The sequence below is a fragment of the Hermetia illucens genome, chromosome 5 (assembly GCF_905115235.1).
Source record: "Hermetia illucens chromosome 5, iHerIll2.2.curated.20191125, whole genome shotgun sequence".
NCBI lineage: Eukaryota > Metazoa > Arthropoda > Insecta > Diptera > Stratiomyidae > Hermetia > Hermetia illucens.
Genome location: NC_051853.1, coordinates 13492551 through 13636729, shown reverse-complemented (window position 1 = coordinate 13636729; position 144179 = coordinate 13492551). Strand labels below are relative to the sequence as shown.

General features: G+C 44.7%; 1 protein-coding gene across 4 annotated transcripts; it reads right to left on the bottom strand.

Moving 5' to 3' along the window:
- Positions 1–27775: 27775 nt before the first annotated feature.
- Positions 27776–120938, bottom strand: LOC119658065 (delta-sarcoglycan). Of its 4 annotated transcripts, none has more exons than XM_038065318.1 (7): positions 120515–120938; positions 62018–62079; positions 50078–50522; positions 49868–49988; positions 49357–49618; positions 29490–29613; positions 27776–29366 (listed from the first exon to the last, which is right to left on the bottom strand). In XM_038065318.1, the coding sequence occupies exons 1-7, from the start codon at positions 120659–120661 to the stop codon at positions 29178–29180; spliced, it is 1350 nt and encodes a 449-aa protein (XP_037921246.1). In that variant the 5' UTR covers positions 120662–120938; the 3' UTR covers positions 27776–29177. The 4 variants fall into 4 exon arrangements, with proteins under 4 accessions (XP_037921246.1, XP_037921250.1, XP_037921247.1 ...); XM_038065322.1 differs by lacking the exon at positions 120515–120938 and adding an exon at positions 72843–72929 and having other exon boundaries at positions 50078–50496; XM_038065319.1 differs by lacking the exon at positions 120515–120938 and adding an exon at positions 72843–72928.
- Between the last annotated feature and the right edge of the window lie 23241 nt (positions 120939–144179).

Here is a 144179-nt window from a genome sequence, read left to right as displayed (position 1 = left end):
TTTTATTATGGAGTTCACTTCTGACCAGTTGCCTTTGACTTCAGCCTTTCCTCGACGGTATTATGCGAGTTAAAACTGCATTTCAGAAAGTATTCAAACCTCCCCCTTTGAGAAAAATCATGGACAGTAGAAGATAACATATTCCAGGTATTTAGGTCTGCAACCACATTCAAGGCAAGAGGAAGAATAGTCCAAACTGAACAAGTGTAGATTCTTTCTGTTATCACCATGCGCAGAAATGAATTGGGTCAGTCGGTAGTTAACTTCGACATGCCATCGTTGAACCCTCATCACGATTCCGGGAATCAGTGTGTGAACCCAGCGACTCCCTTGTGGGCCACCCCACCCTTGCTGTCATCCTTCTAGAGTTTCAAGAAAATTTATTCTGCTTTTCTCAAAATCACGCTTTTAATGCTGATCGAAGGAAGAGCTTGATACCAACCAGTGCGAGACGGTGGTCTACAGAGAGCATCCTGTCTACGCCAGAGCAAAAGGGAGAAACCTTCAGGTATTTTGCCCGCGATTGCCCAGCTCTAGTTAAAGCCAGTCTACGGAGATTAGCTAAACTATACTTCGGGATGTCTGGAGTCCCTTACTAAGGCTGGATACCAGTTGTTGCGCCGTTGATGGTGATGAATCTTTGGGGACCTCAGGGATGTCTCCAGCTGAAGCGTGGACGAACTGCTTTCTTTCACAAACGCTACGAGTTGGCTCTGAAAATCTATGCCGGCTGGACTCTACCTCCCTCCTCTTACCACAGCAGTCATAGTCTTAGGAGTCTATGGCGTCAAAACGTCACACTAGAGCGCTAATTTGGCTCTGCGGGGCTGCCCACCCTTTGGGTTTTGAGGGAACGTCACTTGTGTTGGGTGAGTGGCGTATGCATTTTGTTCGTCCTTTCTACTGTTTTAGAGAGCTCTATGGAACAGGGCGAATTATGATTCATCCTATTAGGAATCTGTTCCACTGCTTGGTTTTCTGTCTGTGCTCTTCCACTTCCCTGATTTTAATTTTTCACTGACGTTGGCTTCGGGAGCGATCGCATGGTCGTCGAGACCAGAACTATTTCTGACGACATCTCCAGATCAGGTGTAATTTCCCTAATGGATGTTCAGTCAGTGAAACATCTTTCGAGGAGGGAGGTGTTCTCACAAATGATGCACTTCTTTGAAACGCCTCTTCCTGCAGGCTACTTAATTGGTATATGATGCAGCGGTGGCCGAGTAATCCACCGTCTACTTGTCTACAACAAAAAGCCGGCAGTACTGGGTTTCAGATCCCCAGCACCATAAGCTTCAACTTTTCTTCCTCCATATTGGTTTCTTCTTGCCCTTTTGTAGTAACTACGCCCGCGGGTGAATATTTTTCTTCCATCTACTGGTCGGCGCATGGACATGTTCATGAATGCACACCTCCAAATGCATGTTCATATGCATCCGATGAACATGTCCTTATGCGCACGAAAGGACGCACTTGCATGTCTATATGCCTGTCACACGCACTTGTTTTAGAAACAGTTATACCTAATGGAACATGGGACTTGAAGGAAAGGCTGGAAGTACAAACACCCATGCCCCATAACCCCCAAGGGTTATTGGGGGAGAAGCGGCCAATGGGTTATTGGAGGGAGTTATTTCTAGTCTAAAGCCTATGTGCTATCTAGAAATCAGAGATTTTGATTGCCTCACAGAAAATTCGAAGTGGAGGAGGCCATAAAGCGTGAATGCCCATGGGTAACCAATGCCCGGATAGGTGTCACCTTTGTAAATGCTCGAGGCCAAAACTCGCCGCGGTGGAAGTCCTAGAGCAATATGCGTGGAAACTCCTTAGCAGCGGCAAAATTAAAATTGGATGAATAGTATGCAGGGTACGAATACAAATAGTCCCCACCAAATGCCATAGGTGTCTGGACTATGGACAACTTTCCAGGGACCGGAATGGAGAACACCATCCAGGAGGTGCAGTCATCTAGATCGCCAAGCGAAGACCTGCAATGGAGGAAAAAGTTCTCTGCAGGAATCGTGACGCTTTTGGTGAGATCGTTGCACACATTGCGGGCTTAAGACGGTGCCCAATCTTTATGGAGTAACTGAAAAAGGCTAGGGCGCGAATGGCATGATCCACATTTTACAAATTAGCATGCACTGCAGTGCAACCCTAAACCAGTTGCTAGCGAAGTTCATTGCGGAGGTAAAGCCAGATCTAGCGCTTATCAGCGAGCAATACCGAAACAGGAACCCGGCTTCATAAGATCTCGGCATATCGGGTACCGCTGCTATCTGGGGTCGGGACGATATTCGACTTCGTGTTCTTGCCCAAGACCGAGGGAATGGCTTCGTCTGGATTCAGTGTTTAGGGATAGCGTTTTAGCGTTTACCTGACGCCGAATGAGACGATGCCCGACTTTCGGCGGACGCCGTTTCGGGGACGGAGGGCCAAATCCTGGTAGGAGGTGATTTTAATGCTAGGGCCCCTGAATGGAGTATGCCTCAGCCAGATGCCAGAGGGAAACGAATTCTGGAAATGGTGGCGAGAACTGGGCTCGTAGTTTTAAAAACCGGATCGATGCCAACGTTTCGGCGCCCAGACTGAGAAGGAAACATCTTTGCCATCACTTTTGCGTCGGAGTCTCTGGTACCATTGGTGGATGGCTAACGAGTCCTGGGAGATTTCTTGGCATGTGATCACCAGTGCATCTCGCTCGAATTTTTCCGAAACTGGGCATGATGCTAATATAAAAATGATAAAAGGTCAGGAGCAGGGCATTTCACTGAAAATACCGATGGTCATTCCGAAACTTTAGTCGTAAGTATTTGCGATGGTCCACAAAACACACACAACAAGCACATCCATTACCAGTAAATCAATCTTAACGATATTAAATGTAAACACATCTTCGTTCACTTTTCACAAAGCTTCCACATCGGTAAATATGAATAATTCATATCATTGATTATTAGTCCTTAACGTAAATGAATTGAATGGGGTCAAGCCGCTGATTGCTGATATATAATCGACCAGTAATACAATAACAGCGTTAACAGCAACAATTTCGTCGACATCGTATCTGATAAAATGCTACTTAAATAACTGTCGGCTCCAATTTCGATTTATGGCCATGTTTTCCAATCATTTGGTTTTGTGTACATATTTACCAATTGGTGAAAACCTACCGAGTTGGAAGCCAGTCGTTATTTTCGGCATCATGTACACACATAGGTCATTCTATACGCGCGATTCCGACAAGTTCAGGTGGTGGACAAATTGATAGACTTCCGTCGACAGGCGACCCTTTATTATGACTTCCATGCAATATGATGCATCAAACTAGGATTCTGAACTGTAGTGTAGGATATTGGTAGCTAGTTAGTGATCCAAACTGTGGAAAGTGAATAAATGAATTATCTCATCCATTTGCCCGTTGTCCGAATAATGATTGAATGTTGGGATCTATTACAAGCCCAACAAAATCAAGGAGTATGCAACATCAGGTTACCTTTGCAGGTCCCTTATTCATCATTACTCGCCTGTCAATTTCAACTCAGTTTCTATTCCCTCCGACCCCTTCCCCTCCTCCCCAGCGAGGTACTTGGAGCTGAGTGTCCTTTATCTTTGATGTACCATATTCGTTAATCGCATGATAAGGACAGCGGAAGGAAGGCCGATGTATAATGCTCTGAAGGTATTGCCTGTTACTTTTTGAACATAACTTTTCGAACCCCTCTTCAGGATATTGCATTAATTAGGAAAAACCGATTTGATTTTGAACTGTTTCACAGTCAATGGCTTTGTCAATACATTATCGTATCCTATCTTATGCAAATACTTAATAATTTCCTAAAAAAAGTAAAACTTTCGCCCAGTTCGCCATCTAAGTACTAGCAACTCCTAACAGCGCTTAACCTTGGTGACCGGACAATTACCACTTTGTGCTATGCATTTTTAATACGTTAGACTTTTCAGTTAAATTTAATGTGGACATGAAATTACCTTTTAGGCTGCATTAAATTCACATAAGAATGAGAAATTTTACTTGCGGTAATTTTGTTAGTAATAGTAGAATTTTAATCAAAGTTTCCACTATTTCACTATTCATTGCGTATATTTATGACAACATATATCTACGAAACATTTTAGGGTAACTTGTCATTGTGATTTTTTCAGATATTTAGATCGGATGTATTCTAAGAAGAAGATCTATTGCATTCTAGGGTGCGTATATTATTGTATATCATCTACTTTTAAAAGGCAAATCAATCGTGTAAAGAACAAAGTGGACCCTTTTGTCTATTACCTCACATGAGCACATTCCCGGGGGAAAAAAAATTTCGCTTTCTTTTGCAAATATGGACAGTCGTCCCCCGGTTAAACTCAACACGCTGCTTACATACTTCCGCAAACCTCATGACAATAACTCTCTTGATTCCCGAATAAATTGGATGTGACAGACAGACAGACAGTTTTGTTCTATACAAAACCTTAAAAACTAGCGCCTGGAGAAACGATTTTCTTATTATTTTTTTTTCATAATGACCTAGTTTTTTCTTGATAAATGCACCAGTAAATTGCCAGAAGTCATTTTTATTTACTTCGGATATTTTATTCGGTGCTGATGCTTAGGTCAATCTTAATTAGTAGATTCTTACATGACATTTTCCCAAGATAGGAGCAACGCCATATGGATCCTGTATGTCCGCTGATTCAGCACATTAGTCTTATCCTAAGACCTATGTTGATGCATCAACAACAAAGAACGCCAGCTGGGGAGCGCCACTTCATCCAAGTAGGGTTGATGCGTGAAGCAATTTCAAAGTGCGAAAAAACCGATGCCTGACAGCAGTGATTCGAGACATTTAAATCTCTCTGTGCTGGTCGCTACCGCTGGCAGTGGTAACGGCTGCTTCATTGGAGTAGGTCATAAAAATGCAATTTTCAATCTAAGGCCATTCAGCGTAAAGAATTAATTTCACTTTTGGTTACTGGATAAGGTTCCTTGTAGAGTATGACTGTCAGTGCCGATGAACTCTTATATTTCCATTTTACCAGGGACGGTTCTAATATTTAGCATGCAAACTAGGGTTTGCGTGGCTTGATCTAATTTTCTTACGTTCTGATACCATCGATGCCTCAACAATCCTTGCTGATTTTCCGAAAGGACCGGGAGACATGTCGCCACGCCAATTGGGGTTGACGGATTAGTACTCTTTCGGGATTTATTAAATGGCATCAACATTTTTTTATAACGATACGTTTCCATGCACACCCACAGATGTTTCTTGGTCGGCCTCCAGGGGAGTTATTATCAAGGGAAAATTAGCCAGGATTTAACATAGGGGAGTAGCTTCAAATGTACTTTATTTGTGCCTTTCACTGATCACAGCATTTCATTTTAATATACTGAAAATCGTACTAACCATAATGACTTTAATCGTAACCCTTCATCTAAGCTTGGCTTGAATATGTAAACAACAAGGAGTTTAATTGATATTTTTTATTTCACTTGATAGATTAATGTCAGTTGACATGTCCAGCCAGTTGAATTGACCGTAAACGATTCGGACATGTAGTGACGTCTGGAACTTCATTCATCATCACCAACATCGTAATCGGTATCTGGTCTTGGCATGCCTAATAAGGATCTCCAGATATGCCACCGAGGTCTAAAAGTTCGATATCCCTGAAAGTTGTGGCGTCCTGACTTACGCCATCACTCCATCTAGGGAAGGGTCTGCCACGTTGTCTTTTTCTTCCATAAATATTGACTTTATAAGCTTTTCGGTTTGAATCGTTATCACCGATATGAAAGTGACCATGAGCTTTAACCCAATGGAGAGATATTTTCAACGGACCAGTTTTTGTAAGCGGAAGTAGACTCTATTAGGTTGCCACCAACCGTGCGCGGATTTCATAGTATTATCTATTATCGGCGGATTTTGGCCAAGCCAGGATGCCGAATCTTCCAAAGACATCAGCAGAGACCGCTGACGTGCACGATTCGCGGATGTTAATCCGCGCTTACGTACTAAACCACACCCGTCCATTCTTTATTCGCTTATTCTGCAGAACTCTCGTTAGATTCACGGGGCCGGTTAGCAATTATGCTGTTATTCCTGTATGGTTGTTCGCTCGCCTTTTCCTTTCTGCTACACGGAGCTCTTTTTGCACATTAGTTACGAATGACTATGATGAGAGACTATGATATTGTCAGTCCTCATGTATTCCTTGGAAACTTGGGTTCTTAGCAAGAAAAATTGCGAACTCTTGGCCGCATTCGAGAGAAGAATCCTCCGAAGAATTTTTTTGGCCCCCTATATGAGAATGGATGATTCCGTAGCCTACACAATGACGAAATCTGTGAGCGATACCATGACCGTCCGGTTGTGAATAAAATCCGGCTCAATAGGTTACGGTGGGCGGGTCACTTAATCCGTATGGATGAGGATGACCCCAACCAGAAAGTTTATAAGGGCAATATCTATGGTAGAAAAAGAAGACGAGGCAGACCCTGCCTAAGATGGAGCGATGGCGTAGGACAGGACGCCAGACAGCTTTTAGGGATATCGAATTGGTGGACCTCGGCGCAAAACCGGGATGTCTGGAGTTCCTTATTAAGGCAGATCTAGTCCAAATACCGGTCGTTGCGCCGTTGATGATGATGAGTTACGAATGACACTAATTCCTACTATTTCTCTTTCGACTGAAGCATGCGCCCCACAAGATGCCGCGAAGTAACTGCAATATAACATTGCATGCTCTGCGTCTTCTTCCTCGCCTAGGCAGGTTGGGCATGCTGACGAGTCGTCATGCCCAAACTGGTGTAGATATTTGCCGTATCTACGGTGAGCATATAGAAACTGCTTTAACTGGTCATTACAGACTCCGTAGAGATATACGAATGATCGGGATCAGCCATTGGCCTTTCGTTGAGCTATCTCATCGAGTGTGCCATCTGACCATTGATGATGCCCATTCCTCGCTCTTAATCAATCTCATAGCGTCTTAGGTTATCGTTCTCGTGATGTAGGTTGTAGAAGTCAATAACTAACTAGCCATAACTAACAACGCGTCGTCTGATATCCCTCAAAAGCCCCAAATCACTCTCAGAGCACATAATCTGTACGAACGCAATAGGATTCTTCTAATTTCCTTAATCGTCAATGCTGCAGCCCATATAATAGCGGCAAAAAGCAAGACTGAGCGAATGACTCTAGCAACACTCTACTGACGTTTGAACATTTGGCATTTGTGAAGCGTCACACCTAAGTATTTCACCGCCTCCTTGTTCCTTATAGTCTAGCTTCCAACTCGAATTTTGAAGTATTCTAGAATCTTCCGGCTTGTTACTAATACGGTTTTTGTTTTGGCATCTGCGAGAACTAGTCCGGAAGTTTCCACCCACCTCTTGATCTTCCAGATCGCTTTATTGCCTGCTGCTTCAATCTAGTGAATGTCCTTTGCAACTACAACCACAACAATATGGTCAGCAGAACCTATTACTTTTATCTCTTCTGGTAAATGCAGGAGGAAGACTCCACCGTACATGATGTTCCACAAGAGTGGACCCAGTACCGACCCCTGAGGGACTCCAGCTGAGACAGGATAGTAATTTGTCCCTTTGTAATTCTCGTACTTTCGTTCCCTGCTTGTAAAGTTGTTAGACACTATGTTTCTAGCGTGGAGTGTTCATTTGAATGACTGCGGGGAACATCAAGGGTCATGACAACAAAAGTGCAGACAACATTGCGTATTGTAAATTTTGCTGCATTTATCAATGCAAGGTTTTATATTGTCTCAAATTTTCTGACCGACACAGATAGCAAAGTTTCGCTTCCAAATCGCAACGGACCTCGTTCGAATGCAGACCATCACGTGCAGTGAAGGAACATCCGGTAAGCGTTTTATCAACCGTGATATTAGGCTCAAGAAAGTTGATGTGCGGGTTTGGTCCGTAAAGCAAAGTGTCATAAGTTTCTCAACGATAAGATTGAGAACAATTGGTAAATCTTTATAAAAATATCAAACTTGAATCAGAAATGCTTCAAAATGCTTTCCGGTAAATTTGACACCCGTGCTGGCGAGTGATATCAGTATCGATAACCTACTTACCATTTGACGTACTTCAACGGGCACACAGTGGAGGCACTTCGAGTAGATAACAACGAGAAAAATTGTCTATCCACCACACAACCATTGCCGAGTTATCAAGAAATTACACATATCGACTTCAGATAAGTTGAAGAGATAATCTAGGTAATGCGACAACAAGAATAGCAAACGAAGCTCTGGGAAACAAAGTGCTGAAATCGCATTATTGAGAAGAGCAGAAACCAACAAAAAAAAATAAACAAATCAGTTACACCCTCCATGGTTACCCCAGGAGAATCAGCCCCGATATCTATCAAAGAGAAGCCCCTCGTCACTCCTACTCATTCTTGTCACAAACACTGTTGGGCTTCGAACGACCAACGTCCAACACACGTTTTCGTTTGGCCTCACAATCATAATAAAGCTGCTCTTGGCTAGTTCGACAAATTTGGAACGAACACCTTATACAAAATTTCGCCCAAGAAAACTAAATATAGGACATTCGCATCTCGCCGCTTTATTTGAAATTGTATGATGGAAAAAAATCATTACGTATGTTCGATCTTCTACGGCATGTGCGTGAGAAAAGTTCCGCCCATTTCCTCTGGTGTGTGGCCACGTGGTTGCGAACATATAGCTACGAGCAGAGCTGTTTATGGCCCGTCATGTGGGGTAGGAACCACGCAGAAAAGAACCATCTAGATGCCGTCGACACACCGACACACTAATAGATGAATCAAAACGGCCAAAGGCCAGTTAGCTACTTTGTTTGCTTAATAACTGCTGCTCGAAATTTGCAATTGGGTGGTCGCAAAGTTGAGACTGAACTGCTATAGTCCTTGTGGAGAGCACATAAACCATCCTGGCATGTGCGGATTCGATGTCTCTGAACACGTTCACCGCCATTGTAGACAAAATCAGTGAGATGCCTGATGACCTAACAAACCAGGTGACTCAGCTGCAACAGAGGTTGGCAGCGTTAACAGCCACCGTTTCTACATTGGCGGAAGCGGTACTTTCAGTTTGGGAAGTAAAAGTAAATCGCGATCATGTACGTCTCCCGAAAAGAGCGATCGATCTGTTGAAAGTCAGGGCCTTCAATAAGTACCGGGGCATGCTGGTACCACCTAAAACTCGAAGTAAAGGCCACCAAATGTACCAGCCCCTTCAAAAAACAAGTCACTACCTGGTTGCTGGAGTCTCGATCTTTCCGACATGCCGGAATCAGCGCCTAAAACGGCAATAATTTAAACTCAACAAATTCCCCGTCTATCCGTACGTATGACAGATAGACGCTCTTCATTATCACGAGTATCAGCAATCCTATTTTAGGCGCAAATTTCTTATGCCACTGTGGATTGCTAATTCATCTGAACAACAAATCCCTTATTGAACTTGTAACTTCCCTTACATCATCTGAAAGAATCTCAACCTTCACCCCCAACACTCTTTCCATCGTATTGACGTACTTCACTTCAAAAATATCGCAGCATCATCATCGAGCGTAACCTCTCTGACCTGGTTAAGGATTATGTTCAAAACCGCACCAATGATGCTGGCTCCACTATCTTTTCTACTACAAATGATTTGTGATGATTTTCGGGGAAAGAGTTTGAAGTACGTCTTAAGCAGGGTATCTGGGGACCTTCGCACAGCTGTTGGTCTTCATCGCTTCACATGATACCCCAGGTCTGATTAGAGGGGGATAGAAAGGGGAGAATTCCGTCGCACCCGGAGTTAAGGGATGGAGAGGGCGCACATAATTTTCACATTAGAGCGGTATAATGTTCACCTAGTGCATTTTTCCGAATAATTTTGACCCAGAGCCAAACGGCTCTGCCCCAACGTGAAAGAAGACCCTGTGACGACCACCTACAACTTTGCAAACTCTATCGTAGATTGCTGTATTTTCTCGACCTTGGACTTAGTCAAGGGAGCTACTGGGATTTGGTAATCCCGATAGCTCCAGAAGAGATTCTGAAAACGAAGATGTGCCAATCGTTCGGACTCTTCGGGTTCACTAGAATGGCTTTTGCATTGTGCAACGCGGCGCAAACTTTTCAAAGATTCATCCATTCTCTACTGTGTTCTACCAAAAAAAATAAATACAATGACCTAATTAATATAAGAGAGAAAAGTATCTATTATTTTGTAACCAAGTTTTGGTTGCAATTTTTATAGGCATGTTGTCCGCAGTGCTAACAACGAATTGGTCCCTGTAAAATCTTTCTACATGCAAATTTCCTGGATATACACATTCACATACATAACTTAGATGGTAGAAGGACGCAGATACTTGCGAAATCTCACATTTTCCCATAAATTTCATATTTACTAAGTAAGAAATTTATTCCCACGAATATTATAGAAGCTGCACGTAGCCCAAACACGTATCTATACCGGTTGCCGGTATTACCATTGAAGATGATTTTGCGCACTAGACAGAAAAATGTTTGATGGGGACAAGAAATAAAAAGCTCTTACATCACAGGATTCTCTGCGGGTGATTTGTCTAGACCTGCTGTCCCACAGATAAGAACAAATGCGTCTAAGAGAAAAAGCTGAAATACATACTTCAGAAGCAGGGCGGCGCCTAAATATTATATTATAGATATAATGACGTCTTTACTATATATCGCGCTATGTGAACACGCAATGGAGTCTTGATATGATTGTAAAATATAAATACAATATATACACGTATGTAAGGTGAAGGCATATCAAGTATCACCCAATCTATAAGCATTATGAAATCCTGCTAATCATGAGGACATATTCTTTCTTGATTTGTACGTCATAATTTTGAGTCCACATTTGGCGGAATGCAAATCAGAGTCGAACATGGTGTTAGCTATTTCTAAGGTCTTATCAGTGAAAGTCTATTTCATTTAGAAATCTATTTTACTAATAAAGATGCATAAATTAATTTACTTTGTAGTTAACATATGGCCGTGATGGAAATGCTGATCGGGACAAAAGTTAATACCTCCGTTTGACACATTACTTTGGGCTAGCCTCGCCTTAAGGAGCCTGCAAGGCAGGGAATTCCTTTCATCAAAGGGAAGGCAGGGGAGGAAGGAAATTGTTAGTTCTAACTATCCCTTGCCATTCGCTGCCCTACCGATCGAGCTCAATCTTCTTCGCAACATAATGCGCAAAATGGGTCCAACTGTCAGCGCTCCTCAGTATCTTTCTAACAACTGTTGTGTGTAGGGAGCTCCTCTGCGTGAAATTGTCGACGAACCCAATCCCTACTCCCACTTGTAAATTGGTTTAAGTTCCTTGGCAAGGAAGGTAACATGAGTCACTCCCGCGGCCACCATCACTACCGATTCTGAGAAAGCGCATTAGGTACACATCACCGCCCAAGGTCCCTGTCCCTGTGCTTGCAAAGGACAATTGCGGTATACCTCCTTGCCAAGTATACTATCTGGTAAGGTCAATCGTGGTAAACATAGCCAAGAGATTTCAAAACTTATGGCACAGCCTCAACCATTTAGTTTAGAAGATCTATGATTCTCGAGGGAAATTTAACAATTTGACACTCAAAAGAGCGAGGATTTGATGTAAAGACCGAGTTTGCCAATGCCGCAAAGCGAGCACTAGAAATCATCACCGCAAAACGGCTACTCATTTGAGCAGAATCAACTCATAAAAGCTTCCTACGAAATTCCAGGAATCACAGAAGAATTTTGAAAAGAAAACACTTTCTTCCAATCATTAAAGTTAAGCATTGTTAGGAAGAGATGACTGAGATGGGGAACTAACTTTTTCAATTTACGTTGCATGACGTTACCAAACAATCAAATTTGCAATTATATACAAATGCAACACTTGTGAACAGAAGACTTTTTATATAAGAAAAAGAATTTTCGAAATCTGAACCGGCTCTGCTTTCTGCTTGTTTTAATGCAGGATCGCTTATGTTGCCAATTGTCAGCCAACTGCTTCCTACGTTCTTCCAGCAAGATTGGCTAGCAAGTCACCCATTTAAATTAGAGTCTGTTTTTAACTTAAAGGTGGATTACGAGGATATGAAGTCTCTGCGTTTTCATAGCATTCAAATTCTGGTATTTCCTCAATTGCTGGTTCGGATAAAATTATTTAAATGCAGATTTTCTTTTTCCATTCTTACTACCCCTTCTGTTGTAACTCCTTAATGTGAAAAATGAATTTCTTTAAAGATTTATTCATTTAAATTTTAAGCCAAAACACACCAACGTTCGAATCTCCCAAAAAGCCTAAATGCTATTTAAAAGTACTATTATAATATACATTTCATACTGATAATAAGCATTGACCTCTTTTCTCTAAGATTTTGCATTACAATATCATATGTATGTATGCCTATGCCCGTATGCACCTAAGTGCATTGCTCCCTGACGGATCGATACCAGCTGTGAAGAAGCCTTTGTTCATTCATGTTCATTCTTTTTTGCCTTGTAGTACATTTGCTTCCTGTTACGATGACTTTGCGATCACCTGACCACTAGAGAAGAAAGGGTTGGGAACGGTGCGAGAGCAGATCTTTCTGGCAAAGGGGAGGATCGTCAAACAAATCCTGAGTAGAGGTCAGTTTGAGCACATTCTGGCTACCATCGCTAGCATTGCTCATAGATCTTTTTTCTTTTGTTTTCCTTTACGGTTTCAGTTTTCGAACCAATAGCAAAAAGTTGAATGGAAAGTGTTGAAGAACAAACAGAGAAAATCGCAGTTAACTCCATGGTGCGACTTGGGAAAGAATTCCCACCACAGTCTCAAGCTGCATTGAAGAATTCTTCTATTGGTGGTGATTGTGCTGCTATTGTATCGGTAAAATCGAATCAAAGGCTGTACACGCTTTTACTTTAGTTTTGCCGTATGCAAACGAATACCGATCCACCAGCTTCCGCTCTCATTCGGCTATAACAAGGGACTTACTTTCGGAATGTCGCATGTCCGTGACGCCAATAACAACCGCACTTCCCTACTTGAACACTGTTACTTACCCACTTGAATTGGATCTCGACTGAAAGCCAACCTTTGAGCAAAGCTGATATTATTAAAAGAAAGAAAATGAAATGTGTTTATTCCATACCGTCTTTGTATGGCGATCAATTTCTGACGTATACTTCGCGATTTTAGGAAGTATCGGTTGTACGCTTTGTGCAAGTCAGTTTGTTTTATGTCTTGAGATAGCTTAACACTTATAACTGACCAAGGTCAATTGGGATGACCGCTTGGTGATCCTTTAATTCATTCCAGTCTTTACGAATGACTCTTCAACAAATATAAATTAAAAAAACAAAATGAATCAAAAAGAATAAATCCGTTGTAGCTGGTCCCAAGCGTGGTTGTAAAAGGAGGAGGGATAGATAGCTTCAGCCCGAATGAATGTACGCCACCGCTGCGTCTCAGGGGGTAGGTGAGGAAAGTGGAAGAACTTTGCAGTCTTGCAGATTACTCACTGAGGAAGCTATCATCACAAGTGGCAGTTAGGTATAAACAGTGAAGAGAAGGAGAGATCTGAGGTACGGTTTGGATAACCGGCGGGAGTCGTCTGACTAGGCAATTGGGTCGTGCTCAAGTAATTGACACCACAACGTCGAAACTGCTAACCGTGAGGCGCCACGATGACCAGGAGCATTGCTCCACGTGTTGTAGCTGTTTCTCCACAATTTGTGGCAACCATCTCAGTAAGTTTGTGTTGGCAGAGGTTGAAGTGGACTAAGGAAATGAACCTCTTCATACTTTGCTGCTACTACGAAATAACGGTGGGGCGGGTACAACATCTTACCGCCCCTTGTTGCACCAGAGATTCGCCGAGCGTTTCCCGCAATTCACGCAGAGAGTTGCAGACCAATACCGTTTTATTACTCGCAGCAACATAATTCCGGCCATCATCAGGGAGCGTGTTCCACTTGAGGTTATCTTGGAAACTAGTGACCAAGAATCTGTGGGGGCAGAGGCGGCGGCATCAACAACACAACGCCACACTACAGGCGAGAGTTTCAGTACTCGCCGAAGCACTCTTCTCCTCCATCCAGCTGGAGTTGCCGAGGAGGTTCGAAACGGAAATGGGTCCTTTGCATAGACCAGGGATTCCCAAGCTCTATGCACTTATAGCAGCTCCGCGAATTCTACTTCAAATAAATGATGAGATTGCATCTCGACTGTGTGCTGATATGCCGCTGCTGTAACTACAATCACTTGTGTATTGTGGTGTAGTTACGGCTATCAGATTGCACGTTCTGAAGATTCTCTTTCGCGTTATTGGTTTGAGTGACCGAAGAGGTCCACCGGCGGGACTCACTAAGGTAGGACATTGCTAGGCTCATCAGTACTGGCAATGCCACCAGACGGGTGAGAAATAATGCGCATAGGGTAATCTCCAGTGAAACACCCGTAGTTGAAATTCTGGACACATTAAAGCAGAAGTTTTCTGTCATATACAGTTCAGAATGCAACTTACGCGAGGAACCAGCGAAGTTTTTCCAGATCACTTAACGAATCCCAACAGAGCGTCCAGAGAGTAAAGTTCTCGGTAACGGAAGCGGAAGAATATTCGACTTTAGGGGTTACCTGCCCAGCATGCTAAGTGAATCACCGCCGAAGGCATCCGCCATGCCAATACACCCGATATAAATTTCGCGTTACCGAAGAAAAAGTTCGACGAGCCATAAACACCTCGAAGAACTGGAGGGGGGGGGGGCCCTGAACTGGATCGGGTACAATTTTCGGCATAAGAAATTCACCAGTATACACAGTCGGTTGGCAGTCAGCTACGGGAATTTCCACCCTTACTTACTGCGAGAATTCCCTACCTTGTCCCTCAAGAGGACACCGTGCAGGACTCCGCAGACGCAAGACCGATAACTTGCTTACTAACTCTTTACAAATTCATAACGTCCATTATAAATGGAAGGGTCAATGCGCACCTCGGTACCAACAGCATTCTGTCCGAGGAGCAGAAAGGCTGTCGAGTTGGATCAAGGGGTTGAAAAGAGCAACTTATTATCGACTTGGTAGTGTTAGGACAGGCCAAAGAAACCACTTTAGTTGCTGTATCGAGTATGCCAAGGCTTTCGACAGCGTCTCGCATACATGACTAATCGATGTCCTATATCTGTCTCGCATTGATCTCAAATAATAAAGTTTTGGGCGACAGTCATGGAAGGGTGGTGATAAAGTGGTAATCAGTGCGTTCATCTGAGGATTTCAATACCTCAGAGCCTATCCATATACGGAAAGGCCTCTCAGAGGGGGATTTGTTGAGACCCCTTTGGTTTTGCATGGCACTGAACCCCCTTTCATGGCTACTGAATGATGCTAGAGGACCTGGTTTCGCAATCAAATGTGGCCTACGTGCTAAGTCTGAGCTGACACACTTCATGTACTTAGATGACATCAGCTTGTATGCTCGTATTGATGACCATCTTAGAAGTCTGTTGCGAATAGTAGATACGTTCAGCCATGATATTCGGACGAAATTTGTGTTAGACAAATGTCGAATTTATGCCATCACGAGCCGCGTGCCGAATGTATCTGGAAAACATTAACGGCGGATATGGGCTGCTATATCCAAATTCCAAATGCATCATCCAAACTCTGCCATGGAGTGGATGAACCTGCCTGGTGACATCGAGGAGGCGAGTCCCTTGCATGCGGGTGCTTGCAAAGCAGACTGTGGGCTGACTTCACTTAATTTGAAGGATCTTAATCATTTGAATGGGATGAAGTCAGATTAAGAACTGATCGATGAATGGAAGTCGAAGGTAATGGACGGTAAACACGTGTCTTTGCCAGCTATTTGTCGAACAGTTGGCTGTGTGCTGGGCAGCGCTTTGCTGAGGCGGAGGGATTCACGTACGCCATTCAGAACGGCGTGAAAGAGCGGGTGAGAATGATCGTTAAAGACGTTGGACAATCTCATTTCTGGCTGTACTGTAATAACACCGTTGCAATACATGAAGAAACACAATACTGTATATAAGATGATTCACCGAAACCTCGCATACAAGCATGGATTGATCCCCTGCCGGCAACCGAAATATATCTCTCATAACTTTCTTAACCACGAGTTGTGAAATTCCTAATAGTTTTCTTCACCTCTGCTGTTTTCCGGGTTCGTCCCTTAAGACCCCATTGCGGATCTGTTTCTCGCTTGATGCATACGTAGTGCAATGGGGCAGCGTAGCATGGCGAACCGAGTCCTTTCGACGGCAACTTAAGACGTTGCCTTTTCCAGGCCTCTCACATTGTTGGTATTCGCGGATTCGAAAAATAAGAACTCGAGCAGCTTTAACCAAATGTGAAATATTTCCTCCGGGTCTGCGCGTATTCCCCACCCTCATTTCACCAAAACTTGGGAATATGTTCAACGATACGCTAAATTAAGGCGATTTATCTAGATTTACCGAAATCATCATCATCTAACCAGCGGTGGCAACAACTTAGCCAGAAACAAGCGTTGATATTACACTAAATAATATGCAGAATGAGGAAGCTTTGGGGAAGTGAGAGGCCAACAGGACATCAGTTGTACTATCTTTATCTTTTCATCGACTTTCATGCCGCTATGAGTGATATCACGACCGTCTGGTTGTGGATAAAATCCTGCTCAACAGGTTAGGGTGGGCCGGTCACTTAATCCGTATGGATGAGAATGATTCAGCCTGAAAGTTTATAATGGCAATATCTATTGTGGAACGATGGCGTAGGCTAGGACGCTCAACAGCTTTTAGGAACAACGAATTGGTGGACCTCGGCGCAAAATCGGGATTTCTAGAGTTCCTTATTAAGGCAGGCCTAAACCGGATATCGGTTGTTACGCGTTGATGATGATATGCACTGCAATGCGTTGCACTTCTGGCACTAGGAATTTTGCGCCTTCACTCTGAAACATTTAATGTCACGCAATGGATCTCTTGTATAAATCGATCACGTCGGGGTCGCCGCTTTGGGGTTCAAGGTTGATGTGTGGATATGTTCTTGGTGGCCGTCGAGTAGCTGCGTTCGCCCACTCAATCCATAGAAAGAATCATTCAGTTGTAGCACCAAGCCAATTGATATTTGGTTCGGTTCTCCGTAACCATCCGCTATCCGGAGATGTTCTTTTCGAAGGCCAACGTCTTGGTGCCCCTTTGGTGTTCTTCCGAAAAAAGGAAGGAAGCGTGAGCCACATTTCACTCGGAGGACCCGTCAAGGGTTGCTCGATAACGGCAAAAGAGCCAATAGAGGAGGAGGCGTTCGGAAAACTTCGAAGTGGCTCGCGTTCCTCTTCCTCCTGTTGTGCCAACAAATGCAAATTATTTGCATGAATTGCTATTGAAAATTATGCGAAGTGGAATGTTAAATTATTGTGAAAGTGCAACGTCCATGCACTCAAAATTCCCCAAATAGAAAAACACAAAACCTTTCATACCTGGAGTCCTCACCTTCTAATTTCGCGATATGTTTTTATTTTCAAGTGTCGGTTCGATAATCAATACCGAAAAGGCGAGAAGAACGTTTACTATTGGGGAATAAAGAGAAAAAATTGCAATTCATTCCTTGGCGCTGCTTGGAAAATAGTTCCTACCACAACCTCCAACTGTGTTGAGGGATTCGTCTATTTGTGGTTGTTATGCTTATATCGGGATAATCAGATCAAAGGATGTATGTGCTGTTGCTTCTATATATTCGACAAGCGTGTACCAACCCACCAGCTTCCATAGTTAGTTTAGTTAACTGGGGGGAGCCGCAGCTCCGAGCACTCAGGCCATTATTAGGCCCATTGTCCTATCCCCGTAAGTTGCCTATTCAATGGCTTCCCGCCTACGGTGTTCGCAGGCTTTAGCGAATCTGAGAACATTCTCAAGAGGCAGAGAGTGTGCAGATTCTTCATTGAAGAAAACCTTGCAAGGTGTCTTCGTCTGGGATCTGAGGATGCCGGGCAGCTGCATAAAAAGTGCAGGGCTGTCTCCTCCGCCTCACATTGGCTGCACACAGCCGAAACCACTACCCCAATCTTTTCCATGGTAGTTTAAGGGGCAGTGTCCCGTCAAAAGCCCTACTAGGGTTTTCATGTCCCACTTCTTAAGGGCAACAAAAATGCCGCTCTAGTGGCCCTAGGCCACTTTTCGCTTGCCGGCAAGAGTCCAAATTTCTCCACTCGGTTGTATGAATCCTTGCAATTTCACCCTTCAGAGTAGACTTGACAGTAGATGGTCGGATTCCAAGAGCTGGTTCTGGCCCCACCATTGTGGATCCAGACCCTCGGCGAGCCAGTCCAGTATCAGCCCCCTCATTACCGGCGATGTTAGAGTGCCCCGGCACCCACATCAGGAATGTTTCGTTCAGTCGACCAAGTTTCAGCAGCACCTGATGACAACTCCACACCAACTGGCTTCATATGTTGTTGCCATTTAGTGCTGATAATGCCTCCTGACTGTCGGAACATTCGAATGGTGCGACCCCTCCATTTTTGTCGCAGACATTCTTCTGCTGCCAATGAAATGGCATATATCTCCGCCTGGAATATGGTCGTCATTTTTCCGAGGGGTTGGGCCAGTTCCATAATCGGATTCTCCGAGAACACCCCTGCACCCGATCCATCCTCCGTGACTGACCCGTCGGTGAAGATTATTAGGTCTGTAATCTGAACAGACTCATGGCCACTTGTCGACCATTCTTCTCTTTCGGTGATTACGACAGTGTATGTCTTTTCAAAGACGAATCTGGAAACCATATGATCGGTCGGCATCAGGGCTACCAGATGTTTTTCAAGGAATTTCCAGATAGACGCATGCCCGTTGGATTGGCCGCCTTTCCACGTCCCAATGGTATCGAGCCTATATGCGTCGTTGGCTGCTTTCCGTTTCACCTCCAAGTGAATGGGGGGTAAATTTAGGATGGCTTCAAGTGCCGCAGTCGGCGTAGTACTCATTGCTCCAGTAATACTTAAGCAACCAAGTCTCTGAATCTGCGTTAGCAGCTTCCTGTTGTTAGAAAAGTTAAGTCTTGGCCACCAGGCGATGCATGCATACATCAAAATGGGTTTTATTATGGATGTATACATCCAATATATCCGTTTAGGTGAAAGTCCCCAGGCCTTACTTATCGCATTCCTACAGCACCAGAGCAATCTGCAGGATTTCTGGTATTGTTCCTGGATATGATGCTTCCACGTTAACTTGGAGTCGAAATGTACTCCTAAGTACTTGACTGTTAGTGCCAGCTGGATTTCCGCACCTGCTAAGGTGGGTAGCGTATAGCTGCCCCACCTGACGTTCCTAGTGAACATAACTAGTCCAGTCTTCCTATCGTTCATCGTGAGTCCATACTCCACCAGCTTCCATACTCGTTCAGCTGTAACGAGGGTCAAAATTGGGGAATGTCGCGTGTACTTGACACCACTGGTGGCTTCCTTACAAAGAAGTTAGCAACGTCGTCACCTCCCGACTGGGTTTCCATAAAACGTCGGTTATCCTTGTCACAACATGGATACGCGGCATCCCCTAACTTGTTACTTATCCAATTGGAGTGGGTTTTGGAAAAAGGGCGAAGCGAAGTTGATAACATTACCAAAAAGGAAAAAAAAGGAAATGCATTTACTCCATACGTTAGATGGCCTTTTACAAGCTATTTTACAAGAATTTCGGGTGCCCTTAACGCAGTATACCACTGGAAAAGTTATGTGACCTACTGCCCCTTCAGATGAGTCCCCGTGCAGACTCGATTTTGATCGCCCTGATTACGCCTTTGAAGCATTCGCCCACTGCATCACGGTCGACAAACCAATGTGATTTAGCCGACAGGGTTGCGGCCCATTTTACTCATTCCATCTCTGAGCACTAATAAAAGCTACAAAAAAAAATAAAATTAAAAAAGTCAACTCAAGCCAAACGGAATAATGCAAAGAAAAGCTTATTAAAGCAATTGGGACCACTGGACCCTCCCCCACTTTAAGAACTCTAAAGGGGTTCACATCATCAATTAACAAATCAAGAATTGTTTTGATTATAACGTTCGGTGAAAAAAAAACAACATTTATTTTTTAATGCCGAATAGTGAGTTTTTTATTCCTCATATACCAGTATTTCGAGGACCAGTTTTCCTCTTCCTCAGTGAGTTTTTGTCTGAATTGCTTATGGTCCAGCTTGTCCTTAAATACCTAAATCCAGAACTTAATTGCTAGTTAATTTTATCACCTATTTAATCCAAAAAGCCAACTGTTGAGGTTTCCTAAATCACTGTTAATTCTTTTTTCCTCTTATAAGTCTCTGTAACGATCAGTGATTTCGGACCTGTACAAAATGTTCCAACTTTACGCAAACTTCCTGATTGCTTGTTGGTCTAGGTGGTGGAATCTTCCTTGTCCTTCTTGTCTAACTCCAGAATTCAGTAAAATATCGCTAATTGGCTATAAGTCTAAGCAAAGTAGTTTGTTAAAATTAAATATTTACTTACACCAATAAACATCAGTCTCTGGTCGACACAGGAAGTCTAATTTTGGAACTTACCTTGCCCAACAATGAGGGGTTCGTGGACCACAACTGTGGAAGTAAGTTCCTTCCCAACAGTCTTTCTAGATTCATTAATAAAACGACATCATCAAAATCGACTCTTCGAGCCCCTCCACTAACTTCCAACTTATCCAAAAGATATGAAATTTTCGCCCGGATCAGAAAAATGGAGCAATTCTCAACCAGAGGAGAAACACGGGAAGCAAGACTAATCACGAAGTTCAGTTTGCGTTGATATGATTTTCCAGATGACTTTTGCGCTCCCATGTGGAAGATTTACACAACAGTTTGGTTTCAAGAGGGACAATGATGACTTGAATCTATACTGGGTGGATGCTGCGCTTGTAATATGCGCAGGATTGGCCGTGTCCCTACTAATTAGTTCATATTTATTGCTAACCATCTGTCAACCACCGAAATATGGCCTTTGTCACCCTTCTAACCACGAGTTGAGGAGTTCCTTGTGTTTTTCTCTACTTCTGCTGCTCTGATTTCCGTTGTAGCGAAGTACAATGGACCGAGCCTCCTCGCAATAATATAAACGTTGACGCTTTTCTGCCTAATTTTCCAGGCCATTCGCACTATTGGCATTCACGGATTATAAAAATAAGAACTCGAGCGGCTTAAGCCAAATAGGAGGTGTTTCTTTTGGTTCTACTGATATTCATCATCCCCCATCCCTTCCCGTCACTTGGAAATATGTGCAACGTTACACTGAGTTAAGATGGTTCGTTTAGATTTTCCGAAATCAAACCTGCACTTACACTGGCTTTGTTTTAAAAACAAAAGGCTGGATATACTATACTCGTTGCCACTAAAAACACTTATCAACTTCTCCTGCAACAGGGCCCCGACCCAACCATCCTGAATCGAACCGGCATCTACCCAACGGCGCGGTGATACTTTGGTCTTTATCCAATTTTATTTGTTTTAATTAAATTAATGCACGGAAAGCAAATAATCTATTTTCGGTATAATCCACAAGGAAATAATATTTTTGTATTTAAGAAACAGCAAAAGAGATAAAACTTAATTCACGATTTTACTTTATGTATTTTTGAAACAGCAAAAGAGATATTTGAAATTCACGATCGCGCTGAAGTGTTCCGTGCCGGGGTTGGATCAGAAGAGACCGACTTATTTCCATGCGGTCCTTACTGTCCCAACCAACGGCATTTTTTTACCGCTGGCTCTCCACTCCCCCGGTGCGTTCTGAAAACGCGTGAGTGGAGAGTTTCCGCGTTCAGCGCCATCTACCCGTCCGCATCCGCAACATCCGAAATAAATTTCGAATGCTGCAGATCCTGCCGCACCACATCACTCCGCCCCCAGACGAAACCTAGGGGTTTCGGCGACGGATCCCCGAACTTCGTTCGCCGTTAATCCACAAAGCGGACACGACGTTGCCTCGGGGCGCACACGGGTTTCAGCCTGGACAAAGAGACCGCCTTTTTGTGACCACCGATCTCGAGCTGGAAGAAATGTTCTCCCCGCTCGAGAACGCGGTACGGGCCCTCATATGGAGGCTGCAGCGGCTTCCGGACGGCATCCGTCCTGATCAGCACGTGCGTGCATGTGTCCAGTTCCTTGGGCGAACAAGCAGGTATGGACGAGTGTCGAGTGGGTGGTGGCGCTTTGATGCGTCGGAGATTGTCCCTCAGCAGACGCACCAACCCCGACTCCGTGAGACCCGATCTCTTGTCGAAGACCGGATCGCTTGGGAGTCTTGGGTTCTCCCCGTAAACCAGCTCCGCGGGGCTGGCAGCAAATTCCTCTCGGCGGGTTGTACGAAGGCCGAGAAGGACGAGAGGCAAGACTTGAGTCCAGGACGGGTCGTCGCGTGTCATAATGGCGGCTTTCAGCGTCCGGTGCCAACGTTCTAGCATCCCATTGGACTGCGGGTGGTATGCAGTAGTCCGCTGGCGTTTAAAACCCAGGAGTTTGCCTAACTCGGAGAAAAGGGTGGACTCAAATTGCATTCCCTGGTCAGTGATGATCACTGCAGGGACGCCAAAGCGAGGTATCCACTCTCGGCAGAGGGCTTCGGCACAAGATTGCGCCGTAATGTCCTTCAGAGGTATTGCCTCAGGCCACCGCGTGAACCTGTCGATGATTGTGAGGCAATACTTGTAACCGTGCGAGTCTCGCAAAGGCCCTATTATGTCGAGGTGTATGGTGTGGAAACGCTTGGTAGTGCGGGGGAATGAGCCCACTTCTTTCCTTACATGCCTGGAGACTTTACACTTCTGGCATGCGATGCACTCTCTGGCCCAGGAATTGATATCCTTGTTCATGGAGGGCCAGAAGTATTTTCCGGTGACTAACCGGTTTGTTGTCCTGATGCCGGGATGCGCCAAGTCGTGAACTGCGTGGAACACTTCCTTGCGAAATGTGGCCGGAATGTATGGCCGAGGTCCCTTTTCCGAGTCTTCGCAGCAGAGCGAGAGGTTTGAGCCGAAGATGGGCAACTCCCGAAATTTGTATTTGGGGTTGGACTTGAGGCTCTGAAGTGCTGCGTCATCCTCTTGCGCCTTGGCAATAGCCGAGAAATCGAGTGAGGCGGGGATGTTGACTTCGGAGACACGAGACAAAGCGTCAGCAACAATGTTGTCCTTCCCGGACACGTGCTGGATGTCTGACGTGAACTGGCTTATGAAGCTCAGGTGTCGAAGCTGACGAGGGGACGCTTTGTCGGGCTTCTGTTTCAAAGCGAACGTGAGAGGCTTATGGTCCGTGAACACTGTGAACGGCCTGCCTTCTAGGGAGAAACGGAAGTATTTGATGGACAGGTATGCGGCGAGCAGTTCGCGATCGTAGGTGCTGTAGTTCCGTTGAGCGGGATTCAACTGCTTCGAGAAGAAGCTCAACGGCTGCCAAACTTGGTCCACCTTTTGGTGAAGGGCAGCACCTACTGCGATGTCAGAGGCATCAACAAAAACGGCTAGGGGTGCATCTTGATGAGGAAATGCCAAAAGTGTAGCATCAGCCAGTTGCTGTCTGGATTTATTGAACGCGCAGACAGCCTCTTCAGACCACACAATCTCTCGCGTGTCTTTTGTTTTGGGGCCAGACAAGTACGCGTTCAAAACGGATTGGTGATGGGCGGCCTTGGGCAGGAAACGACGGTAAAAGTTTAGCATGCCCAAGAACCTCCTCAACTCCCTCACTGTTTTTGGACGCGGGAAGCTTGTGATTGCTTGCACCTTGTCTGGGTCGGGCTGTATTCCTTCAGAGGAAATGGAGTGGCCGAGGAATCTCACCTGTTTTTGAAGGAATTTGCACTTCTCAACGTTTAAGACTAAACCGGCCTCAAGGAGACGTTGAAAAATGCACTCGAGATGGGCTAAGTGCTCAGACTCAGTAGAAGAAGCGACCAAAACATCATCCAAATAGACGAAACAGAAATCGAGGTTTCGCAGGACTGAGTGAATGAACCTTTGAAAGGTTTGCGCCGCATTGCACAATCCGAAAGTCATTCGGGTGAACTCGAAGAGTCCAAAGGGTGTGCATATTGCCGTCTTTGGAATGTCTTCAGGAGCTACTGGGATTTGGTGGTATGCCTTGGCTAAGTCCAAGGTCGAAAAGATGCGGCAATTCGCGAGGTGGTGCGCAAAGTCGTGGATGAGTGGAATCGGATATCGGTCAGGAACAGTCTGTGCGTTTAGCCTTCTGTAATCCCCACAGGGACGCCATTCGCCATTTGGCTTAGGAACCATATGTAAAGGGGAAGACCAACAGCTGTTTGAGGGCCTGCAGATACCCTGTTGAACAAGTTGTTCAAATTCTTTCCGCGCGATAGCCAGTTTCTGGGGTGGTAGAGGACGCACCTTTGAGAAAATCGGGGAACCAGTAGTATTTATGTGGTGCTGCACATTGTGCTTTACTGGTTTCGAGAGACTACATTCGGTAGTTATCTGGCTGAACTTTTGGAGGAGTGTCCGAACACGAGAGTCGGAGATGTCTTCCAAAAGAACGGAAAGGTTATTGTCAGCGTGAGATACCATTTGGCCCGACGAATTTAGTTTGGTTGTGGGGTCTATAAGGGACTTATGTTGCAAGTCCACCAGCAACCCATAGTGACACAAGAAGTCTGCGCCTAATATGGGGAAGCTGACATCCGCCAGGATGAAACGCCACGGAAACGTCCTACGCAAGCCAAGACTCACGTCCACTTACCTGTACCCGTATGTATTGATGCGGGAGGAATTTGCTGCCGCCAGTTTGAGGGGTTGTGGATATAGTCGATGATGCTGGGGTACGGGAAGAACCGAAACCTCCGCACCCGTATCGACGAGGTAGTTGCGCCTGCTGAGGGGGTCGAAAATAGTTAGGCGACGTGGCGCTGCGCTCTGGGTGGCCGTCGCCAAGACCCCCCGCGGACCTAGTTTTTTGTGGTAGGCGCGAATCTACACGGTAGCGTACATCTTGTCGCTTTATCTCCGAAGTTACGATGATACCAGCAAATACCCTGGTCCGCAGGCTGTCTTGACGACCTGCTACCCGAACGCCCTTTTCGTGTGGCAGACCGTGAGCGAGCTCGCGGCCTGGCACTCGAACGCTGAGCGTCCAACGTCGCCCGCATCTCGGCCACGCTGGCAGTTAAGGCCGCGATCTCGCGCCGTAAGTCGCCGACCTCATTCGACGGTGGTTGAACGGCCGCTATGGTTGGGCGAACGTACACCTCCTGTACTTGATCGGCCGTTGCTGCCAGTTCCTCCAAGGAACCGGAGACGCAGGCTAGGATCGCCTGGGTGCCCTCCGGGAGCCGACGCAGCCAGAGCGACTTGATCAGGTCGTCGCCGATCTTGCTCCCACCCAATTGCCTCATTTCACGAAGCAATTGGCTGGGAGTTCGATCGCCCAACGTTAAACCCGCCAGCAAGTGGTCTAATTTTGCCGACTCGCTTGCCGACAGGCGCCTGATCAACTCGCTCTTGAGCTGAGCATACGATGCCGACTTCACTACGTCGGACACCAGAAGTATGGACTCTTCGTCCAGACCGACCACCGCGTAGTTGAAACGGGTCGCGTCCGATGTGATGCCGGACATTTGGAACTGTGCTTCCAAATGCACGAACCACAGCTCGGGGTTTCGACGCCAAAACGGAGGAACGCGTACGGCGAGGGCGGTCACTTGTGGATCCGATGGGCCTGCCGCGTCTTTATTTTCAAACGACATTTTTCCTACCGAGAAGTACGAGATTGTGATGCAGACGCGGTGAGTTTATACTGAAACGCGGTGAAATTTACACAGACACGGCAGGCCGTACCCACAAATGCACGCACGAACCGAGAAAAACGACGACCGAAGCGGACGCTCTCCAGCGCAGACCAAAAACACCGGGAAAACAGAGAACCCGCGATTCGAAACACCTCAACGCCGTCTCTTGCAGCGGCTTTAATTTTATTGATTTTCCCTTTTTTTTTTTATATTTATAATATTTAAATTAATTTGTTGTAACAATGTATGCACGAAATCACTTAATTTAGCAAATGACTTAATTGTCCGCTGTGGTGGCGGTGGCTACGGCGTCTGTAGCGGCTACGACGTCTGCGGTGGCAACGATGGTGGCTATGTCTGAAGAAGACGAGGAAGACGATGATGATGATGATGAAAGTGTTGGCGGTCAGGTTGTTAGAGATGTCACGACTGCTGCTGATGTAGAATTCTGTTGCTCTGGATACTTCGGCGGCTTCCAAAAGTGTAGTTCCTGTGGATGATTCCCGGCGGAGTGCCACTGAACAACACACTCGGATTCTCGTCGCACTGCTCGGAACAATGTAATTTTCTGCGGAGTCGCTGGTGCATACAACACGGACGACACGTCGAGCTCTGGCTGACGGCAGCGGGCTGCCCGAGGGCGTCGTCGACGGGGCGGCGCAAAAGAAAAATACAACCCCTGACACTATGCCGAGTACGAGAGCTGCGGCTGCACCCGGGTTCCTTGTAATATGTAATCGGTCAAGCCGTTGTCCAAGATGAAAAGAAAATGCAGAAAGAGCGGCGCGAGCTGGGCACGGACTCGGAACAGCTGCGAGCGACACAGCCACAATTCAAAGCGATTACCAAGAAATGTCTGGCGTTTACAGGAATGCAATATGGAGATCTCGTCGACACTTTCTTTTTGTTGACGAACGTCGTCAGATTTTTACGCCATTAATCCGCACACACCTTGGGAACACTTCTGAAGCGCGTATAGTATTTCCTGCAAAGATTGTCGGAAGGTCGTGGCAATGATGGCTGGTCCGGCGTGTGAAAGGCGTTTGAAAGTTCTATTTCTGCCGTGTTGCTCGGACGAATTTTGTCGTCAATAGAACTTCACCAATTGCGGCGATGGCGGATAATTTGTTACTTTCTCTTTTTTCTTATATCGGGGTCACCAATTTGGTCTTTATCCAATTTTATTTGTTTTAATTAAATTAATGCACGGAAAGCAAATAATCTATTTTCGGTATAATCCACAAGGAAATAATATTTTTGTATTTAAGAAACAGCAAAAGAGATAAAACTTAATTCACGATTTTACTTTATGTATTTTTGAAACAGCAAAAGAGATATTTGAAATTCACGATCGCGCTGAAGTGTTCCGTGCCGCGGTTGGATCAGAAGAGACCGACTTATTTCCATGCGGTCCTTACTGTCCCAACCAACGGCATTTTTTTACCGCTGGCTCTCCACTCCCCCGGTGCGTTCTGAAAACGCGTGAGTGGAGAGTTTCCGCGTTCAGCGCCATCTACCCGTCCGCATCCGCAACATCCGAAATAAATTTCGAATGCTGCAGATCCTGCCGCACCACAATACCAGTAGGTTCTCTTTAGCCAGGAACAAGTATTGATATTGCATTGAATAATATACAACACGAGTAAGCCTTTTTGGAAGTGAGAAGTCAACGATCACACGCTGTTACAGAATTGCTGCGTTAAAATCTAAAGTAGATTTTAATTTTGAGGAAGGTAGAACTGGCCATTTCAACAATTAGATTTTTCATATAAATGAATGGAAGGAGTATATTGGAGAAGCTGATGGGGAGAAAACGTGATAAATAAGAAGAAATGCTGCATATTAGCAACTGCATTCTCGCATCAGATTGTCACCGGACAAGCTGAATGAAATGTTTCACATGCAGCAGAAACGAATGTGGTGTGAAGCGGCTATTTAGGCAATAGGAAAAGAAAATATAAAAAGTCTCCCAGTTTCATTCAATATTTTATTCTCATCATTTTTCCATACTTCATCTTATAACTTACTTTTAAGTTTGCTTAATACAACATTTAGTACAAAACGATTTCCTGAACTAATTTTGCTATTCTTTTTTTTATATCGAAATACATTAGTGAGATATCTTTGCTTTGTTCTGTGTATATCGCTAACAGCATATCAGTTTTTCGATTGCTAATAATCTAACAATATTCAATTTGTTTAATGTTAACCAATATCAACTATAAAATAACGATTCAAGCTCTTTCTAACACATTTAAAGATATGATTCAAATTTCTTGATTTCGTGATTTATAGTATTTCGTATGATTAATTTGATTTTGATACACTTGAAAAACAGAAAGACAATTAAGTCTAGCATTTACTCGTGGAACTGAATAAGTGGCTTATTTATCGAATAACAACTGCATCTGATCTGCAATCCTCTGGATTTTAGATAGTTTATCTTTCTTGGGTGGTTATGTACAAGTTTTACTTTTATTACTCTTATATGCGTCTCTGTGTATTCATTGGAGGCGATACAGCGCAGTCGAGTCGTTTGAAGATACAATATCTATTTTACGCACGAATTTTTTATGTGATATATACGACTGAACTGCACTTTCACAAACTTATATTGAGTAATTCCTGAAATCCTATTTATTATACATTTACCCTGGGGGCTCTAATGAACTGTGGTCGACTTACGTATTCAGCTTCGAATGAATCAACGAAAGCTTTGATATCGCAATATGAGTGCAATCCGCGTAATTTATAGTAAACAGTTTTCTCCTAACCAAGGATTATGATATATGTTACACATTTGTATACCTTATTTTGGACAGACTGACATCAAACTCCGCTTTTCATCCAAAAGCACCAAATTTGATACAAACAGTTTTTGATCTTGCTTGAAGTTGCCTTAATAGAAAAAGTATCTTTTGCTTTTATCTCCAATTTACCTAATTGTTCCGTGGCCGGAAAATTTAAAAATATCTAGGTTTAGTTATACTTGGTGACTACAAACACTAATAGGCCTCTCATAAATACTCAGTTTCGTAGTTATGCTCGTGAACCTAGAGGTAATGCTATGTTAGTGGATAGCAGTCGTTTACTTCGTTAACTACACTATTCTAAGATCATATTCCCTATTTACATTGACATTTAAGATACGCTCCTGTACAAGTAAAAAATAAATCCTTTATTTCACAAAATGAGTTTTGAAATCATATTTTCCATAATTGACAAAGAAAAGATACAACACACACACTAGAATGGCATGAACGTGACACTAGCTTCTGGATGAGTGGTCAAAAAACTCACAGCCGTATATAGTAGTAACCACGATGGCTGTAATTTCAGTATGTCTCCCGGTCCCACTAAGAGGTTGACTTTGTGTCCTTTTGGAATCATCTGCACACGGTGCTGTCGTCGCCAGCGCAAATACTATGAGCGGATGCAAGAAATAGCTTCCCATTAAAGCAGGCACAAAGTTGGTATACCCTGTGGTTGTGGTCACGACTTTGAGACGTACCCGGACTAGGAGCCTGTGCAGTTTTAAGGTTTGGTAATAGTATATGAGGCGAATCAAAGCGTATCTGTGTAGAGAAGCAAAATCATGGGATAATACACAAATTCCTTCATGTCCAAATGGGTTGGGGGATTATTAGGGATGAAAATATTTTATATGCTAAATGCTGGGAATCATGATATGTACTCACACTTCCTGACGAAGAACTAAATTTAATTTCTTTCAAAGCATCGACCTCTATGTTTCCGGCTCGAGATTGCAGATTGATGTCCTGAGATGCTGTAATTTCAAGCTGGCGTGTAGGCGACTCTAATCTGGAAAATGTTAGAAATTGTTTTAGGAAACAGGCTTAACTCCAATGGTTTCTTTTTAATTTTTGTACAATGAATCTACATATGTAAATTATATGACTTGCGGTTTCATCCAGGGCAGAGGCAACTCATCAGACGCTGCCTCACCGGGGAGTCTTGCCTCCTGCTACTATCAAATAACTAGGCTAGGTCTGTTGCCAGTAGATGCTAGCCAAAAGAAGTCGTGGACCTTGCAACCTTTATAGGACTTTTCGAGAGAAGGCAAGAAATGCTATTTACCCGGAAAGTTCCTTGAGGAGTGTATAAAAGAAAGAAATGCTTCAATGCGTATTGATAAGTTTAGTCGATACCGTAGCTATAGAAGAGAAAGAATCTTGAATGAGTGGCAAAGGGCGAGTTGCAGGTACCAGAGAACAAGAAACACTACAAATTAACGAAAATAAGGACGCATCTGGGATCAAATCTGCAAACACATTAGATGGTCACTCGAACATTACTACTAAGAATAGGACACCAGCCTTAGTTATGAAAAACCAGGAAATCGCGAGTTTGAAGAAGCAAAATGCCAGCCGAGAACGAGCTCAATAAGGACAAGGTCCTGGAAGAACTGGCTTGAGGACTGCAACCGACGATGCCTTCCCTTGAGATAACAATTTGAACCAACAGCCGCATTAGCGCCTACAGCAACGTCAGGCACTGTGACCACGTGTGCTGATGCAATCGCAACAAAGGACGAAAGCAACCAAGATAGACACTAGACAAGGGACAAAAAAAACAAGCATCTCGGAGAAAGCCGGCAAGTACCAAAATTCCTGGCGGCTTGGTCTGATTATGCTTCAGGTTAAAGTTGCATAATTAGGCAAGTCCTCACACGACCTCCGCGTGGTGGGCGCTGGAAACCGTCTTCGGGCGGGCCAAGAGTGTGTAGGGCCGGGCTGGGAGTAGGCTCATCCAACTGACGAGGATCTGCTTGTCTGCTGGTCATGTGTTAGGGGCAAGTAGATCTGGCGGGGGGATGGACTGAAGCAACAGCCCGGGGATCGTCCTCCCTGCACCGAAGAAGGTGCTAATAGGACCCCAAGCCAAGGTGGAACAACATATGCCGAGGGCTGCGTGGCCAATGGGGAGCTTGGTCTTTAGTATGCGAACTCTGAATACCTTGGGCATCTTCAGTTTCAAATAATACCCTTACCCTTACCTTATCACCCTAATAACCGACAACGGGATTTTTAGGGTGGAGGACTGGAGAGTGTCTGACCAGAGATCCTTCTCTGACCACAGCTGGATACTCTTCAGTCTAGATCTCGCCGCAGAGGTCTCCAAGCCCTTTAGAGACCCCAGGAGAATCGACTGGAGAAAGTGTGGTCAGGTAATTAAGAACGAACTCTCCGGTGGTAGGATTGGCACGACAGACGAACTGGAGTCAAAGGTCGGGGCTCTGGAGAAGGCTTTTGATACCACCTTCAAAGTCTCGTGCCCTGCTAAGTACAGCAAAAAGACCCTGCCACCGTGGTGGAACGAAGATCTCTCTAGTCTCAGCAAGCTGACCAGAGAAATCTTCAACATCTGCTACAGGCAAAATTACTGGCAGCCATACAAGGACTGCCTAAAGAAGTACAAGTCGGCCATCAGGACCGCCAAGAGGCGGTCTTGGCTAGACTATTGTCAGAACATTGAAAGCACTAGTGAATTCGCGAGGCTCAATAAGATTCTGTCCAAGGAACATAAGAGTCCATTCTTCCTTAAAAGGTCGGAAGACTCCTGGACGGAATCTTCTAGTGAAACCTTGGAACTGCTGGTGCAAACGCACTTTCCCCCCAGCGAGGAGGACTGTGAGTCAGAACCTCGCTTGGAGGGTTTGCGGCAACCCCAGCTGTGCGAGACTATCAAATCGGTAATTACCGGGGATAGGATCGGCTGGGCTATAAACAGCTTCTCCGTATACAAATCTCCAGGCCCAGATGGCATAATGCCAGTCATGCTACAGAAGCAGCAGGAAAGGGTTGTGCCATGGCTTGTTGAGATTTACCGGAGCTGCATCACTTTAGGATACGTACCGCAGTCCTGGAGGCGCGTATGGGTGGTTTTCATACCGAAAGCGGGCAGGCGAGGTCATGAGTCCGCGAAGGACTTTCGGCCAATCAGCCTGATCTCTTTCGTGCTGAAGACCCTAGAACGCGTCCTGGACTTTCACTTAAGGACGATTATGGAGAGAACGCCTTTCTCTAAGTCCCAGCATGCCTACCTCAAAGGAAAATCCACAGAAACCGCCTACCTCGTGGAGGGCACGGTTGAATGGTCGCTGTAGTACAAGCAGTATCCCCTTGCTGCCTTCTTGGATATAGAAGGAGCTTTCAACAACGTCAGTACCAATGCCATCAAGGAAGCCTTGACCGGTATTGGATTGGAGGGGTATCTCACGCATTGGATTATATCCATGCTGAGTACCAGGATAACCCAGTCCGATCTGGGAGGCAACCACTTGACCAGAGCTGTAAAAAGAGGCACGCCCCAGGGTGGTGCTATCTCACCGGTGCTCTGGTTAATAGTAATGGACAAAATTTTACGTACATTGGACAGCAGCGGGGTGAAAGTGGTGGCGTATGCCGACGACTTGGTGATATTAGTATCAGGGATGTTTCTGTCCATTATGAGTGACATCATGGAAGGAGCGTTGCGAAAGGTGTGCCTGTGGGCTGCAAGATGCGGACTCAGCATAAACCCAACCAAAACGCAACTGATGCTATTCACCACCAAGACAAGGATACCTGAATTCCATCTACCGCGGCTGAATGAACAAAGATTGGTTCTTTCCTCTAATGTAAAGTATCTGGGTGTAATCCTGGATCCAAACTAAATTGGAGGTTGAACATAGAACTGAGGGTTAAGAAGGCCTGTATAGCCTTCTATACCTGTAAGAGAACCTTTGCAAAGAAATGGGGTCTCCGGCCGAGGATGGTTCTCTGGATGTACACCGCTGTAGTGCGTCCGATCCTGACGTACGGATCTATTGTATGGTGGCAGGCTTTGAAGAAGAAATACAATAGAACGAAGCTTAATAGGATTCAAAGAACCGCGTGTGCAGGTGCTACTGGGGCTCTGCAGTCCTGCCCGGCAGATGCTCTCAATGTACTCCTGTATCTCCTCCCCCTAGACCTCCACATCAAATATGTTGCAGCGTGCAGTGCCGTCAGACTACGTGAGCCCGGATGCTGGGCAGCGAAGTCCTACGGCCACAGCAACATTCTAGATGAAATACCTCGAGAAATCTGGGCATCAACCACGGACTATGTCACACGCAAGCTGAACTTCACGAGAAACTTTGCTGTGGACCTTCCAACCAGGGCAAAGTGGAAGACCGGCGGCTTGTTGCAAGAGTATGACACGGTATTCTTTACGGACGGATCAAAGATGGCCTATGGAGTCGGCGCGGGGGTTTTCTCGAATACACATGGTGTATCCAAGTCGTATGGTCTCCCAGGTTTCACCAGTGTATTCCAGGCGGAAGTACTGGCGATATTGGAAGTCTGTTGATGGCTGGAGCGTGATTCTAGCCCCAAGCGTAACATAGCCATTCTGACCGACAGCCAAGCGGCCATCAAGGCCTTGTACTCAACGACGACATCTTCCCGATTGGTGGGGCAGTGCAGAGACACGCTCAACCATCTGGGCGGCACGCTCAAGATCACTCTCCTCTGGGTTCCCGGACATAGGAACATAGAGGGGAATGCGCGGGCTGACGGATTAGCCAGGGAAGGCTCTGCTCTTGGCAGTCCCTCGGGGAATACAGTCGGTGTTCCGCTGGCGGCTGTCGGGGGCCGAGTCTACTTGCACAACCTAGCAGCCGCGGGCCTGAGATGGCGAAGGTTTACAAGCTGTGCCAAATCAAGGAGAATTTGGCCCGCTTATAACATAGCCCGATCACGAGAGCTCCTGTGCCAGACGCGTGCAAATGCATTCAAGATTACGGCGGTCTGGACGGGGCACTGGCCCATAGGGGCCAATGCCGCTAGGCTCGGCTTACCCTACAACTCGCATTGCCGAAGCTGCGGAGAAGGAAGGGAAACCCTCATGCATTTTCTCTGCGATTGCCTGGCTCTGGCTCGAGTCAGGCTGCGGACACTGGGTAAACCATTCTTTAGGGACCTCAGTGAGATTTCTAGCTGCAGGGTCGGAGAGCTACTTTCCTTCGTAAATGCTACGGGCTGGCTCTAAGGATCCGAGCCAGCTGGACTCTGCTTCCCTGTTCCTATAACAACAGTCACGGTCTTAGGAGTTTGTGGCATCAAAACGGCGCACCAAAGCGCTAACTGGGCTCCTCGGAGCGGCCACTGATACCTACCAAAATTCCTCCGATTGTACAGGGTGCGGCAGCATAACTTCCTTTTTTAAAATGCGCGCCACTCAGTTAGTTGATGTCATAGCGGAGCGCTAGTGGTCTCGTTCAAGAGGGGATGCTGTAAAGTTTTGTCCCAACACAGTTCAGTCGCCATCATGCGTTGGAGTAGTGAGGAGCGTGCCTTTGCCGTCGAGGTTTACTTTTCAAGCGGATGTTCGGTTATTGCAACACAGCGTGCATTTCGGAATCGCTTTAATTTAGCCCCGTTGGCTCCCGTCCCAGACCACAAATCAATTGTTACATGGGTCACTACATTCAGACAAACTGCAAGTGCGACAAAAGGAAGAACTGGAGTCCCTCGGCCCGTTAGATCACCTGAGAACATTGAAGCAGTGAGAGCGATTGCCACGGCGTTCTGCGCGCAAACAAGCATCTGCCCTTGGACTATCCGATCGTTCTGTGAGAAGAATTCTTCGTGATGATCTTCATTTTCATCCCTATAAGATGGCGATAGTGCAGAAACTTTCAGAACGTGACTTCAATTCTCGGATGAACGCGTGTGAGCTTCTTCCTGATGTCGTTCCCGAAGGTGCTATTGTTGTTTTTAGCGATGAAGCCCATTTTCATTTGTGTGGGTCGGTTAACAAACAAAACATGCGCTACTGGGCTGACACCAACCCTCGAGAATTGCATCAAAAGCCTTTGCATTCACCCAAAGTCACAGTGTAGTGTGCAATTTCCTCAGCTGGAATTATTGGTCCCTGGTTTTTTGAGGAAAATGAGGTTACAGTGACAGTGAATTCGGACCGGTATGTAAACATGCTACAGAATTTTTTTTTCCACTGCTAGAAAATTTGGATTTGGGGGACACTTGGTTCCAACAAGACGGTGCAACAGCACACACTTCAAGAGCATCGATGGCTGTTTTGAGGGAACACTTTCCAGAGCGCCTTATCTCAATTAGAGGCGATTTGGAATGGCCGGCACGCTCTCCCGATCTGTCCCCTTGTGATTTTTTTCTATGGGGTTTTTTGAAATCCCGTGTTTATGTGAACCGTCCAAGAAGCCTACAAGATTTGAAGACCAACATCCAAGAAGAAATTGCCAACATAACACCTGCTATGCTAACAAGAGTCATAACAAACGCCAGAAATCGGTTTACGCAATGTATGGATAATGGGGGACGTCACCTAACAGATTTGATCTTCAAAACAATGTAAATAAAAACTTTAGACATGTACCTACATTATAAAAGATAAATAAATATTTTCCGATGCATACAATAGTTTTTATTGAGTTTTGAAGAAAGGAAGTTATGCTGCCGCACCCTGTAGTTGCGGAACCCGCCGAATGCCTCAGGCCTTTAGGCAGCCACTCAGACCATAGCATACAACATCGTCACAAAGGACGTTGTGGTCAAGAATCCAGGAACCTTCAACTACCAAATCCTCTTCAAAAACAAAGAAGACTATTTCGCTACTAGAAACCTTCTTGTATAGAACCCAGCGAAGTTTTTTACGTACACGTTGCGACGAAACGAAAATTGTTTACTTACTTCTTTCAGAGAACCTTATTACCTTATGCCCTTAGAACCTTATGCACGGGCTGGACCAAGAATATTCTCTACAGGAGATTGCCGATGACCTAAAGACCAAAGGTGCCCCCAACGTGATTTTTATCAAACCCTTCTTCACAGTGAACGCTAAGCAAGAGAAGGGACTGTAGGATGAGCCTTTGGATTGCCACCTTAAATGCATCTTTCAATATCGGCAGTCTCAGACACCAATAATGCCAACAAACTCCACTTTAACTCGCTTCGAACGACAAGCACTCTCAATGGGGCGTGGGGCGCCTAACTGCTACTTCCAATCTCGCTGCGTCAAGTGTGATGTCACGCACGGACCAGTGAGTGCTCCGAAGTGCCGGACGTCCCACGTGGGAGAATGATAATATTCTACCCAAAGAATTTTTTTTTCCCGGAAAAGAAAACTTCCATGCGAGGAACTTTCACAGTCATCCTTCACATGCTTCACCTACAGAAGAGAAGCTATTTGATTATATCACCCTACCTGGCTCAGTGGTGCAACGCCTCAGGCGACTGGGGGACTGAACTCACACCCAAGACCTTTTATTATCGAAAACGGACTATGATTGGCTTGCAATGGAATCTACTATCTCAAGATAGAGGAGGGTCGTCCATGGGCACTTGGCGCAGAATAGTAGTGCAGGCGTCTCAGTTAATCGTGAGGGGAGCTGAAGCGCATTTCGAAAAACCGGGAACGAAGGCGCCTGGGTGTGGTTAACATCCTATACCCACCTAATAGATAAATAGCAACCGTACATAAGTATCGATCAGGAATCAATTGATTAAAATGATTTGCATCCGCTTTTGGCAGAAATTGCGATCCTTACCTGACGTCATTCAATTGTCTAATTTTTCATATCTGCAAATGCAAGGGTGCAACTCACGGACTATTTGATCATCATCGTCATCAACAGCGCAGCAACCGGTATTCAGACGAGGCCTACCCTAATAAAGAACTCCAGACATACCGGTTTAGCGCCGAGGTCAATTCGATATCCCTAAAAGCTGCCTAGGGTCCTGGCCTACGCCATCACTCCACCTCAAGCAGGATCCGCCTCGTCTTCCTTTTCCACCATAGACTTTTCGAGCTGGATCATCCTTATCCATACGGATTAAGTGACCCGCCCGCCGGATTTTATCCACAACCTGACGGTCGTGGTATCGCTCATTGATTTCGCCGTTATGTAGGCTACGGAATCGTCCATCCTCATGTAGGGGGCCAAAAGTTTTTTTGCTAAGGACCCAAGTCTCCGGAGAATACAGGCTGGCAAGGCTCAGGAGGACTGGCAAGATCATAGTTTTGTACAGTAAGAGCTTTGACCCTACGGTGAGACGTTTCGAGCGAAACAGTTTTTGTAAGCTGAAATAGGTTCTGTTGGCCGACAACAACCGTGCGCGGATTTCATCGTCGTAGCTGTTATCGGTTGTGTTTTCTACTCTAGATAGGAGGAATTGTCAACGATCTCAAAGTTTTATTCTCCTATCCTTATTCTTATTCGTGTTTGACCAGTGCGGTTTGATGTTGTTGGTTGATTCGTCTTCGGTGCTGACGTTGCCACCATATATTTTGTCTTGCCTTCATTAATGTGCAGTCCAAGATCTCGCCCTGATTGCCGCCTGCTCGATCTGGATGCAGGCAGTTTGTACGTCTCGGGTGGTTCTTCCCATGATGTCGATATCGTCAGCATAGGCCAGTAGTTGGGTAGACTTGAAGAGGATCGTACCTCTTGCATTTACCTCAGCATCACGGATCACTTTCTCGAGGACCAGGTTAAAGAGGACGCATGATAGCGCATCCCCTTGTCGTAAACAGTTGTTGATGTCGAATGATCTTGAGAGTGATCCTGCTGCTTTTAGCTGGCCTCGTACATTGGTCAGGGTCAGCCTAGTCAGTCTTATTAATTTCGTCGAGATACCGAATTCTCTCATGGCCGTGTACAGTTTTACCCTGGCTATGCTATCATAGGCGGCTTTAAAGTCGATGAACAGATGGTGCAACTGTTGTCCATATTTCAACAGTTTTTTCATCGCTTGCCGCAGAGAGAAAATCTGATCTGTTGCTGATTTGCCTGGAGTGAAACCTCTTTGGTATGGGCCAATGATGTTCTGGGCGTATGGGGCTATCCGGCCTAGCAAGATAGTGGAGAATATCTTATAGATGGTACTCAGCAACGTGATACCTCTAGAATTGCTGCACTGTGTGATATCTCCCTTTTTATGTATGAGACAGATAATGCCTCATTGCCAATCGTCAGGCATTGATTCGCTGTCTCATACCTTGAGCACAAGTTGATGAACCACTTGGTGTAACTGGTCGCCTCCATATTTAACCAATTCGGCTGTAATTCCATCGGGTCCTGGCGACTTATGATTTTTTAGCCGATTAATTGCACGGACTGTTTCTCCTAAACTTGGTGGTGGCAGTGTTTGTCCGTCGTCTTCAGTTGGCGGGACCTCCAACTCGCCGATGTTCTGGTTGTTCAGTAGCTCATCAAAGTACTCAACCCATCGCTCTAATATGCCCAGCCCAGCCATATTTTGATTAATAGAAATACCACCATAAATTCGAACTCAAATTCATTCCCACTAGACACCGTACTTGGCAACATTGACCATGGTGACATCATTCTTGTTATACAACTCGCAGATCAGTCCATCCACCGCTTGTGATAGTGCCTAAATCTGCACTGGCAGTTCATTAATCAATCTCTGAAATCTAGACTTCCTAATCCATCATCCACAAAACCGCTGTGTATTGAATGATATCATTGGCAGCACAGAAGGTACCCTTATTTATCGAAACCTCAGCTCTCTCCCGAACGAGATCCTTCAGGAGATCTCCTACAAAAAACCCTATGGCTGAGACTATTTAGAAATAGACACTCTCATAGTATGCCTTCCTGGAACACGATGTTCGATATATACCACTCATCTCCACCCAGTTCAACATAGAATTAAACCCAAATACACAGGAAAATCGGTAAAATTACTGCACTTCTAAGCAAAACTGTCAAACTTGCAAACAGTTTTCCACATGCTTGACCTACAGAACAGAAGTTATTTTATTTGATAACCTCGCCTGGCTTAGGGGCGCCTAAAAGGGGAATTTGAGGGTAACCTGTAAATTTTTAAACTTTATTGTCACCAAAACGTCATCAACGGCGCGGCTTGGGACTGACCTCACGCCCACTATCGGAAACGGATTGGTTTCTGGAAAGTGCGCAGGTGGTATTTTGACGGGGATGGGTGATCTGAATGTCAAGGTGGGCCATGACAACACCTTGCTTGGGCATATGACGAGGAAACACGGTTTTGAGAACGATAGTGGTGGGAGATTTGTGAATTTCTGTAACTTCCACCACCTGATCATTGGTGGCACATTGTTCGAGCATAAAGCCTGCCATAAGGTCAGTTGGGGTTCAACTGGCCGACACTGTACAACCAATCAGATCGACCATTTTGCGATCAGCTGTATATTTAGAAGTGGTGTGCAAGATGTATGTAGCAAGAAAGGCGCTGACATCGGCCTCGAAAGTGATCATTACCTAATGGTCGCTTACGTTCGCTTGCGTGTCGCGTCCGTGACTTATCGCAGGGTCGGAGCGCTTCGACCCCTCCCAGCTTCAACATCGACCGCTTGTATGATCCAGCTTTCGCTCGACAGCTTGAAAACTATCTTGTTGACCGGAAGACAGATATACTGAATATCACGCCCTGAGAATATCGATGAGCTGGGCTGCAATCAAAACTGCTCTTTTCGGGGATGCCACACGTTGACCACGTCTCGAAGGGCCATCGTAAGAACTGGCTGACTACGGAATCGTGGAAGCGGATTAATGGACAGAAAAGGTTGAAGGCTTTATTGATTACTGCGGGCGATGGCGGGCGTCACGCGTTTGAACTTCGATACCGTGCGAAATCCCGATAAGTGTACACCGTGACAATAGAGAATCTGTTAATGTGATGATCAGGGAGGCGGAAGATGCCGTAGAAAGCAATGGTTTCAGAAGTGTATACCGCATCACGAAAGAGCTTGCATGTGGTCGCAAATTTTTCGAAGGTCCTATAATTAACATTAACATTAACGGTCGACTTTTCATCCACGATGGTGGACAATTGGAAAGGACGAAAGAACATTTCAATAACAATTCTTAACCGTATCACCTACGGAGTGGATGAAATGGCTAGTCACCGTAACATGTGGGTACGGACTGTTTCTCCAAGCAGAAGAGAAACCATTTCGGCCATCAATGGACTCAAACGTAGTAAACTCCTGAGGTTGACGGTCTCCCCACATGTTCAATGCTGCACCTGTAGTTACTGCAGATCTGCTACTTCCACTCGTACGGATATCTTTGGAATCCGAGGTCTTTTCTAGGGTTGGATTCCGCTCCGGATCCTGTTGCCTTGATCATATCAACACACTGCGGATCATTTTGAAACAGTGGGCGGTATTTAGATCATCGCTACACGTGCTCTTCATCGATTTCGAGAAAGTTTTCGATAGCGTGAACAGGGAGTGCTTCTGGAGCGCTCTATGCAGAAGGAGCATTTCGGAGAAACTAATAGCCATAATCAGAGTGACATATGATGGCTAAAATGCCATGTGCTGCACCGAGGTAAAATCTTGAAGAATTTTGAGATCCAAACCGGAGTCTACAGAGTTGCATTTTGTCACCGATATTATTTCCTCTTATTATCGATGGCGTTCTTTATGGGGCCTTGTCCGGAGGATGTGAGAGAATTCAATGGACTATGACATCTTTCCTCACTCCCATCGACTACGCCGATGACATCTGTCTCCTCTTTCATTGCATCATAGACCTTGGCCACATGGATCCGGAAAGAGAGGCAAGCAGAGTTGAACCGAGAAGAAACGCCAACAAAACCGAGATTTTCAATCTAATGGGTCATCGCACTCTCCCTATCTGCCTTAATGGGCAGAGCATCTTAGGCATCGATCAATTTATTTATTTATGAAGCGTAGTTTCTTCCGACGGTGGTACCGAACCGTGTGTTGACCGATGCATTAAAAGTGCTAGATCCGCTTTCGCTGCCTTGTCTAAAATCAGGAAATGCAATCCCAACACCAAAATCAAGGTAAGACTGGTCTGTGCTAGTGTTCTGCCTGTGTTACTATATGGGAGCAGCAGATGGGAAGAGAACTCCACTGTTGCTCCAAAGCTCCAAGCCTTCGCCAACACTTCCCTGACACTATCTCAAACGAAGAACTCGGTCGGTTCGCAGGTTTGTGACCCGTACGCACCGTGATTGGAAGGCGGAAGTGGCAATGGATAATTAAGGAGGGATGATAATCCACTAATCTGCTCATCCATGATAAACGACGAGTGGGTCACCCCAAGGGCAGTTGGCGCAGAACATTAGAGAAGGAGTGCGGTTTTCTGGTGGAATCAAGAACTGCAGAAACTTAGGAAAAAAAACAGATTGTGTGCTTGTAAAAGCAATAAGAATGAAGGCAAGTTAAACTCCTGGAACTCACAGCATGAATATAAGAGGCTCGTAAAACATTCGAAGCGTTACTGCTTTAGCCCTTCTTGTAAGTACACCTTCCGGAAGAACAGGTAACAGAAGTGGGAGGGAGAGATTTGGCACACCCTGCAACACGAAGCTGTTGTAAGGCCCTAAAGTGGCCTCTAATAAATGACTGTGGCAGGTGAGGCAGCGTCTAATGAATTGCCTCTGCCCTGGATAAAAACAAGTCTTTAAATAGGTGAATTTATGCTCGGGTAACGCGGAGATTGCTATTTGTTGAAGTGGGCGTTTATCGCTTCCTGACTATTGCCACTTATCTCACTCTCAATTTATAGCCCTTTATCTATTTATTCGGAGCATTGTATCCAGCTGCGTACTTCGTCACTGTGGTATAGACGGAAATGAAATCTCGGATGTCTCAGCAAAAGACGGTTAAATTTCCCCCATGCCCGGATTGGAACTAGCAATCAGAGTATCAGTAGCATTGTTCATGGAAAGCGACCACCGTGCTACAGGATATATTCCAGGTTCATCAAAATGATGACCAGCGTCTCTACAACCAAGTCTAAGTTACCCATCAGTAAACGCAACCTCCGAAGAGTAAAACCTCCGAATAAGACCCTTTGAAAAACTAGCTTGCATTACCCTCGTGGTTCCAAATTCTCAAAGTCGTACCTATCCCATGTTGACCATAGGCAGTACAGGCATGAGGCAGTACAGAAACGCCATTTCCATTGTAAGGACCGTCTGCAGGGGTCATTCCCAAATCATGGTTGGTATCAAAAGAGAGCAACAAATGTCATCATTGCTTGTAGTCATCTTTCCATTCCAGCTGCCGTTATAGAATAATTGTAGATGTTTAACCTTCAGAAAGAACCTTTCATCTTCATTCACAGACTCATTAATCAATTAGATACAGAATATCCCAAATTCATCTGCCACAAAACTAAAAGATATCAGGTGATTCCCTTGAGCACATGGCACGACAATCAATGCGGCGGCCTCCTTTTGACATGCACCCCAATTTTGACAGACGACATCCTTGAAGATATCGAATAAAATCCTACAGTGAAGACCATTTAGATGTAGATCTTCTCGACAGTACTCCTCCCTCCTTGAATACCGATATAAATATCTAAATTCGCACTCACTATGTACTCTTTGAATAATATCGAATTAAACCAAACACGCAGAGGGAACTTAGAGGAATCCCCCTGCCCTCGGAAAAGCATTGTCATTGATTAAGTCCTCCTTACTCTTTGCTGGAGAATTCTAGCTCGATGCAGATTTCATATGTGCGCTCACCAATGGGATTGATGTCAAGCCCCAGCTGACCGAATTTTCTGCAACAAAGGCCGTGCCAGATTGTCTGTTACTTTCTTTTGACTTTCCGCTTGGAAAATTAGGTGGGATCTATACTATTTATATCCTATGTTATTAGGGATGATTTTTTGTACAATAGAAATCCCCACATGGCATCTATGTGGTGTAGGGATTACATAGTCTAAGATCCAAAAGAATAGTCTGGGAGTACCCAATAACGACTCCCCCAATTTCCGTAAGAAAGGCTGATTCCTACTTTCGTTTAGATACATATATTGCATGAGTTTCCCACAAACTGCCATATCAGCCAATCCTATGCTTATCGTTTTCAATTAATGGCATTGTGCTTCAGTTAACCCCACGATTTTCTGAAAAGCTTGCACTCGTTCTGCATAGTTCTCCGCCGAGTAGGGCGGCCCATTCGTTGTTCATCCCAGGATAGTCGGTCATCCTAGGATAGTTGGGCACAATGGAGTTGTGGAGTTTCTTAACGTGTAAACTATTCACTGCAAATTCTGGAGGCCCATCTTATCCACGGGTATGTAATCCTAGAATTAATTTTTTGTATCTTCTCAGTCTGGGTACTCCGATGGTACAACGTAAACCTGAGTTAGCGAAAGCTCAGAATTTCCGAATAGCAATGACGGCTATTTTCCATGTTCTCCCCCCATGTAGTAGCACAGAAAGTATATTGACATGGAACAATCTGTACCGCGCGCGTGGAGCTGTGAACCTGCAGACCCGATTGCTGCGATTGAGGGATGAAAGATCCACGACGGATCACAACATCGATCATTGATTCCTCTGCTTTAGTTTTCAATGAGGCGCGGTCCCTGAGGTACTCTATGGTTTTCCACAGCAATATGCCCAGTATAGAGCCCTGTGGAACACACGCGTAGACAATGTATTCTTTGCTCCCATTATCTGTGTCGTACCAGAGCCTTCTGTTAAGTAGCTGTCGACTAGCGCAGTTAAGTAACTTTGTACACCAATTGCCGCCAATGATCTCCTTAGAAGATTCCAACTGGCGGACTTAAACGCATTTCGCACGTTAAGGGTAATCACATCACAATACTTGCCAGTGGCACCCATTCGTGCATCGCATTTTCAGCTAAGCCGTCGATTTGGCCATATGGAAGCCGAATTGTCGGCCTGATAAGCTTCCCAGACTTTCTATAGCCGGGAGCAATCTGTTGTAGATTATTCTTTCCACATTTTCCCCATTGTGTCCACATACAGATGTATATGAGTGTAACCCATTGTGTTCCCCTGAGGGAACAAACCCTGAACGATTATCAGTAGGAGATCGAGACATGTAAATTGTGGAGCTGCCTAACCTCTAAATCTCCCCATCACAACCCTGCAGGCGCTTCCCCATACGTCTATATCCGCCTCTGCGCAGCGTTGCTTGAAGCAGTCCCTTTTGCTTCGTTGTATATCCAGCTTCAGGTTTCTTCGGGCTTCCTTGTAAGCTCGCTGTTTCACCCTCTTGGTGCTCTCTGAACCGCTTGTCTGGTCCGATGGCACATCGACCGAAGATCTGACAATTCGCTATTCCACCAGCAGTTGGGCTTTCTACTGTATATCATGTCGGCATTGATGAGTCGCATGCTTTCGCGATACACTTTGTGATATGGAGGGCTCTTTCCGATAGTGTACCTTGTATAGTGTCCTGGTTCAACCACACATCTATGAAAGTTTGCTCGTCAATTGCTTTTTTATTCTTGAGAGTTCAGCCGAACGCAGCAGACGTCTTTGGACAGCAGCAGAGTGGTAAAAGTTTTTGAGAATTGCTAATTACAAATTTATTTTCTTTTTTCAGGAGTGGTTATCTTTTAGGTACCCTTTAGTGATAAGCGTGGATAGTGTTAAGTTTTTGTGGGTAGAAAATAGGTTTTGTTTTTTTTGAAGAATTTTCAGCAGAAATCGTTATGGAGATGAAGGGCCCAGAAAGCCCCAGAGGTCCGATTACTATCGGATCAATCCCAAGAAAAGCTAATCGCCAGTCTGCAACGCAGTCTGGATGAAATTAATAAACAGCTAGCCGCTGCGAAAATTGAGATAGAAGAGCAGCGGAAGCAGAACGAGGGTCTGATAGCCCTCATTAAAAGCTTGCAGGAGTCAATAGACCTGCAAAACAGGGAGAAGAAAGAAAACGGCAAGCGTTTGCGTCTCGAGAGTCCACAAGTGTCGGACTCTGAAAGTAACTCCTCATCGGAAGAGGAGATGTCCACCGACAACACGGACAACACCGCCACCGAGGAGAAGGAAGATGTGGACTTTCCACCTCTGCCGCCACCGAAACCAGTGCCAACTCTTCCGCCCACTTTTTTTTAAAAAAACCGTAGTGAAGTCACCGGAAAAGCCAAAGCCTTCAGGACAAGAAAGTCCTAAGGCTAAAGAAGCCGAAAAGGGCACGGTACCCGTGATTTTAAGGCAGCCATCAAAATGGCCAGCCATTGAGAAAGAGCTGCGAAAAAGGAAAATTAATATCCTTCACGCGAGGAGGATTCATCTGGGAGTGAGAATAACTCCAGAGCAGCCGAGCAACCACCGGAAGATCACTAAATTCTTTAGAGAAAGTGGAATTCAATTCCACACATATCTTCTCCCAGAAAAGAAGAACATCAACATTATAATCCGGGGGCTCGAGGGAATAGCGCCCGAAGATGTGAAGGAAGACCTTGAGGATCAGGGCTTCCATCCTATAGAGTGTTTCTTCATAAAAATGAAGAACGGGACCTCCAGACTGTTAAAAGTGTTAATGCCGAAAAACGAAACCGGCATATACAATGTCAAATCGATGCGACTTCCCAATCGCAGTGCCATAACTGTCAGCAGTTTGGACACTCTGCGAACAACTGTTTCGCCGACGCACGTTGCGTTAAATGCGAGGGATCGCATCACTTTTCCAAATGCGAGAGGAAGCAAGAGCAGAAGGCAACCTGCACCAACTGCAAAGGGGATTATCCAGCCAGCTACGGCGGATGTCCAAAAAACCCTAAAAATATTAAGAAATCCTTCGCCCAGATGACGAAATCTAATCCTTCTCCACAGGTATCACAGGTAACACAACCAATCAACAAACCGACAGGAAAAACTCCAACAGCACCGAAAACTCCCTCTTCCTCAGCGAACCCGAAGCCTGTGCAAATGGATCAAGTGCTGAGCAGCATGCAAGCACAGATACAAAACATGATGTTGTCAATGATGACTAAAATGATCCAAAACCTGTTTAGCTCTCAGATCCCTCTAGGCAACCCAACTAAGATCCACCATGGTAAGCATTAAGCTTAACATTATCTCATGGAACGCAAATTCCGTAAAAGGAAAAATGGGAGAATTGAAAGAATTCCTTTACGAGGCAGAAGTAGATATACTACTCATCCAGGAAACGTTCCTCAAACCAACAGACCCACTTAAAGTACCCAACTACGACATAGATAGAAATGACCGACTTACTGGCCGTGGAGGAGGAACCGCAGTCCTCATTAAGAGAAGCATCGAGCATCACCGCCTGGAAACACCACTCATCACTGGAATGGAAGCTACAGTCATCGAGGCAAGGACAGGACCAGCTGATATAAAAATTATATCAGCCTATCGTCCACCATCAGCAGATAATTTTTCAGAGGACCTTCAACTGCTACTCAACGAGGACAAACCGACTTTTCTTGCCGGGGATCTGAACGCGCGTCATCGAGACTGGCGAGAGAACTGCTCACTTTCCTAAACGGAAACGGAGCAACTATTCTCGCACCAGAGGAACCAACACATTATGGACGCAGCACGACCGGCACCATAATCGATGTGGCTATTACAAAGAATTACAACAACCACATCACAATCAACGTGTTGGACGACCTCTCGTCGGACCACAAACCGGTGTTATTTTCAATATACAATATATATATTGAAAATCCGCCGAAAATGATAAAAACCACCAACTGGGACACCTACCGCCACATTCTAAGACAATACACCACAACCTCAAAACTAGAAACTTCGGAGCAGGTAGAGACAGAGATTAAAAACCTAACCGCCCAACTAACTTCAGCCAAGCAGGAGAGCTCAACGGAGATAGAAGTAAACGACCAACAATACTTCCGGCTCCCAAGAAATATTAAAGAAAGAATAAGGGAGAGAAATCGCATCAGAAAAAGAGGAAGAATGACAGGAGATCTCAATCTGAAAAGAGAAGCGAATCGGCTCACTAACGTCATCAGAGATGACATTGACCGATTCAGGAACGAACAGTGGGAATACTTCCTCCAAAACTTAGAGCCGGGAAGCAACAACTTCTGGAGGCTCAGCAAATATTTTAAAAGAGGCTCAAGAAGGCAAATGCCTACAATTCATGGTCCCAATGGCCTTGAATTCTATAAAGAGGGAAAGGCCGAAGCGTTTGCGGACTCAGTCGAATTCCAGTTCAGGGAGAACACCGCATCGGACGACGCATCTGAAGAAGAGTACGAGTCAGAAACAGAGACACAAGATGACTCAACACAAAGAGAAGACTGGGAACTGCAAACAGATCAGGTGGAAGACCAAACCACCATCATCCATGGACTAAGCAGCAAAAAAGCCCCAGGATGGGATATGCTTACAAACGAATGCATCAAGAATGCACCGAATAACATCGCCGAATCAATCACCGCAGTAATAAATGCAGTACTCCGTCTCAGAACATATCCAAAAGGATGGAAAAAGTCCATCATCATCCTTCTGCCGAAGCCGGGAAAGAACCCAACCTTCTCACAGAACTGGAGACCCATCAGCCTACTTCCAACAATTGGAAAAATTGCAGAAAGGGTAATACGGAGCAGACTGCAGGATCAACTCAACGAGCTCAACATCATCCCAGAGGAACAATACGGATTCCAACGAGATCATTCATGCGAGCTGCAACTGGCCAGAGTAGTCCAGCACATTCGCAGTGGTTTGAACAAGCGGAAATCGACCGGACTAATAATGTTCGATATATCGAAAGCTTTCGATAAAGTCTGCCACGCAGGGCTCTTAGCCAAATTAAAGAAATTTAAAATATCTGATTCAATGATAAGACTGATCCAATCCTTTATTGCAGGTCGAAGTTTTAGGGTGGCCCTGGAGGGGCACCAATCAACGGAAAAAAGAATAGAGGCAGGGGTACCCCAAGGATCGCCGCTTTCCCCGCTGTTATACACAGTATTCACGGCGGACATTCCAAGACAATTTAACCGCTTCACAGGGATCTCCTTATTCGCGGACGACACATGCCTCTTCCACACATCGAAACAGGCACTCCTCATCACAAGCAATCTTCAGAAGGCAACCAACACAATGTTGGAATACTTCAAAAAGTGGAAGATAAAAATAAACCCGGAGAAGACCCAGGCAATCTTCATCACAAGAAAGAGAGAACAGAAACCGGGGAAAATCTAAATCGAAAATCAGCCCATCGATTGGAAACCAACAGCGAAATATTTAGGACTGACTTTCGACAGCAGACTAAATTGGAGAAAACACATAAAGTTGAAAAGAGATGCATGCACAGGTACGCTGAAATACCTTTACCCTTTAATTAGATCTAAGAAACTAAACATTAAGAATAGACTTTTAATTTATTTTATTTATTTTAATCCATTATTGTTAGGGTTTCTATAGAGTTCGCTTATTATACCCACTTGCACCTATGATTCATGGGTGGTCTGTGAGAGCAGATCTTGCGTGACCCGCTGCACTTAGCGTCTTTTTTAATTCGGGACACTTGCCGCTTCCGGTAATATGCCCGTTGTCCAGGTCCTCCTTTCCATCACATAACATGCATTTGGGATGTTTGTTACAATCCCGTCAATGTGACCTGTTTCTCCACAACGCCTGCATCGGTAAGACCGATCAACCTCACTTGTGCGCGCTCTCGCTAGATGTGCGTACAACAGACACTTCAAGCATCTCTTCAATGAGATTTGCTCTCTAAGGCGACATATATATAAAAGGGGAATGCATTTTTTTCATCAACTATAGTCATATGGGGTTTCAAATGGAAGGACTCGGCTAGTATTTGCTGAAGCCTGTCTTAGTTTTGGCATTTGTTGGAAAAGTGTGGAGTACGGGGGGACGAAATGGATTTCAGAAACAACCCAACCAAAAAAATTGAAAAAAATCAAGAGGCTGCCGCTATATGATTCCTAGGCTCCGAGATACCCTCCATACCAATATCTATTCCAATAAATTTAATAATAGTATATAACTAGACCTTTTAGTAATTGGCTGCAAACCCCCCTTAAGTTCATTCTAGCACCAAGGAGGCTACAGTCAGATTATAATACAGTTTCAGTTTCTTCGCGGCGCGGTATTTCCTGCTATCCCCGTTCTTGTCGTGGAGAGTCGTGGAGAAGTACCTGATCCACACTGTCTTAGATACCTTTAAACTATCGACTTTCTGATCTGGGCTGGGGGCCGTTCGGAAAGAGGATGCAGACAACCTTTTAGTTCACACGAAGGAACCCTAAAGCTTGGTTTTTCGGACCTCAACCACTCTCAATCCTATAATGCGTCCTGTTTTTCATGGATCTCATCATGTTGTATACTAAAACTTATAATGCATTCTGGTCTTCATCATCAACTACGATAACGACTTAAAACCACCCCTTTTTGCACGTATGGAACTCCTGCCCCCCTTAAATTCGGCGTAGAATGATGTAACTCCCTGTGTGCTTGAGCGATCACAGTTCGACCTTTCTAGGAAATTTGGTGTCAATCGCTATAACCTTTTCTGAAAAAAATTCGTGTGATAGACAGACAGACAGTAAACCGAACATTCCCGACATTTACTAGAAACGAAAAAGAAATCTAATTTAATTTTTATATGAATGTCGTCCTTGTGATTGAAAACCATTACTTAAAATTTCCCCGGGGCCCACATTCCTCATAATTTTCACTCCAGCCTGGAATTTTCTCCCAATGACCCTCCTTAAAATCATAGTCAATTTTTATCCTAGCAAATCCCTACTTCAACACTCACTTTAATTCTCGTCCTGCATCAGCTCGAACATGTGTTGTTTGTATTGATTCCCGAAAAATGGCGCCACCTTCACCATCAACTTTCAGCGTATGTGCTCCTATGACCACTTCATTGCGATTTACGGAAAATAAATTTCCGCCGTGGCTGTCGTTTATTCGAAATCCTTTCGTAAGGCATTCAAGTCGATCATGTCCCAAGAACAGATGGTTTTCCACAAGACCGTTGGCATCTCGTGTATTGATTGAAAAATTACGTGATGATTCTGGAAATTGTCGAGATTGCAAACATTTATGAGAGGATGTAATGGGAGCGTAAAAAGGATCAAAAATATCCTAGTTCAAAATTCTATCTAAATTCCAATCAACGTATAAACAAAAAATTTAAAAAGGAGAACAGAGAAGGAGGCTGACTAATTTGTGTACGCAATTCAAGAGGATGTTTTCCACAGACATCCTGATCTTCCGTGTCTGCATCCTTCTGAATTCTCCACCCGAAATTCTTCAAGTCTTACCTATGGAGATAGGCTGGCCGTGCCTGGAGCGAATCGTACTCGCTCGTAATATGTCCAAAATTAAGGCTTGTCCGGATAATTGAATTCCACCTGCTACAATTTTCAATTGACCCATTCCTTCCTGCTCCAAGTCAACAATGAAAAAAATTACAGGATAAAGGGAATTAATGAAAAATTCAAGGATTCTACGGGAGCAGGGTCATAAATTACCGATGAGAATTCCATGACTTTTAGTATCCAGAGCGTTAGCACTAAATTGACTATGATAAGGATCATTAATCCTAAGATGAGGACATAAAGGCATTTCTTTCGCCACCCGTGGAGACTCAGATGGAATCCATGTATCTCGGAGGAGGGGTCGGCACCTGTTGTGTGGCCGATTACTGCTTGTCTCTGGCTGGAGATTCCGGTGCTCATAGAGGCGCCTCCCAGGGCTGAACTGGTCATCGTGGTATCATGACGATGGCTACCGGGACTCGTCCCTGCATTGTTGTTCTTCTTGTGGCCTAGGCTGTTGGTATTGTTATTGCTGATGGATGGGTGTTGGAGTTGTTGCTGCTGATGATGATGATTCGTATTGACGGATGCTGATGATGAGTTCATAATTGCTAATGAAGGCTGACGTTCACCTGACGATTGATAAACGTTCGGATTGCTGTATGCAGAGCAAGGTAGTGAATATTAATATGTTTGCAGATGGATTGTTCAGAGCATGCAAATTAGTTTGCGCTATATGAAATGCTTCTTAGAGATAGAGGGATAGGAACGATAGTAGTTAATCTGGAAGGATTAAGGAGCACTCAAGATTTGGCATCCATTATATCAACCAATACCCTAGCCGTGTTTAACTATCTAGATAGTTCCAGTTGTCGATGAATTTTGTGTCAACTGAGGAGAGGCTACACCGAAAACCGAACTGAATTCAGATAATGGATGGCATCTTGAAATACTGTATTCTACTTTTCGACAATAGTAAATTTTCGTTTTAGGAATGAAGGGGGTCCTAAGTCCGCATCAACTTAATGCAGGACCGGACCAATTGAAGAGCAACTTACTCCTTCTTTCCTGGTCCACGGACCCCTCGCAGGGCTTGCACCCAAACTTTTTTAAAAAAAGTCAAGCGACGACGGCTTTACGGTTTCTTACCAGGGCAGAGGCAAATCGTCAGACGCTGCCTCACCTCTGCCCTGGGAGCAGCGTGACCGTAGGCATGTCAGAGCACTTGCCATCTGCTAGCCACTTCGCTCGCGCTGCTCCCAGGGCAGAGGTGAGGCAGCGTCTGACGATTTGCCTCTGCCCTGGTAAGAAACCGTAAAGCCGTCGTCGCTTGACTTTTTTTAATAGTAAATTTACTGTCAATGACGGAAGAGCATATATATTATACATCGAAACATCTCTGACATTTTCTGTTTATATAGCTCTTTGCGCTTATGGCTTGTAGATAAGGGAATTTTTGGAGGATGTGTGCGAATATGCTGCACCTATGCATCTATAGATATACGAAAACCACTTGCATATTGTTCCAAAAGAAGGAAACTTTGAATGAACTGCACCCTCTAGAAACTGTGCTTAGCGACGAAGACATTATGGTGGCGCTGGTTATAAACCAATCGCAGAAAAGACAAATTCTTGATGTCCTGATTGGTAACCTTCAAGTCGGCTCAAAATTAATGATAAAGAGGCTGGCTCATGTTTAGTGAGAAATGGCGCTTTATATCGAGGATCCTACCAAGAGGTACGATTCTCTTTAAGTCCACCCAACTACTGGCCTAAGCTGACGATATCGGCATCATGGGAAGAACCACCCGAGACGTACAAACTGCCTTCATCCAGATCCAGCAGGCGGCACGAGATCTTGGGCTGCACATCAATGAAGGCAAGACAAAAGAATTTTTGACCCCTTACATGAGGATGGACGATTCCGTAGCCTACATAATGACGAAATCTATTAGCGATACCATAACCCTCCGGTTGTGGATAAAATCCGGTTCAATAGGTTACGGTCGTCCGTATGGATGAGGATGATCCAGCCCGGAAAGTCTATAAGGGCAATTTCGATGGTAGAAAAAGAAGACGAGGCAGACCCTGCCTAAGATGGAGCGATGGCGTAGGCCAGGACGCCAGACAGCTTTTAGGGATATCGAATAGATGGACCTCGGCGCAAAACCGAGATGTCTGGAGTTCCTTATTAAGGCAGGTCTTGACCGGTTATTGCGCCGTCGATGATGATGATGAGGATCATACAGTCACAGACTGGTTGCGACCTGAATGGTACAATCCCATTGTAAACTCTTGTCTGGGCGAAAGCTTTGGCCAGCATCGTGGATCAAAGATAAGGAAGTTCGGTGTACCCTGCAATTACCCAGAATTGTACAGTGTAATTAGGATAAAGACGAAGGACTACTTTCTCGCTCTTCTCAGAAATGATTCCTATGGATTTTCTAGCGATTGAGGAGAAGTGCTTCCACAAGAGAAGGGGCAAAAATATACCAGAGGTAACTGCATACTTCCAAAAAGCAATTGTGCATTTTGTGGGTTTACCATGAGCACTTGTCGTGTAGGCTGATCCCACGGTCCTCACCGGATACGTGATTGATTTAGAGACCACAATCAGAGCCCTGCTATGACTGACACAGCATTCATACCAATCGGTGCAATGACCATCTAACACCTACGGGTACGACGCCTGAGCTGTACAGCGTAACTTCACGCTTGAGCCCACAAGAAGCTCTGCAAGGGGCCTACCACAGATAATCGAGCCAAATACATATCGTCCAGGGATTCTCCCTAAACATATGCTCTCACATGGCCTACGACAAGGTTCCGTGGCAACAGCCACTTCAGTTGAGTTCCTTGTAGACTCAGACCTGATCGTTCCTCTTCGAGTACGTGAAGACGGCACTCCGCAAAAGGTTGACTGAAATCATTAGAATTAGAAAACGGTTGCAAAATAGATAGCAGTGACCAAGGTACAACTTTAAGAATGGCCGTTGTGCTGATCCTGTGTATTGAGGAATGGGCTGACGAATAGTACAAAGAATTGAACTATCACCAGCTAAAATTCCTCACGAGATGCGGTGATTATAGGAAATATTAAATATTGTTGAACACACGTTGACGCAACAATCTAATCGGATCGAAAGTCGGGGCTTAATAATATACTCAAAGTCTTCCCTGTTTATCGTAATAGGCGACTAAAAGGGATAGAAGTTCGTGGGGTAGCAGCCTGTTAATTTTTTAACTTTACCTCACATCGAAGACCAACCTATCGAGAACGGATGGTCATTGATTTATGTTAGGTGCGCACTCTCCTCGACAATGGTAACGTGGGTCCCCAAAATCCTCGTCTTCTACAAGTGAGCGAGGATTCCAACGATATAAGCTGGACAATCTGAGTCTAAACTAAGTAAGATGGTGGAACTCTGGAGAATACTCCTCTATCTCTTACAGCTTTTTGGACGGCGCTTTTGGACACTAGAAAGCCAAATGGTAGCAGACAAGAATACGGTATCGCGTTGTTTCTGACGGCTACCAGAAGGTGTGCTCTCTTCACTTGGGGGCCGAATAGCATTCTGACTGCCAGATACAGATCGAGGTTAAGAAACATCATAATTGTACAGTTCAATGCATCAACGGAGATTTCCGATACAGTGGAGAAAGATGACTTCTACGAGGCTTCCTAAGTATTACATGGTGAATGTGATGGGTAGTCTGAATGCCAAGGGCTTCGACAGCACCTTGCTCGGGCATTTGATGCGGAATCACGGTTTTGGCAACCGTAACGATAATGATGGAAGGTTCATGGATTTCTGCAACTTGCACCCCCTTGTAATTGGTGTGACATTGTTTGAACACAGAACCTAACATGAAGTCATTTGAGTTTCAACTGAGCAACACCATACGGGCAATCAGGTTTACCACTTTGCTTTCACCAGTAAGGCGCTAACATCGACCTAGAAAGGGATCATCATCTGATGGTCGCTTACGTTTGTTTGCGTGTTGCGTTCGCCGTTTCCAACTAGGGCTAGGGAGCTATGATCCCTCAAGTGCAACATCAACCGCTTGTCTGATCCAGCTGTCGCTCGGCAGTGGGAGGACTATATTGCTGATGGAATGGCAGATATAATGAGCAACCCACCTGAGGGTATCGATGAGCATTTTGCTGCCATCAAAAATGTTATTTTCTTTGGTGCTGGCGGAGGGAGTGGGGGTCGTTGGCTACGTTTCGAAGGGACAACATAAGATCTGGCTGACTAAATAATCGTGAAAGCGGATCGATGAACCGAAGAGATTGCCAGTTTTAATGACCACTGCGAGTAATGGCAGATGTGACGCGCTCGAACTCCTATAACTTAAATGGCGAACAAAAACAAAACAAAAGGAAATGGAGAATGAGCTGGCTGTGTTTGTACGTAGCACGAAAATGCGTCACCATCCCCAGCGAAGGACTCAACAAGAGCTGAAATACCCGACGAGACATTGGGATGCGCAGACAAAGAGGAGGACTCGCAAAGTGATGTGGCTCCTGCAATGAAGACGGACACCCAGCAGTGCTTTGATTGCGAAAAGAAGCACAGTGGAAACCACCGAAACTAACCAAACAGTTTCGAATATAAATCGAGTGGGGGAGCTATCGACTACTATGGCACAAGCTGAAGAGGAAAGGCTTATTCAGAAATGCGCGGCAGTTGTGAAGCACATGCGATATGCGACGTTCCTCCAGAAAAACGTCAGCAAATGGTTGAAAAACGGGCTAAAGGAGTTGAAGGAGCTCCTGGACAGAATTTCAGATTATAGGTGAACATGGAGAGTAGTGTGTTTTGCACACCCATCACACTTTTTTTCCTTGTGAAACGTGGGATGGGATTCGTCAGCAGCTCTATTTAAACACAGGGTATCTCTCTTCAGACAAGTGTGTCGAGGAGATACTGAGGTGTGCTGCCAGATAGAACCATGTTACCCATTATGTTCGGGTCCTTCTCCTTGCTAAGAAAGTAAAGCTCGACCGGTGGAGGAACTGGATGGCAGGGTGTTTCTTGAACTTATAGTTCCCTTACTCCTCCCCCCGCCCGTTAGTGAAAGGAAGTCCCCGATTTGAAGGTTCCGCAAGCGGGAGAGTTTCAGGCTAGCTCTATGACGGCGGGAAGGTGTTTAATTGGTACTCCGACGACGTACCGTTGCGGGAGTCCAACATTCTTTGCGACACCTACCCCACCCCTGCCCTCCCTAACCTTGACGGTTTCTCCCCACCCCTAGAGTTATTTGCATTTACAGATCTACTACTTGCACTTGTATAAAAATCTTGAAAATCCGAGATCCTTTCCCGAAGAGTGGAAGAAGGGGATGGTCGCTAAGATTCCAAAGGCCACTCGTTTTTGGGGCGGCAATTGGATGGATGTCTGCGTGTTCCCTGCCATCACAAAGGTAATCCCGGAACGCATGCAACAATATTTTGAAAGTTTGATCGGCAGGAGGCACGCTGGTTTCCTCTCCGGATCCTCCTGTATTGACCACATCAACGGATAATTATGGAACAGTGTGCGGACGTTAGATCTGCCCTTCATCTGCTTTTAATCGGTTTCGAGAACATTTTCGACAGCGTGAATAGGCAGTATATCTGGAATGCTCTACGTAGGAGGGGCTTTCCAGAGAAACTAATAGCAATCATTAGAGCGATATTAGATGTGATGTCACGGGCTACAGTGAGGTAAAAACTCAATATGATCTGGGGGCTAGGGTTGCATCTTCTGACCAATATTATTTCTCGGAGAATGTGGATGAGTTCAATAGAAGATAATATCTTTCCTCAAACACCTCGAATACGTTAGACCCGCTTTCGCTGCCTGTATAAAATCGGGAACTTAAGTTATTTCAACACCAAAATCAAGTTGAAATTGTTCAGTGCTAGTGTTATTTCCGTGTGAAGTAGTACATGGAAAGTGACTCTCACTCTCACTCGTAGGCTCCAAGCTTTTGTCAATCCCTATTTGGGTCGTATGGTCGAAGTTCGCTGGCCTAATGTAATTTCAAACGAAGTTGACCCACAATCCGGTCATCCGAACGTGATGTGTTCGGAAGGCAGAAGTCACATAATTGCATTGCTGGCTACGCTATGCAGTGAACCCCACTCTTCCAAGATGGACGATGAGTAGGTCGTCCCAAGGCACTTGGTGCAGAACAGTAAAAGAAGACCCAGTAGCGGTTCCGTAAGTGTAGTTGACGATGATTCAAAAAAGATCTGCCTCTCAGCGTGAATTCAACTATCGTGTGTACCGTGAAACCTCTACGTGTCTTTCACGAATTGTGAGTGACTGCTACACATCGGAACTCGTCGATAGGGTGATGTGAGGCTAGTTTCGCCAAGGTGATAATAGTTGCGTATATCAGGAGCCATTTCTTTCTTTACTCTGGTCCAGTGTAATGAATTTTATCGGTATTAACAAACCGCACCGCCATGAACGAGCTCCAATTCGTTCTTACGTGTCGGAATCAATTAGGCGTGGTTCCTACGGGAGCTTGTCCGAGAGAGTATTCCTGCTCCAGATAATTACAAGCCGATTCTTTGGGTACCACGCGCTGATATAAATCCCATGGAGAATAAAAGAACCAAAACCGTCTAGAAGAGGGAGAAGCGTGTTGGTAGAGTGCGAAATGCCACAGCGTTCAGCGTTGGGTGTATGAAGGGCTGAAAGTGTATCTCGCAATACATTCCGACTGTTTGTTCGGACGACAACTCAAGCAGAAAGGAAGTGACTCGGTAGAAAGCAAACCGTGAGTATAAGCACACTTCGGAAGGCTACTTCCATCAGGTGTATCAGGAGTTATTCCTTTCGGGATCCTAACGTGCCGCTCCGAGCGCTAATTCGTTCATGAGTTTTGGGTTCAGCTAAGCCCTAGACCTATGGGTAGGGGTTTTGTCTGTGGGAGCACTCTGGATCCAGACGCTCCCTTCTCAACGTACAATGCGTTGATGCAAATTCCATGGAGAAGGCAGAGTCGGCTGCGTTTGGGTGGAATACGAAAAGGTGTCGTTTACCATAGCGTTCAGCGTTGGATGTATCAAGGGATGAAACATCCTCGGAGAGTCTAGGGTGCCAACGGTCACATAAAAATGATATCTGACAGAACAATGCGGAAAGAAACCCAGAGGAGATGGTTGAGACTGAGCAGATGGTATTCGACTTAAACTGAATGGAAATCTGGTCGACTGTCATTGCCAGAGCTAAATAGGAAGCACATGTAGTCTGTAACTTCGTTCTAGAAAAACATCAACAACGGCGTGAAAGCGGACCGAAGGAACCGGGAGAGTTTCTGGACCACATTTCCTTTAACAGACGGAGATAGCCAACAACGCAGATTGGCCATTACAGTGCAAACTGGGAGGAAAGTGACACTAGGAAGACGTATCTAGGGGAAACGTCATCTAAGTGGCCTCCTAGGCATAGGAAAAACAGATAGAAGAACAAAAACAAACAATCCGCCGCGCTAACAAAAAACCGTGTGCCTAAAGTCAGGATTGCTTATTAAGTCAAGAGCTTGCAGAAATCAAGGCCTTTGTGGAAGTCCTTGGGCTAAATCTCCTTTAAGATTAATCCCAAAGGCAATGAAATAGAAGTATCTTCCATATGAAAACGATGGCTGGCAGAGTTCTTATTCAATTAGGTCCGAAAAGAACCGATAAAGGTGAGTTATCTGAGGCAGTCAAGGGTTTGCCGCTAGACTTTGGTTTCAAGCCTAGAATGTGATTTATAAACACGCACTGAAACGGCGCTTTAAATGTCTTGATTTCGATTATATTGGGAAGGAATATACCAGTACGGATGACAAGTTGAAGCAATGTAGGAGATGTGGAGCAGAAGTTCGTACCAACAAGGACTGTCGAGCTAACCTAAATTGTACCGGGAATACAGGAGAGCCCCCAACGTAATCACTGTCAGACGTTGCAAGACTTACTCTCGGAAACCCTATGCAAGAAAGATGATTGCGTTGCCATAGTTAGTAAACCATATCGAAGCCAATCTAGGAAGAAAGGAGCCAAGCGAAAAACAAGCACACCAGGGGAAATAATGGACCACCCGGAAGAGGTATTCATCAGACATAAAGTGAAAAGAAGCCCTTGTTACTATTATCCTCCACTGAAAGTTATACTTGTCGTTCTCTCGAATGTTGGGACTTCATAAACTTTCAGAGTCAGGAACCCGGAGTCTATAGTGGACCTGGTATACGTAACCGCCGTTTTAGTCAAAAGAGTTGCTTGGGAAGTTAGTGACGACTATTCACTCCAGATAATTTGCATGGGGATCAAGGGCGAATCGAGCTTCAACAAAAACTCTTGTAGAGAATTGGGTAAGTTCCTTGGGTAGACAGCGAAAAATTTCGGGGACCCCTGTGGCGCTCAAGTCAGACTTACCCCCAAATGCTAAAACCATATCAAAGGACACACAGATTACGTGATGAAAGTATGCGATGCTACATGCCCACAAGGGAGGAATCAGTCTCCTTCGAAGCAGCCCATCTACAAAATTACAAATTTGCGAGTCGCATGTTTCCGGGCAAGGACAGTTTTACGGAGGCTTAGAAGAAACCTCATTAGCAGCATTCGAAAACAGACAATTTCCGGGCGGCGATGATGCCAATATAAATCCTTGGTTGCAAAGATTAAGAGCAATCATTGCCACACTCTTTTTCCTCATCACCAACAGCGTAAACGTAAAGAATGCGTGGTACCCCCAGTTACCAAGGAGGACCTGCGAGAAATATGTGGTAGGTTCGGTGGCAAGAAGACCCTAGGCTTGGATGGCATCCTTGGCAGAACTTTGAAAATGCCAGTGAAGGCTAGGGTCAACCTCTTCGTCGATACCATCGTGGTTAGATGGAAAAATAAAAGTTGGTTTTACTCCACAAACCTAATAAAGCAGCATCATTTAGGAAGATTTACCTGTGGTTTACGATGGAGAAGATGATGGAGTCATCTACAGCAAACACTTAGTCATCGTGGAAAGCGGCAATGACCTGTTGGAGTGCCAATTTGGGTTTTATTAGTGAGCCTGGCAAAGACGCAATGAATTTTTGCGGTTGCTGCGCATTCAACTGTGCCAACTGGATAAGAAATCCCACTTTAAAAGTCCAGGGAAATACGATACGAGTCGTATCAGAGTTAAATTACCTGGGGTTATGGTTGAGTGCTAGCACAAACCATCGCCGGCATATGATGGAGACAGCAGGCAAAGCCAAAAGGATATTGGGGTTTAGGTCATAGGGCCAAGACCATCATATATAGAGGATTGTCGGTTCCCATCCTAACGTATGGAGCGGTAGTGTGGGCACCATTCACGAGCGACACAAATATTGGGCCAGTTAAATCTGCCCAACGAATGGCGCTCATGGCAGTTACAGGTGCATACTGGACTGTCTCAACGGATGCTCTGTGTGCTGAGCTGGTGAGCTACCGATAAAGCTTGTGGCAATTGAAAGACACTTTGCCTCTAAGCTTAGGAGGGCAGTCAGGTTCTCGGTTGAAGGAGAGGTCTTCAAAAAGAGGTTGTCTGAGGGGAGGAAAGAAAAAGGGAGGCTGCGAGAAAGAAGAAGAAGAAATGGCAGAGGGAATGGGATATTAGCGAAAAAGGAAGAATAACGAAATGTTTCTTCCCAGATGTCGCAAAGAAAGTGAAAATGAAATGGCTCCATATCAACCATTATGTGAGTCAATTCCTTACGGGACACGGGGATTTTAGGGGCAAATTAGCTCAGTTTGAACTCAGCAGAAGCAGTGAGGGTGACTGCGGTGAGGAAGAGACTGCACTACACGTGCTATTTGAATGTCCCACGTTCGAGGATGAGCGTAATAGGGTGGAAATTAGATGTAGGAGGGAGCTTGGGAAATGGCCTGTTTCCCTTGAGGAGCTGATGGGGGAAAAAGTCTTCCCCGCGTTTAATGATTTCTGTAGGAAAGTACTTAAAAGTAAAAAGGCTTCTAGGGTTTTAGACATAAGTGAGTTGGAAGCTGCGAATGAGTCAGGAAGGGAATGAATGAGTATGCCAGTGAGTGAACGAACTTATCTAGAATATTAAGTGAGGGAAATAAGTTAGAGTGTGATAGTTGAATGAATGGACTAATGGGGCCACAGGGAGTCTGAATGAGTGTTAAAATGGATGAGAATTAGAGAGGGTGTGCGAAAAGACTCGCGTAGCCCGCTGGCAAGGTCAGCGACGCGAAACGAGAGCTCGGAAATGCGTTTCCTTAATCTATGAGAATAGCCTCAAAGCTGTCGAACGGGTGATCGCACCGGATGTCGAGGAATCTACATCGAACACGTACCTCGGGGTTGAGTAAAGCCCATTCGCGCCTAGCGCGAAACTCAACATTGGTGTTGGAGTCGAGGTGGTTGTGGTGTTAAACAAGTCGACAAGCTAGAGTCGCATCCCCCAGTGAGGGACTTGTAAGGACGCATCCTTGCATGAAATCTACCATCTGGCCCAGCCAGAAAACAAGCCGTCCCGAAAGGGAGGGGAGTACGGCCGCAAGGCTCAGGCACTCCTAAGGCACAGTGCAGTAGACACAGACTCCATGTGCCAACTGGATATTTGGTAAGTTTAGGCGAGAATTACCTCTCAGAGAGAACTCTCTTTGCTAACAACCTTCGCTGTGGAATATCATGCATAATGAAGTGCTTGTGCTTCTCATCCCAAAAGAAGATTGTTGGTTTTAGAGAAGACTTGGCTGTAGTTGTCACAACGAAGCATCTAGAAGATGTGGATGTCTACGCGACGAAGACAGTAAGAGCCGTATAGACCTGGCTGGAAAGTACTGAGCTGATCCTGGTCGACCAGGAACGCCGTCTATCAAATACCTGTCAGTGATGGTTGATGTCAAACTGGTCTTTTTGGATTACTTAGAGTATGTCAAAAGGCAGCTAATCCCACCATGACACTGACAGAAATGTCAACGAATATTGGCGCGCAAAAACTCTGAAGAAGATTGTCTTTATGGAGTGGCTGGATCCATTCTGTTTTATGCATCGATGGCGTGCATAATGGGCTTTCGATTTCTCGACATTCTGACAAAATGTATGAAAGAGAACACAGAATTCAGCAAAGAGTCACATGATCATTGGTCTTCCAATGGTCGGTAGGCACACAGGCTCATTGACAACGTTAGGATGTACCTTGAAAGGAATGACAGAGAAACCAAATACTATATTCCCTCATGGGGCACGGTGGTTTCTTTTGACAGTATCTGCAACGCTTTGGGATGTATGATTATCCTCATCCGGTGGCACATCAGAGAATACAGGGTATGTGATATGTCACTGCTAAAGGTTTCCAGAGGAAAGGACGAATCTGAACTAAGGGTTGAGAAGGAGCATGATCCCGGAGAGTAAAATTGCGGAGGTGCTGAGATGGTCATGGTTGCACAGCTGTAAACATACAGAAGGAGCTGCAACAGATGACCTGGCTTTAACTTTAGGAGGAGACCTAAGAAGTTACCCCTCCTATTCAAAATTTAACAACAAGGTTCGAACAAATCACAAAATATTACTTATTTTGCGTTGTAAAGGATTCGCGGTAGACACTGGAAATATCTCTGCCGTTTGAATTATACACAATTCAATCCAAGAATATCAAAAACTGATTAATTGAACCCCAATTCGAAACACTATTTTCCATTTGTCGTATTCGCTGTTGGTCATTTATTTTGAATAAATATGTTTGTCTGCATTGCTGCATAGCCGCCAGAATATTTTCCTCCCACACTCATCACTCAATTAAATCGACAGAGGGCAATTAATTTGCCAATTGTTTGGATATAGTATCTCCAAATATAACACATAAATACAGGGCAGATTGCCAATATTTTCATTTCGGACACCATAAACTAATAAATCATGGGATATGGCATCAAATGGGAGAGTTTGCAACATTTTCAATCACTACTAAACATTTATGGATCCAATAACCACACAATAAACCAAAAATAAACATCTAGCATGCAGGCGGTGCCTTAGCTGCACTATAGGAACCACTTGCGTCTATGAAAGATACTTTTATCTGAATTACATTTTTTGAGTTCACAATGCACTGGAAGTCAAGGAAATTACTTTCTAATTACATAATTAATTGGAATTCACTAACAAATTATGTTTTCCTCACCTCAGTAGTATTAATCCTTCGGATGAGCTGTGATCGTCGGCATAGCTGTGCAGATCGTTTTCCTAGAATGAAACGATATGTTCTCACTTAATTGGTGTAAATGTTTATTGTTTCAGGGGATCGTGGAAGTAATGTTGCATTCTTTATTAACAACAGATGACAAGTGACTAAACAAAGCGAAATTTTGTCGCCAGTTCTCCCAGAACTTAATGTTCCTAGGAACGCAGCTTCACGTTAACGTGGAATCGTGTGGAGATTCCGATCGAAAGTTCACTTAAATTAAGAGCTCCATTTTACGGTGTGTGGCACAGGGGAGACAATTTCGGCCAAGTGGAAACACGAGATAAAAATAAACCAAACATGCTTGACGCATACATAGTGCTCGCAGAAGTTTCCATCAACCTACAAAAATTGGAAGCAGATAAAAGGTGCTTGAACTACAATATCGGCGAGAGAAACTTATCGTATTGCATTCATTAGCAATCAGATGGAAATTATTATAGATGCACCAACGATCTAAAGATTGTAGCTTGAATTGAAGAAAGTCTGCATCGGATTGACTGCGGATAGTGTAGTACATCTTCAAGCCGCCCGTACATCTGATCTGACAGATGACTTGGGATACTCCAGAAGACACAAAAATTTCCTTGGACAGATATCCTTGAAACTTAACAAACTAAATTCGATCAAAAAATAGATTGACACCTACTGAGTAAGGAGTAAGTTAAGTAATTTACTCAAAGGAACTTGATAGTCCACTCCGTCGAAAGCCTTCCCGAAGTGTGTACATACCACATCCAATTGGCTACCTTCTTCTACCTTTTCGAAACCCGTATTTTTTTCGTTAAGAAGAGGGCCGATGACAGGAGTGAGTTTATCACAGACCAGCTTCTCTAAGAGTTTAAGTTATTGAGGAGGGTACTACACCATCTGACTGACAATAAAGCACCACCAATATGGAAAGAGAAAGATAGTCCAACAGTATACTCCCTATACCATGAAGATTTTCGGACGTATTCTTGACAACCGTATCCGCGACATCAATCAAATAATCGTGAATCAAGCCGGGTTTGTCAAAAACTGCGGAACTACAGCCGCATTACACTCTGCGCAGTTACTCATGGAGAAACATAGTGAGAAGCATTGACTTCTTTACATTGCATTTTTGGATCTCGAGAAGGCATTTGACCCTGTGCTACACAAATCCATCGGGAATGCTCTAGGACAACACGTTGTGCCGGAAGAACCGTACGCTAGGATAAATTACTCTACCACAATCCGAAAAGTAGAGTTCTTAGTGTGTGGCTTCGTGTCTCCGTTGGAGTTCATCAAGGGGGTGCCCTCTCACCCTCCTCTTTCAGATTGAATCTGAATAAAACAGAATTTTAATCGCCTGATCCCCATGAAGTGGTCAAAGGGTAGTATAGGTCCCAGGCCTGGGAAACGCCTGATGAACCAACACCAACAGTTCTACTACCAAACCCTATCTCCACCACCACGCCGACCGTTGGGAGCTTTTTCTTAACGAAAAGCTGCAGGCGGAGAAGGATGAATGCGAGTCTCCCGGGCCTAAAAATGGGACAAATTGTACCAGCCGGTCCTCCAGGTTGGGGGATGGGTAGGGCTGACAACCCTACACGGAAAACAACATGTTACGAAGCCACTTCAGGAGCCTCGGACTGGGCGGATAATACAGCGACGAATCCGGTACGGAACGTGCGCTCCCTGTACAGAAATGGAGCTACCAAGCAGCTAGCCAATTCTCTGCCACAATAAAGTCATGATGTAACAGCATTATAGCAGCTGCGTTGGACAGGGACTGATTTCCTGGAGAAGAGTCACTACACCATATATTATAGAGACCATCCAGTACATGATTTACTCGGAGTAGGTTTCTTAGTCAGCCAAAAAAATGAAACCTGCTGTTATCGGCTTTGAAAACATAAGCGAACGGCTATGCACTCTGCGAGGCAAATTTAGAAATATAAGTCTCATTAACGTTCACGCCCCTACAGAGGAGAATGCAGAGTCGGAGAAGGAAGTCTTATACAAGGCAGTTGACGGGAAGCCTGTCCATACTTGCAGATTTCAACAGTGAAGTTGGGACGGTTTGCGCGGAAAGCGGTCCACAAACATAAGTGAGTCTCTCCAGACGGGACCACTTTCAATCAAATTGACCACGTGCTGTTCGAACGCCGCCACCTCTTAGCCTTGATGATGAGAATGAATGTGAGAACATATAGGGGGACCAATATAGTCTCAGCACCACCCAGAATCCCCTCTGACAATCAGGTGTGAGCTAACACTGAAGCCATCCACAACACAGCCCTCCGCAACACCTATAAGAGAGAAATGGATGCCACAATAACCGCAGTCAACAGAGATCCTGGAGATGAAGCATCAACAAGTGATCTTCACAATCACCTGAAGAAGTGCGGTCACAAAGATACCTGGCCCCATCCGCAAAAAGAGTCGGAATGGTTGGTTTGATGATGAATGTAAGCTAGCAACGGAACGGAAGAATACTGCATACCGAGTAATGTGGCACGATAGCTAGCAGCTGCGAATATGATCCCGCAAAGTCTCATGTATTGTACCGAAGTAAAATCTCAGAGTAGTTCGTGGTCTGAAGCAGAGTATGCCGAGGTTGCATCTTGTCCCCGATATTATTTGATATTGCTATCGGTGACCTTTTCCATGAGGACGCGTTAACAGAGCTTGATTCGACTTTGCCGTCTGGCTTATAATTTCGAAATGCAGATACCTCAACACCAACATCAAATTAAGTTTGTTCTGCTTTGTACTATGGAACAGTACGTAGAAAGTGGTCGTTTCCATCCACAAATGCAGATGCAAGCAAGGGGGCGACCTTCAGACTGGCTGGGAGTATTCTTGTCAAAACGGAGTGAGCCTCCTTTTTCCTTATCACACTTAAATTCCACACAAGACCGCGGAGTCACTTTCGACAATAAGCTAAGCTTTGACACCCATTGCCTCAAAGTCACCAATCGAGCAGCAAGATTGCCAGGCCTTATATTTCGTCCCACCCCTAATTTTGACTTCATCCATCCCTTCTTCGCTTTCTTCAATTCCTTCGTGAGAAATATCCGCGGGTACTGCTCCGTGAACCCTCCCGTAACTGTGACTGTCTTGCCCTTGAAAATATGCAACGTAAATTCACCAGTCCCTCTTCTTTAAGAAAAGATTCCCTCGTATGGACTACCTCCCCCTTCCGTTCTCCGCTTTCTGAACTTCCCCTCCCTACAACAGCGTACATCCAAGCGGAGTCTGGGTTCCAGGCCATGTTAGGTTGGAAGTCATTGAAGGGGCGTACGAATTGGCAAGGAAGGGGGCAGGGACGGAATCGGAGACGGGTTCGTATCTATGAGATTAAAAAATGAAGAGGATCGACTGAAGGAATTATACTCAGCCTACCAGGAATGGGGCAGTCCAGGGTGGTTATGGGGGGATACAAACCCAAGCGCACAAAGAAGAACCTGCGGATTATAGTGGTTACTGGTCATTGGTCACTGTTGACGAAACTATCACCTGGGGAAGCTAGAGGTATATACGGACACTGCCTGTAGATTCTGTGTGGAGTGTAACGAAAACTCCATACACGTTCTGGGACAGTGTCTGGCACTTGTAAAAAGTTGGAGGCACCTGGGAAAATACTTAATACCAGATGCCAAGTTGAAATATTTGGAAGAACAAATTCTACAGTTTGATATTTTGGCAGTATAGACTTTTCAAATTAATTTTAACAACCGGAAAATTTTGGTGTATTTCCAAGAAATTGAGGAGAAGGGGCCAAAGATGTAACTGATAAAGCGGTAATATGAGCGCGTTCAAATAAGGCCATCCAAGAAAAAATGAAGTTCTTGGAAGTTTGTTCTGACAGCTAGCATTTAGATGATCGGGACCGGTTATTTTTGCATGGGCTATAGATTGAGGCAGTTGGACCATACACAATAGGGGCCATGTTTCGCTCGAGGTTTTGCGGAGCTATACTTGATGCCATCAAACAATAGAAATTCACCACAGTTTTGGTTCTGGCTCAATAGCTAATTCGACGTATATATAATAAATACCACATTAGTAGGAAAAATGTGAGGTCTGTTAGTGAGCATACATAGTGACATCTTTCGTCAGATCAAAAATGGATCATGCATCAATGCACATTCATACGAATGACACCTAGTAACCACTTCGGTAACGGCGCTACTAGGGCTAAGATGAGGCAGCGTTTGACGAGTTACTTCAGCGCTGGGCAAAATTGTAACTCAACACCTTCTAGCTAGAAATACCGCGAATGCGGTTGGTTACAAAATTGGGAGTCGTCTGTCTTTAAAAATTGAACCAAAAACAGTGGAAGGTATTGATGTGTTTTGCCATCAAGCGAATAGCGGACTCAAAATAAAAATGAAGCAGTAATTTTTTAAAGCACTTTGGTTGGAAAAAATCTAAACCTAAGGTCGTCGTGAAGAAGTTGAGGAGGCGAATGCAGCACAGGTTTGCACCTTCTCTTTCCTATAATGACGACAAAATCTGCCTTGTAACAAGTCTTCGCCACACCTCTATCTATTGGGATTTAGCCCAAAATCGGAGATAGTAAAACAATCAGTCGGGATACCGTTCCAGTAGAGCCTTTAAGCTCTTTGGAGAGCGCTGTGTCAGTGTATTCAAAGAATGCCTGGTAGAAAGAGTGTTCCCACTCGGTTGAGGAGGCAGAAACTACCGAATCCTGATAATCAACTTGGAAGATCCATCATCATATCCCTTCTAGACACGATGTTAGAATAGGTCTGGTATAGCCTATCGGAGCGGGAGTTAGTTCTTGCCAAACTTATTCTACTTAAGATGACATAGACGTGAGAATGGATTTAGCTTGCAATGTGATTTTAATAAACTTTACGCAGGGGTGACGTTGAACGTCAAAAATATGTGTAATCACCCATCTTCAAATGGATAAAGTGTTGTTCGACCTTGACCAAGCGGAACAAAAGACGGGAGTTGGTCTTGATCACTAACGAAAGAAAAAAAATACGATTAATATTCAGGTTGGAATCCAAGCCATCACTCCAAAGTCGGTTATCAAGTGCTGATTGACGCCCAGATAAATTTGAAGGGACATTTGGACATTTTCGCTGAGAAATTGACAAATACCAGCGTATCCCAACGAGGATGATGTGGGCGTGGCGTTTGTGGATATCGAACACTTCTGTTGCGTTAATGACAAGAACGGTACTTTGCTTACCAACCGTCGAGCCGCAACGGATAGGTGGCGAGAATACTTCGAGCAGATTTCAACTGAAGAATTTGCTCATCCTCCACTTCCACAATCATTGTCGACATTTGGAGCAGTTCCACCAGTCAGCGCAACTGAAGTTGAGGAGGCAATAAAACAAATGAAATCGGGGAAAGCAACAGGACCTGACGACATCGCATCTGAGCTATGGAAAGCGAAGAGCTGGGACCCAACAATGTGGCTCAGTGAATTCTTTAACCGGGTTATTCAGGAAGGAAGAACACCATCTGACTGGCAAGAAAGTACCACTGTTCCAATATGGAAAAAGAAAGGTAGCCCAGCAGAATGTTCAAATTACCGTCCGATCCGGTTACTTTCAGATACCATGAAGATTTTTGAACGCATTCTTGACAACCGTATTAGCGAAATCGTTGAAATAACCGTGAATCAAGCCGGATTTGTCAAGAACTGCGGAACTACTGACGCAATACACGCTGCGCGATTACTCATGGAGAAACACCGTGAGAAACATCGCGCTCTTTACATTGCATTTCTGGATCTAGAGAAAGCGTTTGACCGTGTACCACACGAACTCATCTGGTATGCTTTACGACAACACTTCGTGCGCTGGGTTCAATTGCTCTACCACGATCCGAAAAGTAAAGTTCCAAGTATGGCGGGTGTATCAAAACCGCTTCGTGTCTCTGTTGGTGTTCATCAAGAAAGCGCCCTCTCACCACTCCTCTTTGTTCTTGTTATGGACACCGTCACACGGGATATCCAACGTCCAGCGCCCTACACACTGCTTTATGCAGATGATGTTTTCCTAGCATCTGATAGCAAAAATGACCTCGAGCAACTTGTTCAAAAATGGGATGATCGCCTCATGCAACACGGTCTCAGATTGAATTTAAACAAAACTGAATTTTTGACGACCGATCCCCTTGAAAAGGCACAATCACTGTCAGCGGCAGTGATCTGCCGAGAACTGAGCGATTTAAATACCTCGGGTCAACACTATCAGCCAATGGAAAACTGCGTTATGAAATTACTTCACGCATTAACGCAACCTGGATGAAGTGGCGTTCCGCCACATCTAAAATTTACCGCAATGTCGTCCGTCCAGCCGCTCTCAATGGTTCTGAGTGTTGGCCGACCATAAAAGACAATGAACGGCGTCTTGCGGTAATGGAGACGAAGATGCTACGTTGGACTAGTGGCGTCACACGTTTGGATCATATCCGAAATGAGGATATCCGCGATCGTTATGGGGTTGCACCGATCGTGGAAAAGTTGCGAGAGAGGCGTCTTCGATGGTATAGTCACGCAATTCGTGCAAACGAGAATTCACTTGCCAAGATTGGTCTGAACATCGTCGTCGATGGTAAACGACCAAAGGGCAGACCTAAGCAACGGTGGCTTGATACGCTGGATGGGGATTTGAAAGCCTCGAGATTGCACCCAGATCAGGCATTCGATAGAGCCAAATGGCGAAGCCGATCACGACGAGCCGACCCCGCTTGTGAACGGGACAAAGGCTGAAGAAAAAGAAGATTAGTATAGTTGGTTAAAAAGGAATTTACACCCCCTGCTTGCTTGATAATTCCGAAGCCAAATAAGCGTTTGGATCCTTTGTCTTATAGGCCTATGTGCCTATTGAACGGCATCGGCAAACTGTTCGAGCAGGTCATATGCAACAGGCTTATACCGATCACCGAAAGGAAGGGAGGAATTCGGATTCAGTAAAGCGAGAACTACTGTCCATTGCGATCGCTACCGTGATGAAAATTGCATAAGCAGGAATGAAGCCATCAAATCCTGCGCGGTAGTTACTCTTGATGTGAAAAATGCTTTAGACTCTGCACACTGATGCAGAATAATTGAGACTTTAGCCAAATAAGGCATTCCCGAATACCTCATGCGCATCGTCATAGAATTTCCAAGCGAGACGCTATTGTACTACGATTCAGACTGTGGACCTAAGGCACTTGGGGCAACTTGCGGGATTCCACAAGGATCCGTCCTCGGCCTTCGTATGTGGATGATAATGTATGTACGATGGAATTTTGAGGTTAAAGCCCCCGAAAGCGTGACCGATATCGGTTTCGCAGATGATATCGGTGTGACTACCATGGCAAAAGACATTAAGTATATCGGGATTTTGACAAACGCGCAATTTAGAAAATCACACAGCATAAAACGGAGGTAGTTCTAAACACCAAACGAAGGACACAAACGTCAACGAAGATTAATATTAGCAAACAAACCATACACTCGTAATCAGCGCTCAAATATCTGGGAATCATGATTGGCTAAAAATTAAACTTAAAAGTTTAGCATCAAAAACATCAGCAGTCACAATATAATTGGCTAAAATGTTATTGAATTTAGGTGGCCCAAGGTAATGCCGTCGGCTCCATATTTCCCGAGTCGTTGGCTCGATTCTGGTTTATGTAGAATCCTGTCTAGGCCTCGGCATTGGAGCATGAAGCAAATAGGAAACCCATACCGATTAAGTGCATTGTGGACATCGTGCGCCTACAGTATAACATCTGACGAAGCAGCATGCATGATGGCATCGACCTCGACAATATGGCGGACGAGGGTCGACGCCTCTATGACCCAACATATGCAATAGGCGAATCTTACATCTATTGTCGACAGTTGGCACGAAATGAAGCAATGCTGGAGTGGCAGAAGAGATGGGGCAATTCTCTTAAAGGACGTTGGAGTTACAGAATTATCCCAGATGTCGCAAAATGGATTAATGGACGTCACGAATAGGTTAGCTACGACCTAACCCAATTCCTAAGTGGACACGGGAGTATCGCACATATCTTTACCGCTTTGGGCGTAACGCCTTAGCATGTTGGCCGACATATGATATGATTAATGAAGGCGCGCAGACCCGAAAATATCGTGGACCACATCTTATCTTCGAAACATCTTGATGGAAGATGAAAAAACTTATGAAGGAAGGAAAGAGGAACTTTGATAGCAAACATGAGCCGCAGTTCGTGACTGATCCTGTCCGGTGACGTAATACCAAAATGGTAGTCCCGCGGGTATACGAAGGGGAAGGAGGTGGTTTTAATAAGTAAAAGCCTAACATAATCGTATGGGAGGAGCCACCGGTAGGTTTTGAACCTTTTCACCTCGAAACGCCAAAAAAAGACAGTAAACTGATTTTAATAAGGTTTTGTTTTACAGCCAAAGCAAAAACGACGATAGTCCTTCGTTCGTCTCTCACTCTCGAAGGCCAAAAACGATCTGCCCAGGTTCAGCTGATCAGCTGTCCATCTAATCAGCCGTTCCTGTACTTCAAAATCTAAATCGGCTCAACGACAACAGCAACTGCACCCTATTGCATTGTATGATGCGGCTCGTAAATACTTCCGATCCATTGCCTGTCTGCATCCAATAACATGTAATATGTATAGGTCTATGAGAGTCAACGAACTATTGGCCCGGTCACCATTGATAATTAAAGGCCTACAAATAAGTTCTGTCGGCTTTCACAATAGATGGCGTAGCTTGTTTTTTATTCCATTGATCCACATTTCTAAACATTCATCGGAAAGCTACTGTCAATAGGCACAAACGTCAGTATAAATTATTTAATTGAAGTGTAAACAACAATACTTTTTTCATCAACGAAAATGGCCAATTTTGTACCAAATGATGTGTTTTTGCGGGGAGTTCTACTTCATTATTTCAATATGAAGAAAAAAGCAACCGAAAGTCATCGCATTTTGGTGGAAGTTTATGGTGACCATGCTCTATCTGAGCGAACGTGTCAGAGGTGGTTTGGACGGTTTAAAAGTGGCAATTTTGACTTGGAAGACGAAGAGCGCGCCGGACGGCCAACAATTTTTGAAGATGAAGAATTAGAGGCATTGCTCGACCAAGATCCATCGCAAACGCAAGAAGAACTTGGAAAAACACTTGGAGTCACACAGCAAGCCATTTCCCACCGTTTAAAAGTAATGGGAATGATCCGAAAGGTCGGAAATTGGGTTCCGTATGAACTGAAGCCAAGAGACGTCGAATGCCGTTTTTTCACGTTCGAACAACTGCTCCAACAACAAGAAAGGAAAGGTTTTCTGCATCGAATAGTTACTGGCGATGAAAAGTGGATCCATTACGATAATCCCAAGCGTCGGGCAACGTGGAGATACCCCGGCCATGCCTCATCATCGACGGCCAAAGCGAATATTCATGGTGAGAAGATCATGCTGTGTATATGGTGGGACCAGCTGGGTGTGGTATACTATGAGCTGCTCAATCCGAACGAAACGGTCACGGGCAAAATCTACCGACGTCAAATGATGCGTTTGAGCCGCGAACTCAAGAAAAAACGGCCGTAGTACCAGCAAAGGCATGATAAAGTTATTTTGCAACATGACAATGCTCGTCCACATGTTGCACAGCCCGTTTAAACATATCTAGAAACGTTGAAATGGGAAGTCCTACCCCACCCGCCGTACTCTCCAGACATTGCTCCTTCTGATTACTATTTGTTCCGGTCGATGCAGCATGGCCTGGCTGACCAGCACTTCTCCAATTACAACGAACCCAAAAAATGGCTCGATGAGTGAATAGCGGCCAATTTTTGGCGCGATGGGATCTATGAATTGCCTGAAAGATGGAAGAAAGTTGTGGCTAGCGATGGGCAATACTTTGAACAATGAATCTATAACCAATTTTTCACAATAAAGCTTCAAATTTAAAAAAAAAAACCGACAGAACTTATTTGTAGGCCTTACTAAAAAAAATAAAATTTGGAATTGTTCGAATGAAATTTAGGGGAAAACGACCGATTGTTGGTTGAATGGTCACTTTTCGTTTTCCTTCAAATCAATCTAGCTCTCACTTTATCCGCCACAAAAAGCTAAATAATTGTTGGTAACTGTGAATTTGTGTTACTAAAGTTTGGAATAGTTCATCGTGAAGACTTGCCTGTCACCGCATTCGAATTGGTGTACAGTGAAAATTGAGGCAACCTAGTGATTTAGTAATTAAGAAAAAGACACTGCTGATTTCTTCGGGGTTACTACGTTAGTTGAGTGATGCCGTGTCAAAACTTTAATGGTCTGGATTAAAAAACCATGCTGTCGACCCTGCCTTTATTTTCATAAAGTTAAAGTGACGCCTCACCCCTTCTGGAACCGTTTTTTCACACTCAATGTCGTGATCCAGGCTCAAACCCTTCTCTTATAGATTATCACCATCATGGAGGCGGAAGGATGTGGCGGATTTTTGTGAGTTCCCAAAAAATATCAAAGGGGTTTATTTCCTGCTCACTCTTTTGTGAAATATAAGGCATCCATTTAAGGTTGTACTTTAATTTCAATATCATCAAGCATATGGCTGCAGAGGTGATAAGCCTACAGCAGTGAGGCAGCACAAAGATGAACATAACATATCTACGGCGAACCAGGCTTCGAACCCACTAGTTTAAAGAAACTCGCGACTTCAACATCGATCTTTCGTTCACATCAGTGATACTGAAAACATTATCCAGTTCGATAGTCCATAGTTAGAATAAGAGTCTAAATATTTCCTGATAAAACCTACCCTTAGCAACTGAAAACAATTGAAAAAGTTCACTTTCTACAAAACCAACAACCAACAAGATACACCTTTTCAACACTATTTTCTGAGTAAATCCACGACACTAAACCAACACCGTGTGATTGCTTCATTTCCAAACAATTCGTTTTTGAAAAGGAAAAACACGCAGGCAGTTTTCATGATTGAATTACGTACTCAGATAATTGGCCAAAATCTGCGGATGCTCAATACAATTAGAATTAAATCTGAATTAAACCTAGAGTACATCTAAAGATGCTTTTTAGAATCCAAATATGAGTAGTGGTGGATTAACCTTGCTGAAAAGTTGCAAAATTTTTCAAGGGAAAACTCTTTCTGAGTGAACTTCAATTGATGTGCATTTTTCATTGTGGAGCTCCAAATTTATCTTATATCTCTTTATCTCTCATATTCATTCCTCGGATAAAGCATCCCCTACTATTCTCCACTTTCCCTACAGGAGTTGAATTTACCTATAGTTTTCCCGGGGTTAAAAAAACTCAACTGAAATTTTCTGTTCTAAATTTTTGGCCTCTATCAAATTAACTTCGCCCCAAACAGTGAGTTTTATTTTCGTAACCAACTTGTGTGTTTATGAAGTGTTGAAATCCATTAGAATCTATAAATCTACCAGATGGAACTTTAGAACGTATGCAGATTGTATGGTAAGAAGTCTTCGATGTTTGTTTACTCAAGAGCACAAGCATTCAGGCACCTTTGAACGCCGACGGGTACTTGTTTTTATTGTCGATAAAAAGAATATAATGCTCAGTAATTGATTGGGGTGTTTAGTTTCGCAGCTTTGTATGAAAGTATCTCTATAATTAATGGAAAAGGTATAGATCCGCCATGCAAAGTTTAATGAGTACGTGATATTGGCAAGATCTGGAAAGAATCTTAACACATTCCAGGAAAATAATTTCTTCACTAAGTTCAGTTCGCATGTACATACTTAGTCGATGAAAATTCTCCCCCTTAATTTGTTTAGATAGATCTTTATCAGTTTACGTTCTTGTACTTAGAATAATCAAACAGTGATTTTCTGGGACCATTTGACAACAGACGCAGCTGTGGCTCAATCCGGAAAACGAAATAAGGGCGCAATATTACTTACCAGGTGCATGAGTGACAAAAAAAATTAAAATCTCGGGATTCTTACGGGAGGTGATTTTACGTTGGAAAGGAAAGGTCCAGCCAGGAAATCAGAGTATTTTGTAATTTTAACATAAAGAACGTGATAGGTGCCAAAGACCCTCCAAAAATGGGGAAAATTATGGCAACTGAAAACTGCTACAAAAGAGGAATCAGTTCTGATCCTATCAACGCCAGAAATTTGAAATCACCTCGTCGGGGTTCCTTGAAATTATAAGGATACTGGAGGGAAATAATACTAGAGACCGAAATCCAATTCATTCTTTTATTTCGCTGCGCTACAGCCCGTTTCGGGACTTGGTTTCCTTCAACATCTGCTTCCAACTGTCTTGGTCCATTGGACCGTATCCTCGAATTGCTTACATCAAGAAATATTCTCGGTGGGCGCTCCTTGAGTCCTCCTATCTTTCGCTCGATTTTCTGACTACCACACATTCGTCAATTTTTCCTTTAATACTCGTTTGGGCATTCGCACGTCATCTATGAACTGTGGAAGGCCAACCCAATAGAGCCCTTGTAGTCGTATTATGGTCAAGATTTCTGGGTCACCATAGATTCCATATAACTCATTGTTGCACCTGATGCAACACAAAACTCTCACGTAAACTCCTCCTAATATCCTGCACATGACCATCTTTTCAAAGCCATTCGATATTTTTATTCCTGCCCGATTTTAGTTTAGTTTGTTTATTTTACTGGGGGGAGCCGCAGCTTCGAGTACTCAGGCCATTGTTAGCCCTATTGTACTATCCCCGTAAATTGCCTATTCAATGGCTTCCCGCCCACGGCGTTCGCAGGCTTTAGCGAATCTGAGAACTTTCTCCAGAGCCTGAGTGTCCAGACTCTTCATTGAAGAAACCCTTACCAAGCTGTCTTCTTCTGAGGCCTAAGGAGGCCGGGTAGCTACATATAAAGTACAGCGCTGTCTCCTCCTCCTCGTCACATTGGCTGCATATAGCCGAAACCACCACCCCAATCTTTTCCTTATGGTAGTTTAAGGAGCAGTGTCCCGTTAAAAGCCCTCCTAGAGTTTTCATATACCACTTCTTAAGGGACAACAAAATTGCTGCTCTGACGACCCCAGGTTCGTCCACAAGGGGCCGGCGAGAGTTCAAATTTGTCCACTCGGCTGCGTCAATCCTTGCAATTTCACCCTTCGGAGTAGACTTGACGGATTTCAAAAACTGATTCTGGCCCCACCATTGTAGATCCAGACCCTCGGCGAGCCTCCTGTCAGCCTTCTTATTACTAGCGATGTTTGAGTGCCCCAGCACCCACATCAAGAATGTTTCGTTCAGTCGGCCAAATTTCAGCAGCACCTAATGACAACTCCACACCAACTGGCTAGATATATCGTTGTTGTTTAGTGCTGTTAGTCAGGTAACAGACTGTCGTAGCAGATTCGAATGGTGTGGCCCCTCTATTTTTGTAGGAGATATTCTTCTGCTGCCAATGAAATGGCATATATTTATATCATTTTTCCTACGGGTCGATTATTATAGATATATACATCCAGTCTTCTGGTGATCAGTTTGCAGATGCACCGGCAAAAGCTCAAGATAAAATATTTATTTCATCAGGGAAGCCATCTAATTGGACTTAACTATAATAATAGCGTCCTTTTGGTGTTGAAGGAGGGGTTTTCACTCGATTGTTAATTGGGAAGTGTGGCCAGCACGTCTCCTAATGCTAATCGCGTTTGAGGGAAAAATGGATTAGTTAGTGTATTCTGAACCCCCATTCGAGCTACCGTGCTCGCCATTTTTCATCTTATGAGCCGGGCCAGTTTCGTTGGAATGCCAAATTATAACAATATTTTGTACAGAACTGAGCGGTTAATGCCATGTTAAACCTGCCTGAAGTTTTCAAATACTTAGTAGACGTCGACAATATACCTCGAGCATTTCTGTAGGACTTGATCCATCTTAAACATTGTTTGAAGGACGCCGGACCCTAAAGCCACTTCGACATATGACAATCAGGTTTTCAGTGTAAGGTCAATTCTCTTCTATAAAATGCTGGGGAATACTTTATAGAAAGTGCATAGTAGAGCCTCCGTGATTTTCGCATACCAATTTGCCAATTTTTAGAATGAATGATGCTTTTAAAACATTTCCGGTCGTTCCATATTCTCAAATTTGAAACCGGTTCAATATTGTCTCACAGTCTATCCTTTTCTTGTTTTTTTTTCGAATAGGTTGACATTTCCAAAAGACATTGACTTGGGTTACGGCAATGTGTGGAGTCAAACTGCCCCTTGAAACCATCATTAGGTATTATATCACGGGGACAAAACTGTTGCCATCTATTTCTTTTTGGCCGTTCCTCGTCTACCATTAATGGACGATAGACCATCTGCTCAACAGTGAAGCTTTTCGCCCACTACCCGAGAAGACCGAAGCCGACCGTAACTACTTGAAGCCCAAAATTACGAGAGAGTTACGTCAGTTTCTTGGCTTCATCGACTTTTACAGGAGTTGCATGCCGGACTGTGCTAAAACACAAGCAACCCTCAACGGCTTTCTCATCAGCAAAGGAAAGGCTGAGCTTCGTTGAATTCCGGAAGCTGAAGGCAAATGACTACCTTGCGCAAGCTACCTTGATCGCCTATCCTTAACCTAGAGCGCCACTTGCGCTGCTCATTGACGCCTCCAATTTCGGCAGGTTTACAGAGTGTGGAAGCCGTTTGCCTTCTTTCCAAACAAGCAGTTTAGGCGTGATTTTTACAAATCACAAGCCACTTACCTTCACCGTCCATCAGAAACTCGAGCGACGAACCATTCCCATCGATGATAGACGACCTCAACAACAGGGAGTAGCCAGCTTTGCTGACGACCAAGAGGCATCCAGGAAGATCAACGAGACCCGTGCGTTTTGCCGAGCGCTATCAAGTCAGTTTCGTCATACGCTGACATTCTCTGGAGAGTTACGCCAGACCCCGAATTTGCCAATTTTGTAGATAATGTCGCCGCATAGGACGGTCCCATAAAGAAGACTTTATATTCGAGTTGAAGAAATCCACCAACCGCAAAGATATAGATAAAATTGCCGCGGAGGAGAAGGTTCGCTAAGCCTTGCAAAAACAGTTCAACCTTGATAGACTACAAGAGTTAGCGGTGAAATGTTAAGCTTGTGTTAAGCGTTGGCAGGAGAGAAAGTAGGCTGCGTTATGCTTCATCATGGATTGACTTCCGTCATATTGCGAAGGCATGCACTAGCTCGAATGACAGGTCGAAGCAATGCAAGAAATACGGAATGCAAGCCTACATCAAAACTGTGCAGCTGACCCAAATTGGTTACTGTGCAAAGGAAAGAAGGGTATGGACTATCGGCACATTGTAGGCATCAACGAGATCTCGGAATACAGGAGAGTTCAAACCTCAAATTGCATATGAGATTGATGCAAATTAACTTAAACCTTTGCCATTGCCAGGAGGCTCAGAACCTATTGTCGTGAACTATCCGCATCAAAAACATTGACGTGACTATAATTAACCATATCGAAATCATGGTAATGGTACTTGAGTCAAAGACTAATGGGACGTCGGAGCAAAAGTGAAAGGAATCCACATATATAGTTGCTATGATCAACCCAGTGCTACACTTGATGGATATGAGCAGATGGTGAGCGTTCTGGTTCTGGGCGCAAGAAGATATTGGCCGGGATTTTCAGTGGACAGGCAAACAGAATCGCAACTTTAGCCAGTAGGGTTGCTTGGTAAATCAGTGAGGACTATAGTCACATCGATCACCAGGCAATCTGCATTGGAATCAAGACCGAACTGAACTAGAAAAAACTGCAAAATGCCAGGTGGTTTGCCTAGACAGAGAAAAAGTCACCGAAATCATCCAATGAGTGATGGACGCAAGTGTCCTATCAGCATGTTTCCGGTCAAGGAGGTTTTACCAGAGGTTTCGGGGGAAAATCCGTGACAACAGTCGACAGGAGGAACAGAACAACTATGGCGCCGTCTAAGAGGACGCAAATGCAAAAGGAACTGCTTCAAGCAGTGTGCGAAGAAGCCAATATAAACCCTTGGCGGCGTACTTGGTGGTAACAAAAAAACTGCAAAGTCTACGTAGGTAACCTGTTCGCGCCTTCTAAAAGAAAATGTTTTCTCATCACCTAAACAGCGGAGGGCAAACGATTGTTCAGGTGCATGGTACCTCCACTTACAGAGAAGGAGCTATGGGAAAAACGTGGTAGGATCGAAGACAATAAGGCCCCAGGTTTAGATGGCATCCCTAACAGAGGTTTGGAGTTGTTATTCAAAACTGACCATGACGTCTTCGCCAACACTTTTGAGGCTTTTTGGTACGGATGGAAGAGGGGACCGAAGAGTACAGCGTCACAGTGGAAGTACCACATGGATTGATACTTGGTCCATGGGCCACAAGAGAGGAAGTAAGTTGCTTCCCAAGTGGGCCAGCCCGTCATTAAGTGGATGCGGACTTGGGACTCCCTGCATCCTCAACAAATAAAAAAACGACCTATGCTTTAAGGAACACCTGAACCATAAAATCAAACAGTTAGTGCTACTACGGCACTTGCCAAATGTTGACGAACCGAAGTTAGATTGCAATTTGAGCGAAAACACGGAGAGACCAATTACCACATTAACCAGTTGATCAAAAAGCACGTTGGTTGCGATAGACAGAATCTGCACCGCTTTGGGGTGCATAATTCGACGAATTCTTGTTGTATGTATGCTCTGTCATACCGGAGGATATAGAGCGCGGGACGTTTCATTGCCCAAGGAAGCTAGTGAGCCCGGAGCGTCTAATTAGGAAGATGGTGAGCTCGAAGGAGACTTATCTTATGGTTTTCTCCGCAATCGTAAGAAAACCGAAAGACCTGCTGAAGGAAGTGAGGAAGAGGAAAGTTCAAAGGACGAGAAACCCAAGCGCTTAAATAAAACTCACCCCGCAGTCTTAAATGGAGACCCCGGTGGTCTGGGTTTGGAGAGGTTTTTTATATGTGCGAATTCTCTGCTCTAGCTCAAACGCTAGTGTTTTCTTTCAGCTAACATCCAAAATATGAGGAAGATAGTGTTTGTATAGACACAATTAAATTTTAATGCTATGAATACATGATTTCAATAATAAATTATATTCTAACTGAATTTGAACGATTAAACTACACATGTATATACGTGATTCCCTAATTCTCCATTCGGCCTGTTCGAGAACGATAATGTCAAAACTTCTGCTGGCGCGGATTAACTACCCACTGCGATGCCTACACGTTTCCAAACATAAATAATATACATACACTTATCAGTAGCAGTTATAGCCAACCATATTCCTCTAATCTCTGCAAAGGTATTAGAGGAATTTGTTCAGGCATATCACACGGTTGTCGCCATAAAAGGCGAACTTTCTACCCTTCCTGCTGACTCGTGTTCTATCCAGGACATATTGTGGCACGGTGACCGGCGAAGTATCCCGTGGAATGCAGATTTTCATCATTTACACTCTCTTGAAATTTATTATCCCATTTTCGTGACATGCCTTAATGAAACGCGATTAAATGGCAGCGTGAATTAATATATTGTTGGACGAACTTTGTTTTGTCTCGAATACAAGCGTTAAGCTAAAATAACCGAAGGGGATGCTTGGACCTCCCAGCACAAAACCTGGTAACTTTTTGTTGGACGTTTGGTCATTCCACAAAAGTGTTTTGCTCACAACAAATGAGTGGAGTCTAAAAATAGAGAAAATCTTGTTCTAAGGATTAGTCAGGACGAGGTTGAGTTTGAGGCTGTTTCAGTTTTACGTTTCTATTTCAGGATGGCATGGTTTCAGATGTGACGTATGAATGAAGTTCTAACGAAAAATGAGGTATAACACACGAAGCAGAGCACTAAAGAGGATTGAGCATAGCTGAAACACGTTCAAAAATATCTAAAGGATTTATCCGTACTAGAAATGAGCTTTCTCACTTAAGGAGCATATCGAGTAGGCAGAACATCGGGTGCTGAACGCATCAGATATGTATGATGGACTTGGAAAGTCTCTTCGTATTCTTGCCTCCGCGGATCTGAAATAATCTTAAGTTGAACCATTGCCATTTTGCTGCTAGTACCACAGAGAAATCTGTCCAACCAAACTCCCGCAGATATCTTAGCGAAGGATCCTTTGGTGCATAGATACGATGGGCTGACATGGGGGATTTTTCGGTTGGGTAATTTCTCAGAATGGGTCTGGGACCCCAGCACTCCTTCTTTTTGTAGCCAATGTAAAATTAATATCTTTTTCGAAAAGTACCAATCGCGACCTTTTATTTGATACCCCACATGAGTATCCAGTAGGTACCTTTACAAATCGGCGAAGGGTTTCGGTGAGCCTGTGACTGGTCCATACCAAGGTGTGTTGTATTCCAGAAGCAAATACCGAATTTTTAATGGAACTCTTGAATCAGGGAATACCTCAAGGCCAAAAGACGCAGTCAGCGAAACAGGAACCGGTCTGGATATGAACAGCTACAAAGCTCTTAAGACAGCTGTCAAAATAGCAACAAATATGCTAGCCGAGGCATTTTCAACATGTCTTAAAAAGGTAGTATTTTCCACACAATGGAAGAAGCAGAAACTACTCCTTTTTGTAGAAGTCGAGTTTTATGCTAATATGGTAGTTTATGGCGTTAGGACCGAGTTAGAAAACGTTAGTACATCACATGCAAGATGGAAATAGTGCTTATCACCAAGCGGAGAAATTGTCCATCTATGAACTTCAAAGAGAGAACACAAACAATACATTCCCAACTTGCGCTCAAGTAATTAGGTGTAATCATTGAACAGAGGTTAAGGTTCAAATCACGTATGATGCATGCGGAAACCAAGGCTTTCAATACCGAGGCATTGAATACTAGAATGTCTCCAAGTATAGTATAGGTGGCCCAAGGTTAAACTATGGTCTCCTTATTTCAAGGGTGATCAGCTCGATCCTATCCAACCCCAGTGTGGACAGAGAAAGAATCGAGCTGCGCATCTTATAAGTATATTTTGAATCTATGATGCTTACAGAACAATATCCGATGAAACAGCCTGCGTGATAGCTGGAATGATCCCAGCCCTAGCGAGAGAAAAGTAACAACTCTATGATCGAGTGCAGCCGGAGAATCTGCTACGCGTTGACGGCAGACGCACGAAGTGAAACTATCGCGGAATGGCAGGAGAGGTGGGACGAATCATAGGGGATATTTGAAGCTGAATCGAACGTCGAAACGACCAAGTAGGTTTCGAATTGTTACAGCTTTTGAACGAACACGGGAGTTGTTGAGCATATCTCTGTGGAATTTGACTTTTTACTTCCCGCTTGTTCTGCCAGCCTCGCGACTCTCATCCCACCACTCAAAGGCAGGCGAGCCACTCAGGCGGGTGAATTTCACTTCGTGGTGAATTGCATTGTCCCCGTGCGGAGCCCGGTCGAATCCATGTTAATTAGCCTGCGCCTCCACACTACACCACCTCCAGCTGATACCGTGCTTCAGCGATAAACCCGACTCCTGACCTGCCAACGTTAGAGCTGCAGATCGAATCTCACGCGCCATGCACCCCTTGTTCTCGAAACCTCAGCTTCGGAGACAAAAGAGTTTAACCTGGACACGGAGGCGTCAAGCCAAAAGAAGTGCTTCTCTCTGTTCAACACTTCATATGGGCTCTCATATGGTGGCTCCAAGGGCTTCCAAGAAGCATCCTCAGGAACGAAAACGTGTGTGCAGACGTCTCCGGGGGTATCAGCCCTCGCTGAAGAATGATGGGATGGTGGGGTGATTTAAATCTTCCTACGGTGTCCCGGAGGAAACAAGAAAACCTAGCGGTGGAAACGGCCAACCTGGTATCGAGCACAGGATCGTTGGGGAGTCTCAAATTCTCCCCGAATACCCACAAGGCGGAACTAGTCGCAAACTCATCGCGATGGGCTATTCGTGGACCAAGTAAAACCAAAAATAGAAATTACGACCACGAAGAGTAACCGTGTGCCATTATAGTGGCCTTCTACGTTCTATGCCAGCGTTCCATTGGATTGCGGGTAGTACGCAATCGTCCGTTGGAGTTTGAAGCCCAGGAGTTTGCCCAACTCCGAGAACAGGGCAGACTCGAACTGCATTCCCTGGTCAGTAATGAATTCGGCCAGAACTTCAAAGCGTGGATCCATAAACGACAAAGTGTCTCGACGCACGATCATTTGAAAATGTCGGCCAGAGGTATTGTTTCAGGTCACCACGTGAACCTATCGATGATTGTGAGGCAATACTTGAAGCCATACGAATCTCGTAAGGGGCCAATAATGTCCATGTGGATCGTGTGAAAACGCTTTGTAGACCGAGGAAATGAATCTACGTCTTTCTGTACGTGCTTGGTAACTTTACACTTACGGCACGCGATACACTGTCTGGCCCGGGAGTCAACATCCTTATTCATTGATGGCCAGAAGTATCTACTAGTGACAAGCCGATTCGTTGTCTGAATGCCTGGATGCGCAAGATCGTGTATTGTATGAAATACTTCTAAAGCGACTTAGGCCTAGGTCCAAATTTCCCTTTTCCGAAATTTGTATTTAGAGTTGTCTCTGAGGCTCTGAAGTACTGCGCCATTCTCCTGTGCCTCGACGATTGACGAAAAATCGACCGTGGCTGGGATTTTAACCTCCGAAACGCGTGACAAAGCATCTGCAACTGTATTATCCTTGCCGGACACATGTTGGATGTCCGATGTAAACTGGCTTATGAAACTCAGGTGCCGGAGTTGGTGACAGGACGTTTTGTCAGGCTTCTGCTTAAATGCGAAGGAAAGAGGCTTGTGGTCCGTGAACACTGTGAACGTCCTGCCTTCTAGGGGGTATCGGAAGTACTTTATTGCCATGTATGCGGTTAATAGCTCATGATGATAGTTGATATAATTCTGTTGAGAGAAGCTCAACGGCTGTCAGATTTGGTTCACTTTTGGTGAATCTACCGCCTACCGTGATGTCTGAAACATCGAAGAACACGGCTAGGGGTGCATCTGTCTGAAGAAATGACAGGAGTGTACCGTTTGCCAGTTGTCGTTTGGCTAGCTTTAAAGGCTGGACGGCCTCTGTAGACCACGCAATCATACGAGGATCGCCCGATGTTGTGCGGCTTTGGGCACCAAATGACGATAGAATTCTAACATGCCCAAAAACCTTCGCAGATCCTTAATCGTCTTAGGTTGTGAGAAGTCTATAATAGCCTGAGCCTTGTCTGGATTCGGTTGGATTCACTCAAGGAAAACCATGTGGTCTAAAATTTGCACTTTTCAATGGTAAGTACAAGACAGGCCTCTAGGGACGTTAAAAAAAACATTCGAGATGTTCCGAATCCTTAGACTCAGAAGAAGAGGCCACCAAAACATTATCCAAGTACATGAAACAAAAGTTAAGGTTTCTCAGGATAAGGTGGCTGAACCTCTGAAAAGTTTATGCCGCATTGCACAGACCGAAAGGCATCCGTGTGAACTCGAAGAGTCCGAAGGTTGTGGAAAAGATCAGCAGCTATTCGATGGTCGACAAATACCCTGTTTTAAAAGTGTATTGAATTCTTTCTTAGCAACAGCCAGTTTCTGGGGTAGATAAATGGAGAATCAATAGTTTGGATGTGGCACTGTATATCATGCTTAGCTAGCTGTGAGACACTACTTTCGGTAGTTGTGATGCTGGATTTTTGAAGAAGCACACGAATGCGAGGGTCTCTTCAAAAATGATCGAAAGACTGACAGTAGATCAGGCAGCGAGTTTTCCTGAAGACTTGAGCGAAGTTACAACCCATAGTAGCCTAGAAAGTCTGCACCTAATATGGGACTACTGATGTCCCTACTATGAAAAGCCATGAGAACGTTCGTCGAAGTGCCAGACTTGCATCCACTTGCCTGTAGCTATAAGTACATATGGTCAAAGAATGTGCCGCCGTTAGTTTGAGTTGATGCGGAATCAGTTTGTGATTCCGTGATACCGGGGGAACTGAGACGTCTGCGCCTGTGTCGGCCAGGTAATAGCGTTTACTCAAAGGATCGAAAATTGTTAAGCGGCGAGGACCTGGGTTCTGGGTAGCCGCCACCAGGGCTCCCATCGAATTTAGTTTTTTGAAGTCGTGAACGAGCACGGGCTGACAAATCTCTTTGCTTTGTCCGCAAAGATACGGTGGTACCAGTAAATTGCAGGACTCTTTGAAGGCTCCGATCGCCCATTTTGGGAATTGGGAATTGCAACAAAACGTTCCAATCCTTCATTTTCGTTCAAAATTTCTTTTCTTTTTCTTCAGCCTTTGTCCCGTTAACAAGCGAGGTCGGCTCGTCGTGATCGGTTTCGTCATTTGGCTCTATCGAATGCCTGCTCTGAGTGCAATCTCGAGGCTTTTAAATCCCCATCCAGCGTACCAAGCCACCGTTGTTTAGGCCTGCCTTTTGGTCGTTTACCATCGACTTCGATGTTCAGACCAATCTTGACAAGTGAATCCTCGTTAGCACGAATTGCGTGACCATACTATCGAAGATGCCTCTCTCGCAACTTTTCCACGATCGGTGCAACCCTATAACGATCGCGGATATCCTCATTTCGGATGTGATCAAAACGTGTGACCTCACTAGTCCAACGTAACATCTTCGTCTCCATTACCGCAAGACGGCGTTCATTGTCTTTTATCATGTTGTATCATACCAGCTTCACGACTCCTCACAAGTCCATCCTTGGGCACCAACTTTTCGTGGTGGAGTAGCTTTCGGTACCTTACTACGCTGTCCAAAATAAATGACGATGAGAGCAACAGATTTTAAATTTACAATTGGTAAAGGACCATAGTTTTCGAATCCACCGGTAACGTTGAGCAATCAAGCCGCGGCCAAGGCACGGATTTTTAAGGCCTCACCTGTGCACGACATGCTCGCCACTTCAATGGGAACCACTCAGTGTCTACAGTGCGGACAGCCCGAGTGGGCCAGAGAGTGGAGCAACTTCCATTACGAGAAAAACTGGAAACCTACCTACGGCTGGTCTGTCAGTACCAATGCCGTTTAATTCTCCCAGAAATCAGAGAGGATGGCTCAGCAGTATTAAACTTCAGCCGCAAAGGAGAGGGAGCAAGAGGCTTGACTGTCAGCACCTTGTCTTCTCCGTCTAATAGGAAACGTGGAAAAAGGGAAATTGGAAATATGAACGCAACTGATCTGATACCTGTATGTGGGAGCAGATCAATGCAGCTCGGACGCTGTGAACCTGGGAAGGCCCCAAGCCGACGACGGCGAAAGGTACTGTGAAATAAGGCAAAGCTTCCTAGGAATAAGGATATTGGCGTTGCTTCAAGACCAAGTGTGGCGATATTCAGAGAAATTCGACGATAGAAAGCAGACGTAAGAGCTAAGGGACCTGTAGTAGCAGAATCAAGTGGTCTTGATCTCTTAATAGGTTATAATGCAAGCGCCCATCATATTTGTGATGGCTCAAGTGGTTAGGCTGGGCTGCCGTATTGGAAGGTTGCGGTTCAAATCTCACTGGTGACAGAGGGATTTGTTATCATGACTGGATGTCGGACACCAATCGGCTCAGCTGTGAACCAGCACCTACGCCAAATTAAGGTTTTAATATCGGGCGAGTGCAATGCTGACAACATTGCCTCCGAAAGTATATTGTCTTTATGGTCTTGAATGAACTACCCTAAGACACTTCATGGCCCTGATCCAATATGAATTGTTGCGCCAACGATTATTGTTATTATTAGTAGGAAATGCAGTCCTAGAGGAGAGAAGCTGTTTGGTTTTATCACTTCAACTACTCTGATGACCGCAAAAGTAGGATGTGCTCTCCTACTGGCAGCTGCTAAACGAAGTCTCATTCTAAGGTTACCGTTGATTATAATTGAGTCAGGCTATTTCAGGCTATTGCTAGGAAAACGTATTGGACTTCTTGAAAACGAAGGCTCTCGTAAAATGTTCGATGCGAAACTGCTTTACATCATACTGTGAAGAACTCTGTAGAGCGCTCAAATGGCACGAGTCGGTTAATTCGGCCTCTCTGAGAAAACCGGATAGAACTTTCACAAACTCCAACCTGTGCAGACTCTCTTTTGGTAGTACACCATCCGGGAGAGCAGGAGACCGAAGTGAGAGGGAGATAATTAGCTGTTTCTGCAAACCTTTCAACACGAAGGTGTTGCAAGGGGAATTGGGACACTACGGGAGTGGTGGCTACCAATGAAAGTGGAGAGAGTTGCTTTATTGTTCTTTGAACACTTCTATGCACTTGGCATGAATGGCATCTAACCAGCGTTGCTATAGAGTACTTAGAGCGACTTCTTAGAACTATTTTGCCAGGATGTCTGGCTCGGGGCTACGTGCTCTTGGTAGAAGGTGAATGTTCAAATCTGAACAATGTCTGATAAATCAGCTTAACATATTGAAATAATAAAAACTTGTTGTTTCTTTTTCGTTGGTGTGAATATTTATTCTTGCAAATACCGATATTTCGGGAACCACTTGTTCCCTTCATCAGTGCTAACAAGAACTCGTTAAATATTCACACCAACGAAAAAGAAACAACAAGTTTTTATTATTTCAATAAATTAATCGTTGGAAACACCGCATAATTTCACTCAGACAGCTTAACATAATTTTCGCTGAAATGCTTGGATAGACTGGTTAAGCATCCCATTCGGGGGAAGAGGCTAAGGTCGCATCCCGTAAATGTCAAACCAACACGCCTACTAGCGTGAAAACTCCCGAGAGTCTGCTCTTCACTCTTTGGTGTGAAAGATAGAGGACATAACCCTGAAAGGCAAGTACGTGATGGGGGTTTGGGATTGGATTTGAGGCTCTGAAGTACTGCGTCATCCTCCTGCGCCTTGGCAATAGCCGAGAAGTCGAATGAGGCGGGGATGTTAACCTCGGAGACACGAGACAAAGCGTCAGCAATGTTGTCCTTAGTTTTGGGGCCAGACAAGTACGCGTTCAAAACGGACTGGTGTTGGGCGGCCTTGGGCAGGAAACGACGATAGAAGTTTAACATGCCCAAGAACTTTCGCAAATCCTTTAGAGTTTTCGGATGCGGAAAGCTTGTAATCGCTTGCACCTTGTCTGAGTCGAGCTGTATTCCCTCAGGGGAAATGGAGTGGCCGAGGAATCTCACCTGTGTTTGAAGGAATTTGTATTTCTGAACGTTTAGGACTAACCCGGCCTCAAGGAGACGTTGAAAAATGCACTCAAGATGGACTAAGTGCTCAGATTCTGAGGAAGAAGCGACCAAAACATCATCCAAATATACGAAACAGAAGTCGAGGTTTCGCAGGACCGAGTGGATGAACCTTTGAAATGTCTCCGCCGCATTGCACAATCCGAAAGTCATCCGGGTGAACTCGAAGAGTCCAAAGGGTATGCATATTGCCTTCTTTGGAATGTCATCTGGAGCTACAGGGATTTGATGATAAGCCTTGGTTAAGTCCAAGGTCGAAAAGATCCGGCAATTCGCGAAGTGATACGCAAAGTCGTGGATGAGTGGAATTGGACATCGGTCAGGAACAGTCTGTGCATTTAGCCTTCGGTAATCCCCACATGAGCGCCATTCGCCGTTTGGTTTAGAGACCATATGCAGTGGGGAAGATCAACAGCTGTGTGAGGGCCTGCAGATACCCGGTTGAACGAGTTGTTTAAACTCTTTCCCTGCAATAGCCAGTTTCTGGGATGGTAGAGGACGCACCTTCAAGAAGATCGGAGAATCAGTAGTGTTAATGTGGTGCTGCACATTGTGCTTCACTGGTTTGGAGAGACTACACTCGGTAGTAATCTGGCTGAACTTTTCGAGAAGTGCCCAAACACGAGAGTCGGTAATGTCTTCTAAAACAACGGAAAGATTATTGCCTGGGTGAGATACCATTTGTCCCGACGAATTAAGGTTGGTTGTGGAGTCTATAAGAGATTTGTTTTGCAAGTCCACCAGCAATCCATAGTGACACAAGAAGTCTGCGCCTAGTATGGGGAAGCTGACATCCGCCAGGATGAAACGCCACGAAAATGTCCTACGCAAGCCAAGGCTCCCGTCCACTTGCCTATACACGTAGGTGTTGATACGAGAGGAATTTGCCGCTGCTAGTTTCAGGGATTGTGGAAATAGTTTATGGTGTTAGGGTACGGAAAGAACCGAAACTTCCGCACCAGTATCCACGAGGTAGTTGCGCCTGCTGAGAGGATTGTAAATTGTTAGGTGATGTGGTGCTGCGTTCTGGGTGGCCGTCGCCAGGACCCCTCGCTGACCTAGTTTTTTTTTCGAAATAAATTTCGAATGCCGCGAATCCTGCTGCGCCACAGGGGTATTCGTGGGTGCGAAGGGGCGTTCGACTCTGCGCCTTTCTGAAAGCTCTGTGATGCCTTCGAAGAGCATCTTGTTAGAACTTTAATTAAGTGGATTTATGCTATGTTAACGCAGAGACTGCTGTTTGCTGAAGTTAGTGTTACTCGCTACTTCCCAACAAAGGCGACGGGAGGCTGCCCCTAAGCAGGTATACTATCCTCACTTCTATGGAGTATGCTGATCAGCTCACTACTATACGAACTGCAAAATTTGCCAATACGTGCTCAAACTTATGCGGAGACGTGGCAATACCAGCTGATGGTCGGGATTTTGAAACATTGGTGAAGAATAAGTGGGGTTGACCACAAATGTGGAGGAAAGTTTCTTCCCAATTGGTCCGGTCCGGCATCAACTGGATGCGGGGTTATGACTCCCTCAATCAGCAAACAAAATAATTTCGCTCCGGCCTAGGTTGGATCTGAATATGTAAGACGGATTTCATTTGGATACAATGTGCAGAGGTGAGGCATTGACTGATGAGTAGCCTGTGCCCAGGACGAAACAGTCAGTCACTCAAAAAAATTGTATTCTGTATGTTTAGTTTGATCAGGTACTGCCCTAAGATGGTGGAATATTTTTCGTGGTTATTCCTCTGGAGAAGGTTGATTGCTCAGCGAAATTAAGGCTCTTCCTCCTGATAGTCACGTTCTAATGTTCATACACCTACGTCAGCATACATATTTTCCGCAATCCTAATTGATTTTTCTGGTATGTGGAAGGAGTAAAAGTTTACTAGGTACTAACAGCCCTACGTCTGTTCCCAGTGAAATGTACCGAAGCAAGGATTATATCGTACGTGTACCTATCTGGATTCACAATGAATTCACAATTTATCCGCAAATATTTATAAACAACATAACCTACTCTCGGCAAATGAGTCCCAATACGAGAACCCTTGTTGTAAGGTAATAAGTGGATAACTAGAATCCCATCTATAATAAACACTAGCCATTGGCATAAGGATTAAATCGAGATGGAGGGAGGACCGACCGTGCGGGCATTTTAAACTCCTCGTGCACCTTTCATTCTCATCTCCATACGTTTATTGCCCTGGTACTCATAGCGTACGTGCTACGAGTTTATGTCGCTTTTAAAACTACATTTCATGAGCATGAATACGGATCCAAGTCGAAATGTCCTTAGGGTCTTCTGGTAAAATTCATTCAGTGTATAATATTGTGCTCATGTTTGTTTGCTCCTTGGTTTTTATACGTGCATGGAAGCGATGATTACTACTCCGAAGACTCCTTCGAAGTTTTAGAAATTGCTCGGTCAATGCATTGAATTACTTGTGGAATTGTAGTCGTAATTATTGTTTCGTGCCTTTCGAGGATCTTCGTACTGCAGGAAAAAGTGATTTTGGTCCCGCTTCCCATACCTGCTCGGAAAACATAATTATTAAATAAAAATGCTAAACCTATATGCATAAATACAGGATATATAGCATATGAGAGATCAAAAAGATATCCCCAAATACTTATACAAAATCAAGGACCTTACAGAATACCTCCAAACTGAATATGTTCGTATGTGCGCATCTCAATTATGCAGACAACGAGAAGACAATATCTCCACCCACCCCTTCCCATACTAAAACCACCACTTTAGTTACACTACATCACCTTCTCTGCTGTAACCGCACAAACATCCCTTCTGGTCGATAGTGTCGCCAGGAAATAGTTTGGCATTATGCTCTCGACAACAAGCAAAAGTTGGAAGGTGAGAAGTTATTATAATTGCATGCATTTTACCAACGTCTGGAAGCTATAGGATCGCCGCAGTCGTTAAAAGTTGAATTGATGGATTAAAGTGGCTTCCCGGAAAGCTTTATTCCTTGGAATTATTAGAGTTTTTAAAATTTTAGACTCGAAGATTCATCCCCATTTTTACTTTAAATATTATAGATACTTTCATTTAATTAAAGATTTTATAGATGGATAATAGTAGAGCATGATTATTTGGTAGCCGTCAGAAAAAACCGACATTGGAGTCGCGCCTACTGCTACCTGGCTTTCCAGAGTACAAAACACATTGCCGCAAGAAGGGGAGGAATACCCTCCAGAATCTACAGTTGCAATTCTCGCTCGAGTTAGGCAAAGGGGGCATTCTAGGAACCCTCGATACCATTGTCAGGGACCATGCACATCTCCCTGAAAGTTTACCTGCGATAACGAAAAGGAAGCCCCAACTCGAGAGCAGCGGAAAAGTTTCGAACTTTACAAGTTCTTAACCCTCAAATTATATCCCTTTTAATCCCCTTTTCAGAGGAGACTGTACGAGGAGTATGTATTCTTAAGATACATCTTACGAAAGAACGTTATCGAAAAAGTATCGATGACAAAATTTAACCCTCCCAGTCTCCTATACAGCATTAGTTCTTCTCCTTGCCCCTCCTGCGTAGAGTGTTTCAAACATAATTTGCTTTCACACCATCTAAAACTATCTCAAAATTGATGAAGAGCAAGTGGAGTAATGAACAAAATTCCTCACAGGAGAATCCAAACCGGGAATCAGCCTACGCTTTATCGATCAGGTTTTCGAGGTGTCTTTTGATGCGTTGTGAGATTACCCGCTCTGTGATGGCAGGAAGTTTACAAACACCCCTCCAGTTGTCGCACCCATAAGTGATGCTCTTATTCGGGATCTTAACAATCAGTCCTTCTTCCGCCAGAGGGGATGGTCTTAGATCAATAGAACTAATTAAGGAATGGATGCAAGGAATAGTTCCGAAGGGAGATCATCAAGGCCCTTGCTTGACTCCATAGATAGCATGTCTGTTTGAAGGAATACTCCGTATCACCATTTTGCGGTGGATTGATCTTCATGTTACAACAGTGTAAAACTTAGTGAAGTATTGCTGCTCACCCTCGGCGATTAACTGTTTGGTCATGAAAGGTAACTCAGAAAGAAAGATCGCCTAGGGAACCAGAGGTAAAATCTGAAGCTTAGCAATACTCAAAATTCTACGCCAAAGTATAACTACCATGCCGAGGGCTGAATGATCACAGCAGTGAAAATGCGACTGTGAACAGTCAAACTCTAGGCACCAGACAACCCCCGGTTTCAATTAGCCTTGCCGCGGTAATAAAAGCTCTCCCGAGATCGGGCTAGTTTCCCAGGCAACGATAATAAAACTCAAGAAAGAAACCCAAAATCAAAATTAAATTTGTGTAATGATAATCCATTCCTGAGTAATAGGGTAACCCTGAGCTGGTCGATGGAAAACCTGGCTCTAAATTCAACAATACTGGCGCCATACCTAAGCCACCCCTGTCGACTAATTCTCGGCCTATATCTGCCACTGCGTCTATAAAAGATCGTATCAGCCTGACGACGTCCGCTAGTCAACTGAAAAATCGTCCTCCATCCGAGGGACATGTTCCTTACTCAGCATCGCCTGCGCTGCGAACTTCTGACGATTGTCCTACTGTCGCTGCATTAACACCACCACACGATTTTTCCTGTGCATCATCGACGTCCGCCACCGCTGAATCGCAGGCAATTCCGACCTCATGCCTCCTGGGCGGGCCCTAATTGAACATCGCCCCGCCGCCGAAACAGCTGTTCGTGTCAAGGCTAGCGTACTCCACCACGTCCGACGAAATTCTGGCCTATATCAGAAGCAAAGCCAACTCAACTTTATCCCTTCTCTCATGCGCGAAGCCGACGGAGATGGGTCTCCTCACCGAGTAATTGCATCCTTCAAATTGACATATCCCCACGACTTCGATGCTATCGTCCAATTTTCCTTTTGGCCACGGGGGGTCTTCGTCACGCTTATCAGAGGAATAAGCTTCGTGAAAATTTGCGGCCCGCCGACCTACCTCGCCGAACTTAAATGATTCAGACAACTTTACACTCTTTTATCAAAATGCAAGGGGTCTAAGGACCAAGCCGTAGGATTTCAAACTGTCTACCTTAGCATTCCAACATCACGTCATCTGCATTTCTGAAACCTGGTTGGATGACAGGATTTTAGATTCCGAGCTCCTCGAAGGTTACTCTGGCTTTCGTTGTGACGGAGCTTGACAAGACAACCGGCGGTGGTGATCTAATAGCTATTAAGTCTCCTCTCCGCGCCGAGATCATTTTTTCCTTCTCATTATCCACCTATGATTCTGTCACCATACAAGCCATTCCGCCAAACGTATGCCCCTTTATCATATACTGCGTATATTTTTACTTTTTTTTTATGTGGCGATTTTAATCTTCCAATGCTCTCCCGGCCCATTACTCTTGGCCTTCCCTCCCTCCCTAATAACTCCACCCATCCTTCCACTTACATGTACCCCTATGGCGCCCTCCAGTTTAACCTTTCTAGAAACCACTTAGATCGCATTCTTGACCTTGTCCTCTCCGACGCTTCTGACGCCCATGATACCGCTCTCGAGTTCGATGCTCAGATATCCCGATCCACTCTCCTGTCGCTCGCAAGCCTACCAACTTCAACTTTCGTAAGGCGAACTTCGAAGGTCTGAACTCTGCCATGGCGGCAATCAACTGGTTTCCCCTCCTCTCTCCATTTACGTGTGACCAAGCACTCAGCACCTTCTATACCACTTTATCTGATCTTTTTCCTTGTTTCGACCCCTCCTCTCCTAAGTGCTTACGCTCTTACCCCGTCTGGTTAACCACAAAAAACTACGTCAACAACACACTGCGAGGAAGTAATTCCTATCTTCCAGAAGCTATGCTGATTTATTTTTTTGCAAATCTCTACGTTCCTCGGTCAAATCCTTAATACGTAAGTCTAGAAACGAATATTTGACTAGTGTTGAAGACTCACTAAAGCGCGGAAACCTCAAACCTTTCTGGTCCCACATTCGCAACTCCCGCTCTCCTGCCAAGTTATCCCCTCCGTCCACTAAATTCTCAGGCTCCTCACTAACTCTCCTCAACTATCTTGTGATTTACTCTGCCGCTACTTTTCCTCAGTCTATGTTCCCCCTCCTTCCTCTAAATCCCTCATGGTAGTGAAGGCAGCCTGCCCTGCATCGCCTAATTTGGAAAGTGCAGCAGTGGAGCCAAGATTAACATTAACCTGCTCCAAAGACCGCCACCGCCCTAAAGAGAAAATTCGGGCCGTCGGTGAAAATTGGGTGGAAAAGCGGGGCCCGGGGCAGGTTCGGGGTAAAAGTTAGCCTGGCTTCTTTTATTCTTTTTCCATAGTAATATCTACTGCGAGCCCCGGAGAAAACTCCGGACTCCGGGAGGAATCTCTGCATTTCCACCCCTTTCTCGTCAGGTCTGACGGTCACTGCATAAAAAGCAGGGACAGACAAAAATACATCTGAGATCAATGTTTCAGACGGCAGGAAGGAGACTGGCCTTAAAGTTATCTGCGCTATTTCAAGTAAGGCCTGAAACCAGTAGAGACTCATAAGAAGGCACATGATGGAGCCAAAAAAGCGGGGGCAAGCGGAGATTAGCCCACAAGATGGGAATGCTCCGCAAAAAGTAAACCCGACCCCAAGAGGAGAAAAAATCCGAGTAGGTCAGAAGTGGAGGCAGGAGCCAGCAGACGGCCGTTAGCTACGCTAGTGCGGTCAAGGGAATTCAACTGATCATACTGCCGAAAACATTTCCCTAGTAAATACTCACTCGTGAGAAGCAGGAAATTATCGAGGACCTTGTCGTCAGTAGATGTGCCAGGGATGGAGCGCGAAGCTCCTGTGATACGCCTTCGACCAGGTCATATACTAGTAGACTGCGCGACGGAGGACACTGGCGGAAAAGCATAGGGTCACAGTCCCTAAATTGCTAAGCTGGAAAAGAGCAGAATTGTCAACAAGAGAGTATCTTATGGGGCTCCTAATTGCTTAAAATGTAACTTCTGGAGCCAATGAAAAGACGAAATTGCCTTATCTATTATAGATTTGGCAGCATACCTGTGTAAACACGACGAAGCCCAGAAAGAATACTCTGGAAAAGATGTCGGGTGGAAAACCTATTGAGGTCCCGCAAGGAATCGTAAAGGCCGTTGAGGCTGAAAAGGGAGGCTGCCCATTGAGAAGGAGAAGCTGTATGACCTAGACTTCGAGTTGCTAAGGCTCGAGGTGGACAGTGACAAGCAAAAAAGGGCGATGTCGGTGGAGAAGGATGACGTTCCAATAGTGGAGAATAGCTGCAAGCACTAATAGAGGCAATGATTAGCGCTAACATAGCCCAGGTAAACCGGCGTCTGTAGTGATTGAAAAGGCAACCTCGGAGAACGACAGTAGAGTAGTGCTGGCTCAAGAGTCCTGGGTGATTCATGGTCTACAAAGAAATATGCAGGTAATTTCTTATAAACCAAGAGCTTCCATCTTTCAGAGTTGCTGACTGAAGACCTAAAAGGAAGAGGACATTTATCGAGAATGAGGCAGACAGAGTACACCTGTTTGCCCCACGACGGAAAGCGAGAACATTCTGGCCGATACCCCAACAACGAAGAGAAGGGTAAAAAGGAGAACTGCAAACTAGCAAAAGAGGTATACTCGGAAGCTAGGGTAAGGTAGGCAGAAACTTTAAATCAATGAAATCAACTGTAGTGGATGGCAGCTTCCCTGAATTACTGAAGAAAGGCCTTGAAATTATTTTAGAGTGGGCTTCTAAGAGCAAGTAAGGGGTAGCACAGCATATATACCATGGAGGCGGTCAAAAAAGGATCCTTTTCACCCTAAATATTTTAGCCCAATCTGCACAGATTGGGATATCAGCCGTGGAGAAGGTTATAGACAAGTATATTAGAACTAAAGTTCTAATGTGCAATCCCCTACATCAGTGCTACCGCGAAGAATGATCAATCGAAACTGTCCTGTGTCCATTGACGAACGTATGACAGGATGACAAGGAATCGAAAAAAAACCACTGCGCGCGTTTACGGACATCGCAGGAGCGTTAGATAACACCATCGTACCATTCACTAAAATTCGCAAGCTTGATCACCTGAGAGCCATTAGGGTACATAGCAAACAGACGAACGCGAATCGGAGGTCAAGTATTTATGAATTACTAAAAGTACTCTGAAAGACGCATGCTGGATATAAACGTCAGCAAGCTACGTGGGCCCCGATGAATTGCAGATCAATTGCGTGCAAAAAATGGAGATGCACACCGAAGATACCACGGATATACTCTGCAATAGTCAGGCCAATGATAACAGAAAGAATTGAACTCTGTACAACAGCCAGAGAGGGGAGGAGTTATACATACTTCAAAGGATGTCTTGCGTGAATATCAATGGGGCAATGGAGACTTGCCCAACGGGATCCCTGGGATTCCTTCTGGAATTAACTCATCCCCATTTTTACATATAGATGTAGGCAATTTTTAGAATTTTCCGAATGGTCGAGAGTATCAGTGAAGCAGGGAGAATTGATTCTCTTTCTTGGTAGTACCCCAAATTGCTGATACGATGGCATAACATGATAACGAGGTTTCATTTCGATGCGGCTTAAACCGGCAACTGATTACCTGGTATACTGATGGATCCCTGACAGGAGGGGGGGGAGGTAAGCACACAAGTATATTACAGGCGGAAATATACGACCTAAACAAACATGCCTTCTTAAATCTCCAAAGAGAGACTACAGGGATGAAAATATTGTTACTCTGACCGACAGCCAAGGGGCGATGAAAATGCCTTGAGAGACTGAGCACCATCGGCTCGTACACTAAGGTGTGGATGTGTACTGGTGGACGGCGGAAATTGCCGACCTACGGAAGGAGTGTCATAAGCTCCGCCGTTTGGCACAACGTTTGTACGCCAACGAGGAGGCATGTGCCATAAAGGCACAATATAGATCAGCAAAAAGGAGACTCCGCAGCGCTATAAACAAAAGCAAAGCTCGCGGCTGGCAAAAGCTTGTTAATGAGGTGAATGATGACCCGTGGGGACTTGGCTATAAGCTTGTCACTCGGAAAATCGGGGCTCTGCGGAAGCCCTGCATATTGAGCACCGACCAGATGGACCGCATTGTTCCCCAGACACCCTGTACGGGTTAATGTAAACAGCGCGGAAAGCGTCGTGGATTGCCCCCTTTTCACAATGAGAGAGCTCAAAGAAGCGGTTCTCACTATGAAAAACAAGAAGGCGCCAGGTCCTGATGGCATCCCGGCGGAAGTTTACAAACTGGTGTTCCGCCACCGGCCAGAATTGCTGCTCGAAGCGTTCAACGCGTGCTTGAAGGAGGGCATTTTTCCTTGCCGCTGGAAAGTGGCCAGACTCGCGTTGATCAGTAAGGGTAAAGGAGACCCGGAGCTCCCGTCTGCATACCGACCGCTGTGTATGCTTGACACGGCCGGAAAAGTGCTAGAGAAGCTCATCAGGGGTAGACTCGCTGAAGCGATCCGTGCTGCCGGGGACTTATCCGCAAGGCAGTTCGGGTTTAGAACAGGGAAATCTACAGTGGATGCTGTTATGGAGGTCGTAGATGCGTTTAATCGAGCCGGGGCACACAGCTGCCGATCTCGACGGATAGTACTCCTCATAACGCTTGATGTCAGAAATGCCTTCAATTCCGCAAGATGGACAGATATGCTAGGCACACTAGAGAACTCCTTTCACGTGCCAAGCTATCCCTTGCGGATATTGAGAGATTATCTGAAAGACCGCTCCCTGCTCTATGAGACGCTAGAGGACCAGAGGAGGATGGAAATCACGTCGGGAGTAGCGCAGGGATCCATCCTAGGGCCGGACCTCTGGAACGCTTCCTACGATAGTCTGCTGAGACTCGATATGCCTGAACTGTCGCGCCTGGTCGGTTATGCAGACGACGTTGCGGCACTTGTTGCTGGACGCACTGTTGAACAGGCGCAAAGCAGATTTGGCATATTGATGCGACGGGTAAGCGGATGGATGACTGCTCACGGTTTCAACCTTGCGCTGGAAAAAACCGAAGTAGTCATCCTGACCAGAAGGAGAATCCCGACCTTGCGTCCCATATCGATCGGCGAGTTGACTATAGAGTCAAAACCAGTGATTAAATACCTTCGTTTAATGCTCGACTCGAAGATGAGCTTCTTCGAGCAAATCAAAGCAGCCGCGGACAGGGCTGTAGCAGGAGTCGCGGCCTTGAGTCGGTTAATGGCGAATGTCGGCGGCCCTATATCAACTAGGAGACGTCTCCTCATGGGAGCAACGCAGTCCGTCCTTCTCTATGGTGCGGAGGTATAGGCTGATGCCCTTGACAAGGAGGTGCATCGTAAACGCCTCGCTCAAGTGCAGAGGCGGGGAGCTTTGCGAGTGGCGTCTGCTTATCGCACCGTCTCCGAACCGGCTGTGATGGTGATTGCGGGAGTGATCCCTGTTGCCCTCCTTGCCAAGGAGCGCAAAGCTATCTACCGCCGTAAGAGCGAAAACTTAAGAGAAGTGGTTTACCGTGAAGAACGTCAACGCACCCTTAACGAGTGGCAACTTTCTTAGCAAAATGAGCCAAGGGGCAAGATGCTAGAATACTTCAAAATTCGAGTTGGAAGCTAGACTATAAGGAACAAGGAGGCGGTATAATACTTAGGTGTGACGCTTCACAACAGGCTCAAATTCAAAATGCATGTAGAGTACATCGAAAAAAGGCAGCAATTTTGCAGGTAATGCTGCCAAATGTTCAAACGTCAGTAAAGTGTTGTTAGAGTCATTCGCTCAGTCTTGCTTTTTGCCGCTATTATATGGGCTGCAGCATTGACGATTAAGGAAATTAGAAGAATCCTATTGCGTTCGTGCAGATTATGTGCTCTGAGAGTGATTTGGGGCCTTTGAGGGATATCAGACGACGCGTCGTTAGTTATGGCCAAGTTGTTGACTTCTACAACCTACATCAGGAGAACGATAACCTAAGACGCTATGAAATTGATCAAGAGCGAGGAATAGGCATCATCAATGCGCGGCTCATCGACAAATTAGATCCGCGGTTGAACAGAAAGCACGGTGAGATTGATTACTTCCTTACCCAACTTCTAAGTGGGCATGGAAGTTTTCAGTCTTACCTGCACAGTGTTGGGAAGGCGCGATCTCCTGATTGTGTGTTCTGCAATAGAGTGGCGGATGACGCTGAACACACCTTTTTCTCTTGCGAGAGGTGGGACGGCCTCCGCCAGCAGCTTTATGCAGACACAGGGGAGCTCTATCCAGATAACATTGTGCGAGAGATGCTGAAGAGCGCTGGCAGCTGGAATCGTATTGCGCATTATGTTCGGGCTCTTCTTACTACGAAGAAGATTGAACTCGACCGGCAGAGGGATCGGACGGTAAGGGGTTCCCTGAACTAACAACTCCCTTTCTCCCCTCCTCTCCCGTTGGTGAAGGGAATTCCCTGACTTGAAGGCTCCCAAAGCCGGGAGAGCGGGAGGGCTAGCCCGAAGTAATGTGTCAAACGGTTCCAGGCTAGTTCTCTGATGACAGGGAGGTGTTTAGTTGGTAGTCCGCCAGCGTGCTGTTGCGGGAGTCCAACACTCTGTGCGTAAACGCATTCACCTACCCTACTCCCAAAAAAAAAAAAAAGGTGTGGATGATCTGGTTGCCAGGCCATGTTGTACATAGAACGCAATGAGAGAATGGACAAACTGGGTATGAAGGGGACAGGGATGCCTCTATACGGACCTTTCAGTAGAGTCGGAAACGTGTTCCTGGCTACGACATTGAAGAATGAGGAGGAACGGCTGAGAGAACTATACTGGGCAAATCTACCAGGAATAGAGCAGGGATACGAGAACTGCCTACACTGCAACACGAGGAGCCTCCACATTATAGTGGAAGTACTCACTGGCCATTGTTGACTAAAATCTTATCTGGGAAAGCTAGGGATATCTAGGAACACTGTCTGCAGGTTCTGTGCGGAGAGTAAAGAAACCTGCGCACATGTTCTCGGACAGTGTCCCGCACTTGTACAAAGTAGGTTGAGGCACCTGGGAGAGTACTAAATACGAGATGCCAAGTTGAAATACTTAGGAGGAAATATATAAAAATTCCCGTCGACTGTAAGCTAGTTTGACATACTATAGTTATCATATAGTTATTATAACCAATCTAGTGTCACTTCCCTTAGCAGAATTATTATTAGATGCATTCATGGATATGATAGTTGGCTTCAAATATGCCTTATTGGCGGCGATTGATAGTACGAGTAAGGCAGAATGAAAGCGATTCGTAGTTAGTCAGTTGGATTCTTTACATATTAGCGTGGAAAAATATCCACATGTTGGTCGGACGCAAGACAAGGTTTCTCTCTCTTCTGTTTTGGTTGCTGATAATGAACACCTTGCTATGCACACAAAGATCTTTTTCAAGCATTTGTGAACGAGGTAGCTGGATTAACTATCGGCAATTTGGGCCACACCACATATGACTACTGCATTTCTGCAGATAATCCTGAGTTAATACCTGTGCAACTAGCTCACGGTGAATCCAAGAAAGGCTAGACCAGTTATGTTTACGAGGAAAGTTAGGGGGGGGGGGGGCAATTAAACGATACCCACCTTATCGGGGATGAAAATCTAGCTGGTACAAACAGTCAAGCACTTAGGACTATATCTCGACTCCAAGATAATGTGGAAGGATCACATCGAGCAACAATATCAAAAATCCTTAGAATGCTCCGGCGCTGTGCGGCTGTGATAAGCAAGTCCTGGGAACTTTCAACCCAACGGGTTAATTGGATGTACATATACACAATGAAGTCCATGTTGATATCCGCATTAATTGCCCGGTGGGCAAGACTCAACTTTGGTAACAGCAGGGAACTGCTGATGCAGATTTAAAGGCTCTATTGCCTAAGTATTACTGGAACAATAGGTACTACGCCGATAGTAGCACTCGAGCCTATCCGAAAAGTGGCCCCATTTATATGGAATTCATATAAATTTGATACCATTCGCGGATGGAAAGGCGACTAGTGATACGCATTGCGTCCATCTGGAAATCCCTTGTCAAACATCATACGGTCTCCAGATTTGTCTTTGAGAAGACATACTATATCGTAATCACCAAAAGGGAAGAATTGTCGATAAAGCCAGACTTAATAATCTTTACCGACGGCTCAGTGGTGGAAGACGAATCAGACTCAGGTGTCTTTTGGAAAAACCGGATCATGATACTGGCCCGACTTGTTGAAAAATTAACGACAGTATTCCATCAGAAGAATGTTTGAAACATGAAAATTCTGGAAAGGGACACTACCACCACGGAAAGAATTGGGGTGGTGATCTCGGATATATGTATCCAATCTGAGGAAAAAAGGAAGAGAATCCTACACTTTATATACAGCTGCTTGGAGTCCTCGGACGTAAGACGAAAATACCACGGAAAGGTTTTCTTCAACAAGGAATCTGCGCACTGTCAACCTCTGGTAGAAGTGCTTGGATTTGTATAGCCGTTCGTACGTCGTAGACGGGAGGCCATTGAATAGGTGATTTTATGGATGGACCTAACCAAGGATCTAAGTGCTTGAAGATGTGGCTTCTCCCACCAGAATAAACTAACTAAATATGCGATAAAGAAGTCATTGTTATCTGCATGCTCCTGGCAACTTCCTTTCGTCACCACGTATGCTATGCTGCACTTCTCGTTCTTTTTTCACGATAACGGAGCTCAAGCGCATTGCACTCACCTCCGATGGCAGCCAACAAACCAGCTTGCAGCTCCTTAGTCAACCAGATCTTGTGTCATCGTCCTTTGGGGCTTTATCTTTTTCAAGTATTCCCTTTTTTAGAGTGCAAAAACAGATTTTGTGCTGAAGGATGTAAAGAAAAGACCAAATGAAGATACTTCACATTCGGAAACTAAAATGAATCTGATAGAAGAGATAAAAAGGACAACCGAATTGAACGGTAGAAATCCTATTTATTTTCGTTGCGCATAGCTTCCGTTTATAGTTTTGTTCATATTTCTCGATATTGTATGAGTTTAATGGACTGGAAATTATAATTAGTGGAATTTCGCCAAACTCCGCTGGATAGTAGTTGATTCAAATTGGACCAAAAAACAGATATCAAACGACAAATTGAAAGAGGATGCAGGACGTTTATTAGGTCCCTTGATAATTTTCCGTTTAATAGCCCAAAAAGAGGCCCGCGTTCTGTGCTAATTTCAATATTTTTTGAATGAGTTCATTTCGAATTGCTCGTGCTTGACTATTTAAAAACCATAAATAGCGCATTTGGCGAATGTCAGTGGACGAGCTATAGCGCCACACGTTTTAAATGAAATCCCCCATAAATGCGCCCAAAATGAAATCTTCTCTTCAATTTATCTGTGCCATCGACGTCCTGAATGCAAATAAATTCGGTTGCAGGACTCACACAAACAATGTGGTCTGCCGAAATAAGCTTTCAATCAAAGCAGTGTCATTGCGGTGGCGACGGAATTCCCGTTTATAGCCAGAATCTAAATTGCATTAAACCAACATATGACCAAATGAAAATGAAATGGATTGCACACTGCTGGACAGTAAGCTGATAAACCGACCATTTCCCGGCCGCCCCCCTCCTGCTGCATGGGTTGGTTAATATTCGTTTTAATTCATCACTCGAAACTTCACAGGCTCATGAATAATCAATGCAGGACGAAATCAGTGCGGCAGATTCGAATAGTTCAGTCAATTATGCTCGTAACCTTTGTCATCTTTTCTTCGTGAACTTATTGGTTCTGAAATGTTTAATATTTAAAGGCAATATTGGAGGAAATGCTTTGAGATGCTTCCAAAAATTTCACACGGAAATCTGAGAAATTGAGGTACGTCTGTCACATAGCCTTGTAAAAAAAAATAGGAGCGGCATCCTCAAAAAATAAAATGATTGCTCAATTTCTTTCTTCTTTTCAAAGATTCATTATGTCCTCTCGTCGACTCGAATATATATGCATATCAGATGAGCAAAAATTAATATATCCACCTAGTGTATTGTGATTTCTGCTGATAAAATGTATCTAGTATAATCAAAAAATATTTTGGCAGAAATTCAGCACATCAGATATTCTGGCAATTTATTTAACCTTAAAGCGAAATGGTTCTCTAGTGTATCCCGCTGGACTAATGTTAATTTTCCAGTTTGTCCAGAGCTCTTTTAATGAATTTACTTTTAAAGCCGCTCTGACAAAAACACCTTCAGTTTGGGCCATTATCTTATGAACCGCATGGGCGTATATCAAAGATTAACTCCGCAAAGGCGCAGCAAATTACCTTCTCGCAATATCCGCTCTACATTATGTCAGTCTGTAATGATCCGCGGCTTGAGCGTAGCGCTTGCGACGATGCAGGAGGGTTCGCTTGACAAATTTCTTTTGATTGTTTTTCATCAAATATATACATAATTTATTTCCTTTTTTCGATATTCAAGTTTTAATTATAGATTTCTATGTGGAGATATTTTCGAAAGTTTCAATCACTGTTAGGCCTGAGTCTTGCAGCTCCGCGGGATCCACTCTTTTTTCCATCTAATGCATCCAATTTAGAATGCCGATACATAGATAAAGTCTTACCACTGATATATTTGAAATTCTTATCTCCGTCTACGAAAATGGTGGAATGTCATCGCAAGTGTTTTCAATGTGGTAAGTGAAAATGGAGATCAACATCAACAAATGATCTTCACAATCACCTGAAGAACGTTATCATCAATACGGCCACAAGCATACTTGGCCCCAGCCGTAAAAAGCGTAGGAACGCCTGGTTTGACGATGAATGTAAGCTAGCAACGGAACGGAAGAATGCTGCATACCGAGTAATGTTGCATTCTCAAAGAACGCGTATACGTGCGGAGACTTATCGCGAACTCCGGCGAGCGGAGAAGCGACTTCACAGACGGAAAAAGGAAGCCTGGGAGAACCAACAGGTCGGTGAACTCGAAAAGTACAGTGAGCAACCGTAGCAGGCGCAGAAGTTTTACCAACAAGTAAGCAAGATGAAGCCCTACCCACCTCGATGTTCATCCTGCGAAGGCAAAGAGGGAAATCTGATTTCCGACAGAATGGCATATTGAATCGATGGCTTGAGTACTTTGATGAACCACTGAACAACCAGAACATCGACGAGTTTGAGGTCCCGCCAACTGGAGACGACGGACAAATATTGCCACCACCAAGTATGGAAGAAACAGTCCGTGCAATTCATCGGCTTGAAAATCATAATTCGTCAGGAGCCGATGGAATTACAGCCAAATTGGTTAAATATGGAGGCGACCAGTTACACCAAGTGGTTCATCAACTTGTGCTCAAGGTGTGGGACAGCGAATCAATGCCTGACGACTGACAAACAGGCATTATCTGGTGTCACGTTGTGGAGTACCGTCTATAAGATATTCTCCACTATCTTTTTAGGTCGGACAGCCCCATACATCCAGAACATCATTGGCCCATACCAAAGAGGCTTCACTCCAGGCAAATCAACAATAGATCAGATTTTCTCTGTGCGGCAAGCGATGGAAAAACTGTTGGAATATGAACATCAGTTGCACCATCTATTCATCGACTTTAAAGCCAGCCAGGATGAGAGAACTGGGTATCCCGACGAAATTGATAAGACTGACTACGCTGACCCTGACCAATGTGCGAGGCCAGATAAAAGCAGTAGGATCACTCTTAAGACCATTCGACATCAACAACGCTCTGCTCTATTATGCGTCCTCTTTAACCTGGCTCTTGAAAAAGTGATCCGTGATGGTGAGGTAATTGCAAGGGGTACGATCCTCTTTAAGTCCACCCAACTACTAGCCTATGCTGATGATATCGACATCATGGGAAGAACGACCCAAGATGTACAAACTTCCTTCATCCAGATTGAGCAGGCGTTGGTTGGCGCGAGATCTTGGGCTGCACATCAATGAAGGCAAAACAAAATATATGGTGCCAACGTCAGCACCGAAAACCAACCAACCAACAACATCAAACCGCACTGGTCAAACGGAAAGAATAAAGATAGGAGACTATAACCTTGGGACCGTATATAATTTCTCCTACCTAGGGTCGAAAATGACAACCCATAACAGGTACGATGATGAAATCCGCGCACGGTTGTTGGCAGCCAGCAGAGCCTATTTCAACTTACAAAAACGTCTGACCATAGGGTCAAAGCTCTTACTGTACAAGATAATGATCTTGCCAGTCCTCTTGTATTCCTCAGAGACTTGGGTTCTTAGAAAGAAAAATTGCGAACTCTTGGCCGCGTTCGAGAGAAGAATCCTCCTCCTCCTCCCCTACATGAGGATGGACGATTCCGTAGCCTAAATAACGACGAAATCTATGAGCGATACCATGACCGTCAAGTTGTGAATAAAATCCGGCTCAATAGGTTACGGTGGGCCGGTCACTTAATCCGTATGGATAAGGATGATCCAGCTCGGAAAGTCTATAAGGGTAATATCTATGGTAGAACAAGAAGACGAGGCAGACCTTGCCTAAGATGGAGCGATGGCGTACGTCAGAAGGCCAGACAGCTTTTAGGGATATCGAATTGGTGGAGTTCGGCGCAAAAGCGGGATGTCTGGAGTTCCTTATTGAGGCAGGCCTAGATCAGATACCGGTTGTTGCGCCGTTGGTGATGATGATGAAGTGAACATGTAAATTGTGGTAAGCTTGAAGAAAGTTAATTGGCGAAGCCAATGGTAATACCACAATAACAATTGATCATTGATTCAAATTGTTTATTTAGAAAAAATACTCAACATCCAAGAAAACTATAAATAAATATTTTGGATCTTTTTTTATAACGATGTAAAAATAGTTAATTCATTTCTTCTCGTTGCTTGATTTTTAAAGTTTTACTAAAAAGGAAACCTTATTAAAATCGATTCAATGTCTATCTATCAGCCTTTTCTTTTCCTTGGTTGTTGGGAGTTGGAAAGATTCAACATCTACCGCTGGCTCCTACCATACGATTATTTGAGACTTTTCCTCACTAAAATCACCTCCGTTTTCTTCGCTTACCCCACCGGACTACAAATTCGGTATTACGTCGCGGGGCAGGATCAGTTACGAACTACGGCTTGTGAGGTTATTTGCAACTTTCCTCCGAAGCTCCTTTTTCCTCTGCAGATTGTAGATTGCCTTAATTGAGTTATCCACCATCCTCTAAGTTTTTTCTAATGTAAGCATGTGGTCCCTGATATTTTCGTGTGACAACAACGCCCCAGCATTTGCCTCTCCGCCCTGTGTGCGGTCAAAAACAACATGCTCCACATCCTCCGGAATTATCACTCATGTTAGGCAATATGGAGAGTCATCCTGCCCGAAACGATCAAGATATGCATAGTATCCTCCATGTCCGCTTGGGAATTGATTTGTGATAGCAAGCTGTGCCTTCATTTAATCATTTTTGAGAGATGTGGGGTAATCCTGTGAGCTCAGCGTCCTTTAGATGAATTATCCCATCTGTTTTTGTGGCTTCAAAATAGCTTCACCTCGTGCTAATTGTCGACGATATGTTCAGAACTCGCCAATTATATAAGTTGGGTCATAGATGCAATGCACTCAATTTATATGGGACTAGAGAGGTTCAATGGTTCTGAGCTCGCCGCCTACTGATGATGGGCCGCACTAATTTGAAGTGGAACTCGTTTCGCCATTTAGTAGATGGCAGGCTCAGAAGCACCCATTGGGGCTCTGTTGGAGGGTTGGCTGATCCCCTATTACCTGTGGGAACAAAAATTGGGGACATTTGTTTACACTCTTTTGATGGGACCCCAGGGACACGAAGATAGTACCCAACACGGTTAAGAGTCGCTCGCCTCTTCGCCTTTGGATGTTTTGGCGGTTATGCCGTCAACAACCGAGGTGGAAAAACCTAAGGGTCGTATGGTTTGGATGAATCAACTGAACGAATTCATCGTCTGCGCCTATTACCGTGTCGTGGATTTGGAAAGGAGTCCATCAGGGTGCGGGCACCGACTCCATGACGCGTTCATAACCCGCTTTTCGGAACTAAGTCATGATCTGGAGCGGAACGTCGTCAATCAATACCAGGGTGATAGTGACAAGCAATCGACTTCCCCTACCAACTAGGCAACAAATTTTCAACGAAGTTTCACTTGAGCTCGGTGTGGAGTCTTTAACAAGCCGGACTGGTCAAAGGAGCAACTCAACTCATCATCATCATCAACGGCGCAACAACCGGTATCCGGTCTAGGCCTGCCTTAATAAGGAACTCCAGACATTCCGGTTTTGCGCCGAGGTCCACCAATTCGATATCCCTAAAAGGTGTCTGGCGTCCTGACCCACGCCATCGCTCCATCTTAGGCAGGGTCTGCCTCGTCTTCTTTTTCTACCATAGATATTGCCCTTATAGACTTTCCGGGCTGGATCATCCTCATCCATACGGATTAAGTGACCCGCCCACCGTAACCTATTGAGCCGGATTTTATCCACAACCGAACGGTCATGGTATCGCTCATAGATTTCGTCATTGTGTAGGCTACGGAATCGGAACGCAACTCGAATACTCCATCTATAAGGCACTCCATGAACCCATTAATCAGGAGGAGTTTACTGATTAGGGATGTCGATCCAATTTATAATGAGACTTTGACCGCATTCCAGGCCGCATCCAGAGAATATGCTGAGATTCTAAACCAGAGATCCCAAAACTAATGTTTACTTCGGCAACTACCAACATCATTGCTACCGTTGACAGAATTTCAGCTGATCGTTTGGCTAGCGGGATTACTGCGACAGAGGTTCACCCCGGTTGCCACGGTTATTCGTCTCAATAATCAACATCTTGGAACGAATAACAGAAGTATGCGCAGAAGGACTTTACCGTTCTGAGTGTTTTGGCTCAACAAAAGGACGAAAAGTTGAGAAAGGAGATTGGCCGTGTTACGCAAGCACTTCTTGAAAATCCATATCCAAGAATGCACTGATGCATTTTCAACATCATTGGAAACTATCATTTCCCAATAACGTGCCAATCGAAGAAATCCTCAAGGTACAGAAGCAGAAACTTGCGGTATGCTCCAATCGCATCCGTAGGTATTAAAGGAGCTTATAGCGAGGAACAGACAATACCTTGTTTTTCCAGATCCAACGGGGATTTTATAAAAATCTCACCAACTGAAGTCGTGAAAGTAACCTCGATCTGGATCAGGCAGAAGACCTCTGAAGAAATGTTGGGAGCCAACCCAGCGGTTGCAATTTAGGAACAGCGTAGCTCTAACACCTTATTCGTTCATGCGAGGCCATGCTTGACATAACTGAAGCTGACCTAGAAGCAGCCCTTGAAATGGCAGATAATTTCAAGATGCCAGGAGTTGATGAGATTCACAACTTCTGGCTGAAACGATTCAAGAGCACTCACAGGTATTGGCAAATCATTTTAATCAGATGATTGTCGATCCCAAATTAGTTCGACATTTTTTCACCAAGGGGATAACTTTTCTTGCTCCCAAGGATCCGTCTTGCCCTTCAAAATGTCGACCAACTGCTTCTCTTCTACAAGGTTCTTCTCATAAGAACATCGTTCTGTTTGTATGTTTGTCTGCTTGTCTGCTTGTCTGTTTGACCATTTGTCTGTTTGTTTTCTCGTATGCTTGTCTGCTCGTCTGCTTGTCTGCTCGTCTGCTCGTCTGCTCGTCTGCTTGTCTGCTTGTCTGCTTGTCTGCTTGTCTGTTTGTCGCTTACAGGCACTGTTCTCAGAAATGGTTACACTGACTGATACAATTGGTGGTCGAGGCTTCTCCTGCACACGCATGTGGTGAGTTAGATCTGTTAGGATGTTTATGGGGTCTCCAGATTTGCAAGGAGTGTACAATTTTTTTTCACTAAATATAGTCATCTGGGGTATCAAATGAAAGGTCACGATTAGCACTTTTCAATACTGGCCTCAGTTCTGTAATTCAGTGCACAATGAGGAGGCATCCCTCCCTCCCATGGGGTTAGAAAGTGGTCATTTCTTTTGAAGACCCATTCTTAGAACCTATCCAACCAAAAAATCTGAAAAAGGTCACGAAGCTGCAACTATACGATTTTTAGTAAGTTACTGCAAAACTCTCCTTACGTTTATCCTAAAATCATGAGTAGTTATATAGTCTAAAGTATAAAGGATGATCCTACCAAGTTTAGTGGAAATCGCACTATTGTTAACAAAGTTATTGTAGGTCGAAGTTGTCGCTTCAGTGCAGACTTTGAATGTCAGTATCCGGCAAAAGTGAATATTCTGACATATGGAGCAAATGTCCACTGAAATATTTTTGTAAAAGAAATATACAAAACCCTTGATACCTGAAGGGTCCAGCTTCGGGTTTCCCGACTTGTTAATTATTTGTATATTTAATTTGTAATTTTAGTTTTGATAGTTCGTCCTCGTGACGCTTTCATATGAGTGATGGTTTTCTTTCATTTTAACTTTATTATTCTCTTATTTCCGATTTTAGCTTTACATAGATTATAATGAATTTCAGATAAATTTCTTTTGATTAGAGGACTCCCGTTTCGCTTCCTCCTCTTTAACCCTGAAAAAATCTCCCAAAATAGGGGCATAATCCAATAGAATGGCCGAAGGCCATGCCGCACTATACACCCGAGGCAGGAGAAACCTCGACTCCATCGTGGATCCTCCCTTTCAATCGCGGCACTTGGGTCCAAAGAGGGGTCGTATTTTTTTTATTTTCCCTTTCCAATTTAGCCCACGTGTTGATTATTCAATAGGTGAATTAGGTGAATTCGGTCAGTTGATAGTTAATCAACCGTGCCAGCGCTGGATCCACTTCTCAATATGGGGAATCTGGCTGTGAGTCCAGCGACACCACTGTGAGGCATTCCACCATTGCTGCTACTTTTTTAGCGACTTCCGCCTTGTCGTCTTTCCATATCCTGTATCCTTTTCAGGTAGATGCATTCTCGTTTTCTCGTACAGACAGGGTGCTTTATTTGCAAGAATGTCCTTGGGAACAATTCCCGCAATAACACACTCTGCCTCACCAGAGATATTTCTAAAGGTACTACACATCCTTAGTGCCATTAAACAGTAAGCCATGTTTACCCCTCCGATTGCTTCCTCCCAGACCAGTGCCGAATATAATATAATAATAATGCCGCAAGTAATCTGCGGCTGTGGCTTGAACCTCCAATGTTAGGCATCATTCGTGCCAACGATACACTCGTATTTGCCGCTTTCTCATAGGCAGAGTTCAAGTATCCCAGATATTTCATAATCGACTTTGAAGGGATGGCTAATTGTATGCCTGTTCCTACGCTTGATAAACCGGATCACTTCCGTATTTTGATCCACAAGGTTTTGGCATTAGTGGTTTCTTTAGGATACACTTCAGGTTTCTACGTGAAATTAGGCATAATTTATTCAAATGACACAATTAAATTTCAAATTCCTATTCAGTGACTTTTAAGTGCCTGATTTTGTGTGGGAAGCATCCCACCGAAAATATTTATGATACATCTAATAAATTTCATATCGAACAATATTGCTGGCTGTGTTAAACAAAAAGATTGTTGTGATTACATCAAATACGATTTATTAATTATGTGCGGCATAGAAATATAAATAATTATTATTAACACTCCAAATGGTGGGTTTAGTCATCTGTTATTATTTGCTAAAATATCAGACGCATTTATTGATTTACCTTGATTACATGGCAAAATCTATTGGAAATATTCCATTATGGCTGAATACAGAAGTCATCATTTAGTTAATTAATAAATTCAATTATTCTATTGAATACTTTCAACTTTGCAGTTTTTATATGCAACAATTACCAATTCATTAGCTCAATTTGATTTGAAAAGGCTTTAATTTTCCAGAACATTAAGTATTCATTATTTTTGCCGAAATTCTGATTTTTGAACGATACTCGCCGATATTCTGTAATAAATTGAGATTAGGGCCTTCGCGAAGAACACCACCAATTGTAGCGTTCCGTCAACCTAGATATGTCTCAGAAATGGAGGCAGAGGAACTGGTTGATTCCGAAGGTCGAGCTCTGGTTGATGCGCAACCATGGTTCATCACTGGACACATCGGTTACACTAACTATTTATATCGTAAAGAACATGACATTAGGCCTTCTTTGGGAAACGTATGCAGATGCTTAGGAATCTCAGAGCCCATATTGTTGCATTCCCCGAGGTTTATGGTAAAAATAAGAGCTTAACTCACTATTAGCGCAGGATTAAAAATCAGGACTTTGTGCAAGAAAAGGTACTGAACAAGCCTTCAACATCAAATGACTTTAATTTTCAAATAAAAGCGGAAAATCTTAGACTTGTTAAAGGAGTAGGCAAAACTTCTAGCGTCTTCTACAGTACAGGGTGCGGCAGCATAACTTCCTTTTTTAAAATGCGCGCCACTCAGTTAGTTGATGTCATAGCGGAGCGCTAGTGGTCTCGTTCAAGAGGGGATACTGTAAAGTTTTGTCCCAACACGGTTCAGTCGCCATCATGCGTTGGAATAGTGAGGAGCGTGCCTTTGCCGTTGAGGTTTACTTTTCAAGCGGATGTTCGGTTATTGCAACACAGCGTGCATTTCGGAATTGCTTGAATTTAGCCCCATTGGCTCCCGTCCCAGACCGCAAATCAATTGTTACATGGGTCACTACATTCAGACAAACTGCAAGTGCGACAAAAGGAAGAACTGGAGTCCCTCGGCCCGTTAGATCACCTGAGAACATTGAAGCAGTGAGAGCGTCAATGTTGCGATTGCCACGGCGTTCTGCGCGCAAACACGCATCTGCCCTTGGACTATCCGATCGTTCTGTGAGAAGAATTCTTCGTGATGATCTTCATTTTCATCCCTATAAGATGGCGATAGTGCAGGAACTTTCAGAACGTCACTTCAATTCTCGGATGAACGCGTGTGAGCTTCTTCTTGATGTCGTTCCCGAGGGTGCTATTGTTTTTTTTAGCGATGAAGCCCATTTTCATTTGTGTGGGTGGGTTAACAAACAAAACATGCGCTACTGGGCTGACACCAACCCTCGAGAATTGCATCAAAAGCCTTTGCATTCACCCAAAGTCACAGTGTGGTGTGCAATTTCCTCAGCTAGAACTATTGGTCCCTGGTTTTTTGACGAAAATGAGGTTACAGTGACAGTGAATTCGGACCGGTATGTAAACATGCTACAGATTTTTTTTTCCCACGGCTAGAAAATTTGGATTTGGGGGACACTTGGTTCCAACAAGACGGTGCAACAGCACACACTTCAAGAGTATCGATGGCTGTTTTGAGGGAGCACTTTCCAGAGCGAGTTATCTCAATTAGAGCCGATTTGAATGGCCGGCACGCTCTCGCGATCAGTCCCCTTGTAATTTTTTTCTATGGGGTTTTTTGAAATCCCGTGTTTATGTGAACCGTCCAAGAAGCCTACAAGATTTGAAGACCAACATCCAAGAACAAATTGCCAACATAACACCTGATATGCTAACAAGAGTCATGACAAAAGCCAGAAATCGGTTTACGCAATTTATGGAGAATGGGGGACGTCACCTAACAGATTTGATCTTCAAAACAATGTAAATAAAAACTTTAGACATGTACCTACATTATAAAAAATAAATAAATATTTTCCGATGCATACAATATTTTTTATTGAGTTTTGAAAAAGGAAGCTATGCTGCCGCACCCTGTATATATTCGTCATCTCATCTTCCAAGATGTCAATGGGCATCATTCTAGAGATGACGAATGCTGCATCATCTGAGACAGTCCTGAATGCCGAGCATTCCCTTAGGGCTGTTCTTCTGTAGACTGAACTCAGTTTGTTAGCATTAAATGTAACCTGCAATCCCTTTCCCTAAACTGGAGCTGCATAGAGCAGGATCAAACTCACTGCCCTAGCTTTAAGCAACCTAGAAGCATGTCATGGCCCTCCCACGTTTGGCATCATCCTTGTCAGGGCTACACTTGCAGTGGATGGTTTGTCATAAACATACTACACGTGTTGTTTATAGTTAAGCTTCCCGTCTATTATCATTCTCAAGTATTTGATGGCAGTCTTAGAAGTGATGATATGATTCCCAATTTGAATACGGGCAAAATTTCTTTCACGGCGCTTGATGATGAGGACCGTTTCCGTTTTTTCCACGGCAAATGTCACACTAGGACTCTCTAGCCAACTCTTAACAGCACTGATCGCTTCGCAAGGGTATAATTCACCATCTTCGTGGTGCTTTGCGAGCACCCCTTCCTCGGGAAGGGAAAGGTTAAGTACATCATTGTACATGAGGTTCCACAACAGCGGGCCCAGTACGGAGCCCTGTGGGACACCCGCGAAGACAACGTACTCACGGGGTCCGTCATCGGTGTCATACTAAAGCCCTCGTTCTTGTATATAGCTGTTGACAAAACTGCAAGATAAGCGGGAATACCAATCTTCGCCAAAGATTCCCGTATTAGGTACCAATTGGCCGAATTGAATGCATTTCTCACATCCAGGATCACTACCACGCAATATTTGCTAGTATTGCCCTTTCCGTGGATTGCATCTTCGGCCAAGCCAGTAATCATTGTGATGGCATCACTGGTTGATCTGGCTTGACGAAACCCATACTGCTGATCTGAGAGTCCTCCCTGGCGCTTTAGTATTTTGCCCACAGTGTCCAAAAGAAAAATAGCTCTGCAGAAGGTTGGCTCACCTGAAGAGGGTGAAACCCTAGATTCTGAACTCTATACCATGTGATACACGATAAGGGAGAAGAAGTTCTTCCCACAACGTATCAGAGACATAGGTATGCAAGTAGGAACGTTCATACCTCCAGAGCCAGGTAAGAGCATCCATGAAGGATAGCAGTTACCCAGCCTCGCAACCAGAGATCTCTTTGATGTCGCCCAAGATTGCGATAACTCGCCGGATGCGTGTTTGACCCGCAGTTGATGTAGGTGGCATTATCCCCCTGCTTTTTGGGGTACTGAGGGCGACCACTTGGGGTGCTACATTTAAGACAACGTAGGGCAGGTTGCAGTTTGACGCGGTGTGTCCAATTGACAGTTGCGACATTTACAATTCCATCGAACTTGACAGCTTCAAATTTCACCATACAGTGAAACGTCGCTCTGGATTTTGAGAGCGAGGACTGAGAGTGAGGAAGAGGTGTAATGGATTTGGGTTACGATGAGATGCGCTCGTCTCGTATGGGCGGACACAGGTTGCCTCGCTAACTCCTAGATGATGAAGTTCGTCTAGAATCTCCTGCGGGGAGTATGTAAATCTAGCCTGCATTCTTCCGGTTCTCATGGGAACTGAGGATCTTCTTGGGAAGTAGGTCTGGTTGTTCGTAATTGGAGATCATTTGTGAAGCATCGAACCGTTTGGATGGATGGATGGATGCTTTTAGGGCCAGGATCAAGTTCCTGGGGCGGTAGGAACCTATCGACTACATCGCGTTTCGACATGTCCATTGTCGACGCGCCTTCTCACTATTAATGTTCAAGTTCCAGATGGTCACTTAAATAGTTCACGTGCACACCCTCACACTATCGCACTTCTGAAATATTCACTTAAGCCCAAGGTTTGAACCGCGACCAAAAGTCATCTACAGAGTTGGAAAGGTACAGTATGAGTTGGAGGAGATGGACGGTCGTAGTCTGCGCGTCACTCACGCGAAGGAGCTCAAAGTCTTACCCACTGGCTGGATCTTTGGATGCCTTTCCTCGTACAACACCCAAATACTCAGCCGGTTAGCAGTAGTGATTGCCTCACTGGTCTTGAGCCTTACTTCCTTGAGCGGGTCTCGGAAACCCAGCTGCTCTGTAGGGTCCGCGGCTTCGTGACCGGAGTGGAATTTCGTTTAAATATCAAAATCTCCTAAGTTTCACTACAAGGGAAATATGCTCCATCCAAGGAAATGAGTGATTCAGATGCTGCGCAGCTGCGGACACTTCAACCTTGGGGGAGTCGGTGTTCAGCAAACTGAAAAGTCGATAACTTACTTACGTTTCCTAACTTTACGTACTTTGGAAGTACTTTGCTTTAGTTCTTTCCCCGTCAGTCCTAAAAATTAAATTAAAAGGACTAAAAGACCTTAAAAGGGCAGATGTGCGGATATTTTGGTATTCCTAAGGATACTCTTGCAATAGTTCGTTGTTATTATTCTGTTAAGGGAAAGGTCGCACCGCGTCCTTGTGCCCCTTTTACTGGTTATAGTGTACCTATTGATCATAGTATCTCAAGCTGCCGCACCCTGTAATATTGAAACTCAAAAAATAGTTAACCCGGGGTAGAAGTCACCCTTTAAATGCAGCTCAAATTAACCATTCGCTAATCAAGCTGCTAATGGTCAGGTTGGTGTATCCGTTCATTCTGGCGACATCAAAAGTGGACACGCCCTCCTTCGCTATGCTTTCCGCGATGCTTCATGAAAAAAGGATGCTTCGACGGCAAGCGTTCACAAAGCTGTCCCCTGATCAACAGCCCAAAAAATTTTTGAATTTAGCCAGATTTGCCTTTGATTAAAACGAAAACTTGGAAAACATGGATTTGACGTTGTTATCAGCAGCTGATTTCTATTTAGTCAGTTCTAAACTCTTCTGGGATCTGTCAAGATGGCGAAAAGCTACCAAATTCATTTTGGAAACCTACATAATAATAATTGTTAGCGCGATATTCCCATTGAATCTAGGCCTTGAAATGTGTTAGAGCACTTCATTCTAGACTGTAACGTAGAAACCATTTGAAAAACGGAAATTTTGGCGAAGAAATGAAGCCTGTGGAAAAAAAAAGCCAAGAGAGGTAGCTACTAAGTATCATGCCTGGTGCCGAAAGAAATGCCCTCTGGCAAAGTCTACAAAGACCTGTAACATGCCTGCTGGTGAATATATCATTATTGCAGGCGACTTTACTGGTCATGTGGGTCGAAAAGTAGACGACAATCGGGGGAAAACGGTTTGTAGCGCGCAATCAAGGTGGCTAGCGTATTGTTGATTTTCTGGACATTTAAGACCTCACACTTGGAAATGCATGGTTAATCAAACGATTGTCTCATCTTCCTACATTCTATAGTGGCAACAGTAAAAGGCAAATCGGCAATATCCTCATAAGACGTCGTCATTTTATCACCATCACTGACTGCAAAGCCGTTCTCGTCAAGAGACCATCGCAATTTAACATCGGCCATTGATTGCCGATAAAACACTGCGAATTTGAGTGCGATTACCAATTATTACGAATATCGAAAAATCAAGCAAGTTAAAAGCAAAATCCACAAAGCGGCTTATTCCACCCTCGAGGTCCCCAAGCCAGGTAAGCAATACATCAACCATGATACTTGGCTTTGGAGCGACAATATTCAAGTAAGGGTCAAGTGAAGGAAATGCCTTTAATAAAAGTTTCTCGATGATAAAACGCCGGTCAATTGGCCCACATTCGAAGCAATTCCACTTTTCAGCGCAACTGAAGTCTAGAAAGTCATAAAGCGAATGAATCAGGGAAAGCCACAGGACCTGATGACGCATCTGAGCTCTGGAAAACGAGGAGCTGGAATCCAACAATGTTCTCCAATCGGGTTATTTAGTAAGGCCACCACTAAAGTCATGGTCATGTAAATTGTGCTAAGGAGAATTCACTTACCCATCGAAACAATATTGGCTTGATACGCTGGTCCCGAGCCCAGGCAAAGGAAGAGAGTTTGAAGCAACGTACTTTGTACTATCCTCAGTAAAAGAAAAATAAAGTGCTGAGGTCAGGAAAAGGGATAAATAAAGTATTCTTAGAGTTATTCCATACTAAATCCTACCTGATCTTCCTTGGTGACAGGTCCCGCGGCAGGACAAGCCAGAAAATGCATCCAATGTTGCTAGAAACAACATGATCGAATCGAGGAACAAACCTCGGAAAGATCCATCTCGACACGAGAGGACGGGCCCTGGTCCTGTCGAGAAATTAGCAAGGATTTTTGACGCATGGAGGACGTCAGGACGTAAGTAAGTTAGTTTAAGCGAAACAAATACGTATCTGCATGCTAAATGTTGGCCCCCCAGCTGGAAACACCAAGGAACTCGAAGAGGCCTTCGGAAGAGGCATATTGATATCTGCGCTCTGCAAAAAACCCGGTAGTCTGGTACCAAAAGCTGCAACATTGAAAGCGAACTCGGTACAAATGGCTATAAACTTCTCTATTTTGGCAGCCGGCTGATGAAGCTCACCATTATATTAGCCGATTGCACTTTTTACTTCTTCATCGCATACGCACACATAGGTCGACCTGATGCCGAGAAAGATGCCTTCTAGTAACTTCTCGATACAAAGACCTGCAACGTGCCTGCTGATGACTATTTCATCGTGGCCGGCGACCTCAATGATCATGTGGGTCAGAAGCCAGACGGTAACAGATGCCATGGGGGAAAGCGGTTTGGAAGGCGCAATGAGGATGGCGAGCATATAATCGATTTTGCGGAGACCCACGACCTTGGTTCATCAAACGATTGTCTCACCTTCCAACATTTTATAGTGAGAATAGTGAAATGCAAATCGGATATATTTTTGTAAGACGCCGACATTTTACCACCGTCACTGATTGCAAAGCCGCTTCCTATCAAACCATCCCATCGAATCAAACCACCTATAAAACAGTGTAAAAAACGCACTGACCCGCCGTGCATTAAATGGTGACTGCTTCCTAAGAAGAAAGAAGAAATGATCTCAATTACGCGGTTACCAACCAACCTCCTCTTTGTTCTTGGATGTGGAAGAATTGTGGAACCAAATGAAAGACACGATCTACAAAGCGGCCTCTGCAAACCTTGGGATCGCCAAATCAGGTAAGCGGTACATCGACTGAAATATATGCCCGTGGAATGACGATGTTGAAATGAAGGTCCGTGGAACGAAATGCCTCTACGACAAGTCTTTCGACGGTAAAATGCTCGTCAATTGGCAAATTTATAAGAATGTCAACTGAGAAGTAAAGAAAGCGATCACTGTCACCCGAGCGGTCCATTACAAAAATCTTTACGATAAACTGGACACTCGGGATGGCGAGAGAGATCTGTATCGATTTGCGAAAAGCCGAAACAAACCCACACAGGATATCGAACACTTCCACAATCATTGCCGACATTTGGAGCAGTTCCACCTGTCAGCGAAACTGAAGTCGAGGAAGCAATAAAACAAATGAAATCGGGGATAGCCACAGGACGCCATCGTATCTGAACTCTGGAAAGCGGAGAGCTGGGATCCAACACTGTGGCTCAGTGACTTCTTTAATCGAATTATTCAGGAACGTAGAACACCATCTGACTGGCAAGAAAGTAGCACATCCCAACATGGAAAAAAAAGGTAGTCCAGCAGAATGGTCAAACTACCGTTCGATCTGGTTACTTTCCCATACCATGAAGATTTTTGAACTGAGTCTTGACAACTGTATTCGTGAAATCGTTCAAATAATCGTGAATCAAGCTAGATTTGTCAAGAATTGCGGAACTACTGAAACAATACATGCTATGCGGTTACTCTTGGAGAAACATTGGGAGAAGCATCACTTTCATTACAATGCATTTCAGGATCTAGAGAAAGTGTTTAAGCGTGTTCGCCACGAACTCAGCTGGTATGCTCTACGAACTCGTGCGCTGGGTTCAATTGCTCTACCACGATCCGAAAAGTAAAGTTTCAAGTGTGGCGAGTGTATCAAAGCCACTTCGTGTCTCTGTTGGTGCCCATCAAGGAAGCTCCCTCTCAACACTCCTCTTTGTTCTTTTTATGTGGGAGGGGTGATCCAACGTCCAGCGCCCTATACACTGCTTTATGCAGATGATGTTTTCCTAGCGTCCAATAGCAAAAATGATCTCCAGTAACTTGTCTAAAAATGGAATGACCACCTCATAAAACTGAGTTTTTGACGACGGATCCCCATAAAACAGTCATAATCACTGTCAGGGGCAGCGACCTGCCCAGAACTGACCGATTTAAATACCTCGGGCCAACGCTATCAGCCAATGGACAACTACATTATGAAGTTGCTTCATCCACAACTTGTCTTCTTCTGATCGACGTATCAACGAACGTCTCAAGTCTAAAACTTACCGCAATGTCGTCCGTCGTGGTTCTGAGTGTTGGCCAACTATAAAAGACAATGAACGGTGTCTTGCGGTAATGGAGACGAAGATGTTGCGTTGGATTAGTGGCGCGATACGTTTTGATCACATCCCAAGTGAAGATATCCGCGATCGATATAGAGCTTCACCGATCGTGGAGAAACTACGAGAGTGGGGTCTTCGATGGTATGGTCACGTAATTCGCGCCAAAGAAAATTCACTCGCCGTGATTGTTCTGAACATGGAAATCGATTGTAAGCGAACAAAAGGCCGGTCAAAATAAAGGTGGCTTGATACGCTGGATAGGCATTTAAAAACTTCGTGACTGCATCCAGATCAGGCATTTGATAGGACCAAATGGCGAAACCGATTACGACGAGCCAACCCCCATTGTGAACGAGACAAAGGCTGGCGAAAAAGAAGATGGCATAGCAGCACTTTAGTTCTCGCCCGTCTTCTGGTATTGCCAATGTTGATTTAAATCAGCCTAGCAATGTTCTGCCTTAGTAAGTCCTGCCGACCTTCCAGACGAACACAAAACAATAACGCAAAAGCGAGTCTTCTGATCGTGCAATCTGGCAACTGCAACAATTTCATAATTGATTTGAGATAGAATTCTCGAAGTTCCTGGAGATGCATAGAGCCTGGAAATACCTGATCTATGCTAGGATCTATTTCTGAGAATTCTATGTACGCGCTTTGGAATTCGTCCAGAATCTCAGTGGAGGCTTAAGCTGGGCGCTGAAGAGGAGTCCTTTGGCGAGTACTGAGCCTGTTACCCGCAGTGCGGCGTGGTGTTGTTGATGCCGCCGCCTCTACCTCCATCGACTCTTAGTCATCATTTATGTGTTATTATTTTTATTTTCACCATTTTTATTTCATTTGATGAATTTTTGATTATTACTTGGATTATTTTATTTTTGATTTAGTTGTAGTCTTTTTTCTTCCTTTATATTTCCAAGAAATCCAGTTAATTCTTTTTGATTTGAGGAGTTCCTTTCCCTCTCTTCGTCTCTAGTTTCGAAAAACTTTCTTTTTATAAGGAATATCCACCAAAAGAATGGCCTACAGATGTCAAGGTAGGGTAGGAACCTCCAACGCCGCGCTTCATCATACATCTGAGGCTGGAGGAACATCGATCGAGGATGCTATTCATCGTGGATCACCCCTTTTGATCACGACACCCGGGTCTGGAGATTTACGGCTCCACGGGCGCGTTCGAGCAGTTCGCACTTCAATGCAACTTCAATATTTGCAAGTGGACCTTCGCAGTCAATTTCGCCAGGTTTTTGGGATAGCTCTCCCCTCTTGGTCGTCTCAGCCTACTTAAAATGGTCTTTTGACTACCGCCAACCCATTCCGTCATTGCAAACCTTTTAAAAACTAAAACTTTTGACAGTACGTGTGTAGGCTTCTACAGTCTACAGTTTAATTTGGCAGTTTCAACTGATCAGTTCAAACTGTCAGTTAAAACCAAACGTTTGAAGCCGGTTTTATTTCGAAATAAAAGGCTTCAGGATGGATGTGTTTATAGTATCTGAGGACTCAAAACCCTCAAAGTACTTTAAATGGACCCAATATGACGCTAAATAGGCTATGTATTGTTCGAAAACCCACCACATATGAAAGACCATCTTAGATTTTTTTTTTGACTGCTGCCAAGGGTATAAGTGTGGGGCTGTCAAATGAAAACCATTCACGAAGGCTTCTTTTTAAAATTGATACCTTCTCGACCGAGAAATCTGAGAAAATTCAAAATAATATTCTTGTACAAATCTAGGCCTCGGATCATGTTCGTGTCAATCTAACACCTGCTTAAATAAGGAGATTTTTTCATTTAGGGAAAATCGTAAAAGTCCGTTTTCCGTAGTATTAAAATTTAACGACTATTTTTGGTCCACCGAAAATAGTGAAACAGAAAACCAAATTGTGCAAGGATAAGGAAGACTGCATCGGGAAAATGCATAGAATTGTCTGCAACTACATGGCATAATGCAGTTAATTGCATCCGGAAAATCTCCTGTTGAATGGACAATGCCATGAACATTTGCCTCCTATGCCCCAATTCACATGAATTTTTGTTCAAAGGAGTCTATATGTGAGCTAGCAATTTGGAAATTGTATATATATATAAGCATGTAAGAGCGTATTATAAAAGAGTACTGCTCGTAAAGGACAATGTTTGCGTACAAAGGGAATTCCACCTACCTCTTCTCGCAACCGGTCATCTAACAAAGTGCTGGTTTCTAAAAATTTCCAACTCAACTGGTCAGTATTGGACAAGGGCTGATTATGAACACCGTTAGAAAAGATTCGTTCCAAATTAGAACTTCCGTCAAGAAAATCATTCACCATTTCCACTGCATTCTAAACTTAAAAACACTCTGAACATATCTACAACAAACACTCATTAAACGACCGAACAAACTAACAACCCCAACATTGCATCAAGCGGAAAACGCACGAATATAAACAATGAACGCAACACCCATTCACATCTGAATTTTCCAGAAAAAATTCAATTACATTTAGCGATCGAGAACAATCTCCAATCTTAATTCACCAGAAAAAAACTCCACTAAGACCGGTAAAAGTATTTAAAATTCAAAGCGCATCGCACCCGTTCACGAATACTTCCCGCAAACCACTGAGGAGGTCATCCTGGAATCCTTTTTTATTCGGCTTCCTATTCGCATTCCGTTCAGTTCCTAGAGAAAATTGTTCCTCAAACTCTGTCTAGGCGAACAGATTCCACATTAAACAATTTTCCGACTCTTATAGTGGAATAAGGAAGCGAAGAGTAGCTTTCCCGGTATGGTCCACAACAGTCCCTTACGCTCCACACATAGCACGTGTTGCCCGGCGGAAAAGCGCATGCCTGCAGTTTTTATATGGAAAATCGTTTTACACCTTCAGAGAATCACATACATAAGCTGTTGTACATAGATATCAAGACACGTGAAAACACAATGTACTCCTCATGTGAGAAGATAAAAACAGAAACAGAATCCAGATAAACAGATTCCAATGAAATTTGTACAAAGAAATGGTAAAATTTTTACTCGTGCGTTTGGAATTTTAATGGAAATGTATTTTGGGATGATTGTGGAAAGGATAGGAAAAAACGCTAAAAGCTAATTGGAAAAATCAAACGTATCGGGTTTGATCGGTTTTAATGGATTTCCCGAAATAATTAATTAATGATTTGGAGTAATTTTCCGGGGGCTATAAATATTTGGTCAGAAATATGGTACGTCGCGATGGCCTTGCATGTTCAAATCAAATTGTTTAACCCTGAAATCGAGAGAAATCTGGTTTGTTCTTCGCTAGAGATTCCAGATCCCGGGTAACTTTATATAATATTTTTGATTCTAATTTTGAAATCTAAATACACACCTGAACGAGATTATCAGTGTCAAATAGGGCGGTGAATCTCATAATGCTGAAGTTCTTAATTTCCCTTGACATTATTTTATGACACTGGCGGCGAAGGTGCAACCGTTTCTCAGAAAAATGCATGTGACAGATAGGCAATAGGTGATCAAAATATTGGTGGAATGAAAAAATCGAAGAGTTCCGATCTTCAGGTTTTCAAGCAAGAAGGTCCTGCCATCGATCTAGAGACAGACTAGACTTCGGCGCGGACTTCGAATGGGAATATACGAGAACCTCAAGCAGGTTTATGAGAATGCTTCAAGGAATGGCAGGAATGGAGGCAGACAAAAACCCCTGGGGAGCAAAGTACGGGGTTGTTTTGAAGAATATCAGAGGACGAACGCCGCAACTGACCTGCACGGATCTTCTACTCGGTAAAGTGAGAGGTCGAAAAAAGGGAGCGCATGCCTGCAGTAACTGAGATGGAACTTCTAGAGATTTACAGGAGAATCGATAATAATGAAGCTCTCGCTTTGGATGGTGTTCTAAATGAAGCCCTTAGACTCGCTGTTAACACCAGCCCTGACTGACTTATCAGCGTATTGCATGTTTATGCATCATAGAAGGAGTTTTACCCGATCAGTGGAGGAGGCAAGAGAGTTGAGACACCATGTCGGCTAATAAATTCTGTACATGCTCATTCATCATAATCAACGGGGCAACAAACGATATCCGGTCTAGGCTTGCCTTAGTAAGGAACTCCAGACATCCCGACTTTTCGGCAAGGTCCAACAATTTGATATCGCTAAAAGCTGTCTGGCGTCCTGACCTACGCCATCGCTCCATCTCAGGCAGGATCTGCCTCGTCTTCATATTTTACCATAGATGCCTAATCAGGATGCAATCTTGAGGCTTTTAAATTCTCATCCATCGTATAAAGCCATCGTTGTTTCAGCTGGCCTTATGGTCATTTGTCATCGACTTCGATGTTTAGACCAATCTTGGCAAGTGAATTCTCGTTGGCGCGATTTGCGTGACCATACTATCGAAGAAGCCTCTCTCGCAGTTTTTCAACGATCGGTGCAACTCCTAATCGATCGCGGATATTCTCATTTTGGATGTGATCAAAACGTGCGACGCAAGTAGTCCAATGCAACATCTTCATCTCCATTACCGCAAGACGTCGTTCATTGTCTTTTATAGTTGGCCAATACTCAGAACCATAAAGAGCGGCAAGACGGACGACATTGCGGTAAATTTCTGATTTGAGACGTACGTTGGCACATCTATCACAAAGAACACCAGTTGTGGAACGCTACTTAATCCAGGTTGCGGTAATGCGTGAAGCAATTTTATAATGTATAATGTCCAGCCAAGAGTGCTCAATTTTTCTTGGTAAGAACCAAAGTCTCCGATGAATACATGAGGACTGGCAAGATCGTAGTCTTGTATAGTAGGAGTTTTGAACCTACGGTGAAACATTTTGAGTGAAACAGTTTCTGTAAGCTGAAATAGGCTCTGTTGGCTGCCAACAACCGTGCGCGGATTTCATCGTCACTTTTCAACGGTCTCAAAGTTGTAGTTTCCTATCTTTATTTTTTCCGTTTGACCAGTGCGATTCGATGTTGCCACCATCTCGCACCGCCTGCGCGATCTGGTTGAAAGTAGACTGTACATTTCGGGTATGCTTACACTGGACTCCAAAAATGCGTTGAATTTAGCTAGCTGGGAGTGGATAAAAAGCTCATTGGGTAAATTGGGCATCCCTAAGTATTTAATTAAGCTTCTCGTTACTTTTTGGAAAGGACACTTTGGTACGGTACGGATAAGAGACCTAAGCAGTTCACTGTCAGGTCAATAGTACCACAGGGTTCAATGTTGAGTCCTCTCCTGTGAAATGTGATTCACAATGAAGTCCTTGTCCTCTTCGTGCCGAAGGAGGCCACTATAATCGGTTCCGGCAGACGATCGAGCCGTTGTTGACGTGGCGGAACAATCATTGGAGCCATGAAAGTGTGGATATAAATGGTTCAGCTTCACTATACGTGGATGATGCTATAAAAGTGGAGGCCCCTATTATATCCGTAAATTAGTTATGGCTTGAGTGGTTGGCTCTACACTATTATACCTACACCTATCTGGAAGTGTTAGAAAAATTTGAGGTGACTAAACATGACTTACCGCTTAGTGACGCTAAGGGTATGTAGTGCTTCCAGAAGTATCTCAACTGAAGCAATGTATGTTATTGCGGGAATGGTCTCGATGAGCATTCTGGCAAGTGAGGCACGCTGTTGTCTGCACGAGGAAAGGATAAGAAATCTACCTGGCGGCAAGGTGGGGGTCGGTGGAAAAGTGGCACACTTTGATTTCGCGTATTGGGGTGTGACATGATGAGATTAGCTACCAATTGACCCAATTCCTGCCAGAAAGTATCTGCGGCGATTCACGTTGAATGAATATCTCTTTCTCCTTAAATGTTGTTGCACACCTGGGGACCTGAAACCCGTGATTTTCTACTATTTACGATTTTGTTCAGAGAAGAGGAACCTGGAAGACGCTCTGAAAATCTGCGTAAGCCCGCAGAGCATAAACGATCAAATGCTGAAGTCGGACGCAAATGGTGCACAGTGAAATCTGCAATCAAAAGGATTCAGGCGGAACTTTGTAGAGCGGAAAGTGAAGGAAGGCCGCGAAAAACGGAAGGCTTGGTCGCTTAAAGCGCAGTCCTTCCCGAAAATCTTAGGGTATGTTCAGGGCTGGGAATTCCTTTCACCAACTGGAAAAGAGAGGTGGAAGAGAGAAACTAACGTTCAGCGAATCTTTTGCAATCATTTCGTCAGTCGAGCTCAATTTTCTTCGCAACAAGAAGAGCCCGAACATGCGCAACGCGACCCCATCTACTAGCGCTCCTTAGCATCTCTCTGACAATATTGCCTAGAGAGAGCTCCCCTCACCACTCCGACAATCACCACAACGGCCGGTTGTGAGAAACAGTGGGGTACGCAGACGGTCCTCGTAGAGCTTACGATGTGTCTCCGTGTCAAGGACATCAGCCCATACCTCCGCCTCAAGGAGCATCTTCGAGTCGAACATTAAACCAAAGTGTTCGAAATCCGGTTTTAACTCTGTAGTCAACTCGCCGATCAATATGGGACGCAGAGTCGGGATTCTCTTTCTGCTCAAGATGATTACCTCGATCGCATCAATATACCCAATCCTATTTTATTCGTGTCGTTTTTGCTTTTTTTCTTTGTCATATAGGGTTGTATAATTGTTTCTTGCCTATCTCCGTTGGTTATTGCCTATAATTTGATCGATCATCCATTTTTTGTTCCGATGCCGATGATGAACCAACCACCTGAAATAGACTATCTTTCACAGGTCTGAAACCCTAAAGGGCATTTAGTCGTAAACCTGACGCATATTTAGACCAACTTTGGCCCCTATTTTGTAATTAGCATCGATGTTGAAGTGCCCAGATTTTCGAGCCAGTGTCGAAAATAGCCCATTGCAGGTTTTTGATGTGTCAGGTGGAGATAAACCTTTATTTACCCCTTTGGGCGGTCCGTGAACCAAAAGATGGGAAAAAGTTGCGTCGATTTGATTCGGTCCTCCATCAAATGTACCCAGAATAGCTTTCTCCAATCCCTCCACTTAGATGCCAGTGGACCTGTACAGCAGAACTTTCGTCACTTCCCCTGTTCATGAGATATTGATCATACCCAACGGGAATGGACATTTTTAACTTCCTTCATTCTTCAAGTTCTAATGTGATTTTAATGCACTACATATAAGAGACACGAAAATTTAAACATGACGTAAGGGTGCCCAAAATGGTCTCCCACACTCACCAGCCTGGCAGCCAATAAGGCGTGCCGAAAGGACTTTTCAGTGGAGCCGCACGTGGGTGGCAAGCTCCGGGATCAACTAAACCTAGGCCAAGGGATAGGGGCTTTGTCCCCTAAAGCAGACCCCTTCTTGACACCATTTCCTTGGGGTCCAAAAATAATAAAATTGACGATGTAGTAGGCAAAGTGGAAAAGTCGGCTGTGTTTGAGTGCAGTCCGAAAATGTAATACTAATATCAGCGAACAGCGAAGGAGGCAGCAAAGGTTGACGCATCCGTTGAGGCCCCGAGATGCCCACGACCAAATGAAGAGAAAGTTTCATAAAGTGAGGTGGCTTCCGTATGGAAACGGCAGCTTCAATACCCTGAAATAATCCACTTGCGGAAGGAAGGCCAGAGAAAAGCGCCGCAGCTGAGCAGGTGGATTTGGATATAAGGCGAGTGGGAGCGCAGCCAAATATTATTACCAGAGCCGAAGAGAAAAGGAAATCCGCGGCGGTTTTAAAGCGCATGTATTGCAGAGCGAACCATAGAAAAGCGGTAAAATGAATACGCTTCTGGGCAACACTTCATGCAAGTAGTCTCGTGGGTTAAAAAAAAGAAGACAAAGAAAGATAACCGGAGATGGCATACCGTGCGTTTAAAAAACCGTCTGCCTAAAGTTAAGGTGAATACGAATGGGGAAGCACCTAAAGAAACGGGAATTGAACTAAGGAGGCTTTGTTGATTAAACCCATGGAAGGCAGTTTTAAGATCAAGCTGAAAAGTGGAGCGGAAGAGTTCTGCATACGAAAAAGGTTGAATTGCGAAGTCCTCATTGAATTAGGTCTGAAGACAATAAACATGGGTACGTTGTGTCACTCGTTGTGATAGAAGCTGTCGAACAATGCGGGAGGAAACTTCCTAATAGCCGGAAAATCAGAAATAGTTAAGTAGTATATAGGTTACGAATTCTGATAGTAACTATAATTCTAGACTATAGGCACACCTCCACAACCTGCTGGGGATCTGACAGGGGGGCAGCATGCTGCAAACGGTGTGAGAATGTCCACAAAGCCAAAACTTGCAAGAAAAAGGAGAAGGAGTTTTTTTTTTGGGAGGATCGTGGCGTGCCTGGTGAGAACGTTGCATATACTGGAAGTTAAGGGCGATGTCCAGTCTTTAGAATGGAACTGAAAAGGGCTAGGACACGGGTAACATCATCCGCACCCTACAAATTAGCATATATCAGAATGCAACCGCCCACACGTTGCTAGCGAAATTTGCTGTCGAGGCAAAAGCTGATCTAGTGCTGATCAGTGAACATTACAGGAGCAAGGGTGCAGCTTCATGGCGTCTCTATCCAATGTTGCGATTTGGGCTCGGAATGCCACCTAATTTCGGGTTCTTGCCCATAGTCAAGAGAATGGCTTTGTTTGGATGCCATGTTTATGGATAACTTTTCTTAGTGTTTATCTTAGAATTTAAACAAAACTGAATTTTTGACGACCGATCCCCATGAAACAGGCACAATCACTGTCAGCGGCAGTGATCTGCCCAGAACTGAGCGATTTAAATACCTCGGGTCAACGCTATCGACCAATGGAGAACTGCGTTATGAAATTGCTTCACGCATTAACGCAACCTGGATGAAGTGGCGTTCCACAACTGGTGTCCTTTGTGATCGACGTATCAACGAACGTCTCAAATCTAAAATTTACCGCAATGTCGTCCGTCCAGTCGTTCTCTATGGTTCTGAGTGTTGGCCGACCATAAAAGACAATGAACGGCGTCTTGCGGTAATGGAGACGAAGATGCTACGTTGGACTAGTGGTGTCACACGTTTATATCACATCCGAAATGAGGATATCCGCGATCGTTATGCGGTTGCACCGATCGTGGAAAAGTTGCGAGAGAGGCGTCTTCGATGGTATGGTCACGCAGTTCGTGCAAATGAGAATTCACTTGCCAAAATTGGTCTGAACATCGAAGTCGATGGTAAACGACCAAAAGGCAGACCTAAGCAACGGTGGCTTGATACGCTGGATGGCGATTTGAAAGCCTCGAGGTTGCACCCAGATCAGGCATTCGATAGAGCCAAATAGCGAAGCCGATCACGACGAGCCGACCCCGCTTGTGAACGGGACAAAGGCTGAAGAAAAAGAAGAAGTGTTTATCTTAGACCAAATGAGACAACGTCGAAAGTTCCGGAGGACATCGCTTTGGGCACGGAGGGGTTGAACTTGGTTGATGGTGAATTTAATACGAGAGTGCCCAAATGGTATGTGCCTCATCCTAACTCCAGAGGTAACTGAATTCTCAAAACGACGTCGGGAACGAAACACCTGACCCACGCCAACGTCCCGGCGCCCCAGACTGCGATGAAAGCATCCCCGACGTAGCCTTGCGTTGGTATCTCTGGTTTCATCGGTGTTGGGGTTATGAGTTCTGGGAGACTTCTAAGTGACCATCGAGATATTGGGTTCGGAGTGGTTAACAATATTTGCGGGTGTGCACCAGGACGTTCCGAAGATAAACACCGAGAGATTCGCGAAGTTTTTGGAATAGGTACAGTGCGGGTGTGGAGGGCTGAACAAGGGATGGTATCCTTGCTGCTGCTGCACTCATAATATCAATGATGAAGCTACATATGAAAGTCTGTGGAACATCCATCCCCCGGAGGTCACATAGCCGTGACAAACCTTTTTTATACTGGTGGATGGTGGAAATTGCTGGTCTCAGGAAGGAGTTTCATTTGGCGCAACATTTAAATACTCGGGAGAAGCTGTCCATCACAATGCCACAGGACAAATCAACGCGAAAGAAACTCTGTAACGCGAAAAGCTGAGTTCGCTGCTGGTAGGGCTTAGTCGACAGAGTACGTGGGGATCCGTGGGGACTCGATTTTAAGCTTGTCACCTGGAAAATCGGGGCTCTGCGGAAATTCTGCTCATTTAATTTCAAATAAATGGACCACCTTGAATGAGAATTGTTACCTTGGCATCCCGTTTGGGTTGATGACAATAGCGTGAAAGGTGCCGAGGACTGGATAAAGCAGCGCAAGTGATCTTCGGTGACCTCTTTGCCAAGGAACGCCAAGGTATGGGAGAAGCCTCAATAGAAGTCATGAAAAACAACAGCACTAATTTTAGTGGAGGAGTAGGAGATATACTGTGTGACTGAATCGATGTTTTCAGTCTCTAGTCTGCCATTACCATTTTCGTGTTGGGAGAGTTCCAAAGTTTCTTGAGGGCGATTAAGGTCATATTATCTTTTGCTTTTGGCTCACATGTTACCTCGTCTTGCATGCCTCCCACAAAATTTGCAAGGAATATCTTAAAATTCAAAGGTTTTAACAAATGCAAGGAAAACTGTTGGGTTTATTTCCCAGATGTTGAATTTGAAGTGAAAAAGTGAATAAAATTTCAACAGATCCAGCTTAACCACAGGAAGTTTAACCGTTGAAAGCAGTCAGGAAAATTGTTCCTTAAGCAAGGAAATTTTAGTCAATCATTTTATGGAATTTTTCCTTGACATGTGCAAGGGATCGCTCCTTGCCGGAAAACAATGTTTAATATTGAAAATTTCTTTGTTCTTTCTTTAAACCGTACTAAAGTGAAAGTTTGTCAACATCGAATTCCTTGAATGTTGTCTCCTTCTTCTGTAAACTTCCGCAAAAGAATTCTAAATCGATAACGCGCTACAAGAAGGGGGCAGCATATTAAAATTCATCAGCCTTAGTAAAAAGATAGATAAATATTCTCTTTAAAGGGATATTCGCCCGAGATGCATAGTCCTTACAGAAGCTGAAGGAAAACTCCCGAAATCATGCGGGAATCCAATGACTCATTGCCATTACAGTGCTAAGGCTTCACGAAACTTATGATAAAAATATTTACCTTTATTCCAAGGAGCAGATACACTAATAAATTATACGTGACCTGACTGTAATGTTTCACTGCGAATCGATCTAATGGACGTGCAGTTGTTGTTCCAGATAATTCCAGGAGTAGCCGTCTGAGGAGAGTCTGGCACACGGAAAGCGCTAAGAACCTGCTGACTGCACATTTCGTATCTGACATGCAGGAAATACAAGTCGTGATTCAGATACAGAGATACGGAGGCGAGAGCTGGCGCCTGAAGGAATCCCTCAAAGATGAAGCCACAATTCTTGAGTGGGAATCGCTTCTGGTACGAGTTTGGCTTGCACAAATAGTTGTTGGAAAATCAAAGACAATTTTTATTACAGCTGGATGGGAATGTGTGTACAGGATATGGCGGAAAATTTCCAGGACGAGGGTGAATTTAGGGAGTTAATACTATTGTTGTATATTACTATTAGATCTTATGGGGAATTTTTGTTATAGATACTTTCAGAGTGCATCTAATATCCTAAAATCTTTAAACTAAAAAAATATTTGATTTGCGGCTCATCTATCACTCCAGGAAGTGAAACGTCCTTTCTTAAGGTTTCTCTAATGTTTCAGTTTTGGTATGAACTGTCGGCTCTTCTAAACATGTCAAGTATGAAGTATTTATGGTAAAGTCTCTACAGGTACATTGGGAAATTAAATTTCTGATTTCTTTGGGGTATTCTGTACACATATTCACGTACGCTTTTCTTATATTTAATAATAGATTTTGCTGTTTTTCTGTGGGTGTTGACTTTTTAGTAAATACTTGTAATTCACCTTGAAAATTTCTAAATATAAACAATTGACCTTTTTAATTTTGATGGAGAGATATATCTAGAATATTAGTAATGATTGAGGTAGTTCATTGCTAAGGGGTGACCAAATCAGCGAGAGAGATCTCAACGAAGCTGGTCCCTCCCATTGGAATACAGACGAACGACACGAAGGCAGGAAGGAAGAGGACGTATGCGCAAGCTACAACCTCAGTTCTGACTGCTGCCGTGGGAGTTTCCTCAAAGAATGGCGAAATGTCAGAGGTACAATTTACCTTCCTCCGGGAATGCCTATGGAAAAAAATGCTGGAGTCTGGAACGAAGCTGCGATTTGGCAATCAAGGTTTTCGCGATGGGTTTGGAGGCACTGACGGGGCACTATTGTGAACACCGAGTTGCGCAGGGCAGAATTGTCGGTTGTTGGTTACCGAGCCCTAGAAGGAAGCCAGAAGATACCATCCAAATGCTGGGGGAACAGAACCCGGGCATGGAATTTGGACACTGGAGGGTAAAGTTCATGAATGCCAAGAAGGACAAATCTACAAACGTGGAGGATCTCAACTTGGTATTCGAACTGGGCCAAAAGAGTCTAAATGTGCTCAGGGGAGTTAGTTAGTTAGTTTAGTTAACTGGGGGGGAGCCGCAGCTCCGAGCACTCAGGCCATTGTTAGGCCCATTGTACTATCCCCGTAAATTGCCTATTCAATGGCTTCCCGCCTACGGTATTCGCAGGCTTTGGCGAATCTTAAAACATTCTCCAGAGGTAGAGAGTGTGCAGATTCTTCATTGAAGAAAACCTTGCCAAGGTGTCTTCGTCTGAGATCTGAGGATGCCGGGCAGCTGCATAAAAAGTGCAGGGCCGTCTCCTTCTCCTCTTCACATTGGCTGCACACAGCCGACACCACTACCCCAATCTTTTCCATATGGTAGTTTAAGGGGCAGTGTCTCATCAAAAGCCCTACTAGAGTTTTCATGTCCCACTTCTTAAGGGACAACAAAAATGCCGCTCTAGTGGCCTTCACAAGGATTTTCGCTTGCCGGCAAGAGTCCAAATTTCCCCACTCGGTTGCGTGGATTCGTCGGGATGGTCGGATTCCAAAAGCTGGTTCTGGCCCCACCATTGTGGATCCAGACCCTCGGCGAGCCAGTCTGTCAGCCTCCTCATTACTGGCGATGTTAGAGTGCCCCGGCATTCGAATGGCGCGATCCCTCTATTTTTGTCGTAGACATTCTTCCGCTGCCAATGAAATGGCATATATCTCCGCCTGGACTATGGTCGTCATTTTTCCGAGGGGTTGGGCCAGTTCTATAATCGGATTCTCCGAGAACACCCCTGCGCCCGATCCATCCTCCATGACTGACCCGTCGGTGAAGATTATTAGGTCTGTAATCTGAAAAGACTCATGGCCACTTGTCGACCATTCTTCTCTTTCAGTGATTACGACAGTGTATGTCTTTCCAAAGACGAATCTGGAAACCATATGGTCGGTCGGCATCAGGGCTACCGGATGTTTTTCAAGGAATTTCCAGATAGACGCATGACCATTTGATTGGCCGCCTTTCCACGCTCCAATAGTATCGAGCCTATATGCGTCATAGGCTGCTTTCCGTTTCACCTCCAAGTGAATGGGGGGTAAATTTAGGATAGCTTCAAGTGCCGCGTTATAGCAATTCCAGCTAGAGCACGATTAAGGAGCATCCTTGTCGTTCTCCTCTGTTTTACCAAATCCGAGTTCCATCATGCTGTTTTACCCTTCTTTGGCATCTTGAGTGGACAGCTTTCTTCGAAAGCTTCTCTCATGCTAGTTGTGATCATCTGGGCTGTCTTCTCAATTCCAGCATTGGATTTGATGCGCCTCCCAGGGATCGTGACTCGGGCGCCCAATTCTATTTGATACATCACCCAATCTGTCTTCCTCGGATTCCGAAATGGAGTGGGTGGAGGTGGATCCATGCCCATAATGAAATCAATGCGTCTGTGATCCGAGAGTGTGATATCGTTTGGAACTGTCCACTCTCCGATCAGAGCCGCGATGTCAGGAGATGCCACCGTGATGTCGATGACCTCTCACTTGACCACGTTGAAGAAAGTGAGTTCATTACCCACATTTAGGATCTGCAAATCGGTTCCTACTAGATACTCCAGTAGTGTCGATCCTCTTGCATTGATGTTCGAACTTCCCCAACATATGTGGTGAGCGTTGACATCACATCCTGCTATTACCCCGATGCCTCTACCTTTGGCATATTGGATAGCTCTGATGAATGTTCCACTGGGAACGTCTTCTGCGTCGTAGAGGAAATATGCAGAGCACCATAGTATCTCTTTATCTCCCTGTTGACTTTTTATGGTTAGCTTAGCCGATGTGGTGCCGCCATCACATAGGTCGTTAACCAGGTTAGCCTGGAAGTCTTTGGAGACTACCATGCAGGTGCGGATCGATCGCTCAGGGGAAGTCACCATATGATGCTTCACTTTTTCCTAGATAGATTGAAATTCAGTCATATCAGGAAACTGTAGAGCATCATCCCCATTATGAGAGCGAATAACAATGATAGTCTTCGACTCACACAATATAGAGCATATTGCAGGATCTTCGGTGCGCTCTCTAACAACGGAGATACCCGCGGAGGATAGTGCATATAGTGGCGGAATCTCCGAATGACGGTTCGCACTGGTGAAGAGACTTCAGAGTGAACCCTACCTGCTAGTAACTTCTCCTACACCTTCCAAGGGACGGGCAGAAGAAATGGAAGCCAGAGACGTGAAGGCTACTGACTTGATGCCAGTTCGAATGATCGCATCTGTGCAAACCGGACACCGCAAACCAGTCGAGGTGCTAAGTGGAAAACAGACGAATGCTCTGCGGGATGAGATGAGATTTTTCATGGATGAGGACGTGGGAACCGCAATACCTCCGAGTGCTGCTTTTCTCAGAGAAATCAATTACGAGGGGATCGAGTCTCTGCCGGTACGGTGTGGGGGAAACCCCGTCGCACGCGAACTGCGGCATACGTTTCTAACTGTTTTCCATTACATATTAGACTAAGTTTATACAGAAAAACATAAAGATTGGTCAAATCAATCTGAAGCATGCCCAAGCCTCCTCTTATCTGTGGGCAGCGAGGCTGACAAAGCTGCAAGACTACCCCTACATTTTCCTGGTGCTCCTACATTTCTCTGGTTCAATTTAATAGAATCTGTGGCATTAGGCCAGTAAAGGGGGTTAGGATCTTCTGCGATGGAAAATCCATAAGACCCGGAGCTTGTGTCCTAATGTCAAGACGGTTAGAGGCAACCATGCTGAGAGAGTTCTGTTCCCAAGATTTAGTTACGATCATCGTAAAATATCAGATTATTGACGAGAGGAAGAACATCATAGTTGCTCCCGCTTATTTGCCCTATCATTCTTTATATCCTCCACGACGCAAGAACTTAAGGATTGGTAGCGTATTCAGAATCAAGAAGTCTCGAACTCTTAATGGGTTGCAATACGAATGCTTAACATATTTGTTGGGGCAGCAGCAAATGCAATCTAAGAGCAGAAGAGCTATTTGATTTCACTTCAGTTGGTCTCATGATTGCCAACGTAGTCTGAGCCCCTACGCTAGTGGGACCGAGAAGAAGCAAAGTAATGAACCCAACAATCTGTACCTCACAACTGTTAAAGTTGATTACATACTGGCGGGTGCTAGACCAGGTCTCACTGTCATATCACCGATTTCTAGAATTCAATCTGACTATTGTGGTCGAGCAGTCTGCAATACCAAGGCGGAACCCTAGGAAAACGGTTTGGACAAAGTTCAATGAACTTCATGGCAATAAAGTGCAGCTCCCTAGCCGACTAGGGGCTCCTTTGGCGCTGGAAGACGAATTGCACACTTTTAGGGCGCTATAAAAACGTTTGTCCTGTTTCCGGAGGTAAAAAAAGTAAAGCAGTTTGGTGGAATAAACCGCACTGCAAAGAACTGCGTGTCTGGGGATTACCGGTGCCATGCACGACATCCGGCGCAGCTCTAAATGCATTACTCAATTTGTAGTCCCTGGAGGACTACCTCTCGAAGTGGGATGTGGGCTTTTCTTTGGTACAATATGCAACGATCTTTCAAGCCGAAGTTTATGCGATCCTGGGGACGGCAAACTGGGTGATTGACGTGCGGTTGAAGGGCAGGCGCATCGCAAACTGCAGGGATAGCCAGGCTACATTGAGGGCATTGAGTAGTCCTTTGATCACCTCGAAAATCATTCAGGAATGCAGAAACCGTTTGAACCCGATCTCTAGATTCAATACAGTACAACTACTATTGGTACTTGGTCACTGTGGCGTAGCGGGAACCGAAATTTCGGATGCTTTAACGAAAGAAGGGTCAAATCCTCCCATGCCAGGACCGGAACCAGCAATTGGAATACCAGTAGCATTCGCTAAGGCTGTCTTCAAAAACTAGGAACACGCTTCCCATAATGACACGTAGCAGAGACTAAATGCTACTAAACACACCAAACTTTTCCTGCCAGAACCGAATATGCGAACCGCAAGTATATCCTGTCGAAAAATAGGAGCACTTGCAGGAGTATTGTGGGCATTCTGACAGACCATAATTCACTAGCTGGGTATATGTTCAGAATAGGAATTATTGAAGATGATATGTGTCCCTCCTATAATGAGGAAGCGGAATACACCATCTGGCATCAGATCTTTGGTGCCGATGTTGTCCAGTTGCGAGGAGTAGTATCACATCACCTAGCGGAAATCCTGCGATACGTTAACGAATCCGGAATATTCCATTAAATGGGGGTGTCAAATATAATGACCCAACACGGCCTCAGAGGCTGTAGTTCCTCCCCTCCACCACAAACACACACACACACACACATTAAGGAGCGGTGTCCCGTCAAAAGCCCTACTAGGGTTTTCATGACCCACCTTCTAAAGGCCAACAAAAATGCCGCTCTAGTGGCCCTAGTTTCTTTCACAAGGATTTTCTCCTGTGGCAAGAGTTCAAGTTTCTCCATTAGGCTCCATGAATCCCTGCAATTTGACTCTAAAGGCTAGACTTGGCAGTGAATGGGCGGATGCCAAAAGCTGGTTCTGTCACCTGCAAGTCAAGTAGTGCTCTTTGCTCCAGTAATACTTAGGCAACCGAGCCTCTGAATGTGGATCAGCAGCTTCCTGGTGTTGGCAAAGTTCAGTCTTGGCTACCAGATGATTCACCCGTTGTGGTGAAAGTCGCAAGGTCTTACTTATCGCAGTCTTATAGCAACAGAGTAATCTGCAGGATTTTTGACATTGTTCCTGAAGATCGTGCTTTCACGTTATCCTGGCATCAAGATGTTCTCCTGAATACTTGACTGTTTGTTTCAGCCGGACTTCCGCCCCTGCTAAGGTAGGTAGCGTACAGCTGCCCCACCTGACGTTCCTAGTCAACATAACAGTCCAATCTTCCTAGCTTCAACGGTGAGTTCATTGGAAAAATCAGGAAAACCAAGGAAAACCCAAAACGTGCCGTCACAACAATGTCACAGGTGACCTAAGTGACAGCTAATAGAAGTGTCATCGATCTGCTACCAAACAAAAAGGTGGGGGAGAAAAATTACAATCTTCTAGGGAATCAGCAGACGTCTAAGAAGAAGAAACGCACATCACCATCATCATCATCAACGGCGCAACAACCGGTATCCGGTCTAGGCCTGGCTTAATAGAGAACTCCAGACATTCCGGTTTCGCGCCGAGGTCCATCACCGATTCGATATCCCTAAAAGCTGTCTGTCGTCCTGATCTACGCCATCACTCTATCTCAGGCAGGGTCTGCCTTGTCTTCTTTTTCTACCATAGATGTTGCCATTATAGACTTTCCGGGCTGGATCATCCTCATCCAATACGGATTAAGTGACCCGCCCACCGTAATCTATTGAGCCGAATTTTATCCACAACTTCATGGTCATGGTATCGCTCACAGATTTCATCGTTATGTAGGCTACAGAAAGGCACATCACCAGTTCCCAAAAATCTAGGAGGAACAAAAATATTGGATGGACCAAGGTCGCTAATCAAAAGGAGAAGAGCAATGTCAAGGTGTAAATTCGCCCAGGGGCAAATGTTATCTCCAGTAAGGGCAATCTGCCTTACACGGTTATTTTGGCTGACTTAAAAGATCCAGGCAGAAATGTCAACAAAGTACAAAGGAAAGGTGATGTCATTGTTAATTTGAAAATTTTAGCTGAGGCCAAGAGCACGGTTCTTTAAGTTTAGCGTGTTTAGATACGAAGGCATGCATCACAAGTATTCAATGCTCCATAAGTAAGTTGGCCAGTAACCCCTTTTAGGCGAAAATAAGTGTTGTATATATGCGCAGCTGCTATTCGCTAAGCAGGGGGATCTCGAGAAGAGAAGCAAATAAAACAATGCAAATAGGGCCCAGCAAGATCTAGTTCTGGTCAACAAAGGTGTTTTGAAAATCTTTCGAGAAGGGACTGTACACCAATCATAGACCTGACTTTTTCCTGTCCTACACTGGTGCGTAGTATACCGTGACACGTTAACCAAGACTACATCGCTGTATCAGGTAATTATCTTCAAACTTTGGAGAGAGCTGCCCAGCACGGAAACAGCGTACCCCGAGAAAGACAATAGAGTGGTTTGCGAAAACCCTGGATGGTCACATCTCCGTGGAAGTGTAACTAAACTAGCTTACTAGGGCTGGCGGTACCACAGAAAGAGCTCTCTATGTGACAAAAGGGATCACCAAGGCAAAAAGACCTAACTACTGATTGAATAATGAAGCCTTTGTTCAGCGATTGGAAGCCATTACCAGGAAATTCATAGACCAAGAGGTAACCTATGCGGTGCAAGTAGCATTACAGATTATGGAACCAGAACCCAATGAGGAGGTTCCAGAAAGAAGGAATCAACCTGACCTGACCTGACCTGAAGCAATCAACCTGACGATAGCAATGACATCATTTACATCTACTACAGCAGCAACATACCACCGAGTCAGACAAACCGCTCAGAGAAAGGTAGGTAGGATCGATCAGGTGAAAAGCAACGTGTAGGTAAGGAGTCCCGCAAAAACCACAAAAAGGAATGTTTTATGGAGCGCTGCTCGAAAGCGGATCTACTTCCATGGAAGAGCGCCTAAAGAATTCTGATGGGACCACTAAGATCCGGGTCATCTCCACAGATCACGTGCTCTACGCTACCTACCGAGGGCGCTGGCGTACTCCAGAAATATCTGGTATGGTAAAGGCAATTCTTAGAGTAGTCACAGTTGGGCTTTTGGAGATTTGCAGCAGAATAGGTGGTAACAATGCTCCGGGCCTAAACAAAATACCGAATAAGCCCCTTAAGTTCGCCGTGATATCTGGACTGGACATGCTCGCTGAATTTTTCGAAGCGTGCATGTCCGAGGGGATATTTCCTGCATCATGAAGAAGCGAAAGCTGGTACTTATGTCTAAGGTTGGTAAACCTCCTGGTAAGCCAGCCACCTATAGACCCATATGTCTTATAGACACTGTGGGGAAAAAGTTGGAGTAGGTAATTTGTCATAGATTACACCCGGATGTTAAGGACCGAAAAGATCTTTCAAGTCGGTAGTATGGATTCTGTAAATCGAGACCAACCATTGATACCTTTAAATTGGTTCCTGGCTTGAGCGAAAACACCATTTATGGAAAGGGTAGTACCAAGAAATATTGCGTCATGGCGACCTTGAAGGTGAAGCATTCATTCAATTCGTCGAATTCCGTCCAATCTTTCAGTTCTGGAGGAAGCTAAGGTGCCGAGTTATGTCGACGCTATGGGACTGGTTTTGGTCACAAGACATCTCAAAGATGGCTTGGTCAGGAAGCGCTGAACTGGCGCTTGAGAAGGAACTGGCGCTTGCATTAGAATTGAGGGTCATATCATCACTTCCAAGAGGTGCTATCACAGCAAAATTTTCTGACCAGGAAGCTCGCATGCCAAGAAGACAGGATCTCTCTTCTCCATGATGCCAACAATCCAGACGATTTACGATTTACAAAGAGGTTGATACTATCTTTTTGTACCTATCCGCATTTTCTTCTGCAAATCAATTTATACATTTCTCCGTCCCATTTCCATTATATTCCAAAATGAAAACCATATTTCACAAACCATGAAAGAAACAGTGACAGAACGTGTCTAATTCACTACATCGCATCACTCACAATGGGACGAAATAATAAAAGGGTCATATTTCCAGTAATAAAAGAACAACGTTGGAAAACGGAAAAATTTTCAGGAAATATTGATAGTAATCTTCTTAATAGCCCATTCCGTTAGAAAAGTTTTATTGAATTTTAAATTTTTATTGAACAAAGTTACTGACAAGCATCGGAACAATGCCTGAATGCTGGAGGACCGGGAACGTATCAGAAAAGAATTTCATAGTTTTCTGTACTTCACCTTTAGATACTTAAGTGAATGGAAAAGTCTCTAAAGGAAGAAATAGAAAATTCCTTGAAATGTCCTCCTTTCATTTTGGCAACTGTTGACTTTCTTGTGAAGTTTTCCGTAGCTTCAAGAAATTTTCGATGGTGCAGTGGAAATAAGTTTTTCACGATGGCATCACAAACGAAAATATTAGGATGGTGAGTAGCGGAAAAGCCATTTGTAGGAAAAGTGTATGTAATTTGTCAAAATAAAGTAAAAGTTATTCCGTATGGAAACGCAATTTTCTTTAGGTATGATTGGTATTATTTCTGTTTGACCATTTTTTTGAATAATCCTTTTTTTAGGGTTTTGTGTACAATAAAACTTTATTAAGATCGGGGTATCGTCTGTCTGTCTTTTGTTATGGGAGGTGGCAAGCTTCAAAAGCCACTCTCCCTCCGGGACTGCTTTATGGTATTGTTAAACAGACAGACAGACGAACAGACAGACACCGACTCGATTCGAATAAGGTTTTGTTTCAAAAACCTTGAAAATATAAAATCATATCATAGTTTTCATTGTTGTATACGGGATAGATTTCATGTGTCTTTAGCTCTTTGTAGGACAGCGATGCAGCTGAAAGACTTCATTGCAGAATATGTTTTGCAGATTTGACAGCTGCTTCCCAAAGTCCTCCGAAATGCGGTGCTCTAGGAGGGATGAAGTGGAACTCGATGCCTTAGAACTGGCATGCGCTAACGATTTGATTCTGGGCTTCTCTTGATAGTATAACTTCGTGCAATTCGTGGAGTTGATTGCTAGCCCCCACGAAATTGGTGGCCTTATCGCAATGCGCGATGCACAATGCAATGCTCCTATGAATGCGGCGGTGGTTAAGTCGGTGACTACTTCCAGGTTGATTGCCTTGGTAGCTTCTCTCCGCGCACCATGTAATGTGTCAAGATAGGTCCGACAAAGTCGATCCCTGCATTGCTGAATGGACGAGAAGATTTTATTCTGTGCGATGGCAAGTTTCGTGGTCATGGGGTCCGAACAGTATGGGATGTTTCCTGCCGTAGGTTGTGATCTATGAACGGAGCTAGGGTTGACAATGGACTGGTCTTCGCCACCTCATCATAGCGGGTGAGATCTTTCAGCTCTTGAGGGAAATGCTCAAGCTGTATGCTTCGGATGATGGTAGTAGTAGCTCCTTGTAGTTCTGGGATTGACAGCCGGTAAGAAGAGGTTCTGTCTACTGTCTGTCTACTTCTAACCAGCCGAAGATATGAGTTTCTGTGTCGCCCAGTGTGCGCGTTTGGGCGGGTTTATCAATATTAGCTACCACCTTGGTCCACTTCTCTAGGGCGCTGCTTTCAGGGGGCGTTACGTGCGGTGGGCATGCAGACTCCTTCCCATGCAGGAAGATGGGTCCATAAAACCATAAGCTGTATTCCTTGATCTTGTCCGGATTAACTCCTCTCGAGATTAAGTCTGCCGGATTTTGTTTGGAGCTCACGTGAAGTCATTATCGGGCCATAGTGTAAACTTGAATGACGGCTACCCCGTTTGCCACGAAGGTGTGGAATGATGAAGACGACGAGATCGACTTCACCCGAACTACTAAGTCGGAAGCAATTTTAGCGGCGCACAACTCGAGTCAGGGCAACGTAATTTGTTTGAGGGGAGCAATCCTTGATTTGACGCATAATAAGCTTACCCTTACGACACCTTGTCTATCTTTTTTTTTTTATGAATGGAGGTGGAAATCTTAGAAAGACGCTACTGCGCCAGGTTGCAGCAGTGCGTGGGATTCGCACCCACTGAAACCACCCCCACTTTTTGGCCCCTCCCCGTGGAACCACTGTGAAGTATTACTTCGCGGGGAGGCTGTGGTTCGCTATAACAGCTCGTCCATGTCGCGTCTCCGTCGCGCCGCCTTCCGAGCTCGATCCAACTCCAGGAGTTTCGTGTGCACCACGGCTACTGCTTCATTTACCGTCATCCAGTTTTCCTCCGATTTTAGCATCTCTTCCACCAGATTGGAGGGCTCGTTGTCCGCCCCTAAGATGCAGTTCAATCTCCTTTTCTGCTGCAGAAATCTGGGTTAATGGAACATAAGGTGCTCCGTGTCCTCGGGTGAAGCACCGCATTCAAGACAGTTGGGAGACTCGTCCAACTCGAAGCGATGCAAGTACTTCCTATAGCCACCGTGTCCCTTAAGGAACTGTGTCAGGTGCTAATTTAGTTCTCCGTTCTTTCGGTCGACCCATTTCTCGATACACGGGATCAATGTATGGGTCCATCGGCCCTTGTTGGAGTTATCCCACCGTTGTTGCCACTTGCCACACAACTCTCTCCTGATGGCTTTTCAAAAATCCGCATTCACCTCGGCTGGATTTGCCTTCCGTTTTTCGTAGAGCCAGTGTGCCTCGCTCGCTAGAAGATCTATAGGGATCATTCCTGCGATAACACACACTGCCTCCGTCGACGCCGTCCTAAATGCGCTGCACACCCTTAGCGCAATTGGCCGGTGTGCTGAACTTATCTTCCTCCGGTTGACAGCATGGTTCAACGCTCCCGCCCAGACAGAGACCGCGTATAGCAGGATCGATCTCACCACTCCCGCGATGAGTAACCTGCGACTATACTTCGGCCCTCCCACGTTAGGCATCATCCTTGCAAGGGATGAGCTAGCATTTGCTGCCTTCTCTCACGCATAATCCAAGTGTCCTTTGAAACTCAGCTTGGCATCGATCATCACCCGCAGGTATTTGACAATTGATTTTGAGACGACCTCACGATTACCAACCCGGATGGTAACCATGTTGTTTTTCCTACGGTTGGTAGGTGCTCAGAGGTGGCGGCGAGGAAGTTGGGACGGCAATCCTATCGGCCAAACCAAAACCAAGTGGCCGAGGAGAACCTCCATAGTGGTGGCACCGGGAGACGCTGTAATCACTTTGGTTTGCCGGCCGTGATTCAGTAGACGAATGCTCCAAAGGCCTAATCAGGGCGATCAGACCCGAGTCTGCACGGGGACTCATCTGAAGTGGCAAATTGGTCACGAAACCTTACCAGGGGTATACTGGTACCATGGGAACCGGGAAAGCCCCTGGACTCACATACTTCGGTTAAACTCCTGTTGTATGTGAGGACAGCTCGGTTATTTGCGGTTGGCCCCCCTAGTGGGAGTTTCATGGTGGTTGTGGTTATGCTCAAGCGAGAAGAGACCTTCGGGCCTCGACGTGGTGTTACGTATCAACAGGGGTGCTGTACTCCATAGTTCGGTAGAGATTTAGGTAATTCTTGCATCCACCAGTATAAATGCTAAGTCATGCACTTGGTATAGACAGGTACCGTTATTGCTTGTCTCGGCGGGGCTCTGATTGTGGTCACAAAATCAATCCGTATCTGAAGAGGACCGTAGGATAAGTCTCACGACAGGTGCTTACGTAAGACACCATGGGCTTCACTACGGTTGGTAATGAGGACCACCGTCGTTTCGTCCGCCAGGCCTCGCTTGGCCATTCGTAACCATGACTTGATGGTATGAATGGATTCATTTGCATAAAGCTCCACATCCTCGAGATGCTTTGCAATAGCAACTACCGCCAGGTCGTCCGCAAAACCAATCAGCCTTGTCTCCTCCGGTGCGCGTAGACCAAGCACTCCGTCGTACATTATGTTCCACTGCAGTGGCCCCAATACAGAACCTTGAGGCAGACTTGCTGTCACAATGTACTCCTTCGGCCCGTCGTCCGTCTCGGACCAGAGAAGTCTATCCGAAAGGTAACTCTTGATTAGCCGAGCCAAGTAACTAGGAACACCCAGTTTGGCCAAAGCGCCTTTAATCCAGCCCCAGTTGCTGAGTTAAAAGCACTCCTTGTCTATCTATGGATCGCATGTAGACTGATGCCCCATAAGCTCTTTCAGAGGCATCGGAAAAGGCATGAATTTGGATGATCACGGGTTGGTTGGGGAGCTTAAGTCGTTGATAGTTAAGTCTAGGAAGGATTATCTGAACAGAAAGTCGAATTGGCGTGTGGTAACTTGAAGCCTTCGTGGCCTCACATTCGTAACAACCTTGATGCCAATGTCGGATCCAGCCCCGATGGCCTTCTCAAACTTTTCCTGGATTAAAACCTCTGAGTTCGTTTCCCTTCCTGTCTGCATTATTTTCAATAAGAGCCTCGAATAGTGTCATTTTCCCAGCCAGTGAAAAGAAGTCCTTATTTTTCCCACACACAAAGGCGGTGACCATATTTTTGTTGAGAATTACCGCCCTATTTCGCCTTTTTCATCCTTTCCCAAGATCCTCAAGAGACACGTCAATGACTGGTTGACCACCCACTTCGGCCATCTTATAGCTAAGGAGCAGCATGGTTTCATAAAACGTCGATCCGCTGCTACCAATCTTCTGGACTTCACCAACTTGGTGGCTAAATGCCACAACTCTCGGCAGGAGTCCACGTCATTTGCATGGATTTTTCTAATGCATTCGATTCCGTTTACTACGAGAAGCTATTGTCCAAACTCGCCTCTCTCAACATCCCTCCGTCACTTATTACACGGCTTGCCTCCTACCTCTCCTTCCGATCCTGTAGCGTTTCCTTTGATGGTTGCACTTCTAGTCCTTTTTTTACCTCTTCTGGGGTGCCACAATGATCCATTCGAGGATCTCTTTTATTTTTATTCTTTATTAACGACCTCCCCTCTGTCTTCGCTTGTCCTTGCTTGTTATACAGTGATGACCTCAAGCTGTTTTCTTCTGTTTTGTCTCCAATGCATTGTATTATACATCCCTGCAGGCAAATCTGGATATTTCATGTCCTAGATTCGTGAGGGAAAGAAATGGTTTAAAGGCGGCATTGGTGGGAACAGTAGCACCAGAAAGTCGAAATGGGGAACTGCTTGCATGTCGGGAGAACTGGAATGTGGTTAACGCCATGGTGGGGTGGACTCAATGCAAGTTGAGAGAGGCACGAGAGGTGAGAAAGGCGTGATTGCAGATGGAAACGAGAGAGAGAGCGTAGAGCCATGTCCACCCGACGACATAATACTTTTTATGGTTACGCGGGGAAGAGGACAGGAATTAGAAGGTGGTACGTTGGGCAAAAATCCCTGATGCTACCGACTGCCCTCCTATCTGCCAATCTGTCTGTTCTCCACAATGGGTATTCTAATTCAAGACAAATTTGGTGGAGAGATGGGAACTATATAGTCCCACGCATACAGTGAGTGGATTGACATGAGGTTTAAAAGGGGGCTCCCCATTCATGCAAGGGGTATGTAAAATTTTGTTCACCTAGTGAACTCGGGTGTGATATCAGATAAAAGGTCTAGATTAGCATTTTCACAGGCATATTTTCGTTTCAGCATAAGCTGCAAAATGAGCACACATTGAGTAAAAATGTGGGAATTTAAAGGGAAACAGAACTTAGGCTTCTGATGATGCATTCATATGAAATCTAGGCCTGAAAATATGTCCTATTCCGATGACTGCACTTAATAATAGTAAATTGCCATCTTTTCGAAATTGACCGGAAACCTTCATCAAATTCATCCTAGGAGTACCAAATTGTGCAGCAGC

What these genes read in the sequence shown, in the direction of transcription:
- LOC119658065 (XM_038065318.1), bottom strand. Translation starts at nt 120,661, where the DNA reads ATGGTGAATGATTTTCTTGACGGAAGTTCTAATTTGGAACGAATCTTT. An exon ending in AAGTCATGGAATTCTCATCG is followed by an intron (nt 49,989 to 50,077) that starts GTAATTTATGAC and finishes GACTTGGAGCAG; the next exon opens with GAAGGAATGGGTCAATTGAA. An exon ending in TTAGTTCTTCGTCAGGAAGT is followed by an intron (nt 29,367 to 29,489) that starts GTGAGTACATAT and finishes TTCTCTACACAG; the next exon opens with ATACGCTTTGATTCGCCTCA.